The sequence below is a fragment of the Cuculus canorus genome, chromosome 2 (genome assembly GCF_017976375.1).
Source record: "Cuculus canorus isolate bCucCan1 chromosome 2, bCucCan1.pri, whole genome shotgun sequence".
Lineage (NCBI taxonomy): Eukaryota > Metazoa > Chordata > Aves > Cuculiformes > Cuculidae > Cuculus > Cuculus canorus.
The window spans coordinates 48,513,709-48,639,587 of record NC_071402.1 but is presented as its reverse complement, the minus strand read 5'-3'; the positions used below and the strand labels follow the sequence as shown (position 1 = coordinate 48,639,587).

The window sequence follows — 125,879 nt, the reverse complement described above, 5'->3', positions numbered from 1 at the left end:
CTCAGAAGTAGGAAAGAGTATAGACCTGTGTCTTGCATAATTCATCTGGGCATTGGGTGTATCAGGACCTGCGTGGACACCCCAGAGGTAACCAGTATGTCAGTAGTGTCACAGAAGGCCTACCTCCCCTGGGGCTGTGCACTGGCGCGAGGGAGAAAAAGTTGGAGTCATTTTTGTGAGTACTGCTAAGGCAAAAAAGCTGTCTTCATCTCAGTAACTTGGCATGTACCTTCCACAGGCTTTCCTTGAAGAACTGCAGTTAGTGGTAAGCAGTTACTCTCTCTACCAGATTACGGGGAATAGTATTTCAAAATATATTGGGAATGAAAAATTATCTGACAGATCATCTGTATCTGTTTTGAGAGGTAATTCATAATTATATGTAGGTCCCCAAGCTTCTTGAAATATTTGCACTTGCACTTTGAAGTGTTTAGCGTGACAGGGTTTAATATTTACAGTTATTTGAAGGTGTTTCTTATTGGTGTCCTTAGGAGCTGGAAGGGAGGAGGGGGAGTATTTTTTTTTCCAAGTAATTATGTGTGAATATACATGTACTCTGTGCATATAACAATAGCTAAGTAGCTTTTAAAAAGAAATATCCTACTTGTTGTAAACACTTAGTAGTAACAACTCCCAGGTGTGAAACTCCTGCAATAAGAAAGGGAGGAAGGACACAGGTTCTTGAAGAGGTTGCAAGTTTTACTATATTATAATTTTTTTATACCTTTGTGCAAAATTTGGTGGAGAATAAAGACTTTTGAAGAGCTAATCAGCAGGACCTCTTAAGAAGGGAGAGGAGGAAAAGAAGTAGACTCTGGGAGGATTGAAAACACAGCTGTCTCCTCTCTCCAGGAGCTTCAGTGATACCTTTATGTGCGTTCTGGCACAGGTTTTCACTTACAGCAGTGACAGAAAAAGGCCTTCCTAGAAAAAAAGAATTCATTGAATTAGGAAGGTATGTGTATGTAGGCTATGAATTTAACGAAGCAGACTTATTGAGTAGTTTTTATTTGGGGGAAAAAAAATAAATCACTGCTTCCTCTTCAATGCAGTTTTCAGTGTTGGCTTCATGTTTCCTAAAATTTGGAGAACCCCTCTGTAATCATCTCATCTCTCTTTGGAGGAGCTGCAAGAAGGATAATTGCCAGCTGCAGCCTGGTGCTGCAATCCAGCCACAAAGATGAAACAGGACTAGTAGACGTGTGCTGTCCATATGAGTTGGTGGCCTGGCGGATGCTGAAAGAGAGAAGCTGGAATGAGCAGAAGCTTTGTAGATACAGCAGGAGCTGCTCAACATCTCAGAGTTTCCTCTACTGATGTGGATAAACCACGGACAGAGGCTTACAGCCTGTGTGAGCGTCTACCTTGCGTCGAGCTGACATGGTAATGGGGGTTGTGCTGCCTCTTGTAAGGCTGAGGCTGTAATTTTCTGCACCTTGCCTTCTGCCAGTTGCTTCATTAGCCCTTTGCAGCACTGCTGGCAGGCAGTGCGAACTCAAACAGGCCTAATCTCACAGAGCTCTCAGAGTCTTTGCTTCTAATTTGAAAGCTTTAGCCTTCTTTATTACGGGGGGGGGTGGGCAGGAATTGAAAGTGACCCAAACTTCAGGTACAGAGGGCAAATATTAAAAGTAAGGTCGGATTTTGCCTTTGAAATTCCTTGCTTCTTAGAGACTGTTGGCGAGCGATGCCCCAGAGCTGAGGAGGATGGCTCCAGAAAGAGATCCCCTGGAGTGGTTAATCAGCCCTTCACAGCAGTCTGCTGTGGATGCTGAAACAGAAATAGGTGTTTCAAGTTTTTTTTTTCCCATGCTGTAAAGAACAACCTGTGGGAAGGTTCTGCCTGTGTCCTTACACAAAACCAGGATATCCAGTAATTAGTGAGAGATACCTCCAGGGTAAGCTCAAATTTTGCAACACTTCCCAAGGCAGGGAAAACACCCTGGGCTAGGGCAGTCTTGGGAAGAGAGTGAGTCAGGAGGCTTTTTCTTTTTTTTCTTCTTTTTTTTTTTTTTTTCTTCTTCTATAGTCTTGATCAAGTAAAAAACTAAGAATCTTTGCAGGGACCCAACTTGTCCAGACTTCTCTATGTGAGGCTCCTCTGCCTCCTGGAGTTGATTGCTACCTTTTCAAGCTTTTTCTCTGTAATAGGCTAAACTTTTGGCAGTCCTGAGCCACAGCTGAGTTTCTGATGATGGTTGGGAGCAGGGAAGCCAGGAGCAGTATACTCCAAGAGAGAAAGCTGGAGAGATGCAGCCCAGCCCTTACTGGGTGGTAGGAGCAGGGTTCTGCCTCTTTTGGTGATTTCCCCCCCTCCCCAAACACACAGGTTTCTGCTTGAGAAGGGATTTAAAACCCTGTGTAGCTGTCATGTAGTAGAAGCTGAAGCAGCGTAGAGTTTGGACAAGGTGGGTAGCGCGGGGGCCAATGGATGGCAGCAGCCAGCGGTGACTCTTCTGCAGTTCCTGTGTGAGGAACTGGTTCCAGGAGGGGCAATGGAGCTGTGCTAGTGGCCCTTGGGAAAGAAGCCCACTTGGCAGGGAGCCTGGAGGAGTCAGCACCATCCCAGGGCTACTGGGTATGCCCAGCCCGGTCTGCCGGGGGCCGTGAAGCTTTGGTGGCGGGTCTGCCGTGCTCCATGGCTGCACTGGGCTGAGGTCTGGTGGCTCTCAGCCAGAAGGTAAGGCCATAGGTGGGCAGGTAGGAGGCCTGCCTGTGGGAGCTTTGAGCCCTCTTTGGGGCAAACAATGGCCCTGGGTCCTCTTTTATCTGTTACAGCACCACATGCTCACCCTCCTCAGATGCACCGCACGTTGAGGTTTCCTTGACGTGAGGAGATTCTGTGAGTCTCCATCACAGGCAATGAGCCATATGTAAGCGCCTCGAGCTCCTGATGTTAGGATGTGGCACAAATACTCCCTGGCTCTTTGAACAAAGATCTCCAGACACAACTGTCTGTGATATGAATGCAGTGGCCCAGCTCGTCTTTCCCACCTTTGCTTTTCATCCTCTTCACCTGGTTTTTGTGGTGTTGGATCTCTTTTCCACCTCCCTTCTCTCCCCTCCAATTCCCCTGATTTTGCATTTTGGCCCCATCTTTGTGCCTTTCAACAGAAACATGCCTGCATTCCCTTGCCAGTCTCCCTGGCCACTGCCTTGTCTCCATACCCCAAGAATGACTCTTAAATATGGAGTGAACCATTTGCTTGCTGCAGCCACCCTCCAGCCTGGCTTTGACTTGTGCACTCAGGTCAAACTAAAGTGAAACCCTCAGAGCCAAGCTGTGTCCAGAGCAGGTACTCCCACCCTTATTTTGCACAGCGTTTTGGGCACATCTACTCTTCCCAAAGGTTCTTTTCCTCTTCCTTTTCTATGACTGGTCCAGTTCTTCTCCCCGTGCCTCAAATCTGTTTGCTGTGGATGACTGCTGTCCCTTCCTAGCTTTCTCCAGGCTCACCGTTTTGGTTGCTTTCCATAGGAAAATATCTCCTGCACAACCAGCTCCTCAGCTGCCGCTTGTGGGGTAATGGCTCGCAGATCTGTATCGCAGACCTGTTGTCTTCTGCGCAGAAATTGGAAGCACGTGGAGACCCTCTATGCATGCTGAGACATTAAATCAAATTCAACAAGGCTAAAACAGGGCTCAGTGACTTTCTCTTCCCATTATCTTTGTTAATTAATAGGCAATGTTGCTTTCATTACACTTGCTCTCTCAAGAGCTTCCAAATCTTGGATGTTATTTCTGGAAGGCCTTGAGGAATGCTTGCCACAAAGGTCTGGAAAGGGTCTGCAAAGGCATCTCTGGCCTCCCGAGGTATTGGGGATGCTGATTTCCTTTTCCCCAGGGAAGGACAGACAGTGTGGAGTGATTTTCCTTTCCTAGACCCCTCTGTATGTGACAGCAGAAGGAAGGCAGGCTGTCCCACACAACTGCAGTGCTTTTAGACTATTAAGCTGTTCCCTTTCAGATGTCTCCTTCAAGCTGTGCTTTGCTGTGATGCCAACAAAAACTTGCTGCTGTTAGGTTTCTGTGGCATTACAGTGAATACCGCAAGAAGGAAGCTGCTTGGCAGCTAAAGCCCTGAATTGGGGAATTCCCTCCATCTAGCGTTGGTAGTTTACCTTTCCAACGTGCCATCATTTGGGAATCTCCTTGGCATGTCACTATGGGCAGTGGAGTCCCAGGATGGTAGGGGCTATTTATACCTCCCCAGTATTTACTAAAACAAAGCTTTTTGCTGCAATCAGCTGTGAGTCCCAAACCCAACTATAAGACCACATCTTGTAGCACTTCCCATGCGTGGCCGAAAAAGCCCAGAGCCTGCTGACCAGTTCAGGGCTGGGACCTCACAAACCCTCTTCCTCACAACAGGGCTCCCTTTTGTTCCCTGACTGCTGCTCTGTCTTTAAGTGGGCAGGGATCCCTAGCAGGGAAAGGAAAACAGTCTCCACTCCCATGGGTGTGGGGTTTTGCCTTCTATCATGCCAGCAGCAGGCTGTCTATGGGAATACAAATGGTGCTCAGAACAGGCTTTGGATAATTAATACTGTTTCTTTGAGCTAAGGTAGCATTTATGCCCCAGATTGATATCTACAGTGATAAAGATACAGTCCTTGCCACAACTGGCTAAAAAAAATATTTGAGAGGCAGAAAGAGATTTTCGTTAACTGACTGTGGGTCCAAAACTCTCACACCTAATGTCCCGAAACAAAACCATTCTCTTTTTGAGGCCCTAGAAGAGGCCCTTAAATGCTTTCCTAGGGATTTACGTGCCTGCGTGCACCACAGACCTCCTTCCCCAGACCAGCTGATGGGGGCAGGAGCTCAGCTTTCCCACGGAAACCCACAGGTCACGTCCACCATGGTGATCCAGGGCTTGTCTGCCACACTCAGCATGGTTGCAGTCATGGGACAGCATTTCCCTGCTGCTCCTTGGGGAGAGAAGCCCTTGCCCAGCCTATCCCACCCCAAGGCAAAGCAGGATTGGGAAGGAGTCACTCCAACCTGCCGTGGTTATTTTAGACTATGAAGTTGGGGGGGTTTTTTGTTGTTGTTGTTGTTTAGTGAGCATCTCAGCTCACTGTGAATTGAGTAGATGCATTTTGCTATCAGTAACAACTCCCCTAACCCCCAAGCAGTTTATTTCATGTATACAAGAATAAAAAAGGGAAAAGTAAGAACACCTCTGGGGAAAATAAGGGGTTGGGAAATGGCTGTGAGTGCAAGCACAGGATTGCCAAGTCCACACATCCAGAAAGTATTAATCAGATCTCCAGATTGGTGGTCTGAATTTCAAATATAGAATCCGGGCAGTTTCTGAAGGGTATTTCCCTCCATGTTTTCAATGCTGTGGGGGAAGCTGCATGCTGCCTATTAGGGAGAGAGTGCTGATGGGCTGGAGTTGAGGCTTACAAGTTCTCATAGGAACCCATCCTCCCTGTGCTGGAGCCCGAGACCCTGCGGAGCTGCCTAGAGGGACAGCTGAGCCCCAGTGCCCATCTTGCCATGGTGGGGAACAATTGCCACTTTCACCATGGTCAATCTTCTCCCCATGGATAGGTGCTGGGAAAGCAGCGTCTCTATTTCTGTCGCACAGACTTTTACGAGAGGGAAACACTGCTTTGAACACTTAAAAGACATACGTAGCTTGGGACGTAAAACCAAGGCAGCACTGCCCAAAGCAGGGAGCATTGCCTGCAATGCCTGTTTTGGAGGCACGTGAACTGCTCTCCACTGTATGTGAGAGTTTGCTATGAGACAGAGCTGAAGATATTTCATCCGAGAGTACAAATTAATACCTCCTTCCCCAAAGTCACTCCAACCCCCTCAAAATCTGAAAAGGAGAGCGTGGTAGCAAACTTCTCCCATGCTAGAGTAAGTCGCTCAATTTATTGGTGCCGGAGTTCCTAGGCAGTGAGCAGCCTTCACCCACACCTCCAAATATGGATGTGCTGGCAGGAGAGGGAAGCTTCCTCTGTCTCCTGCCTCACTTGAGGGCCTCTAGATCTATAGCTGATCTAAACTGCTGTTGCCCAACTCAGCCTTGTGGAGTCAGCTTTGCTGCAAGTCCTTTCTTGTCTATCCCTCTGGAGTCCCTCAGCCACTGCCAGTGCCAGCATATTGATTCTTGCAGATCATTGGTCATGTTACAGCTGCTCAGCTACAGCTGTCCGCACTGGAGGACCAGAAGGGTGACTGCCATGGGATAGGATTCCAAAGGATGATTGCCAGCTCAGTGCCATGAGATGGTCTCTCCAAGCCCACACGCATAAGTGTTGCCTGGCCGCACTGGACCAGCATTTCTTCTGCTTCAGCAGAAGCCACTCTCATCCTTGTGTGTTGCTCCCTCCGTTGCTCTTACGTTCCAGCTCAGTTAGGGGGGGTGTTCCTATCAAGCCTCACTGGATAAAACATGGGGAAATCCCAGGCCACATAGCTCTTCCTGAGCTCTCGTCAGGTAGGCAAATCACTTGTCACAGGGAGAGGATTCAGGAATTAGAGGGAATTGCATGCAAATGGGAAGAGCAACGAAAGAGCCCTAATTCTCCCAGACCTGCTGAGGCTGAAGTCTGCAGTTGGCAGTGCACCTGCTTTGGTGAGGGTGGAGCTGCAGCTGTGCAATGGGTAAAACCCCACAGCCTTTTTCCTTCAAAGCTGAGCATGGTATTTTTCTCCAAAGCACTTGTACCACGCACTCATGGAAGAGGAATGCAGGTGACTTCCAATGCGATGGGCAGGAACTGCAACCAGCGGGCAGTGAAACCACTCACGTCTAGCAGGAGCAGTAGCTCTTGCAACAGTAGCTCATGAGCAGGAGCTGGTTGGCTTCCAGGGCAGGAATGACTCACAGCTGGTTTATGGTAACCCGTGAGCCATCATGCCCGGCTTCAGGCTTCCCGGGGCCTGGCGCAGAAATGTCTGCTTCCTGAGTTCAGTGAAAGGGAAAGGTGCCTTACTCCCTATTGATGAACATGAATTAATTCACTCTTGCCCTAGGTTGGAGGTAACACAAATAACACCAAGCACTCCCTCTTGCTGCATAGCAAGCCGGCGTGGGAATGTTCTGGCCTGAAGGACTAGGCATATTAACCTGACCCATAAGTGAAATGTCTACATCAAAGAAAAGTTGAGAAAAACGTGTACATGCACAGCTAGCGGCAGTGGCACCTCATAAACGTGCCTGCATGCCTCGTTAGAGGTCCTTTATCTAGTAGATGGTATCACCTGCCAATATAAATACACACTTGCTCATGGGAGACAAATATGGTGCATGTAACACAGGGGAAGCTGAAAGAGCAAAATGAGCCTAGCACATGTGGAGATCCCAAGAAAAGAGCACCTCTGGAGCCCGGGAGGACAGTCCCAGCTATACCCCAGTGTAGTTCTTGCTTTGATTCCTTTTCTCCCAGTTTCTCTTCAACCACATCTACCTGAGGGGTAGAGGTAAGACCAGGAGAAGTTTTTCTCAGTGTTCACTGGGGTCACATACAGTACATCAGTCTACACTGTTGGTTGCAGCTAGGTGATGAGACCATTGGCTGTTCCCAGTCTGACTCTCTGTGCTGTAGTGTCTCCAGAGGAGACACATCTAGGAGATCTGCCAACACAACACATTGGCCTCCTGGTCTGTCACAGGACTGTCTCCAGGGATAGAGGACATGGAACTCCAGAGCAAAGCCATCACTGGCTGCTCCCTGCCAGCAAGAGCTGTGCTACGGCTTCATCTCCATCCAAACACTGCTCTTGATCGACACAGTGAGTACTGTCCTGATGCGTATGGGGTTCTTACTCTTTCTCGGGACCAAAAGTGCACAGTGCAGGGTGCAAGGCTTAGCCACCCAAGGCTCTTTTTCACTCTGCTAGCTTGGTGAGTAAATTGTACTTGCTTGGTTTCCTGATGTCTTTCCATGTCCAGATGCTGTCTGCACCTCATCTGGTGAGCTGCTTCCCACAGGCCCCTTGCACGCTTCTCCCAACCACCTCTCCCCTGGGAGTTGCACGCAGTAGTTTTTTTGGGACTTGGAATGTCAGCCCACAAGTGGCAAGTGAGTGCTTTTACTTATCCCAAACTCATCAAGTTCTTCAATGCAAGCTCTAGAAGATTTCTCAGGCTGTTTTTATGAAGAAATACCTGTTTGGTTTTAGCTGTGTGTGCCATCAGCCTGCTGAACTCTCTTTCTCCTTTGGAAGGAGAGGAATTTCCTACCCTTCACTGTGAACTTTCACTGCTCACAAGGGTACTTTGGTCCGGGCAAGACCGCCTCAGAGGGGATGACTTAGTTCTTGATTTCTGAATCCCACTGGCTGTTTGAAAGACTGGAATTGCTGCTTGGTCTTTTCCCTCAGAGCAGCAGCCCTTACCCAGATAAATTCAGCTGGGGGAATTCCACCTGTAAGACATGCATGTAAGGGCAAAGACATCCTCTGCCTTGTCCCTGTCAAGTTTCTGCTCCCCAAGGCCTTGCTTTCTCTGTTGGTAGTTCCTGCATGCAGCAGCAAGTCTGCTCTCCATGTGTTTCGCTAAAGCCAAGATGCCCACACATTTTTTCCATTGTGAACCTGGCTACAACCCTGCCAGCTCACGCAACCAGCTATTGTTAAGTAATTGTTTGAGTCATCCACTGAGCCCACGCCCGAGCAGGCTTTTCAGATTTGACACATGGCAGATTCGCTACTGTTGGCGTGGCTTTGGGGTACACTGCTTCCTGCCTTCTCTTGGGAGGGTGACAGCAATGGCCTGGAGACAATCCAGGTGGGCTAATTGTGGCCATTTTCATGCCCCTCCCGAGTTCCCAGCTCCCAGCCACAACCAACCCTTTTCTCTCTGTAGCAATACAGAGGAGCCACCAGATTGCCCCCAGTGCAGGAGCTTGTGTTTGCCTCCTGGTGCTGCTAGAGATCAGAGGTGTCCCTTTCTTTCCCTATCCCTGCTGTCATTCCCAGGTAATGCAGAGCAAGTATCAGAGCTGCTTCCCCCACTGGTGACGATGCTTCCTCCTGATCCCTACTTGACGTGTGGGATTTATAGTTCAATTTAAGTTTGGCACGCTTGCTACTCCCCAGCTCCAGCAATTAGAGGATTTGAGAAGTGCATTGTGGGGCCCTGATTTTTCATATGGTCATTCTGGCTGACACCACCCTTTTTACCACCTTTTTACATACGCAGCCAGAATGCTCGGCACATTTTCAGAAGAGGGAAGATTAAAAACCCAACCAAAAAAAGCCCAGAAAAAAAACCTCAAAATGAATTACTAAAGTTTATAAGGCTAATACTTTATAGGGCTAGTATGCACAGGCCTGGGGCCGTCAAGATAATATAATCTAATACTTGGAGATCCCCTGATGAAAGGCACTATATATGCAAAGTGCTTTATAAACATTAATTAGTTAATGTTGAAAATTTTGCCCAGGGCAAAAAAAAAAAAAAAAAAAAAAAGGAAAAATCCCTACCAAAAATCCCCCTTCCCTCCCTTCATCTAGTCCCTAACTATATAAAGTTAATGATTCTGTGTGTGCAAACTTAGAGTATATTTTAATTTCTGTTTACTTCTGGGGAGATGGAAGCACTGGAAGTGCCTTCATATACGTTATGCTTCTGCAAGCATTGGTGACACGGTTGTTTCTCCTATCGTGTCATTTAAACTTCATGAATGAGGACACCTCCACACGTACAGCATAGCCTTGACCAGTGTTTACAATAAAACTGCCCAAGCTCTACTAGCTCACCCCTTCATGTTCTGTAATCACCAACAAACCAACCAACCCATCTCTTAAAGTTTTTGTGATAATTGCTTTCACTCCAGGCCACTTTTCCAAACCTTGGGGAATCTTGAGCAGAGGACAACTTGTATCAGTTTCATCACCACAACATATGTCACCACAAAACACATGCATAGAGAGCAATGCACAAACTAATACACTTGTTAGTTGTTGCAAAAAGAGGGAAACTCTGAAGGATAAATTAGACCCTACATTTGTAGCTCATTGCACACAGGATAAGGTCATGTTTCACAGTAGCTGGTGTAAAAGACAGCAAGTTATGCATTCAATGGTATTTCCAGCAAGAAATGTATTTTGTCTCTCCTTTGTGATTCTTGCTGGGGAAGCACTCAGCTTTTAGATAATGCTACAGGGGCTGCCTTCCCCTGAAGCCCACATCCACTCTGGTTTGGTGGATGCTGCGCAGACCCTCTGGCAGAGCGAGCGTAGCCCAATTTCCACCACAGTCTCTCCCACTCCTTTCAGAGCACTGTGCTCACCTCTGTGCTTTGCAAAACTTAGGGACTTCCATAGGTAAGGCTTTTCCCAGAAAAAAATCCTTGCATCCCTTACAACACCCTTTAAGACTACTCAATCGAAGCAACTCTGCATCATGCACAACACAAGTATATACCACAAAACACCACGCCAGCTTGCCTGGCTCTGAATTCTCCATACTGCATACATCAGCAAAAGACCAGCAGGACCCTTAACCTGTGTCCAAGATGGGTGACCACCTCTGGGAGAGCAGCTGAGGCCCTGAGGTGAGCAGAGACACAGGCAAACCACCTTCCTGAAAAGTCAGTGGTGTCTACTAGAGGCCTTTTCCCTCATCTGTCCTGTTTGAATGCCAAACTCAAACTCATGCCAGTCAGCCCCGACACTGGGACAAGCGTGCTTGGTGGAGCAGGAGAAACTTTAATGATGGAGTGGCAGAATGCAACTTGTTTGTAAGCAGCATGCATGGTCTAGCCCAGCAGTGTTTTTCAGGAGGAGGTCACCTGGGCCCCCATTCCCAGATGCAGGGACGCCCTTTACTCTGCATCTGTCACCTGGATTTTTGCATGTGTCTGCTCCTTTCCCACCACCCAATGCAGCTAGTGCTGCCTCCTGACAGTGGGCCTCTGGTGAGGTATGCTTTCCCTTCCCTCTCCTGAGTCCTGTGTGTCTCTAGGGCTGCTCTCAGCATTTTGGCTCCCCATAATCCTACCCTCTGACATGTTGCTGTGCACTGGCAGCAGGACAACCAGCTAGACATTCTCCTTCTGCCTGGACTGTCTCCAGGAGAGGCAGCACCAAGGGGTGAGACCACTGTAAGGTACCACATTTCCCTTTACCTGAGGCTTGATAACTCCTATGAGTAAAGTCAGCTCAAACGGCTTCTGGCTGTGCTGCCAGCAGTTGCCTTGCATCTCCAGCACAGCCTTCCCGGGCACTCCCTGGCTTCCCTGGGCTACTGTGCTAAACCTGCACATGCTGAAGCATTGTCCCTGGCTCAGCACACCTCTGTGGGGTCTTTGAATGCAAACCCAGCCTGCTGCCAATACATTGAGTTTTGCTTCAGTGCTCCTACAACTTAAACCCCCCCCACAGTGCCACAGTCACTTGTGGAGGTGCCTTTTGCCTGGCCGGACTCCTCCACTGGGGACCCTGGAGAGTAGTTCTTAGTGACCAGGTAAGTGTATGACCTGAGAACATACCTCCACTTCCCTAGCTCATGAAGAGGTGAGTTACAGAGCTTTAAGGCTTGTTGGTGCAGCACCGTGCTCAGCAGGTGACATGACAGGGCCATGAATCCAATGCATTCCCAAGGACCTCAGCCTTAATGACAGCTTCCCCTTAGTATCAATGACACCTATTGATGGGGTCTTCAGAGAATCAAAGCCTGCAAAGGTTTACCCAGGCTTAGTCCAGCCACTGCCACCTCCTTGCATCGTCATGGCTGATCTGAACAGCTGACTCCAGCAAGCCATGTTGAGGGAGTTTTTTCCTGTACACGAATGCAAGATCAAGCTAGCGGAGAGCTTACACACGTATCTAATATAGATGTACCTGAATGAGCTAAGCTATTCTTTCATCTTGCGCAGTTAGGGCTGTTTAATTTTAATCCTGTGTCAATGGGGAGAAGCAAAAAAAAAGGTATGAAGTTCTAATAAATAAATCATGCTGACGAGTGTTCATATCAGCACATCCTTGCTAGAAGCGGAACAGAAAAAGCCACCTTCCAGCACTGCAGACTGTTTTAAAACATCCCTTTATATAGATGTTGTGGCAAGCCAGTGATACACCAGTGCTGTTTTGTTGACTTCAGATCGTGAGATGTTTGTCGTTCTCAGGGTGTGCAACACTGAGGCAGAAGAAAAACGTGAAATATTTAGTAGTTTTTGATGTTTGACTTGAGAACCCTTGAAGACCTCTGATTTTCTGAAACCATCCGCTCTCAGACAGCCTGGCTGCTCTCAGGTGCATCACGCTGGGAACCTGCCAAGGCAGCTGCTGAAATCACAAGTCTGCTCGGAAAATCTAGATGGGAGATTGTGATGGAGGAAACTGTCTACACTGCTATTGCTGAAGTTACTGATTTTTACCTCTTCTGGTTTTAAATTGCTTTGCAGCATTATTTGCTCTCAAGGAGACAACTAGAAATTTAAAACGCGAGTGACGTCTTTTGTAGTACATCAGGCAAAAGACTTGATTTTCCTGGGATTCCTTGAGTGCTCAGACCCTGGTTAGGCTCCCACGATAGGAACTAGAACAGGGAACTATTGCTTCTCAAGTCAGATGTTACCGTTTTCACCAAAGCCATCAGTCTGTGCCACAGCAGAGCATTTGCAAAATGTATTAGGACAAAAGCTGTTTACCACCCACTGATGAGCTTTTATGTGTAAAACGGCCCTTTCACTCTGTGCTGAAGCAGACACTTGCTTTGATAGTTATATGAAAAAAAAAACACATGAAAAAAACCTTGACTTTGCTTCAGGATATTTATAACCAAAACATGCAGAATTATTGCAACATAAAGTCTGCTTCACTGGGTCTTGCTGATATAAAAAGGTAAAAAAAAAAGGAAGAAAAAGAAGGTTAAGATAATAAAGAAAAAAGACAGATGAGTACATGGAACACAGTTCAGATCTACAGCATTATACTGTCCCAGTAATGCTACCAATTCAATTTAAATCCTAAGGAAAAAGCTAATGCTATTGAAGCCCTGCAGATTAACAACAGCCCTGGCCTTGCACATCACCCCTCCACTACAACTGATGCATCAAACACCTTTGTTGCTCTTTGTGGAGATGAGCGGAGGAAAAGTAGCATGAAAGTGAAATGGTTTCTCGTCCTCTGCCCTGCCAGAGGCAAATGCCAACTCTCACTGTTGTAAACTGTAACGCAAGGCAATCTACAGTGTTATGGAGAGAAAATGAATACCACACTAGCAGGCAGGCAGGCAGGCAGAATGAGACAGAGGTATTTTTAATTGATGCTAGGAGAACATAAATAGATGAAGCTGGCACTAAGCAGTGCAGCTCTTTTTCTCTTTCTGCCAGGTACCATTTACCCGGGCTCATAACCAAAGGCCAACATGACATCAGAAGCCCTATGGTGTTTTGCCTTTGGGCAACAGCCGGTAAAACTGGTTTCATCTGGCAGATGATCGTGTTAGCTGAGGTAATTGGTGTGTTCTTTTCTGCTTCAGATTCCTTATCTCATCCTGAATATTCCCATAACCTCCCTTTTTCCAGCCCTTTTGTTTCTCAACAAAAAAAATATTTACATTGAAATAAACAGTGGGAGCCTTTAGATTGCATCAAGGGGAGACACAGGTGCCCGTAACTTCATAAACAATGAGCAGCACAATGGCAGCTGCAGAAAAGATAAGCTGGAAATGAGGGGGGAGGAATGACAGCATCTAGTGGGACATCTAGAGGGACATCTCCTACTAAACAGAAGGGGTTTGAACAGACACCATTTGATTAAGGACCCTCTCTCAAAAACAGCTGCTGCTCAATTTTTCGTTCGCTCCTGAGATCAGTTTGGATTATTTTTCTGCTGTGTTTTGCATCTGAAGACTAAAAAAAATCTGAATGTAATGGAAGCACAACATGGCTGCCTGTTTCCAGGGCCGCATTAGCAGTGCTTTGCCAGTGCAGCCATCCCAGGTTATGCAGACGCTGAGTGTCCTTCCTGCAGGCACTCCTTGCATCAGTCCCTCTTTGCTCACTGAGGAGAGTTCATAAAATAAATCCTGCCGGTAAAAGCGTATTTTTTTAGCACATCACTGAAAGTATATGGGTTTCTGCTAGACCAGCTATGTGGATGAGTGGCTTCACCCGTCATAGATGTTGGTTTGGGATGGCCATGGCACATCTACAAGATACTCGTACCATGCAGCAGCTCTGCAGTCATGCAGCTTGTGAGCTGGGTGATGGGACAGACATTTCTGGCTGGCCTGTAAGACATAAACTTTTATGAGCTGGGCCTGGAAAGAAGTCGGAAAGCAAAAAGATTTTCTTCTTCCTTCCAAATGTACTACTGATAAATACAAATGTAGGAGAAGCACTGGGCACGATGCCTGGCAGAGACGCGCTGGAGATAACGTCCCTGCTCTGACACGTTGGATCAAACCAGGTAGAATGCTGCCTCTGTCATCTGTAACCTAAGAAAACACAGCTTGCTTTTCAGAAACATTGTTTTTTCTGCCTACAGGTTCCTCTGGAGCTGGGGATGATGGAAGTGTGGAGTAGCGTGAAAAATCTGGCTGTAGACACCCCACTCCTACCCCTCCCCCCAAAGTTTTAGCCTCTCACATTGGAACATTTTGAACATTTTCCCCCTGCTCCCACAGAAATCACTGGTGAGGCTTTCCACTGAAGCTGAGCTGGATCCCAAGTCTGTCAATGCTGGCCTATATTAAGAGGCAGAAGAAAATGCAGAACATACAATAGAAATGGGAGCATTTAACCTGCTGAACAAGGCTGAAACACAAATCTAGTGGTTATGTTAAACAGTCCAAATGAAAATTATCCAAATGTACAGGATTATAGGAGAAGAAAGGAAAAAGATGACTGGAAAGAGATGATGAAAAATGGTTTAAGGGAGGAGGAAGATATAAAAGGTGGGAAAATCCTCTCCAGGATGAGGGAGAGGCTAAAGAAGATGTGAAAACAGGAGTCAAATGGAGAAACATCTATGTGAGACACAGAAGATGCTAGGTGCAGGAACAGACACAGGGGCTTCAACTTCAAGTTCTAAGCCCAATCAGCAATGCGAAGAGACTCCTCCAAGGACCACCAGTATTCCCAGTGAGGCTGGAAACTGCCTGAGCTGTTTGTAGTCTCTGTGGAAAAAGACATGGGGGTAATTGGGCAGAGCAGGAATGGAGAGAGTCCCCTTGTCCTGCCCACCCTGCCGGATGTGCCCCAGGGACCAAGCCCAGGCTGGTGCTGCAGAGTACCCTACATTTTCATGAGGGTCTTCAAGGCTTCCTGTAGGACCCAGGAACACAGGGCAGGTGTGTGCTGCATGACAGACAGGGCAGACTCAGGTCACTCCTCTACCACATCCCCCCGGCCCCAACAGACACATGTACACCACTATCTGCTGCTCCCAACACATGAGCCAGCAACGGAGCGGGGGTACCAGTGGCCTGCTGGGGGTACTTCCAGCACCAAGGAGACACCGGGTGGCCAAAGGCTTACATCCCTGCTATGGTGTGCTACTACTACACCCTTACATGGCACATACATAGATATCTGGGAGTCAGAAAGCTTGAGAGGTTGCTGAGCTAACTCACCCCACAGATCCAGCCCTGTAACTGCCGAGCAGCTCAGTGATGGCACACGATGCTCATTGGCCACCAAGTTTTAAAACAGGTCCATGCATATGAAGGTAGGAGCATAGTTTTGACCTCTCCTCCTGTTCCTGTCCTCTCTCCTGCTTTAAAAAAATTTTGGCCACAGTTCGGCTAGGGTCTCAGGCAAAAGAGTAACGTGCTCCCCTTCTGCTTCCCCCTCCCACTGGTGAAATAATTGCCAGCACACCGCTTCAGCAAAGAGACAAATGCCTCAGGTTCAGAAAACACATCTTGGCCTTTTAAGAACAGTGAAGTGAGGCAGCTGCCCATTGTGGGCAATTTAGCTTAATGTGATACTGAATTTAGCTGTTTAATACACTCAGATGCTCCGGTAGTGAGTGTATTAAAAAAATTTCTTCAATAAACAGTGGAGATGTGAATAGTGGGTTTTTTTTAATTTATTTCCTTTTTTAATGAAAAATGGCAAACCCATTAATTTGTTACTGTACATCTGCATCAGCTATTTAACATGACATCTTGCCGTAGTAGTAATCTGTCAACATCCAGTATTACATATGGTTGCATAAAAAGGTTTATGCTTGTGTTGAACGCGCATTTGCTGTCTGCCAAACCAATTATATACATTTTACAATACATTATACATATTGAACTGAGAACCTGCTATGTTAATTGCTCACAATTCTATAGGGGAAAATGTGGTCATGGAGTGATTTTTCTTCTTAAGCATATTGAGAACATGACAGAAGAAGATGGTAAATTTTTCAGGGCTGAAAAATCAATATTTAGCCCTGCAATCAGTAAAACAAGCACAAAAAATAATCAGGAAGAACAAATGCTGTAGAAGCTTTTGCTGCTGTCTTCTTGCTCCTCTTTCCTTTAGGCATCTGTCTTAGCTTGTTGGTATGGTATGGAAATACACGCATAATTTCACTACGAGTGTCCCATTGAAATAAAAACTAGACTTTTACCAGGCTGATGGCTAAGGATACCCTGAAATGCCTTCCCAAATCGAGGCCTCACAAAGGAGCTGTGAGGATCACTGGGTCTACCTTTCTCGAAGCTCTGCTGTTTGTTCATTCTTCAGCAATAATGTCATGTAATTATGAGCTGCAGCTTCACTGTTCACAGGATTTCTATGAGTAATACTTTAAACAGAGTTTATTACATCAAGCTCAGCACTGGCACCCAATGGCTTTCAACACCACCACCCCCCTTAGGACTAAATCCCCATTCTGTGCCCCACTGAAAAGAATGTTGTAAAGGATCGCTCCTGATTGGAGAGGACAGAATTAAACCCCAGATAATATGACAAAGGGAAGAAAGCAGAATGAAATTATGTCTTAGTTTTAAAAACACAATTGTGGAGTGCCAGAAATGAACAGTGCTACTTAAGAGTGACACTTGGAGGAAGAAATGCATTTGTGGCCTCTTTGGTTCTCTGAGAAGCACAAGGAAGCATGGAAGGCCTTTCCCTGCTGTTTTCTACTTTTGAGGCAACACATGTAGACTATTCTGTTTCCAACATCACTCAAAAGGCTCTGTTTTCATTTTTTTATGCCTGTTTCATGAGGGTTCCCAGTTGTTTCTTGGGAGAAGAGCTCTTCCTGCAAATGATTATCAACTTTAACCCACTGTGTGAAATGACATTTTCCTTTCCTGTGCTTTACAAAGCAAATCTTTACTCAAGCTGTGCCCTTTCCTCTTTCCCTCAAAACATAATTAAAATGCCAAGACAGGGGAATGGACAGACACAGAGTACATACTAATTTATAAGAAAAACAGTCATGTTAGTGTAAATAATGACTGTTTCTGAAAATATGTATTTTTTTTATTTCTTTTGATGAACTTTTTTTTACAGTCTATAGCACAATCAAGATAGAATGATGTGATGGCCAGGCAGAAGGTTGACTTTGCAATTAATGTACAGATGGTGGCAGGAGAAAGTAATGAGAACATCATCTGTAACAAAACAGGCTTTTTCAGGATGCCCCTTGTTTTTTGCCAAGCATAAGGTGGATGTCCTGTACTTTTTGTTCCAGTAACAGGTGTAAGAGTTAAGGTTTTCTTCTTTCAAGAATGAAAGCAATCAATATAATTTTCTCCTCTACACACTTTTACTCAAATTACTGGCCTTCTCTCGCTCTGGCATGCTAAGGAAAAAAATCTGTGCTAACCACTTCCTCGCATGCACATTTTACTGGGCCTCATCATTTATCATTCCAAATTTTTGCTATCACTATCTGATAGTAAAACCCGAATTACAAGCAGCATACAAAATAAAAACATAATATCAAAGTTGCCAGTGATCCTAAATGCTTCACTTAATGACTTTGCCATGAACCATTTTTGATGACTGACTTACAGCTTCATTTTCCCACTTTAAGATCTCCTGCTTACACAGTGTTCTTCCTTCCATATAGTACTTCTACCCCTGCAGAGCTGAGCTTGTACTGCAGAGTGGCAGGAATGGAACCCAGGGCGCTGAGCCCTCCACTCAGCTAAACTACGCAAGCGTGCAGTAATTATCACTCGGGGACACAGCTAGCCCTGCTCACACCCCTACGTGCTTTGCTGGCACCCTTAGCCCTGGGAGGCTCCCGTGCCTTTCCACAACAGTCTTTGATGCCCTTCGCCAGCCTGCTTTCCCCGGTGTAATTGTTTTAAACAAGTCCTGCTGGTTTATTCAAGGTCCTGGGAGCACCAGGCTTACAGTAACGCTGTTTCATGCAGGTAGTGCTTTTCCTGGGCTGGCCACACACTTCTCTAGCCAGCTCTGTTGCCTCTCTGGAAGTTTTTTGCACTATTGGTGTGTTGCTCCGGACCAGCTGAGATGGCTGTAACAAAAATATAGCCAAGCCAAACACTGTGGACAGGTAAGTGCCCTAATGTTGAATGACATGCATTGTACTGCAGAGGTTATCAGACAAGTGAGAAAAATAACAAAAAAAGAAGAACCAGGGGTGTGGTTAAATGTCTCAAGTTTAAAATTAGATGATGTTTTAAATGAAGGCGTACTAGCTAGAAGACACTAGAAAAAGACTAAAATAAAGAGTAACATTTACGAGCAGTATGTGCAGAAACACCTTGCTTCTCAGCTCCTCAACATGATACAACCCCATACCACATCTTTGATAGCTCTTATGGAAGAGATTAAACAAGACCGATGCAATATACAAGAGGAAACAGGAAAGAAACGTTTCCTAAACACTTTGAGAAATACATTTTTTCCCTACCAAAACAAACTATAACCTACTCTGACTGATGTCTTTGTGCTCAGTGTATATATTAACATTAAGCAGTTGAAGACTTAAGAATAAATTAAAATAAAGCTTACAGCAGAGTTGCAGATCAGACTGATTTCTGCTGTTCTATGGCAGAAAAAAATAGAAATGCTTTATTAAGTTTAGGGGAAAAGACAGTTGTGCTTAAAGTTGCCGGAGAGAAGGCGATGGGACTACACGTGGAGGTGAATTCACTGCCAAGATGGGGCATGAACAACATGGTGCAATTGGTTTGGTGTCACAGAGAAGGTACTCTTCTGAGACATTCATTCACTCTCCAAAAAGTGACTGAAGGACTTTTCCCTTCCAGAAAGTAGCAGATGAGGCAGGAGTGAACTCGAATACATGAAACATCTTAAACCACTGGGTTACATGCCCTGTATTTGATTTTTCTTCAGCATTGGTTCTTTGTGCTTCCTTACTAGCCTTCAAAGTACTCCAAGTACTCTGCTCATGCAATATCTGGTTTCAGGCAAACAGCATGGCAGTTTGCCTGAGCTGAGAAAATATGCTTGAAGTCTGCATTCATAGGCAGCTTCAACATCCTAAGGAAAATGCTTTGTTTTGTAGCCTGAAAGTATGTCACAAACATGAATAGAATTATATGCTCGCTCTCCCTCGCCCTCAATCCTCTTTACCTTAGGAAAAAATTATACACTTCCAATTACAGGGCCAGTTAAAATCAATACAAAGGTGGAAGAAAACAGATCATTTTTCTTATGGAAGTAACTGTTTTCATTAATTTTTCATTAGTCCTGCTTTTGTTGTGCTATCCATCACTGAAGGAGCTGGTATGAAGTAGATTACATTTAGGTTATCTTACATGCTTCCAGGATTTAGTAGATATTGCCTGATAAAGCTGCAAGCTTTATGGCTTGAACTTACATCTATCAATAATGCATCAGAAGAGAATTTTTCCGCAGCACAGCTGTCCCTGAGCCAAGCAGCTTTTTCCTGGAATAGCTGCACTGGTTGTGGCAGAGACGATAGCGCAGCTTTCAAACTACTGCTCTAAAGGCTACAACTGTGAAAAAGAGGAGCAGAGGCTTAAGGAGGAAGATAATCCGTGAGGGTTTGAGCCCCAGTTTCCTGCTGTTTTTCATTTTTACCTTGGAGCATTAGAAGCCAGGAGCCAGACAAGCCTTGCCCCATCTCAGCAATCACAACTGAACAACGTTCCTGCTATTTATCATCCTGGTATGCATCAGGATTTTGTTGTGATTCCTATATGAAGAACCAAAGCTCTTTCACAAATTGAACTGGAGCTTTTTGTTGCTATTTCTCCCCCTCCCACATGGCCCCATAATATCTGAGTTCTGTGGTAAGGAACCAAAACATCACAAACAAAATTATAGACACTACTGAAGAGCTCAACCAGAGCAAGGAGATGAAGGCATCAGTAGAACTTACTTAAAACATGAAGGATGAAGGGAATTTTATTCCATTTATTTTTCTCTCACTTGGGAAATAATTTGAAAAAAAAAAAAAAATCCCCGAAGTACATCAAGCCAAACACAGTGCAGTGTTACTTTTTAAGCTTATTCAGGCATCGCAGGGATGTCTTGTATTTGCTTCAACAGCTTGCAACTCTTAGCTTTAAAAAACCCCATGTATTATAGCACATCGATTCCAGTCTTTGTAAAAGGGTAGCAGCTGAGTGTGACTCCTGCAGCACAGCTTTGCCACCCAGGCGGTTGAAAGCCAAACCTCTTCAACCTCCCCAGCTGCAAGATGAGCCTATTGCTCTCTTCTTCCCTTACACGTAAAGCGATGCTTAATTGAAGGTTTGTACAACGCTTTGAAGAGACTGAGCACTGGATCAGGGACAAAACTATTACTCTGGAGCTGCCCAGGCACAGCCCCAAGCAGAAGGAAAACAAAACTCCTGAACTGGCGAAAGTGAGGGAAAGAAATGCACAGCTACTTTTGCTACGTATCTGCCTATAAACATTTTTAATGTGACCCATCCTGAGCTGAAGTATTTAATCTGAAATGACAGGGATTAGTGAAATCATGGCTAAAGATCTTCAGAACTAGTGTTCACACCCTGGCTGCTCTGTCTTTTGTTTTTGTATTGAGCATAACTGCTTGGAGGTCAGGCAAATGAAGTATCAACCATCCATTGGGGATATCCACAAGGCCCTCTGGATTGAACTAAGGGCAGAATGAGTACTGTATATGAGGGGACTTCAGCTTGTGTAGTTTTTAAGTCAATGCACAAAGTGAGGTGTGCAATCAACCAGTCACTGCCCTGCCCTTTAGACTGCATCCTAATGATCAGGAAAGGCCAGTGATCCCGCGCTATGTGCTTTCCTCAGGAAAATTAATAACAACACTGACGAGCTACACAACAGAACAGGAGGTAGAAGAGCATTTGGGGCTGTAGGTGAGATCACTTATCAGTCCAGATTCTGGAGTACAAAGACAAATCTCCCTCTGTCTCTTCCCAGACCAGCAAGGCAGAGCTGTGCTGCAAGGACCAGGGGATGGGGCTTGCTGGGCTGGGTGAGGGCACCAACATCGCACAGTCGCCGAGGGGCACAAACCCAGCCCCTTCACATCAGCAACAGTCTCTCGATAGAGAAGAGCTCATGGACGTACATTTTCAATTGAGCTGAGAGAGAAGGGCTGATTGAACCATGTTTCCTCTGATCTGCAATGGAAAAAATTGTTTTTGAGAAGCAACATACAACAAAGGAAATGTACAATTGCTGTCAATACAACAATACCAACAACCGCTCACTGCACGGTGCATCCTCTCACAATTCCCAACTTACACTAATCTGTAATTCAGTCCATAAGCTGGGTGTGGGGGCAAATTCACCATGAATACAGAGGGCAGAAGATGGGATCTGGCCCATAACATCTGACATCAGCTGAAAATTAATAGACTCCATTATTTTAGGGAACTCAGTAACATACTAAGCCTCTAGCCAACAAGCATGTAGAAAAATCCAGCAATTCATGCAAAATTAGACTTCTCCCCAGCTGTCAGAGGATACCTCAATATCTGGAGCTCACCCTTGTACAAAGAGAGGATGCTTTGGCAGTTTGGCACTAGGGTTTCCCCCCAGCATTGACAGTAGTAGCCTGGTTAGCAGCTAGCAGTGCTAGCTCAACTTACAAGGGCATGAACTTGTGTGCTATCTGCCTGCTTCTTTTTTGGAAGAGGTGTAGGAATAAGATCTCAGTAATTTCAGTCTCAAATAAAGGACCTCAAATACTATGTCAGTTTCAGGGTCTTCAATAACCAGATCAATGAAGTAGCAGCCAAAGCCAACAGAAGGACCTGATGCAACGTATTGATTTTTTGTGGTGGCGATCCCTCCAGACCCTCAGGAAATAATAAACCACTTGAACTGAAGTCTGAGAAAAAGCAACTGGTCTACAGGCCCCGAGGATGTCTTGGTTTCATTTCCACTGTAAATAAACTTCAGGCAGCAAGAATGCCTACATACAAATAACAGTTGTCCCTAGAAATAATTCATAATATAGAATTCCTTAGTCAAGAAATGACAGATGGAAAGACGTTTTTATTTCTCTGAAAAACTGACCATTGGTCAATGAAAATTCTTTTCTCACCCCTCCAATCAAACCCTTCCTCCTCCAAGTCCTCTAAAATGCAAACATTAAAGAAAACCACACTTGACAAGTTATTTGGGTGACAGTAAAACCCCTGTAATTAGTATAGTAAACAATTTTTAAAGGTTGCTGCAAAAAATTATGCTTGTGAACGAAATGTTTATCCTCAAGTAGAAATTCAGGTGTGTTTAGCATAAAGAAAACTAGTTGAAAAGGTGGCTCAACTTCCATAATTTCAGAGTGCAGTAGGGTGGCACCATTGGATTTTGTTATGGGGATCTGTTTGGCATCAAAAACAACGCCTCAACTACATGTGGTTGTGTCAATCAAGCACTGAAATGATCAGCTTGCTTCTAGGCATGTGGCAATGGCGAGGAAAAACACTCTCCCGGTGAGGATACCTGGCCAATAAGTACCAGCAAACAGAATAAGATAGCAGTGCTTATTTACAAGTACTACTTCTAAAACCAGAGATTAACCTAGTGACCAAATGGGACTCCACTTCCTCCAGAGCAGGGTAAATTAACTCAGTCTTCAACGGGACACACACAGTGTAAAGGTTCATCAAAGTGTAGCAAAGTCCATACTTACATTACACAGCTGTTTTGTACATTAAGGAGGCAACAGGAGTAGAATTAAACCCTGAGTCAATAGTTATCACAGAAATCCAGCGTTCACATTGGCAAAAGAAAGGGTGAAGGCCCACTTTCTCTGCCTGTGTCTCACTGTGGGAAGCGGTGTTAGGTGGCATCTGCAATCTCTGCATGTCCACAGCAGTTCTCTTGGCAGCTGCTTAACCAAGCTGCTGAAATACAGCATCGGTAGCTACTGTTCACTGCAGCTCTTCCTCTTCTCATTAAATACAGCACCACTGATAGCATAAAATGGACTCTTACTTTTCAATAAAAAAATAGATAAATTTAAACTATTGTACACGTCAAAATTACTAACCTCCAGAAGAGAGCTGACTGTAACCTGGTCCTTCTTGGTTCCCCTCACTCTTTGTCTATTGATCAGTTTTTCTAAAGAAGGTTTTAACAAACACAGTTACAAGCCTTAACTGTAAACAAGACTAATCTATCTCATTTGCTTTCTAAAAATCTACATCTACCTTATTCCTGCATAAATTTTTCATCAGCCATCGCTTTGTTCATTCATGACCTCCTGTTCCATGACCACACCGTAATTACAGTGACATTTATTTTCAGGGTCTCTGAGTGATTTTTGGCTCCATTAGCAACAAACAGGCTTGGCGGGAGGCTGACCAGACAGTAAGGGATTTAGGAGAACAAAAGCGCCCTTGGTCTCATTGAATTGGACATGTATATGCTGAGCAAGAAAAAACATCAGCTGAGTACAACCTGCAGGCTTTGGGAGCAACGCAATGAAAACCATTAGTGGCAAAGTTCCTTGTCCTCCACAATGACAGCGTGTGAGAATGCTGCGAGTGCCATGGGTGCTGAGAGCACTGGGGGGGCCAATTTCCGGGCCACTGATGCTCCTGGCCAGGAAGGCTTGGGGTACCTGCTTGCCCAGGAAGAGAGCAGGGAAAGGAGCTGCAGCTCCCCCAGCTCCAGCCTGCACCAGAGCATGTGCCTGTACATAAACACAGTGGCTGGCAGGTCAGGTCTGGATATAACGTTACCTTTGGGTTTAACAGAAGGTGTAAACATATCCCTGGGTACCCTGTGGAGGTACCAGAAAGTAAGCCTCCACCTGGAAGCACAGGGAGCGTTTCTGCAGCAGTCTCTGAAACACCACATCACCTTGCACTGGTACCCATGTATCCTCAACCCATGGGGGATGGCATCTTTTTCAACATCACAAATTTCATACCACTTCCAACAGTTTGAAGATCTGTTAAAAATATTTATTTCCCAGGGTTTTAGCTTTCCGACTTCTATGCAAACTAACAACCAAATTGTGGGCAGTAAGAGCAAGCATTTGTTTATTTCGTAAGAGGACTACTTGCTGCTAATTGAAAACAAACATTTTCAATGAGGCAGCTGTTTCAGTACTGTGAATAGACAAATTGGCATCGTATTGAATATCTAATAACCCCTTAATGAACTTGAATTTTTTGAGTCCCCCCTACCCTCCCCATTCCCACATTTCAATAACTTCAAAACCATTGATATGTGCTGCCAGAGGAGTTATTTGAGTGCACCTTCTGACATAGTTTAATAAAAACCAGAAAAATGGTTGCTTTTTTTTTTGAGTTATCAGACTATATTAAAAAACTTGATACATGTATTTAACATTTTCTTTTTCTTAAATAAATAGCAAAGTGTCACCAAAATGAGTGGAACGCCGGCACCATTGCATCGATAGAAACTTCCATACTAGGATGAGTACAGTCATAATCTGGAATATTGCATAAGAAGATACTTTGGAGGAAAGGTGGTGGTTGCTGGTGCATCTTAGGTGGTGAAAGCATCAACTCGTGAATGGTCTGTGCAGTGGGGCTCCTTTGCAAAATCTCACCAGTCCAAACTAGGCAGCTGTAGAGGTGGCCTCAGTGAGACTCTGCAAGAGAACAACTCGTAGGACATCTAATGCAGGACACTGACTTACCGCCTGCTACCAAGAGCAACATCGCCAATGGCGTAACACAAGGGGCTGACCACCTCACTCTCTAGGCAGAACAGTAGCTTTAGACGAGAGAAATGAACGACATTAAAAACAAATAGGCTGACTAATACTCAGCAGGACAAGGCCTTGGAGAGTTGAAGCTGCCAACTCCTTAGTCAAGAAGGAAGGATGCAACTGTTCACTGTTACACTGAAGGTTACAGAACCAGATGTCATTTTTTTGATGGGTTTCCCTAGGCTGAAATGGTGTTATTTTTAAGTCTGACCAGCAGCCTCTCTTCAGACTGGGACAAAGTTCAAAAACACAGTACTGAAGGAAGACCAGCAACCCACAAAAGCGCCTGCTGCCTTTAACTCACTCCATCATGTGCAGGCAGCACTGCCTGCCCGCTGCCTGCCAGAGCGGCTGCCACTCCACATACTAGAGTGCAGTGAGCTAAATCTCACCGCTCTGCTTCTGTTGGCTCAGACCAGACCCTCGTTATTTTAAACAGAGTTTATTGTATTTAATACATTATAAAATTTGAAAAAATTGTAGGAAAGCAGCAGATTCAAACCAGAGCATCTCTACCAAATATTAATTATTCTGGCCCCCTTTGAAAAACACAAAACAAAAACAACAAAAAAACTCATTCAAAAGAAAAGTTAACCTTTCACATCTGTGAGGGCAGACAAAAAGTGTGCGACTTCTGTACAAACTACATTTAAAATTTCATTCGACTAGCTTTCCAATGCAATGGATGGTCATTTCCTGAACACCTGCCCATCCACCTCTAAAAAAGACAGACATAAACCTCCATATGCAAATCAAGTTGAGCCAAGGTGTATACATTAAAAAGTGGATGTCTGTTTGGCAATGGAAAATGGGTGAAGAGTAGTCTATGTACCCCCAATGGTAATGGCTTGTACACCGTTAAGTGGGCCCGAGTAAGGCCTAGGACACTTAATGGCCATCACAGCACCAACTTCATCTATCACTTAATTGTTGTTGCATTTCCTACCCTTTGACATATACATACATATATATATGTACATACATACATATACATACATATTTTAAATATAGGTGTGTGTGTATTTTCTTTTACACCTTGAGGTTATTATTATTATTACTACTCCAAATGTTCCCATATGAATTCAGGTGTGGTCTCTATTTTTGATATAAATGTGTCTTTTATTCAATTTTAGTTCCAGGACTTGTTTGGAGTCCAAACTGCACATGAAACGTCCCCATTTTTTTTTTCCTCTCTCGTTGCCTTTTTTTTTTTTTTTTTTTTTTTTTTCATAAAGAAACATGTCCATTTTAGTCCAGAGGCTCCTGCTTTATTCGAATGACGGAGGGTGCACGAGATGTCCTTCTGAGTTCTCGTCTCAGTACGTATTCACTGAATTGGGAAGAGTCCACCCCACCTCCACATGAACCAACAATCTCAAATCCTCTTTGCTGTAACCTCTCAAGTACCTGCAAAAAAGAGGAAACACTGATGTATAATTAAATAAATAGACTATTTGCTGTTCAAGGATGATAACTGCTTGTTTTAAATGGATTCAGCTAGGAAACAAAAGCGGTTATGCAGATCTACTAACTGGTCCCCTCAGCTTCACTGTATTGGACTGATTTCTACTGACTTTGGACATCGAATAACAAGAAGAAAAATGAAGAAAAATGTATTTAATTTTATTTTAGTGCTGTCAACAAACCCAGTTTTCTTCTAGCCACAGGAACATGCCTGGAAAAGCGCATTCTCTGCTTCACAGAATTTACACTACAGAAGAGCAAATACAAGATTCCACGGCAGAGACCAGCGGTTGCTGAGCAAACACCTCAACTAAATGGTGACAATGCAGATACTGTGCTCATAATTTCCAAAAAGTTAACATCATGTACTCTAGAAACGTATATACCAACTGTGATCACAAAGATCTGTACCTGTGGTAAAACCTTGGTCCTTTTACCTTTAATTATGGGACTGAAGAGTTCTGCCTATTCATAGAATCATAGAATCAGTAAGTTGGAAAAGACCTTTGAGATCATCAAGCCCAAATGTACCTGTACACTACTAAATCATATCTGTAAGCACTACATCTGCCCCTCTTTTACCTCCCTCTTTACCTCCAGGGATGGTAACTCCACCACCTCCCTGGGCAGCCTGTGCCAGTGCCCAATGACCCTTTCAGTGAAGAATTTTTTCCTAATGTCCAATCTGAACCTCCCCTAGCACAGCTTGAGGTCATTCCCGCTTGTCCTATCACCTATCATATGGGCAAAGAGACCAACACCCACCTCTCTACAACCTCCTTTCAGGTAGTTACAGACAGTGATAAGGTCTCCCCTCAACCTCCTTTTCTCCAGGCTAAACAGTCCCAGTACCCTCAGCCGCTCCTCATAAGCCTTGTTCTCCAGCCCCTTCACCAGCTTCGTTGCTCTCCTCTGGACACACTTCAGGATCTCAATGTCTTTCTTGTAGTGAGGGGCCCAAAGCTGAACACAGTATTTGAGGTGTGGCCTCACCAGTGCTGAGTACAGGGGTAGAACCACTGCCCTGGTCCTGCCTGCCATGCTGTTTCTGATACAAGCCAAGACGCCATTGTCCTTCTTGGCCACCTGGGCACATTGCTGGCTCACGTCCAGTCATCTGTCAACCAGCACCCTCGGATCCTTCTCTAGGCAGCTTTCTAGCCACCCTTCTCCAAGCCTGTAGCGCTGCATGGGGTTGTTGTATCCCAAATGCAGGACTCTACTCTTGGCCTTGTTAAACCTCATCCTGTTGGCCTCCGTCCATCAATCCAGCTTGTTCAGATCCCTCTGTAAGCCTGTTCATACATTCTTTCCCTTGTTTATACTCTTTGCTACTTTTATCTTCATCTGTTCTGCTGCCTGGGCTTCCTTCACTCCACCCCTGAAGGAAAAAGGGCTTCATCAAGGTCAGCTGTGATGGCCACCAGCCCCAAGGGGAGGCTGATGCTCCTGCACCCCACAGGGCATAGGACCCTCTGTCCAGCATGACCAGACCTCACAGGGGTTGTGCTGGGAGCAGGTGTCAACTGAGTTTTTCCCTGCTCTTCCACTAGTTAGCAAATTGGCTTGCATGTGTGCTGGGACAGCAGAGTGGCAGAAAGTTGTAGAGAACTGTGGTGGGGGAAAAAGTGAGCTGTCGTTTACAAACGTCTAAAACAAGACATGCCAGGTCTTTACATATATTGCTTCAGGCTGGCAAATGTCCTTCCAAAATACCCAAGCACGGCTAATTCGTATCATCAATAGTGCTACTGGCAATTCCAGATGTGAAGTGCTTTCACATCAAAATGCTGGCTGTGCAGGATCTGCCAACTAGGTGGAGGAAGGTGCGTGAGGTTGGTTGTTTTTAACCAAGGGATAAAACAGATGACACTGTAAGTTATAAGTTTCTTATAGTTCTTCCAAAAATTACCTGCATTTTTCTCCCAGATTTCTCCTTACCCATCTATAACAGCTACCGATTTTAGACCACAGAAAAAGATCGGTGTCTTTCAAATAAGCAGAGATGCCTTTGTAACCTCAGGAAGGAGGAAGACAACACATTGTCTTCACCCAAAGAAAGAAGTATATGGTAATTTATTCAAGTACTACTAGGGAAGTCTCTATCAAACACAAAAGACCTGGGTAACACTGGAAAAATGACACACGAGTTTTTAACCACATCTGTAATAACTTGTCCCCTACTGTACCCTTCACATTACACACCTTGCCTGACAGTGTTTTGGAAGGGTCAAAGCCCTCCTAAGATGCCCCAGCTGGAGGGGTAGCAGAGGGGGCTGAGGCAAAGTCCCCTCTACAAAAGTAAGTTTCAATAAATGCCTTCTCCTGCGGCTGCAGGCTGCTCTCTTCTCCAGAAATACTTGGTCCTGTTTCAGGAGGAAGAAGGAGGAGGAAGACTAACTGTGTTCTCCCTCTGTGGAAGCGTGGCCCTCCTTTCAGCAGCTGGCCAATGCTATTGTACACTCATCTCACACACATCAATTCTCTCTTCCACTCTCTTCTCCAGAATAAGAGACTGGGCCTTCACCTTTTTGCTCCTCCATTCTTCCTGTTTAGTTTCAGAGCTCCTGTGGACTCTGGTAAATCAGAGCATCTCCACTACCTTTCCGAGATGAAGGCACAGCTCTTGATGACCTCTCACACATGCTCTGTGGGAATATGGCATCTTCCTTCCCTGGTTTGAGATGTCTCTGTGCCCCCTCAGCAATCCAGAAAATTAATAACCAGCAAGGAAAGGGACTGAAAGCAAGCTTGAATGCTTACTTTGTATTCAAACGCCAAAAAATGTCTCTCAAAATATACAATGTCTTTACATTAAGGCAAACGTTTACCTCATAAAACAGGTTTTTAACACTACTGTAGTTTACTTGCAAAGAGATTTGGTGATGATGTGTATGATTTAAGTTGAGAAAGCAGCCCAGACCAACAGAAGTAAATAACTGTCTCAAAGCCTCCAGCCGATTTAGTTCATCAAAATGCCCCACTGATGGAGCAGAGGGCCAACCCACTGGGTCAGCAGGCTCCCTTGCAAAAAATGCATATTTGATTTCCTACCTGAACTGAGTTGAGGTGACAGTATCCATTCAGTGGAAATCGGATGACATGCGTCGAGTCATGATTCCATCCAGCATTGACAGAGTTACACATCACGTCACCGATCTCTGGGAACACTTCTTCTATCAATGACTTGTCACCACTCAGTGTAATCCTCTCCCCAAGATCTGGGGCCACTCGCACCACCAGGCACTCACAAGACTTTGAAAAGCGGCCACTCTCCCGGTCCTGTTTCCACCTTTCCATTTCTCCTAGCATGGGCTGAAGCTGAAAATACTTTGCTTCTTCATATAACAAACTGTAGTCCTGAAAGACACATATATTACTGTGCACAATTAAGAAAGAGGCATTGCTAATGTACCGCTTAATATATACAGTTGTTCAGGCTAACGCTGCTCTAGATCTCGAACCCTTCAGACAAAGTTCATAATTACTGTGTAGGAAGGTGTAATAAAATAACAGTGCAAGCAAAAAATAACCATCAGCCACTTGAAACAGACTGGGTATAGCAGCATTCAGGAAGGGAGGGGGAGGATATGCCTGCTCAGCTCCATTCTGCTATAGAACAATCCAGGCAAAAATCCACTTTTTCAAGTATTTTATCCCCATAGTGATGTCATAGAATAATGACCTCATTGAACAGATGGAACAGAATTCAATCAGCATTCAGAAAATTCATCACTAGGATCCATCGTGTCTTACAGCAATACTAGCAGGCATTGTAACAGGTATAAGAATATAAATGAGGAAGGCTATGATGGTTCTAAGTGTAAAATGATTCAAATATTTGCATAATGAATTGCACATATTACTGCATTTTAAATATTAAGTATTTTTTAATACCTCCCCATTTTGCCAACAGTATTGTTTACTACAGCGTCTGAAACGCCAGAGCAGAGAGAACACATTTCTGAGCGTAAGCAGTACAGAAGTAATTTAGAACTGATGATCTGGAGTCTGTTTACTGCCATTTTTTAAATTAGAAAATAATAATAATCTTGTTTTGCTAGGTTTAAGACTGTAAGACCATTTGCAAAATATTAATACAGGAAAAAAACCAAACATAAGAATTAGGGAGCAGAATGACAACAAAGGAAGACTGCTAACAATCAATATGACCCTGAATCTGAGCTACAGGCAGAATGCTTTATGAGAATGGAACACCTAAACCATGCTTACAATACTGCTTACACTTAAAGTGTAACAAAAAAGTCATCTCAACTGTATATTTCTAAGTAACAAGAATCACTGTTCATTTTAAGCACTAATCTTTTGGACAACTTAAGGCATAACTAGAGACGCTCCTTTGAACATGATGTTAGTTGGGCAAACTTGCCAAGACTTACATTTTTAATTTCAACACAGCTACAGTATATTTATGTGTTTAAAAGGCTTTGCATGTATAATTTGTTAATATTGCATGGAAGGTGGCTTTTCCTTTTTCTTTACATTTCTGATTATCTTCAGGACAAGTGCAGAGAGCACCACAAAGCCATGCTAAGGCTTCAAAAGAGGGATATGATGCTTATCAGCTAGTTCCAAACTCTCACATTATTCAGGTAAGTCTATCTTTGTCACGCGTGTGAGAAGTTGCTGCAGTACTCAACCTCACAGCTGTTATGTCCCAAACACCTGAAAATCTGTCTCAGATATGAGGGAGACAAGAATGCACACCAGTGTGAACTGCTCTAGCCATTCCCCATCACCTCTCCTGCTCAATCTGAAGTGCTGTAATTCCTATGGTGAACTAATGGCACTGCCAGCTACGCTGATATGCATTCATTAAGTAACGATAAGGATCTGTTCTGATTCCAAATGTGGTCTCCAGCACTGTTTTCGCTGACACCACATATATATCCACACACCTACAAGTGGATAAATACAGAATATCACATGGAATCTGAAGCCCTACCTCTGTAGGCTAGTATCTAATGTGGTGAACTACCACAAATTTAATTTGTTATTAAAAATAACCCATGCTCTTTAATAAAGTTTAAATAATAAATGTGGAACTACTCATCCCTGACTACTCTAAAACTCTAAAATGAAACTTACAGTAAGCGTTTAGGAGTCTGAGGTAGAAAATATTTTATGATTTAATGCTCAAATATTACCATGTGCGTAGTTTATTTTGTCAATACTGTGATTCCCACACCACTCTGAATATCAGCGTGGGAGTAGAAGCTGGAGCTGCTGCAGATAGGGGGGAAGCATAAGAGTGGATGAGAGGACAAGTAATCAGCAAACCTCATGAACAGTTTCAGATTCTAACATCCTTTCTCTCTCCACTAATATCCTACAATGTTTAATTTCCCTAGGTCAAACATGGCAAGGTTGCTCCATCACGCTATAGCCAGGAGGGGAAGATTTAACATTGATGCCACTGTAGGAAAGGCTGACAGATGCCATTTTAGCAACCTCATGCTTACTTTTGTCACATACTTTAAATCAAACACCACTGTCTTCCCCATCTAGGCTCTGTTTTGACTACATGCCAGATACTTGCATTAGCAAGGCACATGCAAAACACCCAGGTCCCTTGAAATCTCACCTTGAAATCATCAGGAATGAGGAGTTTTGATGTCCTTAAAAAATTCAAGATATATCTGAACATCTGCCCATCTCTGTCGATGAAATAATGCTGCTTGAGACTGTCGAGGACAATGGGCTCCGTGCCATCAAAAAGCCGGCCGATTCTAGAGAGGAAACAAGAGGCAAGCAGCAAGGTCACACCAAGCTTGGCTCAGCAGCCACTCAAACGGCCCAATGCTGCGAAACCCCCACACCATGGCTCCCCTTCATAAGAAAAGGGCTGGTTTGAAACCGTGATATAAGCTGGGTGTTTTCCAGCATGGCCTAAGAAACTTTTAAGTACCATGGTTGAGGAGGTGGAGGGGGAAGGAGCTGGGGCAGGAGCCTCTCGCACCAGCCTCACTGCCCGAATCCATGTCTTGAGATGACACCTCCTCTGTTATTTTGGACACCTCTCTTGATAGCTCCCCATCAGCAGATCCTGTTTCCCTGAGAAGCACCAACCCCCTTGATTGACTTCATCCTTCTTTCTGGGGGACTGCATGGTGAACCTGATTAAGTTTGGAAACTGCACTTGGGAAAAGTTTTTTCGTTGTCTGCTTGTTTCTTGCTTGTTTGTTTTTAAACCCAGAACATTTTTTGGATGGCATTTAACTGCAACCAAGACTTGGAAAGGCACAACTGAGGGAGCAGCACATTGTGGGAACATGCAGCTGGGGATACAGCGCACTTCAATGTGAGGTAATGATTTCACAATAAAAATTAACTCTTTGTGGCACCTACCAATTAGCACACTAAAATAATGAAGAAAAAAGCCTCAGTTTTGACAGAGATCACTTGCTGACCACCAGAACCATGCAGCCATCTAGACAGCCTCTGCTTACTACCAGTTCTTGCAACATCACCTGCTGGATGCACACGTGTTTTCTAGACGTGTGCCCCACAAATCTCCTTTCGTTAGAGCAGTAGGAAGGGCTGAAAACTCTGAACAAAACCCTGCCACAGTATACACGGAATACATGTTATGTTTCTGCAACATGTGTTTGCAAAATGCTCCTGAGTCACTGGCTGTTTCCCAATGAAATCAGCAGGAGCAACTGGTAGGTTTGATTTTGTGTGCCTGTTTATACATCTCTATGTGCAAAGTGGAAATATATTTTGATTCTTTCCAACACTGGTCCTCTCAAGAACTGTAAACTATAAACAAAATCCTCTCGGAATAGCTCACTTGTGATACATTACACAGACACTCCATGTTAAATGCTACCAACAGTTTTGGACATGACTTCAGAGCCTTGCCACAATCCTTTACACTGTGCAGTATTCTGCAGATTCTGTGTTTTCATTGTTGGAATGCAAAGGCCCACTTGCCTGTGGTTTTTGTCGCAGTATAGCCAATGTGATTCAGGAATCAGCACAATAAAACCACTGCAAGTTATTAAAGAGCATGCAGCAGTACTAGTGGAGAAGCTAGAGGACCAACAGGCACTTACGCTCCTTGATTACACTCAGCTTGTGGCATACCTAAGGTACGAGCCTGTCTTCTCACAAAAATAATACTGCAAGCTCAACAAACAGTCATGGCACTGTATTTCTGTTATAAAAGAAGTGAAGAAATAACCATTCGCCACTAGTAGGAAAAAAACACCAAAACCTCAGAGGTGAGCAGCCCTCCTGGATGCATGAAGCATCCCAGGCTGTGAGATATCCCATCGATCAAGCAAGCAGAAAGGGATCTCCAGGAAAGGTTCAAGAGGCAAAAGACAGAAGCAGTTCCGAAAAGGAGGAGACAGCAGGGCTTGCAGTGGGGTCTTGGGGAACTACAAAAGCATGGAGCTCCAGATGATCACACGTCACATGGCACCCACAACCACACACTCCCTCTTGGAAAAAGGCACAGACAACCCAAATGGAGTTTGGAGTGATGTCTGTGCTTGCAGCAGGGACTCAGCAGTACACCCGGTAATAAGCTGTGAACAGAATACAAGTCTCATCTATTCTTTCTCACCAGCGGGGAGAGATGAAGACTAGGAAAGAAATAAATCCCATTAACCTCAGCTGGTCATTTAAAGTTCTCTAGGAAATGCCCGAATCAGTTCAAGTAATATGAAATATGTAACATATAAGGAATTAAATATGTTTTGCAGAATGATCGGGTTCAAAATATCTTTTCTCCCTTAGAACTATTTAAGCTTTCTTACTTGGATACTTGTTGCTGCCTGCCCAATTGCTCCAATTTAAGCTGTGACAGGCTGTAAAATACCAGTTCCTGTTCACTAAGTGGATGAGCAATGTTTATGTCTAATGTGGATGCATTTGGCATTTAGAATTAATTTTCCCCTGTACTCAAGGATGTCATCTTGGAATCTATCATGGAATTCACACACAAAATATATATACTTGGCCAAATAAGTCATTACTGAAATGTATAATTGTAATTGGTTTCTGCAGCATTTTCCTAGTTCCAAGTTACTACTATAATTACATGCTTTAAACCTCTAGGCTTTTTGTCTTCATTTTATTAATTGTTTAGGAGAAGAACAAGATAGTATCAGAGGATGGAGCCTTCTGACAAAACCATAATGCTGACACGAGCATACAGCCATTAGGAGTGCTACTGGGGACCTGAAAGACTGTGGGTCTGGGCTGGGAGAGTTAACGAAGTGCTGCCTTAGTGCACTGGCTTTTTTCACTGCAGTAGCAGAAAAACCCAAGGAATTGCAAAATCCCAATTCCCTTCCCACTCCCCTCCCAGGTTCACTTTGCGATACACAGCTGCACTCTCACAGGTTAAAAGAGCTTTGGAAGGGTAGACCCCCAGCAGAGAAAATTCTGTAAACAAAATTAAAGCCTTTTCCCCTTTCACAGCCTCCAGGGAAAGACTTTGAGACAATATGAGACACACATCTGGTGGCATGGTCCTTTTCGTAAGCTACAGCAGCCAGCGGAGGAAACCAGGCTATGCCAGGATCTTGGGAACGATCAGCCAGAATATGAGGAACAACCAACGCTATTATCCTCCAGCGTCCCCCTGTACTGCTGGGCTCCTGGGAAGCACAGCAGTAAGCTCTCTGCTGTGCCTAGCTTGGCAATGTTTCTATACAATACAATCTGAGTAACCACCCTCCCTGTCACTCACAGCTCCACCGCTACTCCTCTTTGGTCTCACACTGCAATTCTAAATGCTTAAGTGACATCAATCTGCTTGCATGAAAACCGACTGTTAAGTCCTGCCTATTATAATTTCGCTTCCCAAGAAAGCCAGAACGATGCTTTGCCCATCTCATTCTTGACAATACTGGCCAATGACTGGCAAAAATTTTACTTTTTTTAAAAGATAAATATGTACCAGCTGAACAGACTCCCAAATACAAAAGTGCTTTGAAGGAAGCTTGCAAAATAAGCTAATAATTATATGCAGAATTAGCCAAATATCAAGGGTAAAGGATAAGAAACTGTAGTCCATTTACAAGCAAATGCATTTCTGAAGTATTTAATTAAAACTAACAGGCTGGAATTTTCTGTGTATCAGGAAAATTAATGTCCCATGGGTTGAAAGTGTGACCTCCAGTGGGTAATAATTAATGTCTATGGCTTTAAGTATCATATTCCACTGTCAGAAATCGAACGCTTCAAGGGCTGAAAATATAACCAGTGGAAAACTCAGCTTTGGACAGAGAATTTCATTTTACTTTAAGGACAGAAAAGACGTACAATCACAAGCTTGGTTATAGTGGGCAGAAAACAACTGGATATGGTAGAGATCGATGTTTTACTTTTATAAAATACTGTAGGGATCCTTCTCCCTGCAGACCAGCACTCCCATAGCAGTGTTTCTAGACCAAAAAGCTCGCACAGGAAGATGACATTGCTTACAGGATTTTTCAGATTCTTCGGAAACAAGTCCTGTTAGTCAAGTATAAAAATATACTCAGTCTGCAGCAAAACTGTATACATAGTGTTTGTAACCTTGCTCTCTCAGTGTGTAAATATTTACATATATTATTAAACACATAAAGAGAAAGACTTCCCTTTAGTACATTCTACCTCTGTTGAGAATTTGGGAAAGGAACAATAATTAGGAGCAAGATGGTCAATATTATTTAATTAAGTCAATTACTGCACAACTTAACACTAAAAAAAATGTGCTAAAAAATGTGGTTTAGGAGCTTCAGTGGACAAAGCTAAAATTCTTCCCTTTTGTAACCAAACAGATACAAGGAATTTGGAAAAGCAGCAAGCCTTGATGTTTGCAGGCATGCAGAATATTGCATTACTTTCAATCTAAGGTAGAAATAAACCTACATTTTTTTTGAGAAAACACAGATTCCATATTATTGAATATATTTAGTATATTATTTCTATTATTATCATCATCATCATCATAGGTCAAAACTTCTAAACTGAATTTTTTTTTGCGATAAACTATTTTCAAGTGTTTTAAGCTGTCAGCTCTCCCAACAATCTGTGTATTTCGTAGAACAACAAAAAGAGAAGAAAACAACTGGTGTTTAATAACGCAGCAGAGAGAACTGTGCCCTGACAGAAGCATTGGTGATGTCCTGGCACCCGCAATCCTATGCTAATGGCAGGGCAAGTAACTACCTGGGACTTCACCAAGGTAAGATACTCAGTGGCTGGCGAGGGGCAAAGCACTCATGAAAACAAATCTCTCTCCCTTCAATAATGAATTATATGGCAAAGAAAAAGTATTTTAGTTGAAATTTTACTCACCTGGTTGGAGCCACTGTGGCAAGGTGAGTAGGGGTTTGGCTCTTAAAAGGATAAATGTATGCAAGTTTTACTATCGCATCATTATATTTACATGGCTAATGGGAATGCTTACTTAACATTCTGTGGTATGTGGAAAGCGAGATGGAATAGGCTTTTACTTTTTTTTTTTTCTCTGAGACTTTTTAGTCCACGTTGTCTTTAGTAAAAGAAAATGAAAGAAATTAATAAGTGCTCAAAGGCAATTTGCATAAGAGCCCATTATAAATTAGATCTGTTCAATGGTATGCTCATCTCATGGCTATTTAATTTTACTTCCTCATATGTCTAAATTATATAATTTTGCACTGTCCCCTAGAAGCTAGTACATTTGACTAGGTGTCTGTGTCAGGGAGAAATGCAGAATGACTAGGTCGCTATTCCTTTTTTTTTTTAGAGGACCACTTTAACAGTAACAACGTGCTCTTCTTTTTTGAATACCCCACACCATTTGGATCCACGGTGACTGAGTACCTAGCAATCTTTATAACTCTGCATAACAAAAGTTGGCTTATAAACATAACAGAATACATTTGCAATTTTCGGCAACATATATTATGAAAACCGCATTTTAACCAAATACCCTGTTGTAATCTCTTGCTCTCAGCACTATTATAATTTGTTCTTATCTCTTCCTCCTTACATTTAATTTAAGGTTTCATGTCCATGAGTCTGAGGAATTCCTTGGCACAGACAGTTCCTATGTTATCAGTAGAGGCACGAATACAATGATTATAAAGCAAAGGTAACAGGGGAAAAATGTATTAAAACCCCAAATCTCATTAAACCTTCTATAAAAATGGTATTTATATACAAGCCAAAATGACAGAGCAAGAAGGATGTTCGGGAGGAGGTATTAAAACACCAGCTCTTATGAGATTTAAAAAGAAAATGTTTCATAGCATTTTAAAGAACAGATAAATCCCAGATACTGAGTAGAAGGATGTCAAACCTTTGTGGAAATATTTGCTAAAGATTAAAGAACTGAATCATTCACATGAAGATCATTTCAAACATCTTAAGATTGTTATTCAAGCGTGGAAGAGAAAGAAAAGGTAAGGGTAAGCTCAGAGGGCTAGTAAAACATTCAGAAGAAATTGAGATAGACAAGAAGGGGAGAATAGTTTTAAATGCAGAGTAAAGCAAGCCAGGAACAGATGGGAAAGATCTGAAATGATGAGTGAGGTGGTATCATCAGGGAACGCATCAGAGAAAAAAAAGCATGGGTTTTGCTATAACCTGCCTGATCAGAGACAGTACCAGGAGCAGAGATGAAAGCAAATCAGACATAATACAAAATGAACTAATAGCCATTGGATCTAACCCACATGGACAAACTGACACATTAACTGGAAAAGAATAAATTGCATAACAATGTGTAGTCATGTTGCAGGAATGCTACTTACATGAGGGAAACTACAGCTTTCTGTGCTGCCGATGAGCATGGAGATGATAAGATGTGTAACTAAATGACAGCTGAACAAAAGAGGTTATATGAGTCTACAGGAAACATTGGGGTGAACCAAAAAACGGATAGCTAAGGCTCTTGAAGTCAATAGCAACACCCTAATCTCTGCCTGAAAAGGAAATTTTTCCAAGAGAAGTTATAAACTGTATTTTCCTGCTAAACAGGTGATCTAACAACTCAGGAAATTCACACCAGAAGTAATAATTACACTATGAAATAAAGGTAATATAGGAACTCCTCCTATGTTCATAACACACTGGTCAACAGCCGTATGGTGGGTGCTGGGTGCCTGAACACCCAACAGAAGCAGGCCAAAAAATGGGCTCTATCACAGCCTTCTCCTGGCATGTTCAAACACTCATTCTGAAATTTAGGAAGACCCAGAATAAGAAGACCCAGATCCAAATGGTACTTGTAGAAATGCTGATTTTTTAGAAAATAAAGGAATAAATAGTTGGGATAGGATGTCAAGAGCTGGTGACTCACAACTAGAAAACTATATATGTGGGCAGATGGAAGCCATCTCCCACATCGCACAACGGCAGCAAGGGTGAGGCCAGGAAAACACTATCCCCAGACTGCAGACGATGGGTCAGGGAGTTTCTGTTTACCATATACTTCTCTCTCTCTCCTCTGCTATACTAAAGAGATATAGACAGATAAGAGGAACAGGCTGCAACCCAAATGTGCACCTTTTCACACAAAGCTAAACAGGTAAGTGTTTTAAAAGCAATTTCAATGCTGTGGCAGCCAAACCTCCTGAACCTCTAGGTTGCATTACAGGCTTCAGATGTGGCTGAGAGGGGTCTGTCCTCATCTCTCCAGCTGCTCCCTTACCCCAAAACAGGATCCTCTCCTCCACAATCCCCATCATTTTTGGCAAAGTGAGGTTCTTCCACCGACACGGAAGTTGTTGACACACCCCAAGACACCCCGTCTATCCCTGACTCTCACAGTTTTCCTTATTTCCAGACACCAAGCACTCCCTTAAGCCCTTTTGCTACCATGCAGACCTGTCTCCAGACAACTTAAGCCTTGCAGTTCCCAAATAAGCTGTCCCTTCAGCCAAACCACTATCTACAGAGCAGTACCAGAGCCCCTCTCTTCCTTTAGAACCCCAAGACACCTTTCCCACCAGTTGACCCTCTGATCAACGCAATCCAGGTGCCAAGTTAAGAAGACCTGGAGCAAGGGCAAGAGGCTACAGATACCTGTTGCCATTCCTCTTATCACAAGAGGCATTTTGCTTCTGCCATTTATCAGGACATCAGGCAAAGAGCAGCAACATGCAACAACTCACTTGCTGCAGCTTGAACACCTTTATTATTTATGCTGTACAATACCATCTCTCCTTGCTTTTCTTTGCAGGCTATTCACACATTGGATCTACTGAAAAGCAAACTGCAAGCCTTTAAGCCACACATCTCCTACAGCGTTTGCTATCTTGCAAGTAAGTCCTTAAAAACTTCTTAGTTTTTTAGTGCATATCAAACCCACTTTTCCTAAAATCACTTAAACCAATGAAATGTTAAATCAATTATCCATGCAAATACTTTTTCCATCTCTGGTTTTTGTACCCAAGTTTTCTTGGCAATGATAACATTTCACAGAAATATTAACAAATATTCTCTTTGCTTGCCAAGATAATTTTACTAAGCTCGAATCCAATTTCATTGAGGTATGTTATTTATGTTTTATCTTGAGGGAAGCTGCCTATTAAGTTAGTAGCAACCGTGTCCTTTTGCTTATGATACGGTTATTACCAAGTTATCAGGAGTACCTTTAAGTTATTAGGGTGCAATGGCAAATTAAGTACTTTGCGTCATAATTAGCTAATAACTTTTGAATTATATTTTAATCATGTTTAAGATGGCCAGGTTTGCTGTGAGTACAGATAATGGAGGATAGGAGCAGAAGTGGAGCATTTATCATTCAATACCAAAAGCCAAAAACACACCGAGATTCTCCATGAAATCCCTTAGGAAACTATCAGAAAAATGAGTTCTGGATCCAAACTCAACATACTGATATCTCAGTTAAGCACGTATATGCTACGTAAGAAGCTCTACAATATCACTCACTCTGCCCCCTTCCAGAATGTTACTTTAAGAACCAGACATTGTACTTCATACGCCTGGAGCTTGTGCTCCTGTAAATGACAATCATTGCAATGCCACCATAATGAATTAAGCTTTCCAAGATCTTCACAACTTTGGCTACTCAGCCAGAAATCCTGTGTTGTTTTGTTACCTGCTGCCTCCTCTAAGGGAAAGGACAACATGTTTCCATAGACAGGACAAGAACACACTTGCCCTTGCCTTTGCAAGAGTTGCACAAACTCCTCCTGTATCGCAGCCCACAAAGGCAAGAGACTGTACAACTAACCCCTGCGTGCTATACAGGGAATCCCACAGTGATTGCTTCTCAGGAGAGAAAGAGGCCACTTCTACGTTAAAACCTAAGTAAAAGCTTCTCCTTAACGAATAAAATTCATAGAGAGAATGTGCTTCTAAAATCTTTAGCTGTCAACCATGGTGAACCTGTGTGCCCAGAAAACACTGTCCTCCAGGCCCCAGAATGAAATAAAGCATTCCCAAACATCCTCACTCTCCTACTCTCAATAAATACCCATGAAGGTCACTTGCAAAATTTATATCATCTTTTTCATGTGCAGTTCACACAGAGGACAACAATTTGCTACTGCTAGGCTGTGCTGCAGAAGCCTGTAGAACAGATTAACAGGTTTCAGCTACACTTGGGCTCACTGTCACAAACCAAATTTGACAGGGAAGGTAGAAAGGATGTTCAGCCTGTTTTTTTTAAAGTCCTACAAGAACAGACAAAGGAAAAAGATACATATATAAAGAATGTTATTAATGTAGTCAAAACAAGCTTCTCAAGTTAAGATATGTCAAATATTAGAGATGCTCTGGCAACTTTCATTTGCAAACTTCCCTCTGCACTTCAGACTTGGTCTTTAGTGATCCATAGCACTCTCATCCAGGCAACATGCAATCTGGGGAGAGGCCAGCGTTGCAGAGCATATAAGACTGTTGCCCATGTGCCCCCTGGCTCATCTGTTGAAGGAGTAGAAGGTCTCACGGATAAGGAATGGGTTGCAGGAAGGGAATGCAGGTAAGACAGACAGGGACTGCCCTGCAGAAATGAACTCTGTCCGAGTGTGTGTCAGATTTCCTGTGTGATGGTACCCCTGAGCATACCTTACTTATTTTTCTGTGCTCCTTTGAGTGAAGCAAGAAGGTACCAGAGTAAAGAATACTGCAACAAAAACATGCAAGAATGTCCTGTTCAGAATAGGACTCAACACACAGAAAACACACCCCAAGGACATAGGCTGAACTGAGGAGGAACAGGAGATGCTGATGACCTGTTTATTAATTAAACATTTCTCTGGGCACAGCAGCAGGCAATCAAGTACTGGAGATGGTATTGCTACCCATACACCATGAAGATGACAAACTAAAGTTGCGCTGGTTGCCCTAATAATGTTCTTCTTCCATCAACCTGACTTTAATTGCAATGAGAAACTGCAAGGCCAGCTACAAAATAACACAGTTATTATACTTCTCTCAAACATTTGTATTTTGCTTTACTACTTAGCTCACCTGCTCACAGATTCCTCCACCTAGACTGAAAATGGTACTTCCAGACTAACATCCTAGATTATAAATTCTTTGAGAGGCAATCCAGATAGCATGAAAGCATACAAAACAGAGGCAACGAAGTGGTGGGTGTTATGAGCACTGAATTTAATATGAGAAACACAGGACCATAAACCACTCTTGTTTTGATTAACTCTAGCTTATATACACTACAACTACATTGCTGTGACTCTTACTGTGGACAGACACGTATACCTATATAGAGAGACATGTTTATACCTGAATAACACGTTCCCATACATTTACAGGTTTAACTGCTTCCATGCTAGAGGTTGAAATGATTTAAGCATTTCAGTACTAGGAAAAATCATACAATTAACCAAATCAGTTCATACAAAGCCTGTGAGTTATCAGTTAAGAGGACAAGAAAGTCCACCTAAAGCAGCTTGGATCGTGGCTCTGAGCAATAAATAATGCTTAATGCATAGGTGAGAAATGCCAAAGCCACACCTGCACATTCTGCTGGTGGTGGTGGTGATAAAAACACACACAGATAACATTATTTCCATTGGCAAACTTTACATATACAAAACATCAGCTTTATTGTTTATTAAATCAGTTGCTGTCGTGGTGCAATCATCCCTGCAGCCATACCAAACCCAACAGTGTGTCAGATGTATTTCTGTGGAGGAGGCAGAGAGAGAAGAAAGGAAGAGAACCAAGATACAGTACAGAAGCAATACAGCCCCATAAATAGTGGCATAAGGAATAATGAATGCACATATGTGAAAACAGACACTATAAATGCAGCCAGTAAAATCCTCAAAAATACCACATGACAAAACTAAATGTTACATCACAGTGCCTTTAGTACACAATAGCCAGGATGTGATTCAGCTGCCTAAACACAGGTGTCTGGTGCCACTTAGGATGCTCTTGGGCATCTCTGGACTCTTGAAGGGCTGTGGGATGGCACAGGGACACTACTAAAGACTTGTGCCCTCCTGGAGCAGCCACAGGAGTCCAAGCAGAAACTGTGCATGGGCATCAGCTGCTCATATTAAGGCAAACAGACCCCACTCATAAAATGACCAGAAACTAAGTGTACTGAAAACGATATATTAAGCATGGTTTAATGCTATTCTTCCTAATAATCCCAAGAGAAAATTAGACTTCAGTAAATAAAAAAAATAGCAAATTTATATGATACAAAATTGTGAGTAATAGTTTGCACTGCTCCTAAACTGTGTAGGAATTCGTAACGTATTTAATCTAAGCACTACTTTTACCTTGCAATTCAGGATACCTTCAGAGAGGAGCTGACTTCTTAGTTTCTTCCCCAAGATGCAGCTTTAGCAGAGGAAATGCAGAAGAATGCTGCTGGAAGTCATATGGTACTACATGTTAGGATCCCTGTTTCCTAAATGTAGACTGTCAGCCTCAAGTATTCTGGCAGGGTGTTGAAGCAAGCTGACTCTAAGATCAAGCTACAGCCAATGGACAAGATACATCTATGGATGGGCAGCCCAACCCAGCCTACTAAGCTGAGAAATGGGCTTTTAAACTAGCAGAAAGAAGTTGGTCCTGGAGCAGGCTACTGCTCGAGTGTCTGTTTTCATTATTTCATTATTTCATTCACTTAACTTTGAAACCTTTCTCTAAAAAGACAGAACCAAATTTAACTGCATTTGGATTAAAAAGGGAAAAAAAGAAAGCCATTGTCTAAGGGTCTTTCTATACTGCATCTGCCCTTGTCCCCCAGATATTGGTACCACTGCACAACTCTCAGACCAACAGATTAAGTTACACCTCGCACTAACTAATGACCGAAACTGCAAATTAACTGATCAATAACCAATACAGGTATGTATGCCAGAAGACCAACAACAAGAAGACAACAAAAAGTTAACAATTTAGTGAGAAAAATCCTGAATTTCAAAACTACAATGTTTTAGAATAATGTTAGTTTCAACACAGGCATTTTCAGGGACAGAAAACTGTTTCAAAAAGTCCTCCTTTTCTCTGTTCTTGCTGAAAATAAAATGTTACAACAACCTCCCATTACTCCCTCTACCTGTGTAGCTACTTAATACTTATTTCAATATATCTGAATGTAATAAATTTTAATTTAGCAGAAATCCAGATGTTTTGTTAGACCTCTGATTTTTTTTCTCTTGCAACACCACAAGGCATAGCCATAATTATTTCCTACTATCTTTACAGGAGATCTACAGAACCACATTATTGAATGGTGCAGAGGCCTGAAAATAGTTTGGAGTAATCAAAAGCTGCACTGTTTCATCAAAGCTCTCCACCCCCACCTCTCCAGAAGCTGCCTGTGTTACTATAAACGGTTTGGGGCTATGGGATGATTCCGATTATTTTCCATTACCTTCCTAAAAAACAAACTTTGAGAGAAGAGGCAGGCAGAAGCCAATTAGCACAATGAAGGAAAGGGATCTGGAGAAAGATAATGTCTTAAAACAACAACCCTGAATGTGAAGCCAGACCATCAAACTGTATTCTCTTGCTAACCACTGCATGCGAAAGTCTGTATTTACTTGTGTTAACAAAGCAGCCCTCTGCAGGGGGAAACCTACGGTGCAGTCCTCAGCCATTCTCTTTTGCATCGCTTTTCTTCCCTCAAAAGTGATGACTGCAAGATTCCTACCAAAAAAAGAAAAAAAATCACAAGAGGCAAAATGGACCTTGGCGTCCAGCTATGAAGCAGAAGGTAGAACCTCCTAGTGGACAGCAGCTTCATGATGGGTTTTAACAGGAGGGAGAAGACACCTTAGGTCAGACTGGGCTCTGTCAGGTTACCACTGATGTTGCAGCAATACAGTCAACAGAAAAGCAGCAAGAAAGACTGAAAAAAGCTCGCAGCTTCCCCTGCCAGATTCTTGCTACAAGCCTCACTGCACAGATAAGCCCCACTCGATCCCTGCATCCAGCAGCCCAACAGAGCTCCAGCCACAGTAGGCAGCAACAGCAGCCCAAGCACAAAAGTGATCTTTGCAGCCCCTAATTTCCACCAGCAGATACCTACCTGCTTTGATATCAAAAGACCTCTGGAAGGGATATACCCCAGAGATTTACTCTGCTGGAAGGAAAGAGTCTGCACATCTGCATCACTCTTAACGCAAAGGCAGTTAGGAACGGCTTTGCAGGGATCAGTGAGAAGTGTTGGCTAAGGCTTGAGCTTCACAACAGACTGTCAAAAGGACAGGGTGTTTCTTCACTACGCTTCAAGGGCTGGTTGATCTTCGGAAAAAATCCTCTCCTAAACAATACTTAGGGGTATAGAAACAGCCACTGTATGACTACAGAGAGCAGCTCAGGCGTCTTTGCAGGATCAAAGTCAGACAAGACATGTTTGCTCCTCCGAGTCTGTGAGCACAGACAAAATTAAATTCCATGTCTAATTGTGAGAGCACATCACTGGCTTACTACATATTATCACTGGACACTAAGACAAGGCAAAAAAGGGGTTTCCCCTCAGTCTCTGAAGAATGGAAAACTGACAGGAAAGCATTCCTCCCAGCTGAACTATGCGCAGTCAGTTCTTACCAGGTGGACCAGCTCTCCCCTGTGCTACCCACCCTCCTGGCTCACTTCCTCACTGCCCTGTCACGCTGCTGCACGTATTTTGCTACTTCAGCCCAACAATATCAGGGCAGTAATGAGGAAAATAAACTCTGTGTGCTATGATGAATGTGCTCTCATTTCATACCTACATTTAGTCAGCAACATGCTACAAACAACTCGACCTTTATTGGGACCAGGTTTCACTGACCCTGTTTTTTTTGAGACCTCACCCCATTTATTGTGTTCTCTCTGCAGCCTCTGCAATTTCCAGCTGATAAAGTTTTCATCAACACTTACCTTTCCCAGTGGAAGCATGCTGCAAAGAAAAATATTCAGGCATGCAAGCCCAAAGGACGTTTTTCCCTGTTGTTCTTCATAGCAACAGAAAGAACCCTTGGAAGAAGCACTCCCAGCGGAGCTCCAGCCAACCTGTCCCGATTGGGAACAGATCAGTACATCCTGGGCAGAGCTTCTGCAGGCTCAGGGACAGGTTTGGAGAACAACATGACTGATTTTTATTCTTTGGATGAGAACTGCACTATCAGCTTTATGCTTCTTGCATGATACGGAAGCCTATTATATGTGCCTCATCACTCCTAGGGCCCTCCATGCTTGTCATATTTTCAGGACTTCATTAATAAAGAGAAGGAAGGAAGACTCATAACTCTGATTTAGCTACTTAGCATTTTAACAGGAAATAAAGTGACCCACATGAAGGCTAAACACAACTGAAAGTTGCAGCCATACCAGCTGTTTCTATTTTCAAACCAATGCTTTGTGTCTTCTAATGATACAGGACAAGCAGCAGCTTCCAACAGCATTCTTTTCAACGTTCCTTTTGTTAAGCCTACCAAAAAGAGAAGCATGAAACATACCTGATTAGGGCATTTATTTCTACTTCTAAAGTGAGGAATTAAACGCTCACCTGGAACCAAGACCTCTGTGGTCCAGAGAGCAGCATCCATTCACTTTTGGAGAGCTACACCATTAATCCAAAAAAGAAGCGGGAAATTACAATTGTAGCTCTGCTGATGAGTTTATCAGGGTTAGCTACAAGGCAAGAAAAGGCCAGTATGAAAGGCATGGCCCAAGGCCCAGCTTTATAAAACAGCGATATTAGCAGCTGGGAAAATGAGAATGCTACTTTAGCTACAGAAAAGAAGCAGTTTTTCTCCTCTCCCTTTCCCACAAGTTAGGTCTTAGGAGAAATACAAGCAGAGAGGCACCTTTTCTGTCATCATCCCCCATCTTATATTTTTCTAGAATAACATTTACCGCCACTTCCCTGCTCGTGTATCTCCTTTGCACCACAAAGACGGACACTGTCACTGGCTTTCCTTGGCAGCAGCATGCTGGAGCCAACATGATTCCCTATGGCGTTACTGCAGCGGGTCTGGAAACTTCCATGAGCAAGGGCACGGCACAACACCTTCACCAGATTTTGGAAGGCCTGAGAGAAGATTAACCTTCAGGGGATCTTATTCACAGGAGAAACTAGTAAAGTAAAGTTAAACCTTCGTATTCTGCACAGGATGAGGACATTGCTTTCAAAAATGTTGGCAAGACAAGAGAAAAATCCACCTGAAAGTTAGACACTGGCATATCAATGACCAATTATGATGGGCAGCAAAATGTTTTGAAAAACTAGAAGAGGAAAATAAATACAGTCCAAATGTTTGAAAATTACACATGCTAACTGTGTGCTTGATGGTGACTTCTGTCCACAGCACCTGGAGAATGAGCAAGACATCTTACTGTTTCAAAAAGAACATGAGCAATTTCCAAGCATAGAATTAAAAACACCCAACCAACATTTCTCTAAAACTCTCAAATTATACTGCTAATAAACTAGCATTTAATAATAAAAGTGAATAAACAATAGCTTTTAAGGATGGAGAAATTACCATCATAGTGTTATCTAATCTCTCCCCAGAAGTCAAGAATTATGACTGAAACCTTCCAATACAGATATAGCCTCAAATTCTATGTCAGAAGTATGTCCAATTGCATTTGGCAACCCTTAATCAAGAGAGAGGCTGACATAATTGGATGAATACATGAAGTGCTTCATTATTCATGTAGGAAGGCTAGGTAAAAAGTGCTCTGTAGTCCCAAGACACTGGAGGGTGTGTGTTATTGGGTAATAACCAATTAGGAATGCTGACATCCTTTAGGATCACCCTCGCCAATAAAGCAACTGGCTGTATGTTGTTGTGCAAAAGCACACACCCACTGCCTACTACCAGTTTATTTAAGCAAACCTTTCACCAAAGGAAATGGAGGAGATCTTAAAGGGTGTGAGTTTGACAGTTCAGTTGTGCTCTAAAATACTTCTTAATTTTTCCTTTTGCCCTTAAAATATTTTTTATAGCACTTCTGAATTATTGCTACTACTGACTATGGAAAATAACTCTAATTTCTGCTGGGTTTTTTTGCATATAATCTACCAACGAGCAACATTCTTATTAGTTGTACTAAAGAAATACAGACAGAAAAAAAATCAGCTCCTAAGCACATAATCTGGTAAAATACCACCAATAGGCCATTAGGTAACTACTGCAAACTCAGAACAGGAAAAATCAAAGATCTTTCTTTCAGGCTAGTCAAATAAAAATATACAAATCACTAATACAGGCATACAAGAGATTTAAAAAACTTCAGTGTTGAAAAACTAAGAGTTCTGACACACTTGCTCACATGGATCAGAAATTCAACACCAATTTAGCTCATGATAATGCAGTCCAACCTTTCGCAACCTCCTAAAACAATGCTAGAATGCACTGATGGTATAATCACCGATATTTCTTTCTTCCCTTGTTTTCTTTTTTTTTTTTGTAATGCAAAAAAAATCTGAAAGAAAGTTTGTATCCAGACCGAAAGAAAAGCAACTACTATAAGAGAAGCCTGACAGGACTTTCATACCTGCAAAAGAAACATTTAAAACTTTTCCTGAACGATTTGCTTGTTTCAAGCATTTAAAATATGAAATCAATTTGTTATAAGGAGGAACATATCAGTTTTCCCGCAGCTCTCATTTTCTGGCTTGTATCATATTTAGCATGTCCTGTGGCACTGAGAGCACTGCAGCATTTTCTCTGAAATCCCCTATGAATGCCACCTCGCCCTCTCCCTCATGTGTCACCAAGACGATGATGTTTTGATGAAGCATCACACACAAGCCCTCGAGATAATGGCCTCAATGGGATACACTTAAAAGATCATTTTTCTCTTTTCTATTGACTGCTTGTGCTGATCTAAGACAGGAAGGGCTTTCATTTTTTATGTAAGCTGTAAGATCCCGAGGGCCCTCTAAACTGTTTAAGAGGGATCAATTTTCAGATGGGTAGAAGGGGCCCGACAGACCTTCATGGTTTGGAACACCTTCCTCCCCTCAGATCGCTAACAAGTTTGGGCGAACCTAAAACCAGCTCCCAGTGGAGCCGCTCTTTGGCATGGCAGGGCTTCCTACTGTTTAGGATTTGTGGTTAGCATTTGCACAGAACTATAAATTATAGTATGCATACAGGCAATAAAATAAGAAAAAAAAAATCACAGAAGCAAAATAATCACTACTGCTGATAGAGATAAACAGCAATAGAGCTGCTAAGGAAAGCACTTCTTGGCACTAGTGTAGCGGCAAGAAACCATTACCCCATGACAAGGGTTTAATGCACTGACATTGTTGCAATTACATCCAGGCAACCTAACAAAACAAATTCACTCTACGGCAGAAAATATTTCCAATTCAACATTGCAACACTTATTTTTTTGTTTAATTACAGCACAAAGATGACTTTTGGGGTGTGGAAGGACATAATCCATCATTTGCTCTGAAGTGACACACTTATGGCAAGTGCTGTGTATTATAACTTTCTATGCCACAATAAGTAACTACAAGCAATTTCTTAGGCAAGGAATGCAAAGGGCTTGGGCGTGGTCCTGGGAGATGCTGCTTATCCTTCCATCTCCCTCCATGTCAGCGGGAGCCGAAGGCAAACCACATGTTGCTGCACAGGGACTTCAATAACTCCTCCTCATGTGTGTGTCACACAGCTTGTGACAGCTCTCTACCTGCAATGCACCTCATATGAAACGAGTTTTTACCACTCAAATAAGGCCTGCACAAGAACACAAATATAATTTTTAATTAAAAGGAATGAGATTTTAATAGGTCACTTAAAGAACAATTATGTCTACCATTTGACTGACAGGCATGTCACATTTTAACATGATAACCCCACCGGGGTTTAAGAGGTAGAATTAATCATTATAAATTGATGAACTACTGAAATATACCCCCTTGCATTTAATACTGCCACACTCAACCTCCTCATCTTATGAGCAAACCCCCTGTTTCTATTACTTTCACCTTTCTAACCCTTCAGAAACAGACAGTTGATTCATGGAAATTGAATTGCCAGCGTTGCTCACCTTCACTGAGTGCCTGTTCTGCAAAATGCAACGGTGTGTAGAAATATAAAAGATAGGTCTTCAGTAATTAGCTTGGGTACCAGACGCAGCACAGCTGAGTTAGCTGGAAGCAGGATAAACGAGTCCAGGTGGAGCACTGCGTTATATTGCTTTGAGCATCTAAGCTTGGCCAGGTGTCTACACACACAGCACTGCACAGTGGAAGGACTGGGTGGGAAGGTGATCGTAAGTCCACGGCATTCTTACAAAGCATACCACAAGAAGTAGCTACAAGCTCAGCTTAAATGTTTTCAAACTGTTGCAGGAACCCCTAGGTTCTCTGAAGCAGGCAGGGAGCATCTTGACAGTGCCTAGAAAATTCTCCAAATGAGGTATAGAGACAAGCATGCTGGAAGAGTCCTACAGATCCAAACTAATATACACATCAGTCTCAGGAAAAGTTTATTTTTATCACCAATTTAAAGACTCAATGAAAAAGGTCAGCATCAATGAGTCTCAGAGCATACTTCCAACCAATGTCACTAAGTGTGAAAGCATCATCTGTGATATATATAAAATATGCTCTCTGCTTAACTCCTCAAAGAAAGCTTACCATTAACAGGAGCCAAAAAAACAAGGATGTGTGAGAAGAAAGGGACAAGCAAGCAAGCAATGTGACTTGATCTGGTCAGGTAAAGATCACTTATGAACTTTGTGAGCCCTGACTACTTCTGACTGACAGAAAAGTACAGGTAAAAAAGAAATTGAGACAAAGCAATGAAAGAATTCAGATGACAAAAGTAGGCTTGATGCTCAAAGCAGAATGGGGACAGAAAAAAGGTATGGAAGGGCAGAAGTCAAACAGGAAGATCCTGAGAGCTGCAGACTAAGGGGAAAGAAAGACTGAGAATGACAAAGGAGAAATAAAGCTTGCCAGATGACAGTTGTCTGGTTATGACATGACCACATTTGAATAAACAACAAACCAGTTAAGTTAGAGGACATGTTCACATAACAGGAACTGGTGACGTTCCCTGGCTAACACAGCATTTATAAGTTATTTGCATTAAAATAAGTGCAGGTAACCATTAGGTCTTAAGCAGTTTTCATAATTTCCATTGCAATCTTTGCAAATACATCCCCAAACAGCAGACTTGTATACATGAAACCCAGCCAGAAGTTTGATCATTGCAAGAAGCAAGTCAGAAATTGGAATCTATAACCTAAAGCTCCAAACACACCCAAGAGGTGGCCGGGTGTTGATGGTAAAACCGGAAGCCAAATGTTTACTTCTGCAATTACGTATGTAGTAGATGCCAATTTGTTTAGCAACTACACTGCAATTTATGAAAGACCAGTGAAGTACAAACAGTTCATGTGGGAGCAGGACGAGAATTTAGTGCTAACAAACAGAGGTTGCTGAGTGCAAGGACTGAGTACAGCAAAGAAAACAAACCACTGACCCTCAGGACTACGGTTCAAACCTGTACCCTATCAGAAATGACCTATAAGCAGAATACTTCAGTGTCACCTCAGTTTCCAACAGGCTTTTCCTTATCAGACCAGTAAGACCCATAGACTCAGCACTCTTTTTTTCCTTCCTGAATATGCTCTTGGCCACTTAGAATGAGAAACACTGCTTGGGTGCCTTCAGTCTGGTTTATGTAGCCACGCAACTGGGTAGAAAAGTGCAAACACTACAATAAACTGTTTCTCACTGACAGATTTCCATCCACAGAGCTGGTATCAAGCAGCCTTTGCAATGAAAGGGTTTCTCAGTGCACAGACCCTTCAATCAGTTATTGACAACCTACCCTCTCCTTGACTTATGGGTTGATCCAACCCACACAATCTCACACAAGCCTAGTGGGAAAGGGATCTATGAGCCAGGCTGACAATATAGATATGGATTTTCTTCTTTCCTCTCAAGAAAAATGTTTGTTAAATGTTCGTTACTTCAGAGGACTACTAGCCTCAGAAATAAGAAGCTGAAGCCTTTAGCCTTGTAACGCTCCTGAATGTAGAAATTTATTCCCCTAAGTATTTCTGTCGCCACAGTCATGAGCCACACAGCCATAGTTAAGCAGGGCACGAAGCCCTGCAATATAAAGTCAGCACACCTGCTTTCTCTGAATCTGTGTACATGCAAAGAGTACTTTACCAACCCATTACTTTGATTTTGCTGTCATCTTACACATTTGAGTGAAAAAGCATTGAACAAGCAGAAAACATTGCTTTTTATCCTCCAAATAAATGATACACAAACCCACTTCTACTGACATTTAGAACAGGAAGACGTCAGCTCCACGGTCCCTTTCAGTGATGACTCACTACCAGCTACTACTGAACACACGATGCGAGAAACTGCTAATCTGATTGTGCTGTTTCTTTCACCTAGTCACCAGCCACAAGCAAAAGCAACAACTTGCTGACCTTGCAAGTTAGATATATTACAGGACGGAGAGTCAGAAAATACATATTTCTACTGAGCTGAAAGTGATGACTGACCTCTGGTGATCATTAGTTGAGGCAAAATGAGGTCAATACACGCCCTGAGTTCAATATTACACACCTAGAGATACAATTAATCTTAGTTTAGCCAGGACCAGAAAATACCCTTCTGAGCTCTTTATTGACAGATGTGTGTTACAAAAGATTTCTCTTTACAGTACCAGTTGTGCAAATTTTCTGCATTTCTTGAAATAGGCATGAAGTATGCTATCATTCACAGTTCTGTTTCTATTTCCTTCCCAAGTTGGTATATGTGGTTACGTCAATCAGAACAACTGTATTGTGAGCCTGGTTCTCGTGAATTGACATTTCATTTTTTACTATTAATAATACATGCTACTGATGATACTGATGTCGTCAACTTTTTCTATCTCAGTTAGTGGCATCTATAACTATTCATGCTTAGAGATAATAATCTTTTACGTTTTCAGTCATCTCAAAGCATTTTACAAATTGCTTTTTTGTTAACCTTTGTAGGAAGCAACCAAAGCTCAAAAGTCAAATCAGTTATTTTGAGCCACAGAATGGATCAGTGAGAGAGTCCATGTATTTCCCCAGTCCAAGCCTTCCCTTCCCATTGCCACAAGACCATGCAGCAATCAAATGATGAAATATAAAAGATGAATAACTAGATGAGCAAGCTGGGATACGTAGCAAAAATTAAACTGAGCCTCTGCCAACTTCTTCTGCCTTCCTTCCTGCTAGGAATTTTACAAAATATTATTATAAAATAACTATGACCTGGACCAGTCACGCTAACACAGATGGCTGAGCTAGTGGATAGCAATACTGGAAACTGTCAAGGAAGTTGCTTTTTACAACTTACAACACAATGTTTGTCCTCAAAAAGTGCAAACCTGCTGTAGTCTTTAGCTACTGTAGTGTCACAGTTATTTAAGAACAATCACCTCAATGGGCTTTGATGTTGCTACTCTAGAAAGCTCACCAAATACGTCCACAGACAGAAATGTGCCTTTCAGGATGATGAATTCAAATAAGGAGAGTGGAAATAAAGATGTAGTAACACCCATTCCATTAGTATTTCCTTCAAAATAAATCCCAAATGATCATTAGTTAGAAAACTTTGGATTTAATTCTTTAAATAATTAACATCACAGGGCAGCAGCTTGAGAGGTACTATCCAAGGTGAGTAGGAAGCATGTGACAGGGCTGCTGCTGTGGAGACATGACAAAGGGAGTCCTAAGAAAGTGCAGAACACCTCCACCACAACAGACCTCCTACCAGACTAGAGGTCTCCAGCATAGTATAGAACCCATAGAAGTTCAAATTAAAGGCCACATTGGTGTCTTATTTTGGAACTGTGCACAGTCTACAGATAACAGAAACTGCCAAAGCTCTGAAACAGGTAAACAATGCTAGCCTGCCTAATTCATAGCATGTCCTTGGAGGTCAACCCAGGCTTGCTCAAACTGTCAAAAAAAGGCCAAGGACACTCTGAGTATTCTCCTAAGTAATTCTGTGCTCTTGATGCAAATGAAACCCCTAGCAACCAAAAAAATGCCAGTGTCCTAACTGCATCCAAGTGTGTGAAATTTGATTTCCCTGAGGGCTGAGAGTGAAGATTGGGTAAGAAAACTGGGACACGAATGGATTGGTTCATATGAAAACCTGAAATAGCCCTGGGCAGAAACTTGAAAGTATTGTGAAATACTATATAAGAAGAATCCACCTTCTTATGCAAGGAGCAACTCAAGATGGGAGATGCAGCAATGCAAACAGATACCCTGAAAGGTTCTACAAAGAAATATATACAAGGTTTTTAATGAAATCTTCCCATTCTGTGGTGGGAATACAGGATGTGACAATGCAATGCCACTGTGTTATGCAAATATTTGCACCAGATGACTTGGAAAGAACTAATTATAAGTCCAGGAGCTTTGAACCTATGAGATAGACAACACCGCTGACTTTGCTGATATCAGAGATATCAGACAACTGATGCTCATATGATCAAAGAACTTCCCATTTAGTTCTGACAGTCAGTTCAGATTGTCTTAGCCTGCTGCAAAATAACTTTTGGTAGATACCATGCAGACAGCATTAAGGATGAGAAATGTAGGAATGTCAAGTCCAAGCAAAGGGTCTGACCCTACTTCAAGATGATAATGCATCCAATGAAGGACAACAGACACCTTACGTTCAAATAACAGAACTAACATGCCTGTGCTTCATCTACTTATAATCATAAATCCTAAAACTTCAACCCATTTTCCATAGACTCTCTAGTGACCATAGGGAACAATGGGATAGTATGCACATGCCTCAGCTTTCAGTGCAGACAGGCTCCTTTAGTAGACAATCATCTTGTATCCATCTCCTCTGGAATGAAAAAATTGAGGCTTTTGTCTGGACAGTGGAAAGCAGACCTATGTTTTTTAAATTTTCACTTAAAAAACCAAAATAATAAACAAATTTAGCGTACCCAAATCATTAAGAGATACCTTTGTGTTGCTAAATACTATCCTGCAGATACCCAAGTAAACCAAAGGTTGTTGAGAAGATGGTAGGGCATGATCTACTTCAAAACACAACAAATTTCAAACTCAAAAAACTCCTCATGGAATAGAAACAATGCTTGGTCCACTTATATGGATGTAAGAAAAAACATCAGTCAACAATTCAAAAACAGTAGGAACAATCTGTATATGGATGAATGCATTGAGGTCTACAGTTTTGGTGGAGAGAGCTGCACAAAAGGACATCTGCCTCCTCAAGTATTTAAAGAAAATTACTATTTCTTTCAGCAGACCTTATTTGTCGATACACTGATTCAAATTGCCTCTTCTTGAAGCCTCATTCTGGCAACTTGTATTATTCAGCTGCATGAGATCATGTCTGAGGCATGGTCTCACTGGTGTCTTGGGTGAACCTGAAGCCTTAGATGACAAAATAATCATGCGGCATCTTCCATGTGAAAACAGTAGGTTCTCCGTGGTCTGTAATATACCTGTGCTCCTTTGAATTTTTATGCTACTGGATTTTTAAATTAATGTTGGGATTTTTTAAAAACATTATTTCAGCTTCAGAATTTAAAATTCTAGCATTACTCTATTCAAACCACCTATTAGATATGCTGCTTGTCTGTTGGATTGCTTTACTGTGTCAGCCTTTGGTCAAACCACCGATAAGCTGTGATTCCCTAGGTTATTCAATCACAAGAGCATTTGAGAGAAGCCCTCAATAGTCTTTCCATACCAGAGGGCAGTGACCCAGCATCAGTAGCAAGATGCTTTTATAGTCGCACCCACGTTTCTTTGGAGAAATGAATGGATACCTGTCAGTAGGCATTTTACATATTGAGGCACAAATCAGTTTGGGGGATCTAACAAAAGAATTACAGAAATTGAGTTCTGTGAGCTTCAAGGATTTCCCTGATACTATTCAAGGAACCCTTTTTTAAAGGGTTAAATTCTTTCCAATTCCTACTCTACTGTCCAAGAAAGAAAGAGAGAGGAACAAGATGAGACAAACCCAAAAGGAGAAGGAAGAGTGCACATGGTCCAAATCAGAGACCGTTCATATCAGGATAGGTCTCCTTCAGGCCAGCAAGTCACAGTGACTCCAAAGCTACTGGTTTGGATATCACCCTTTCAATCTCATAGAAAGATGACTCTGGTACCTGGCCCACAGATGAAAGGTGCATTTTAGGCTTCTGGCCCTTAGACTACAAGTAATATGAGTTAGAAGCCTAATGACTTTCATGTCTCAACCTGTTAGATGCTGGAGCCTGCAACCTATGCCCTGACTCATCCCTGAAGCAGTGCTCTTTCAGGCAAGATAATCAAGACCTTATTTTTCATCAACAATACGTCAAATGACAGTAAGCCTCAGGAGGCCTCAACTGGCCCAAAGATGTCCATGAGATCCTTAGTTTTCATCTCATTCATATAGGATACTGGTAGAAAACAAAACATGGGCAGCCTGCTGCAGTGGGATGTCCCTGCCCATGGCAAGGGGGTTGGAACTAGATGATCTTTAAGGTCCCTTCCAATCCTAACTATACTATGATACTAAGTACTGTTTACCAAAACTTTGGATTAACCAACGCTAACAAATTTAGACTGTATATACAGACTGACCGGATCAGTCTCCAAGGATAAATCTGTATTAAGGTCCAAGTATTACTGGATAATTTGTACCCAGTACTCACCATACATATAATACACACACTCCTCCATCGGGAAAAAAAATTAAGGTAAAATCTCACAGACAACCCCCAAACGACTATATCGTGATTGCCAGCTTATTGCTTCATACCATTGTCTTGACATCCAAATGAGTTTAATAACTGTTCTTTTGAAGCTGCTAATGATAAAAAAAAATCTCTCTCAAGTTCTGGAAGTGGCTGGGAATTCCAGGTTCTAACAGCTATGCTGGAAATATTCACTCATCAAGGGGTTCAAAAGACACTGTCAGAACGAAAACACAGACACATGTCAGCAGGACTTGAAACAGCATGACTACAACTCAGAGTTTGGGTTTTCTTTAAATTATGTTTGAAGAGCTTTAAAATGCTTAATTTATTAAACCAGCTTTGATACTACAGGCATAGCTTCCACTTTCAAGTGCTACAATGGCTCAATTGAATACAGAATACATTAAGCTTAAATTCCACTGCCGCCATACATACACACAGAAGAGATTTTTGTGTTTCTTCACTTAAAGTAATATGCTACCCTAGTGAATCTGACGTGGAAACAGAAGCTGCACATATTAATACCAGCAGTCTCTCATACTGCACATATGACAGTTTCAGACTTCTCCAGCTACTGAAAAAAAGCTAAGTAATCACAGTCCCTAGTAGCTAAACACAAGCAGGTCCTAAAAAATGTTCTCCAAAACAACAGATTTGATTTTCAAAGAACAGTTTTTTCAGACAAAGCTTCAATCTCTCCTGCCAGACCTGTGCTTTGGCATGGCTTCTATTACTTCCCTCTGCCCAGCCTTCCTTGAGGAGGTTGTCCCAAGAAAGGCCATGTGCCCAGCTATTTCTCTTTTATATGCCTTTATATACTGTTTTCTTCCCCTAGACCTGTCAGCTCCTAGCAGCAGAAGCACTATTCCAATCCCACTTGAAAATATGTAGGCAACGTGGCAAAGGCAGTAGCACCAGTAAAATCCATGCTTAGAACAAAATCGCATCCCACGAAGTGTGCCCTGTACCCTTCGCAAAGGCAAGTCAGAGTTGTGGGATCAAGAAATTAAAAAACTCCGCCCTCAAATGCTGGAAAGACCATGAATGTAACATTGCCTTTCCTCGAAAGCAGGATTGGGCAGTGAAGGGCAAGGTATATAGAATAATACTGTGGACACAATCAACACCAGCTAACAGATAACCAACTCTTAGAATGACAAGATCACTACAGTGTTTATGTGCCATCACCACCATGTAATATCCACACGTATTGTGCTCAGTGCACTGTTGTTTTCTTAAAGCTGCACTCACATTTAATACATTCTACATATACAACTTGCTCATACATACTTAATACCAGAAAGCTACCCGAGTCGCAAATGCTTCATTTAGAAGACAGATAAGACTTAAGAGTCTAATTATTTGAAAAGTCCTAAGAATTTACAAAAAGTATTCAGTTAACGCTGTCCTGTACTTTGTTACATACAACCTTGCCTTTACCTCAAGTGACACATCTGCGATTACGTGTTGACACTGCAGGAGAGCGGTTACTGCTCCGAAAGAAAAAAACAAACACCCCAACACTCCCACCTTTGGAATTAAATGCAGTATTGCTACAGTTTTTGAATGTAATAAACCACAGAGCGAGTACCCTGGCATAAAACCAGAATTCTAGGAAGAAGAAAGTAAGTGCTCTTTAACATCAACTTCATTTTAGTATACGCACACAGGGATTTGCAGCAGTGCCATTTGTCTGAAACATAATGGAGCAGGGAAAGAAAAGTCAGTCTCTAACCTCGTATGAACAAAGAAACCTAATTTAATTTTGAAACAAAAGGAACTAAATTTATCATTCTAAGACAGCCCCAGGACGTCCAAGCATGAAATGGAAGAAAAGGAGTTGCCAAAGACATGCAGAACATTTAAAGTTACCTGGAATCAGGATATTTTGTAAGCGTGGCCAAGCTGCTGGTATACATGTGCCCACCCACATCAATGTGAACTGGTGCGTTGGATTTTGTGAGCTGTGCTGGAGTGGGGATGCCTTGATTGTTCAATGGAGATGCAGGGGATCTAGTGATCAGAGGTCTTGACATATTGGGCCGACTGTCCTGTGAAGAGATAGACCTGGGTTAATGATCTCCTTAAAAACCTCACCGAAACCCACAGTCTCAAGTCAATAGCACTGTCTCACTGTGTCAGCTTATGACTTCTATCTTATTAAAGCACAGACAAATATTTGGCAGGTTTAAAAAAATCAATCCAGCTCTAAGAGTCTTAACTGGCTATGTTTTAAACACGTGAAGTGGGGCAAAATGCCGTAATAAAAACCCACAAAGTAGAAATCATGTTCAATAAAACAAATTCTTCCTGAATACTGCTCATGACAGACAACCCATACCAAAAAAGGTCATTCTCATATTTAAGAGCTGATAAAGACTCTGACAGAAAGAGCTGCAGACAGAAAGACCAAGAACAATTACTATTTTCCTTAATTAAGATGACCCCTGTACAGTCAGAACAGAAATACAAACCCTCAACTCCTCCATCCTGCACACTCTTCTCTCGAATTCCCAATTCACATAGCACGGAAACAGAAGCAGAAACACCTGGACTAGTCAACTGCTCATGGACTGCAGACCACTGGACATCGACAGCCTTTGAGAAAGACATTTTCCATTTAAAAGTTATGCGTATGCTGACAGATGCCCCCGCGTGCCCCGCATAGGCTGCAGGTCTGAGCAACTTCCCAAGGCAAGCAAGCTCCGAGAGCAAAGCAGGACCCGATGCTTTGCTGATGAAACCAACTTTTAGTCACAAAGGAAGAGATGTAACTCCAGCAAGCAGCAGACACAGCCTGCGCGCGCGGCGGGTGGGGCAGGGCAGGGCGATTTGCTGGAGCCAGTAAGGCAGGCTGCATTCAAAGTTGGGGATTAAAATAGAAATGCATTCAAGAGCAGTTTTGAGACAACCCAGCTTTCGACTGAAGGAAAGCTCCGTTCTCTACCGGGTGGAATAATATAGGGATGCCCTGAGAACTAAAAGCCTTTGCAAATTACTAAGTTTTACATTTAAAAGGTAAGCAAAGCAGCAAGAAGTCAGATACACTTCATCACAAAACTCTCTTTGTTCTTTCAACACGTCTTTCTGCTGCAAAAGGTAATGGATTCCTTGTAAACATCTCTGTAGAGCTTGGCAGCAACCCTTGCAGAAGCAGAGCACGGCTGTGAGAGTGTGTTACGGGTTATTCAGACCAGCAAAGCCTGGTGCCGCTGAAAACAGCATTTCTCCAGTTTTCATGACTGTTAAAGACTCAAACCATAAAGGCAACACGAGCCAGGTAAACGTCTAACTGAAATGATTTACAGGCCAGTGTTGCACAATAAATCCAAGTAATATGTAACGAAAGGCATCCATAAACCACAAGGCACTTAGAACTAATTTTCTTCCATATGCAAAAGCAAGCTTAGGTCAAATACTGATAAAAATGAAGAGGATGAAGAAAAACATCTAGTTTAGATGTGTGTGTGTGTGGAGGGTTAAGTTTTCTGTTTCTTTATAAGCAGAAGTTAATACAAATTTGCAGAAATACTATGCTTAATCACTGCAATTGCTTAAGGAGGTGCCTGCAGCACAATGAAGACAAGTCCAGACAAAATAAGGTACACACGCTATGCAAAACTAATGTCTGCTATAAATGCTATGTGGTACAACCACCTCCCAAGATGCTACTGATCTGCAGTGTGATATTCAGTAAAATAATGAAGAAAAAATTAAAAACAACTGGAAAGGTGAAAGTAAGAAAGCAAGAAGTGATACAAACGAGGGGGAAAAAAGCACGTATTGCACGATTAGCAGAAGGAATGCAACATGTGTTGAAAAGTGAACACATTTCAGCGCTTAAAAGCAGACAGACAGATTAAAAATAATATAAAAATCATCAGTGAAGGCTGAGACTAAAACAAAAAACAAATTCTGTACGTTGTATGAGACAGACATCACCACCTCCCTTAGCAGGATACTCTCTGGCAGAAAAACACAGCCCTGTTGCAATTTAGCACACTGCAGCACCACCAAGCCTGTAATAGTTTCTCAATTGGACACATTCTCCTGTATACCCTGCCTGGGGCTGCTCAGGAGAAAATGAACAGATTTGCAGGGTTAATATTGTAGTTAGGCTGGGACCTCATTCAGCATTGCTGCGATAGCACCAGCTGCACGAAGCAGTAGAAGAATGTGTAGTATAAACATCACTGCCAGGATGGGAGATAGGTCAACGGACTGTGGGCATTTTACAAGTCAAAAAAACCCTCCAAACCAATCCATAAGAAAAGGGAACCAGTTTTGAAAAATAAGACTTTATCAAGCTGCCATTTACACAGTTTATCTACTAAAATTCTGAAGAAATAAAGGCACTCTATAATAAAACCTTTTACTATCTTATTGAAGTTCCCTCCTTTTCAACATTCCCCCTTCAAGTTACCTGCATTTATTGTGCCTCAAGAACCCATCAGCTCAATGCTTAGATATTAAATACAATAATGCTAACCTTCCTTGAGCCTTAGCTCATGAAGTACATTTCCCTAGATAAAACCAGCTCACTACTGTTTTGGAGACCACTTTGAAATAAGGCAATGGTATTTCTACTGCAGTTGCTCCAAAGAAATTAAAACAGTAATGGGATTCAGAGAACAGAGTGCTTAACAAAAAATAAGTTTCTTTCCTGTGACACAATCCGCTAGCACAGTCCCAGCACTGAAGATCCAATGGGTATGGTATTAAGACAACGGCGACATTTAGCAGATCAAAGTTAAATTACTGCAGTAGTTAAATCACTGGGTTGGTTCAGCTACAGAAAGGATAACACAGCGGTGAATAGTCTCTCACAAGAAATACACGGCTTGCATTGGATTACTGCAAATATGAAAGTGAACAAGCTTAGGTAAAAAGTAGTCAGAACAGTGCACTGCTGGTAAATTAAGCTTCTACTACGTAAAGTGATTACAAATATAATTCCTTACAAATAATTACAGGAGGAGAGAAGGGAGTAATAAAAACTAAACTCAATGAGATCCTGCAAGCTATCTAGAACAGCTGATCACAAACAGGATCAAAATGCTCTCCAGAAGACCTCCTTGGTGTCAGGCAGGTGAGATTTGCACCCAGGAATGGTTTATAGCTCAGGTATGGCTGTTGCCACATGAGAGATGACAGACGTCTGCCTTGGGAATCACACCAACTTTATTCATGAGTGGGACACAAAGCACAGGTAGCAGCCGCACAGGCTGGATAGGCAGCCACCTTCCCAATCTGACAACAGTCCATTTTTCACTTGCTACCTTTTCTTCTCAAAAATTTTAACATTTACCATACAAAAGATTAAATAAGAACAGGAAATCCCAGCTTTTGCAATAGCTCCTGTAGACCAAAATACTTCAAATACTCTGTACTCAAATATTCCCCCCAACAACTCTAGAAATCAGAACTCATTTCTTTGAAATCAGAATCAATTTATTATTCAAACTACATATTTAAAAGTGCTAAAATCTTTGCATCAGGCAGGTTAAAGGCATTTGTTTCAGTACATAAAAAACACTGCTCTATTAGAGCAGTTTGAGACCTCCACTTTCTTGATAGTATTTTGAGCCTTCCAACTAGCAGTTCATAGGCGCAGGTCTTTTCAGTATATCTGAACCTGCTTCTCATTTTCTGCTCTAGGCAAGCACTCCTTGGGCTCAAATGGAGCAAAAGCAGCCTTCCCTGAACTCCTCTTCCTGGGGATTTACAAAAATCCTTACGATTTACAACTCTTTCTACCAAAGAGAACTGAGGATCATGGAGGAGAGCTTTCAGATCCCTCTCCTCCCTGCCTTTTTCTTCAGTATCTCCTTCTTCTGAAGTTCATTCAAGAATATTGTTAAAGAATAAGCCTTAACACCTGGGCTGAAAAAACACAATAGCTGTAGGGTTGAGATGTGCACTCATGCAACTGTACCAAACATCAACAATATAGAAACAATATCAATCTGGTAGCAAGTAGAAGAAATAAGAGATAACTGAAGAACATGAGTTACTACAATGTGCTGCTAAGTTTACAAAAAAAAAAAAATTAATCGAAGAAACAGGAGGTTTCCTCCTCCCCTTAAAATATTCACTCACGTTAGACCGCTGTGAACAGAAGTGGTTTCAGAAGTGTTATTTACACAGCCCAAACAATTATTACTGCTGAGAAACCTGAAGTTACATATTTCAAACTCTTGGATTTTTTGGGGGGAGGACAGGATAAGCTTGTCTTATCTAGTCTAGACATTAGAAACAGTAGTCATGTAGCAGTTTACTCTAGAACATGGAATCTGTCTTTATTCATTATCTTTTTTTGCACAACAGAAAGACACGAGAGATGTTTCTCCTCACAGAAGCTTGGTGCCCAGGAACAGCTGGCAAGAGCAGTTAGCACGGCCGCATCAGCCACTTTCAGAGAAGTCTCCTTTGAACACATACATCCCACTATACAGGGAATGCATCCAAACAGTGAATAAGCTTCAGAAGTTGGAGACAAATCTCTTTTCCTTCAGCACAAAGCAGACACCACTCAAGTGTCATGGACAGCTATGCATCCGACTATGAAATAAACTCTAGGCTGATGTTTAGCGGGGCTTTTGGGATACAGGAAAGCCCACTTCAACTCCATCATCCAAACTAGGAACATTAGGACTACTCTCATATTTGGCTCCCACAAAGGTGTCCCCATTTTTGAGGCTACACTTTTTCAAAACAAACATTTCATTAGAGATTAAAAAAAATCATGACCCTGTCTCACCACAGTGCTTAAACAGGTACCCCCACTTTTTTTTTCAATTCAGCAAAAACAGTTGCCACAACAAAGAGGTTGGAGAAAGCATTTATTCAACATAAACAATATCAGTACAGCACAAACAGTATTTCTGGAAGGTGCAGCCAGCAGCCAGAGATACAGAGCTATGTGTCCAGGAAGTCCAGGTGCTCATCTTGCTGGAAGGGGAAAGCCCCACCCTGGGCACCTCTGTGGGCTGGTGATGTCCTCACACCAAATTCTCTGGCTATGGTCATGGTACACTGCATCCACAGATGACACCAGGTTGTGCTGGTCCCTCAGACAGAGACCTGCAAGCTGGCCAAAGATGACCATGTGCACAGTGTAGACAACGAAAATTGCATTTGTGATGCCTTCTCTTCACCTTTGCTCTGAAGAGTGCAGAAGCACAAAGAAGTTGCCCAGATATTTGGCAAAAAGTCTTGACATGTGAGCACATTCATACCCCTTCCGCTTCTTCACCCTTACACTGATGACTGGTAGCTCTGAGTAGACAGTTGGGCTGTCCCAGTGCCACTGGGTCTGCAAAACAAAGAAGTAGTGCATCATTTGATCCTGTGATTCTGTGATTTCCCCCAGCAAAAATATGCCAATTGCACTGTCATGTTTTGCCTTTCATCAATATAATCCGACTACTCTTTCCCTTGCAGCTGTGAGCTTTAGGGTGCTGACTCTGAACATTACAAATTATGTTTATAAAGCAGAACTCCAAAACAATTGCATTTGAGTGCTGTGTGAGAAACAGGCCCAAAACACTGCCAGCTGCAATTTTTTAGTGCCAGAGTAAGCAGAGATACCAGGTCCCCTGAGACACAGCAATAGTACCAGAATTATTATTTTAGCCTCTGGAAGAAAAGTCTCATTTTAAATCCTGAATGTCTGTCAACATGTGACACAGGGTCAAATTATTCTATGCAAGACAGTCAAATACAATGGAGAGCTTGAGAAGTTAGGAAGTCTTCCTTGAGATGCTGAAGCACCCAAGCACAGCACAAGACCTACCATGATAATAAGCAACTACTCGTTTCTGCCACCATTCGTGCCATGTTTGCAGCATTCAGTATTATTTGCAGAAATACATGCAGCAATGCATTTTAGGAAGGTGAAGGGTGCTATAAGCCTGCCTGAGAGAGAGGTCAGAAATACCCAGAGGGGTCTGTCAGAGCCAGGGCATAAGGTATAGACCATGATGAAACGAAGCCTTGGCTGAAACCCTTTCCTGGAGGTGCCAGGAACTGCATTAGGCTGTCTTCTATAAGCCACAGTAGCCCACATACAGATCAGGCCTACAAAAGCAATGATAGACCTCTTGTCACACTAAAGTGGCTACAGCAGAGGTGACCGGAGCACTTACCTGATGGGGCAATTTTAACTGCTACATCCTCTTTGTCCCAGAGACACTGGCCCTGGGGTGGAGCACCGATCCGGCCCCTCGAGACGGGGGTCCCTTGCTCCACATCCCACACGCTGGCTGCTCACAGCCTCCTCCTCCTCCTCAAGATGCAGGTGCTAGTGAGCACACGCACCCACTCGGTGCTGTGAGCGCTGGAGAGACTGTGGTTGCATCTCCTCAGTAAAATGAACCTTGATGGGATTTCATCAGAGCTGATCGGGACCTAGAATAAATGCCACAGGTGCAGAGAACCAAATGCAAGGCAACGGGGCTGAGGGAAGCGAGGTATTTGTGCTGTATAGAGAGAGATGCCTACTGAGAGACTCGCAGGACAGTTCAAAATGCCCTTAGACAAGAGGCTTAAGACACTTTGAGAATCCCAGTGCCCAGTAGCCAAGTCTGCAGCACACAACTGCAGCAGAACAGCTCTAACCACACCTTCACCAGAAACTGTACACTGAGAGCTTAAGAAAAATCTCTAACTGGAGAACAGGATTTAAGGATAAAGGCAGGAGTAAAATGAAGACCCGTGTTATACTAGTATTTCAGTAAAGGCGAGTCCAAAACCTGGAGAAGGTCAAGTTTACAGATACAGGACGTATCTTTTCAAGTGCTTATAAACTTCTCCAAAGGTGATTCTCCATAGCCTTTAAATTGCAGACAAAAGTTTCAGATCTCCCTAAAGGTATTCTATAAATTTGTACTCTTTATGGAAGATTCATTCAGCCCCTTGCTTGTTTGGCTATGTGGTGCTGAGCCCAGCCCATTCAAGCCCTGAAAGCAAAGCTCTAGTATCCTGCACTACCTGCCCATTTCTTGGTATGTACACCATCTTTGCTTTCGTCAAGCAAGTGACAAAAGTGACTGATACAGGACTGGACTTAAGTCCTTTATGCAAGCAGGATCTTTGGCATATATCCATTGCACTATTGAAAAAAAAGTGGCACATAACTTGGGGGGTACAGCCTAGATTCACTACCCCAAACACACACACTTCCACTAGCCACTTTGGCTTTCATAATGGAAGTAGACAACTCCTAAGGTCTTCAGATGTGCTGATTTGATTCTCACTTGGGAAAAGCGGCCATTTAATTTACAAGCAAAACCAGATTTGAAAGCTGCTCTCAATTACTGCACAGCACATCACTGCCCACCCAACACTACATAATCACAGGGTGTTTACCCAAGGATGCAGCAGGCAAAAACATCCCCTAACCATGCTGAAGGACACAGTGTTTAGACACAGGATGACATGGGATCAAAGGTCAACAGACTTGCTGCTTCTAATGGTGTCCTATGATAGGGGTGGACTGGATGCCTAGCATTTCAGGCCACTTGGCTCCACCACGAGCTACTCTGTTCCGCATTGGCTTCTACACAAACTAGCAATAAAATTTATTTAGGAGTGACCCAAATGAAGCATAATTCCCCAGCCTGAGCTGAAAATATTTCATGAGGTGCATAGCAAGGCACCTCAGTGACCTTCGCTCAGCTTTCTTTATTCTCACAGTCAAAAGAGAGATCCTACCAGATGCTACAAAAACTATTAAAAGCCAGTAAAGTACCAACAGATCCCTTAGTGTCAGTGAAGAAAGGTTGTAGTCATCATGGGTACTTTTTTTTTTAAATAAAAAAAAAAGAAAAACGAAACACAGTTCTAAAGATGGGAAAGAGGCTGCCAGGTTTGCCTTTAGCAGCCTGGCAACCCTGCCCACAACAGGACAACTGATACAAAAGTCTTTTCTTCTGCAGTTCCAAGAATAGTTTAATTTACTTTTGTTTAAACCTGGAAACCGGGTCACTTTTCCTCTCTTACCTCTATCAAACCTCAGGTAACAGAGACAACATGAATTCACCTGTACTTCACAGGAAAGCAAGCACACAAAGGGAGTCTAACCTTTCAGCAAAGGACAGACAACACAACAGTTCTCGTTCTTTCATTCTGGCAAGCAGCAACATCGATTCAAACACCTTGGACCACTTCATGCCTGCTGCAAGAGGTGTGGCCCGCCAGGTTCTTGGCAGATGTACGCTGGGGATCCACTCATAGTCTATACCTCCTCCCAGAAAGAGGCAGCTGCTCAAGCAGCTCTCCTCAATTGCTGGGAATAGCCCAGCACAGAGCAGCCAACAGCTCCTGCTGCCTCCATGAGGGACAGAGGATCTCCTGCACCAATGAAGTATGGCAAGAAACAGCCACCTCCACTCCACACGTTTGTGGGGTTCAGAGAAGAAATGGATACGGGAAGGAGCTCTGAACACTGGAATCCATCTTCAACTGTTCCCAGGTGGATGCCTCATAGGCTGAGACATAATAATGTAAATTTTTGTCAAGACTTCTTACTCAAGTGGTGTTGCATTTTATCCACTTCTATCAGGCACTCTGCACATATTTAAGTATTTACATAAGAAAAGGACAACAAAAAAAAACCCCAACACTCCCTCCCTGGTTTAAAAGGCAAGGACTTCATGCTGGTACATTTGAATACAAAGTTAAACAAATCCTTAAAGTTGGTGTCAAAATTTAAGTAGGAAAGAAACCAGCTGGTTACATGCTTCTCGTTCCGAGCTTGCAATTTGTCTGATAATCTTCTGGTGAGAAGGAACACCAAAAAAACAAGCATTGCTAAAATCTGTTTTGTTTGCAAGTTAAGATCCTATCAGTAGTACATGAATAAAGATTAACATCTTGAATTGCAGTCATATCTGAATATTTTAAAGACTGAAGAAAATGGAGACTTCAGTGGGATAACTGGAAGATCATAAAGAACTGCCAAAATTTGAGAAAAGGGTTTATCTTCTTTAAATTTAATTTTCAAACTGAACAAAAATAAGGCTGTACTGCCTTTATTTGAAGTAAATTTACACTCCAGTTTGAATAGCACCTGCCCTTGGGTATGTTCCAGAAGTCTACCTTTCCACAAAGGGAGGCTAACACCCATTGTAAAACTTCCAGAGGCACATTAGATGTCTGTTCCCCCCCCAGCAATTTCACCCTTAGAAGTAGAAGGAACGTTGCCAGTTACAGCCTGTGCTGAGGAAACATGAGTTATAATTTTACCCTGGGAAAATTGCTGAACTGGGAGCTTCTGGTGTGGCATAGGTCTTGCCTTCGCAATCCAATGGTTCTTTTGATTCAGAGAGGCTTTGAAAGGGTGGTGATGAAAAACATAGCCTCTCCCTTTGAATCAGCCAGCCGCCTGCTTTCCTCTGCACTTTTTAAATTTAGTTTAGTAATTTGCCCAGGAGCAGAGGGAGATAATACTGACCCATCTAAAGAAAATGCATTTTTGGACATATCAACAGAATGTTCTCTACTTCAGACTGAACATGCAAACAACAAAACCCCCACCTTTGGACTATCGGAAGAATTTTGTATTTGGGATCACCTCACCAGACTTAAGAAAAACACAAAAAAGCCTCTATTAGCTCTTCCTGCCATATGAAGGGGAAAAAGAAAAGGAACAAATTATTAGGATCCAATAAAACCGTGCCTTGGAAATGCTGTAACACACAAGAGCTTTAAGCACTCTCCAGATGTTTCTTGCAGCAACCAATAATAAAATACTCTCAGACAGAATCGTAATTTTGAAGACATTGCATCCACTTAGTAATTATGAGACTAGACAATAAAAGAGATAGATAGCTTCATCTATGTAACCTAACTGCAGCAAGAAAAAAAAGGCACAAAAGGGCTTTAAAGCCATACATTCATAATTATCTAATTTATGATGAAGATGTAAACAGAACCGCAATGTTGAAAGTTACAGTTCAGGCTGGTAGAGAATTAGTAACACAGTATGAAATCATTATCTTAAATTATACATCCCTCGCTTCAGTATCAATGCAACACAATGCTACAGGCAAAAAGGACCAACTTTTCAGAGTCCAGAGTAATTGCTGGGTTTTTCTTCACTTTTCTGTCCACCTTTCCTCCCAGCAGGTCTCCAAAGTTGAACTCAGCAAAGCAAAGACACAGTCTCTTAAAAATGATAATCTACTGATGCCCCACCAGAGAGACAGAGATTGCCATAGGGGAGGACAGTGTGAGAAAAGGATAAAAGCTGAACTTACTGAAACGACAGTCTTTTTGGAAGTCCTTGTTAAGACAGACTGCAATAGGGAGCGTTTACTCAGCTCTGACACGATCCCATGCATTTCCAAGGCTAGCTGGGACTTTTCCCTCTCCTCTTGTAACTCCCATTAAAATTATCAGCCTACAGATTTCATAACAAGCAGGAGAATGAAAAAGCCCAAACACTATCACGAGAAAAATCGTATTATTATTAACTATTTCAAAATGTATGTGGGTTACTTAACACCTCGGGACAGGCAGCATAACACAGATGCTCTTGGTACAGGGACAGGAAACAGTCTCCTGCTAAAAACACATATGAGGCAGCATGCTATGACAGAGACCTCCACAGAGCTCTGGAAATGGACTGTCTACACAGCACACAGGACCTGAACCAAAAACCATCAGATAATTACCTAAAGCCTCCCCACACTGAAATCTGTCCATCTTCAGATTTTTTAAATCCCTTGGAGTAGTAGGTATGCTTTTTTGGTGGCTCAGAGGAAGGGGCTAAAGTCCGAATGAAGCTATATACAGCTGTGGTTCAATTCAAAAGGCTCCTTCAATGCAGTAGCACATGAAAGTTTTTGTTTGTTTTACTTATTTTCTAGTGTTTTGAAATTTTCTTAAATGCTGGGAAAGTATTTAAGGACAAAGGCAGAAAAGGAGCGGTAGGCATACGGCTATGGGGGTCAAGTGGCAATTTTTTTTTTGTTTAGTGAAGGGCAGGATTTGAGGAAAGGAGAACACAGGAGTCAGCTCTGGAAGGCAAAAAGTGCTTGGCAAGACAACAACCATATGGCATACGAACAAAGCATATTTCAGACTTGGTTCATTTGATTCCATTATGTGTAAAAGATACTTTAGGATCCAAGGCTAAGAAACACAATTTTGATTATTATTGTTTTCAGACCTGTAGGGGTTTCTCCCAGTAGTCATTGCAGCTCATATGATAAAAACAACCATTTGGCAGCTAATTTTACTCAATAAGGGTAGATTAACCCCAAATCTATATAGCCATGTGCTATATGCTAACAAAAGCCATCCTTGCAACTGCCAAACTCATGAAGAAATAGTACCCTATCTAATTGCAGACTGAATGACCTCCACTATCTATCTCAGCAAACTCTTGGTTTTATATTAAAAGGCTTTTACTTTACCCAACACCACAACAGACACTGCTAATAATCTTAGAATACTGGATGAAAGCTTATGTGATATACATTTCTTTGGATGGTATGACCTGCTTCTAAGTCCGCGTTTGTGTTTTTCTAGACATCACTAACACACATAGCACCAGTGCTTGGACAACATAAGGACTTGAAAATGCTTCAAGAAGCAGAAAGACTGTGTCTGTCAATCAACAAGAAATGCCTATTTCACTTTAGCTATTGGCTTTTATTCCCTCAAAGGTATATTTCGATGAAACTGAAAAAGCAATAAGTAAAGACACATTAACATAAACTTACAGTACATACAGCTGTGACATGATACAGAAACCAAAAAACAGAGAAGAACCACATCATTAGATGATTCCAAAGAACAGCCTGAAATTAAAAAGACAGCCAGCAGCTTCATCAAGAAAATGAAAGCTAGACAAAATACACAGTTTTTTCTTTTTAAATATATAGAAGTTAAGTGAAACAATCCAGGACACATATTGTCACTTGCCACAGCCGGACCAGTCACTGTGGGGTAAGCACATAGGTATGAAATTTCTCTTCTGGTAGGCTGTACTGTAACAAGAAGCTCGACTTATTTAATTACTGAGTTGGCAGTAAGTTATCCTCACTAAAAATAATAGCTGAAGAAATCTTTTGTTAGAATAGGGTAGAAGATTTTGCCTCAGTAAAGTTAGAGAAAACAAACACACTGAATATCTTCAGTGGTGATAACCACTAAGATGGTACCAATAAGGGGAAACATACTCTATAGGTCCAAACTGACATCTCTGAACTACACCTGGCTTCTGCAATAGACAAAAAAAATTAAAAGAGGATCAACGCTACAAAATTTGGAAGTAACAAAACAAACCAAAAACCTTTAAAAGTGCAGTTTGAGTATGAAAAGCAGGAGAAAGTGTCAAGTAGAGACAAGCACCAACTACAATGAAATAATAACTTTTAAAAACACGTGAAAAATCACTACTACATTCCAATAGAGACCTGATAAACAGAAGAAACTATCACAAGAGGAGGACTTGACAGCTAAAGGAGCAGATGAAGGGACAGTTGCACACAGCAACACATCTGGTGTCTTTAAAAGACCAATTCCAGACAAAGTCTGGGCGATAACATCTGCAAAGGTTTTTATCTGGAACCAGGTAAGTTTGAGGGAAACATCAGGAAACCCTTACAGCTTGTGTCTTCCTTGATGATTTGTCTCCCAGAGGAATAGTGCAGAAAACCATCACCTCTTTCCCCAGCATGGAAGGGGAGGAAAGCAGAAATGCTGAAGCACTGCTCTTCCTGCAAGAGGCAAGGAAAGGAGGCAACAGAGACAAAGTGTGTGGTGGGAGTGGGGAAGCACAGCGTCCTCCATTGGAAAAAACAAAAGCCTGTAAAAAAAAGAAAGAGGCAGGCAAAAGGAGGCAGCAGCATTTAATTGGCAAGAGTGGGGAGAAGGGTGGTGAAATGAAAAAAAAACAACTCACCATCACATTTAAGTTGACAGACCTTCAACTCCCCTCTAGGACAAATACTCAACAAGCTTGCCTTCAGGAGCAGATTAATTGTAATGTCAGAAATAAAAGAGCACTTGAATCAAACAGGAAAGGTTTCAGGGGTCTTGTGGTGATCATCTAGTAGAGGGTAGGAAAAACTAACTTCAGCAACAATTCCTAAATTGTAGATCTGTCTCATGGCAGCCATCTCCCATCCTGTTACAAACACACTTGACAGAGTGCTTCATCTCTGCTGACCACCACCCTGGAGTAGAAAAGCCAAACGGGAATAGTTTGGAGGAACGTTTTCCTGGGGGAAAGGGGGAGTGGAGTAGAAGGATGTGTGGCAAGATTGTTTTGTTTTTCAACAGAAACACTAAACAGTGATTTCTACCCACACTGTCTTGCACAGCCCACAGAGCTTCAATCCAGAAGACAACAACTGGTGAGGGTATGTGTGTGCCTTATTCCACATATTTGACAAGCTGTGTGGAATTAGGTGTGGCAAGTGGAATTGGTAACTCCAGCCCTGGCCAGGAATGGTGGCTGGATGCCAACCACACCATAAAGATTCTGTCATCTAAACTTCAAGTAAGGTCCTGATGATCCCAACATTTTCTCATATTGATGTGTCCCACAGATACAGGAAAAAAAAATATATTGCAGTCATGGGGTCTGACAGCCACAGGAGTCTACCTGCCACACACTTGCTAGAGCAAAACCTCTTAACCCGTCTTACAGATGCAAGCCTTGCACAATGCTCAGCACCGAGCAGCTTCACTGAGAATAATACACTCCTGCCAACAGCAGCTTGACTTGACCACAAGCAAGTCTGGGAGTTTCTAAGAGGCTGAAGACATGGAAACTCATAAAAGGCATCTAGCAATAAGGATGGAGGTTCACCTCGCGGGGGCAAAACAAAGCAAACCAGAAGATTCAATTCCAGGACGCAGAAAGAAGAAATCTAAACACATGGCTTCACTTAAGCAGTAGTAGTTACATTAGAAATAGTTTAAAACACAAAATGGGAACCAAAGACAAGCAGATAAACTCTCATACTCACGTGCAAATTAGAATTGATGATAATTGATTTTTACAAAGGGTCTAACAATGCAGTGCAAGCTAATTCCTCCTATCTGAAGCCTGGCACCATTTAGTATCTTAACTCAAAAAACCCCTCAGTCCCTTTTTCCTTCCTCCCCTTCTTCTGGCTCTTTTGCCATGCTGACGCTTGTTTGCATTATGTCTATTTTGAGCTAAATTAAATAGGAGAAGCAGAGTTTTGATTCAGTAGTAGCAATAAATGGGGTTAGCCTGGCATTGATCTGTGTAAAGGGGCCAAAGCTAGGACTGCCAGAAGCAAAACGTGGTCAGTGAACTCTACAGCACCAAGAGTGACCCTGCAGCTGAATTCCTAGCCCTGATTACAACAGAAAGAGACTTGCTTTCCTGAACAAAGAGTATTTCAGGCAGCAGATTAGCAAGAGAAAGTCTACTTAAAACAGCAGACCAAGGAAATAAACCAAAAATAAGAACCACAGCAAACTTCAGAGGATATTAGAAAGCTCCTGAACAGTGCAAAACAAATGTCTGTCTTGCTCTACATTTCTTGCAAGCCAGTATTAGGTCCAAATGCTGAAGAAATAATATTTTTCTTTCGTATCTCAGTTAAATAGCTTCAGCTGGTAAGTGTGCACAAGAGAGACGAGCCAAAACCACATTAAGGATAGTATGTTGAAAAAGTTACCTTGCAGACTAAGAAAATTTGTCTTACAGGCGTGCAGAAAGGGAAATCATGTTTACTATAAAAGGAAAGGCCACTTTTATAAATCATGTTTAAAATTCATCCAGCAAATGTATACAGAAGTAGAATTTCACAATCCTTGGGAAACACTGATCAAATTTGCTTGCTCTCTGGGTGTTTGTGCTGTTGTGCTATGCAAAACAGCACAGCAGTAAATCTAGCCCCGTGACTATCAAGTTTAATCACAAGTATCTATGACAGAACACAAAGAGTCTCTTATTCCTGCTGCACCATGATCCCACCAAATCTCAAGCCAAGCAGTGTCGGTTCGGGCCAGCATTTGGATCGAGGCCACCAGAGAATTAGAACTGGCCACTCTAAGGCTGAAGCAATCTTTTGCACCTTGCTTCCAGCAAGTCCACTTCACACAGCAGGAGCACAGAAGGTGCTGGGTGCTCACAAACATCCCTATCGGCACCTTCAACCACTGCTTTGGCAACTCTGCTCACTGTTCACAAGTCATGTACATGGCAAGAAGCTGTTGAGAAGCGCAGACTTGCCAAGCAATCCAAGGCTGCTGAGCAGCAATGCATCCTACCCTCATTTTCTAATGGGACATTTGGGTGGTACAGAGATGAGTGTCCAGAGCTCACTCATGCTGGAAACCCTAAAACCAGCCAGTTCCACACAGCTCCTTGTGTACTAGGAGCAGCAGGGACCTGAACCCTGTAGAAGCAGACAGAGAAAAACAGAGAATCATTCACCTTCACTACTTCAGGCTTTTCACCAATTTCTTTTCCATTTACAATAAATGCTCATTAACACGACTTCTTTCCTGAGTAACCAGGATCACAAAACACTGAGCAACTTAAAATCCTTATGAATGACCCAATAAAAGTTTTCCCCACAAAACCTTACAATGAGTTTTTGGTTACTGCTTTACCAACTAGCAAGTGGCAAGGTGAGGGCTCACAGAGGAGAGGGAATTAAAGAATACGCTGGTGTAGTGACCACCTGCAATAATCAAGCAGGCACGCTGTTTTTTTAATGCCACTCATTTGGCCACTCTTATTACAGGTTGATTGCGCCCTTCACTTGAGTTTTGTGGTGGCTGCAGTGCAAGATGCTGGCTGGTGGTGCAAGATGGTGGCTGCATGGGATGTGGTTGTCACAACTGAGAACTTGCTGACTGATTTATGGGAACTTACAAACCCACAAAACCAAAAAATATTTGTCATTCACTTACATTCTGAATGTTCTTTTCACCTCTCATTGAATAAATCACATGCAAGTGAAAGTTTATTTCTCATTCAAAATTGTGTTTTCCCCTTCTGCAGAAGGGAGCCCAAGCACAATATAACTTTGCTATGGAAATCACCCCACAATATCCTCTTCTGAAGAGCGGGAGGTCAATATACCCAGACCAGTAATAGAATCTTGAAATTAAGTTGCCACTTTAACTGTTTAGCGGGCATCCAGACACCTCAAATCTATCAGTTCATTATTAAAAGCAGCAATTATTGTAAATTACCCTCTTGACGAGAGCAATAGCCTAAGCTTTAAATACATTACGATACCTGCCTGACCATTCCCTTTAAATGAGGATAGCTGAGGGCTCAGACTCATTATCACGCAGCAAATATCCGTGCAATTTTGGACTCCTCTTTTTTCTAGTCACTCCTCTCCCCAAGGCAACTACCCCTGTAAGCAAAGCTGGCAAAACAGACCCTACGCTCCTGCCTCCCATGTTCCAGTTCACAGACTAAACATGGCAACTTGGAATTGCTGGTGATGATGACAGCACCCAAAAAATAATCCCTTGACCAAGGTTTGCTGTAGACACTGAAGTGCAGGCACACAGTACCTTCTCCTGACTCTGCAAGAGCATAAAAGCCTTCTGCAAAGCAGGAGGGCATCCAAGGGCAGTAACATCAAGCTAAGAGTTGCCAGGGCTTGTCTCTCAGAGGACAAAGTATTGCATTTTAACCATTTTTGGCACATTCCATGTTTGATATTTTCAGGAGCTTTCTAGGATGTTTATGAAACAACTGCAAGGTAGGCAACTAAATTGACAATAGAGCAAAGAACACCTTCCTACATTCCTCTCTCATGCTCTACCACTGAAATGAATGAAGAAGTATTTCACAGTTTTGTAAAAAGGTGTAATGAGTCTGCAGGCCTATACTCTGCTTTGAATACCACAGTGGTGTAGATTTTAGTGAATAAAAAGACCAGTCAAAACACCGCTCAAAAAAATCCACGCTCTGATATTGTCCAGCATAAAATGATCAACCCTTAAACTAATCACATTGATCGAGCCAATCTATTGGAAATTGTTCTTATGAAAGCTGTTTTATCATAGGTGATATTCAGAACACTGTCAAGTTCCTGTCATTTAATAGTAAGTAGTGAAAGAGTAATTTTACACATTTGGTTTACAACATTTTTGTACCATACATCATCTGCTGTTTGCTTTTAATTCTGCATTTCCCCCATTAAATACTTACAGTATTTATACAGCCTTGTAAAACTCCAGTACAAACGAATAAGCAACAAGCACTTTTCCCCATACATTACTTTACCAACTTAATTATGTAATGTAATGTGAAAGGTTTACGCACACCAGCTGGATCTCATTACAGCTAAGTTTCTGTCTTTTTAAAGGGTACTTTATCTGGAACATGGAAGTCACTAAGAATGTCACTTAAAAATACATTGAGCTGGCATACGCACAAGTTTATAGGACACTAACTCATTTAACAGGTTCATGACTGAAGTTTGTGGTTGCTTATTTCTGAAGTTTAAAATGCATCAGCTAAGACTAAATATTTAAATATTTGAAGTAAACTATGGACTATTAACTGAATGCCTCAGCCCAATTCAGTCTTCCCCTCCTAAGAATCACAGTAATTGGAGAGATGCTACTCTTTGTAGAATAAGAAAACAACTGAGAAAAGAAAGAAAGTTTCAAGACAGCATTGCTATCACTCCCCTAATGATCAGCGCTAAGACTCAGAGGTGTGTCAGCTTTATATACTAAAATCCATCTAAAAACCAGGAGTTTCAGAGCTGTGAAGAATTCACTAGTAAGACCGTCAAAAAGGTAATTAAATATGCAGCTGAACCAAAGCACACTTGTTGCACACTTTAGCATTACCAGCTGAGAGATTCCTGTTCACTCGTGAATCAAGAATTGTGGTTTAATAATGGCAGAGAACAAAACAAAGCTTAAAAAAAAAAAAAACCTCATGTGCAGTGATTTTTGTTGTATATTTGACTGTAATTACTGTCTTAAGTACTTTAATTGCCTGGCATCTCCTCAAGTGCTTTGCCTGTGGGGAGGGGAGGCAGGGCAGTTTATAGTTTGCTATTAATGAATAAAATACAAACAAGTTTACCTTGTCTGTAATCAACATTCCCATCAAAACAGTTTGAGAGGAAAATGCAAAGGGGTCCATTCGTCCTACAGACCAGCGTGACTGTGCCAGTATCTGCTTTTCAGTGATAAACGTCCTTATGCCACAACACAACTTGGAGGGGGAACCTGGGAAACATCTTTATAACACCCACATAAGATGCATCACCTACTCATCCGTTCCTATTCTCTTCTGCAGACATCTGCTCTTGGCCACTGATGTGGGGATGGGGTACAGAGACAGACACCCCTCAGGTCTGGCCCCGTATGACCTTTCTTGCATGCATTTTCAGTGAGAAATGGGAGTGTGCACAGAGGGAAAATATGTTCTGTTTTTTTGCAAGCAAATCTGTAGGGTCATTTACAATTGCTCTGGAATGACACGCATCCAACCCTTCTCAGCTGGAAATAATTTTTGCCTGGAGTGGAAATGGAGTGGAGAGAAACAAGAGTGAGCGACAAAAAGAAGCTCAGGCAGGATAAAATAAAATAAATTTGTCTGCTTCATTAAGAAATGATTAGACACGAGGAGCCATCAGTAAAAGTCAGCACAGTTATATGAAGAAGCTGGTAAAGCCAGGAGGATGGAGAAGCAAACTGCTATTTTTCACAATTAGTGAAAAACATGGAGAGTATGAATTTGGCCATTAGTCTTGTTTTTACACTTAAATCGGTAGAGGAGGCTGCTACTTTTGGATAACATGACAAGCACAGCCCAGCAGACCAATCAGACAGCAAGTGTACCCACAAGCTGAGCAAGCCTTCTCACACAGCCATCAGCCCATCCTGACAGTCAGGAGCAAACCCTCTGGGACAAGGGCAGCTCTTCCCCCCACCTCATCACTCAGGCTGCCAACAGGAGCAACAACCAGCGTCAGTTCTGGTGGCTCCCATTGCAAGGATATTTGTCCGCTGGGATCCAGACTAAGACTGCTGATTTTCACACAAGACACCAAAAAATGTGCTTTAAGAACAGCTAATTACTTTATTACTATAGATGAGGACTTCCTTCACCATCCCGTTTTGGGCTAGATTGCTGGTACAACTAGGCCACCATCTCCTACTATGTTTCTCAGCCACACAGCCTGTCTTCTCCTCATAGCCTTTATTCAGCTAGTACATAATCTCCAACACTGCCACCTCCTACCTCTTGAAGCACAACTTGTTATTGTCATGGTATCATCCCATTGACACACAGGTAGTGCACTTTTCACTCCAGAGAGGTTTTATGTTGTGGTGGTCACTTATCTTTTTTTTTTTTTCCCACAGTAACACACAAAGGTTCAATCTTCAAGTCACAACAAAACCAGCATATTTGACAGCATCTCCAAAGCATAGTACTACTGCTTATGCTACAGGACTCAAAGCATCCCCCTACCATTGCCAACAAGCAGATATCCCTGATCAGAGGGGCAACTCTCCTTGAATAAGTTTCTTATAAAGTGCATAACCATGCATAACAAAGCAAGGAAGCAGATGCTGTAAATACTGATCTGAGGTCCTCTACTCATTAACATACATAGGCAGAAACTTAATAGAAGAGAGATCTGCAAAGAGCCTCTATGGTATGATAGCAGTAAAGCAACTTCTCAACAATAGGTTGCTGAAAGCTAGCATCCAGCCATCCACCACCAGAACGAGAAATTCCTGACTTCTCAGCACTACGACACTACATTTGTTTCCTTAGGGGGAAAAAAAAAAAATGTGTTTTGATTAAGCACACCACTGAGGCATTTAAGGTTACCATATATAACATGAACTGACTACACAACAAAAACACAGGTATTAACATACAGAACAGACTAGCATATACAAGTCATTTTGAATGCAGACAGCTATTCACAGAAATAATTCAACACTCTTAGTATTCCACCAGGAAACTGTGGGTCAGATAAACATGCTAAAAACAAGCGTCTCCAACAATCTCCTTTGTACCTTCCCATTACATAGCAGAGCTGCTCTCTCTGTTTGGCATCCAGGTGGGATGAAGCTGTCTTTGAAAGCAGGAACTGACTGAGGTTCTCAAGAATTTTATGAAGTAACCTAGAGATTAATGGACAGGTTTTTGATCAGAAACATGTTTTCCCAACTTCCTAGGTGAGTTTTAATAAGATGTGAATGAGAAATTAATCCAGACACCTTTAGTTTACAAGGAGTATTTCAAGTAGCTTGAGGAAAATAGTTTATTGTCCAGTAGGCATAAAATCAAATACAATGCTTACAGGCCATTTTATCACAGCGCTGACAGTGGATTTCTTTTGGGATACATATCCAAGAACCAATGCTTACTGCCACACAAAACTCTATGGGAAACCACTGGTTTAAATGTCACATTTTTCATGATTAAAGAAAAAAAAAAATATCTTTCGATTTTGGTTTCCATAAGAGGCAATAATACGATGTACTTAAGTCATACTCATTTTAAGTAATTCTAAAGTTGAAGAAAATCAAGACTTTCTCCACTTCAGTGTTCTTTCACACTCTCCTCTAACATTCCCGCTTTAAAGAAAAAATGCACAATACTTCTTTCGCCATCCCTCGGGTGTATCTTTCCCTTTATTAAATCTTGCTTTAGTGCACCTACTATATTTGTTATTAAGTGCTAGGAGAGAAGGATTTTTTTTTTTAGATCCTAATTTCTTCCTCTAGTTTCAGCCCCTCTCCAAACAGAAGCATTATTTGCCACTTCCTGAATCCATCAAACTAATCCAGTAGAAGCACACTGGTATACAGAAATTAATCTAGTTTCCAAACTGACATGCTGCAACAAGATAGTTGGTAGCATTTTCTCACTCTGCTTTCCCTCTCCTTTTTTCCCATTTCAACTTATTTCCAGATCCTTTTCTTCTTACAAAATTCTTTATGTTCTGCTTCCGAAATCCTGCTAGGACAGTTATTTAACCCCTGCTTACTGACTGCCAGATAGGTTGGTGAGTCTCTGCTCTCCTCCCCTCTTAAAGATCTAGTCCTTTCAGACAGAGGAGGTAACAGCTATTTCAGACCACTGTCGTTTAAGTTAAAGAGAATAAAATGTTCTCAGATTTGGGCTTGTTTTGGAAACTTTGTTTTATAAAGCATGGAGGCGGGAGGATGTACAACACATTTAGTTTTTCCTTACAGTATGTTTCCTTTTTTGGAGAAAAACCTGAGAAGATACAAGGAGACCAGAGCTGCAGGCTGTCAGCAGCGGTGCCCAGCATCCCTGTGGCAGGGCTGCACTGTCAATGCTTCAGCAGGAGCATTCATTTGTGCTGGAACCTGAACCAACACCTGATAGGAAGGATGGGGCCATGGAGGACCCCTGTCAACACACATACCACATGCAAGAGGCCACTGCTGTGAAAGTTAGGGTAGCTGTGCAGTTGTCACAGCTCCATCTCTGGAAACTGTCATAGAATAATGCCAGAAAAACACTATATCAGAGCATTTTACAGCAAGTAACACTTGTAAGATCATAACATTAGAGCAAAAAAAGTCTCCAGAGGAAACAGTTGGGCTTTACGGGAAAGCCTTAACAAGTTAGAATTGATTACCATGCACAGAAAGGGGCGTGTGTGGGAAGTACATTTTGTCTTTTTTATTTTTGGCAAAAATTTGGACACAGTCTTGCAAAATCTTATAAAAACAACAACAACAAAAAACCAACCTGATCTATTTATCAACTATTATATCTTTTCCTGGAATGCTATGCATTTGACCTGATGCTTTAGTATCTCTCAACAATTAAAACACAACACATAAGCTTCTGAAACGAATGACTACACCACTTACTACCATATCATTATCCTGTACTGCAAATCTAGCCTCCTATTACATTCATGATTCTGAATATATGTTAACAGTCTGTAAGTGCATATAGCATACTGAGGACTGGTTAAAATTCTACTTCAGTGCTTACATAAGGAATCCTTTTCTTAATGAATTACCATAGCAAACTTTTTTTAATGTTGATCTACCCTCTTCTGTACCATGGAGATACTTCTACCATTTATATAGCAGTGTAGTGCTACTTCCATACACCAGTACAATGCTTTAGCATCTCAACACTATATTTAATATTATTTGAGTCACTGTATATTTTAAGCTTGATATCGATTTTGACACATTTGTACTTGCTAGCTGCAATGACTCCTAGTTTTCCTTAGTTTTTTTTTTTTAATTCCTTACTTTTTATACTCTTCAGTGCCTAAAACTGAAGAAAACCGCTTATATCTAACAGTACTTCCAGTACTTTCACTTGTATTCAGGTCCTACTTAAAAGATATGAAAAAGACTCAATGTTTTATTTGAAATCAGCTGACAAATGCAGGTGCATTTCAAAAATAACACATTAAAAATCCCTCCAAAAAAACATAACTTCCAAAGACTTCTAAAGAGATAAACCCAGAAATAAGTCTGCTTTGGAATTGTGTCAAATACCCTAAAAGGAAGGAAAAAACTACAAAGTCCTGAAAGGACATTAAAGTCATTTCTGCTTTTTAAAAATCAAACCGTAACTGTGTTACACATACTGCTCTGGATTGGCAGCAGCTTCAGAAAGCCAGTTCTGCAGCAGTTTGAGTCTGACACTAAACTCAAGTTAGTCCCACTCTGCTTATTTCATTTTCAATTAGTACTTGGGCAAAAGAGCCAGAATCAAAGGCTGGGGGATTTGCACTGCCATCCCTGCTAGGAAATATCATTTCTTAAAATATTTGTGCTGGAAAGAAATCATATTCCTACTAACATCAGTCAGTTCCAGAGGATTTGGTCTCGTCATGTGGTTTCATGGACCAGAGAACTTTGCATTATCCCTTTTCAATCTAGGAACAGTTACTTTTCCACTCACAAGTTTTCTAGTCACTTAGTGTGCATTATCAGAGAGAGGAACTGTGGTGGGTTTTTTTGGTTTTTTTCCCAGAGATGCTGTATTTTCAAAGAGAAATAATCTTTTTTTTTCAAAGAGAAAGCAAGATACACACTTCAGCATTACCAAATTAAGAGGCAAGAGAAAGTGTAAAATATGCTAAAAGGCTAAACAGTTCTTTCTTCCTGAACTGTATATTTGCCAATGTGCAGGTGTTTAAAGTATCTTATTCTTTTTCACCCCTCTAAAAAGCATTTTAAAGAGTTGAGCAGAAGTGAACCTGGTCTTGCAGCGGTCTAGGGAGAGCTGCCAGAAACTAGTGTGGTGATGACAGGAAAAGAACCATGTTTGCTAAACCCAAGACAGAAAGTAGCACCAATAAACTTGATAAAAGCCTACACAAAGCATTACCTCTCAATCACCACAAATGCGGTCTGTAAAAATTTTCTATCTAACTACTGTGATAAACAACTGCAGCTGGTATTGTGCCCCATCTGAGAAGAGGAGGAAAAGCACACAAGCATCCTTTACATGACTGCTGGTAGTCATCAAATTAGGAACACTGGGAAACCCTCAAAAAGGCAACCAATTCAAGCAGACTCCCTCTTTATCCAACATTCACACACTGTTCGTACTACAGCTGTAGGCTTGTCTGTTACAGCATCTGTGCTCCCTTTAAACACTTTCCAACTTGTCAACCTAACTCTCACAGTTAGGTCCTCCTAATTTGGCATCAAAACTATATGGGTTAACTAAAGCAATTCAGATAACTCCCATACTTCTGACCTGGGCAATTTCAATACAAGGGAAGGAATTTATCAGGCATGTCACAGGTAACAGCCAGCCCTTTGAAGAAGCGAAGAAGGAAGGAAGCTATTTAAGTCCATTTCATCCTCCTCACTCCTTCCCCACATTTCAGGTGTAAGGAGAAAACAGTCTCAACCCACTGCAAGCAGAACTGAGGCGAGGAAGGTAACACGAGCGGATTTCCCCTTCTCTTTCATGCTAAACCCACATATACTTTGTGTTCCCACCCGCGCATTGGCCAGACACACCACATGTTTCCGCTCCTTCTTCTCTAGGGAAGCTTTAAGCCAGAGGATGCTTGGCAATTAACCACTGATGATTTCCTATTGCACCTGAAAGTTTCAGTGCCTTTTTTTCGAGCGCACAGCAGACACCTCACCTGTGAAATAAAAGCTCACACCAGCAAGGCAAGCACATACTTCGAAGCCAGTAACCATGTACTGGAGCAAGCACTCAGGAAGACTACATTGGATCTTAATAACTCGAAGCCAAAGCATTAGACATAGTATGCTCTCCTTACTCCAGATCAACCCCTCCCTGCCACTTCTGAAGCCTGCTAGAACCATACAGAGAAAAATCATCAGCAGCAAAAGCAGCAGCTATATACATATAACATTGTGGTGAGCAAAAGCGCAAGATTCAGCTGAAGGGTGTCAAGAAATGGCTCTTGAAATTTCTCCAGAAATCATAATTTCAAACATACATAAATGAACAAACAACAAAAAAAAAAACCAAAAAAAACCCCCAAAAAACCAAAAAAACCCCCAAAAAAACCAAAAAAAAACGAGACACTTGAAATAAAGTGGTGTTTTAGGAAAGTCATTCATTTATGCATTACATTTCTGACAGACACAAACACAAAGGTAGTAAGTGTGTACACAGACAAGCATGAATTTGCAGGGAAAACCAAGAGCTGTGGCTCCTTCATTAGAGCTACCAAGCACAAGAGTCCCAACTATACAGCCTCCTCTTTCTCCCACTCTGCTATCAAAAAAACATCATCATCAGACCCACTTCCTCGGCACTTGAAGGAGGAGAGCGTGAAATGAAGCACTGTGCTAGAGATAAGCCCAACTCAGAAATCACCCCAGCACCTCCGCAGGACCTATGGGATAAGAAATCAGAAGGAAAGCCAAAATTCATCCTCTCACCTCCTGTAAATAGTTTCCTGCCCTCCTTCTTTTGCAAGGACAATCACTCAATCCTGTGTTACCTGAACAGCACCTACCAAACAAACTACTTAACCTGATGAGCTACCCTCACTACCAAAAAAGCTACACTCAAACCTCCTCTCCTACCAGCACCTTGAGAAAGCTTCACCAAGGGTTTTATTTTTATAGTCCGTTCTTCCCTGCAGATCACACAGCCTTAGTCTTTCTGGACTCCTGTTGTTCCCCAATGGAAAACCATGAGAGTATTAAAGGAGAAGCATCAGTTTCATAATGCTGGTGTCACTGTTCAAAGAGAATTGATTACACATTGTCAAAAACTACACAATATCACATCATCCAGGCCACACTACCCACTTTAAATGCCACAAACACTGCAAACCATATCAGCATAGAACACCACTCAGGCAAGTACAAGAAGCAAGTCAGAAGTCCCAAGGAGGTGCTAGCTCAGGTATCTAGTATCTATGCACATGACTGTTACATGGAGTGGTTATGCTAATATGGTTAACAGAGTTAAAAAAAAAAACCAAACCAAACCCACAAAAGCCAAAATAATGTGTTTTCATATGTTGGTAAAGTGAATAGGGCTTAAAAAAAAAAATCACTCAACCTCAATTTTAATCAAAAAAATCTGTCCGAGCTGCTGACAGGTACGGAAGCATACAACAGGTAAGCATATTGATTAACTAAGAATTTACTGGAAATGCATATACTGCATCTGTGTACTTTTATGATCTCCCAAACTAAAAATGGCATTAAGAACACATCAAAGGCACTTGTCCTCATTAGAGATTAAGTTCTGAGCAAGTCTGAAGGTTTTCAGATCAACTAACTAAAATTGGTTGAGTACAAAAGCATGTGAATCTCTAAAAGCCCAGAAGAGCCATTTTTCCTTGTGGATAATCTCCCCCAAAAAACAACCGAAACAGAATTCAATTGTATGTCTTCCAATGTTACTTTTAGATCAAGGTATTATGAGAAGTTCCAATCCCTTCTTCACTCCCCCCCTGAAATGCCTGGAAGAGACTTACAAAGCATTCCCTGGAAACATGATTATATATTTTTACTATCACAACACTAATAAATCTCTTCTAGATCAGATAAAATGTAGTTACACTGCCTTTGTCCCTTGAATCCAAAATATGATAAAACATTATCTTGCACGTACATATTTGGCTACATGCCCTTAACAATTTCCTTCTGAAAAGACGGGTGCATTTATTGCTTCAGAAACAGAAAAGCAAAATAATAAGGAAGAAAGGACACAGGGAAAATGATGAATAGAAGGGCTTCGAAACTGAGTGAAAAATCTACAACATCACTAATTAGGTTCTAGCTTCTAACACAATAGTGGGTGTACCATGGTCTGTTATCAAGTTTATAGCCGAGGGCACAAGACAATACAACCCTGCATTCAATTTAATTACAGCCTATGGCTTTTGCAGAAGTGGTGTGTTTCAAAAGGTTTAAGCGCTCATTTATTCCTACACCACACATGAAATAAGGCAGCTCACTGTCATATAGACTCACCAATTAGACCGAACAGTTGCTGATCTCTTGCTCTCCAGAACAAGAGCAGTGGGCAATGGAAAATCTTTTACAGGATAATCACAGACGACTTTTTCGGTTAAAAAAAGCTCTCTGCTGCCTTTAAGTTTGTACATTTTATATCTTTGATGTGCACAGAGGGAGAGTCCCAACGTAGCTGTTTCAGACTCTACAGAATTAAAAAGTGACAAAATTCAGCAGTGCTTCAATGATGCTGTTTTCCCCACTAATTGTACTAAAAAGGTCATCTTCATTTGAGTTATACAAAACAGATCACCTCTTGCATTCCTATCATCACTGAGGGCCAGACCAGGCAAGTTCTCTGACTAGCTCACACGATGCAACTAAATAAAAAGAGCCTAATTTCTAAAAAGTGAAAACAGTTTGAAAATTAAAGTGCTAGTGGAAGGATTTGGTATCTGAAATAGTTGCAAAATATAACAATGTCCAATATATTATGCCAATGCAACCAAGAGTACCTACAAAAACAGTGTGGCAACTGTATTGGACACTAGATTCCACAACTACAATTCTAGATGTATCAAAACACCATTCCTCTTCTGTGAAATACTCTCTTGAATCACCTTAAATCAACTCTTTCCCTAACAGCTGATCCAAAATGGACCAACTCCAGTCTAGGAAAATAAAAACAGTTCCCTTCATTCCTTTCAGTGTATACACAACCCCCAAAGCTGTATACAAGATCACTAAAGCCTAAACTCTGTTCTGCTTTTCTTGCATTCATTTCAGGAAACATTCAGTGCCTATCAAACGTCATGTTGGTTACAAGGAACATGGGCTGAGATTTCCTACCATCTTCAAATAAACTTCATCTCTGTTCAATGACCTTTAGAAGCATTCAGTTACAAACAACACTGACTTCCACCAAAGACAGAAATAGGCAGGATTCATTTGTCTCACTAAGGAGACTGAGAAGAAATCTATCTCTAAGAACCACATTTGATACTCCTGCTACTCTATCCCGTCTTCCAAAGATTTCAGAGCAATTTTGATGACTATCAGGTATAATAGGTCCATTCTACGTTTAATCACTTCCCACTTCTGTAACTAACTAGAAGATTAAAATCTTCCCCATTAAAAAAAACCAACACAAACAATAACGAACAAACAGCAGCTTCTAAGGTAGGCACAGCTTTTACAGTTCCTTCAGCCTTCACACTTTTAATTTTAGCCTCAGCGTTTCTTCTTAAAAAAACACCAAGGAAATCTGAGGTTTTCTTACAAGCTGGAATAACCATTAATCAAAGAGGTTGGCACTAACCAGGCAGTAGGACAGCCAGCACTAACCTCTGAAACCAGATAACAACAAAACCACCACAAGAACTAACAAAGTATTTAGCAGTCATCAGTCTTAATAGCTGTTGTACTTTAAGCCTTTAAGATAAAGAGATGGCCTCATCTATTATCTGTATAGAAATTAAGCCTAGCATCCTAACACCATCATCCTAAGCATCCTTCCCTGAAGCTGTCTGATGAGTTCTCCTACCTTGTATACTCAGAAAGCACCTAGCCATGATTCTGGTCAGAGCATTACAAACATTTGTACAGAACAGAAGCTTGGGGGGGGGAAGGGGGGCATTTTATGGAAATGTAGAAAGTTCCCAAACCAAAGATCAAGCAGCAAGATTCTTATCCACCTCCAAAAAAAAACCCCAAAGACTAAAACGAGCTAAGCTAACTAACAAGTTGCTTTTATTTGTTCCCAGTTGTGCCTGCTGCCTACTTATATTCATCATGTGCTAGCATTTTGCCTTCTTCTGCAAAACCCGCCGTCAGAACCAGATTTCTGGTTCTGGTCAAAGTAAGCCCTTCAAAGGGAACACAAGGCAATGAAAAGACAAGTGCCAGATCAAAAGAAAACAAAATCCCAGCTCTGGATTTAAAGCAGGAGGAAAAAGTGTTTGAGGATCCTCTGGAACAGCCAAGACAAATGCACGTGGCTCATGTTTTAATACCTGTTTGGTAGATATCTTAATAGCTGATGAAACCCTTCATAAGCAGCCCAGAGAGACCCGACTGAGTTAGAGAACCAAAGTAATAGGAGTAATTTTGAAGCAACACGCAACTCTCCTCACCCATGGCACAAGCCAATCTGTTTTCCTAGACCTGCTTTTGTGTATTACCATTGTAGTAAGTTCAGCGTGTACCAGATCTATAAATCTCAATAGTTATCACCACATTGTAGCATCAAAAGCTTAAACTTCAGCTATTGTTCATCTTTCAGTAACATGGAAGATGAACAACAGCCAAATTACACTTATCTGTCATCAAGTTGAACTGAAGTACTACTGACGGTGGCAGGAAAACTGCTACACTTCAGAACAAATAGTGACTGAAAGGAAAGTTGTGCCATGATGGCAGAGTGCATGCTTAAAATACACTCTGTAAATGCTACTCTTGAGGCTACAACCTAAAGCAATAGTTGGATCAAGATGAACATTTAATGTACCTTTTCCTAGCTCTGGAGGAAGCTGCTACAAACCCAGCGTTAAAAAGACATCTTGGGGCTACTAAAACAAAAGATGGGAGCAACCATGATAGAAAAGCGTAAAATTAACATCCTTGCTCAGATTCTTACACTTAAATGCAGTCAGTGCAAATTGAAGACATTGCTTTTAATGCCTTTATTTAACCTTTTCTACCTCTCTATGACATGAGAAAAAAAAAAAAGACGTGTGCACACAGTATAAAGATTCTAAGAAACCCACTCATCACACCACCATTTTTTCACCAGACTATTGCACAAGTCCATGAGGGCAGCAGAATCTGCCCCCTGGGAGATTAAATACAAAGACGACCAATAAATCACAAACTTATGACCTTCATATTTTCAAGGAATCAGTAATATTTGTCAACAGCGGAATTTAGCATCATGTCACTTGATGAGATGTATTCCATACAGAGGCCTGGAAACTTTTTGTTTATAATTAACCAGTAACGATTGGGGGCCGGGGCATTTCCTGAGGATTAATGACCAGCTGGGAGAGTTGATGGCTTGAGGTAATGCCTTGGGCCATTAACCCCAGCCAGTCATTAATTTCCCCAGGAAATGCCCTGGACCTCGATTAGCGTAACTGTTACAAAAGGTAGCCAGGGAGAAAAAGGTTAGCATTAACATTCTTCCAAGTAGTTCTATTCCACAGCTAAGATTTTTTCATTTTGTTACATCCCAGAAGAAGTGCATAAGTTAAAACTGACATGAGAAGAACCAGTGATTAAAAAGACAAAAATGAAAAGACATTTGTCTTTCTTCTAAAGTTTTAATGGGGTTTGTAGCGAAGGCAAGATGCAGCTATAAAAGCGGCTGGGCAGCTTGTTTAGCTCACTAAATTGTGAATGGAGATGAACACTTCTATATAACTACTAAAAAACCTACCACACCATCTAGTATCCTCGCTGATTGCTCATTTTCTTTCTTGATACACTCAGGGAAACAGCACATGCCTGTGTAATCCATCATCTATTTTAGATACATCCCCTTTTCTCCCTATAGCCCGCCACTAATGAGAATTACAGCTCTGAATGCTTCACATAGGAAGCGCAGCTCTGCGACAAACAGAACAGCAGCTGGATTTCTCCTCACCTAAGCTTCATGCAAGTATGAAGAGATTTGTGGGCTGGGGTAGAGATCCAGCTCTCCAGCCTGATAACAGAAGGCACCAAGACACCTCATTTAACACGTTGAAGACATGCGTACTCCATTACCGCTAACTGTATCAGAACTACCCAACCCGGTTCCCTCTTTCCCTTCCCGTACTCACATAAGCTGCTGCTGTAAAAATGCTAAACTACGCCTGAAGTTTCAAAATCATTAAAAGCAAGGTAAAGAGGAATCTAGGGTTAAATACAGAGAAGAGCATTAGCTTATACCTGAAATAATGAGCTAGAACAAAAACACTATCTGCACATAATCAAGCCTCTAAGCCTTTCAGAAACACCACAGGACACACAGCAGGACATCAAACCATAGCACTCCACTGATGTGGTCCAAAAAAAGAACCCTACAAGAAAGAAGAGGTCACAGGTATTTTAAAGAACATCCATGCTTATGCAGGCATTCACAGAAAGCCCCCCTCTCCCTTCCCTCCCCCTACAATTAGCCTTCAGGCTGGCTGATTAGCCGGCAAACTCTTTGAAAGGGTCAGTCTGTCCAAAACCGGTATTTCCACTTTGGAAACAGCTCAGGCATGTCATATACCTGAGCTCCCCCAGCGCTGTGCTCTCCGGCCGACGGCTGCGATCTCTGTTATTACTCGACACAAGAATGTCAGAGGGGTTTTGTAATCGCGTAGGGGCAGCCAGCAGTAAACTTCTTGCCTGAAACACAGTATTTTATGGGGCACAACATAACTGCATGCGCTTTATAGATTTAGTTAGACTGACTTCCAAACTTCAAGACAACTGCAGAGATGCAGCGAGTCTTTAATTGAAGTAATTTAGCTCCAGCACTCAAACACACAAAAGGAAAGTACTTTCGGTGGAGACGGGGAACAGGCACCAGCACTTGCCGGCACACGGCAGAGGGGGGTTCAGGAGGCACATATTAAAGCACAGCTCCACGGCGTTTTTGACAAGACTGCTTTACCTCAACAAAACACATCTAATGATTCTGGGCTTGTCCCACAGTTAAGCTACACCTAACTCTAATTGTGCTCGCACGGTGTGTTTTACCACTACGGCAACTAACACAACTAAGCCAATTTGCCTTATAGAAAAAAAAAAAGGAAAAGAGAAGAGGAACACTGCCAGGAAACACAGCTATTTTAAATAAACAAATACAAGATGAACGCAATTGCTGTATTAACCCTCTTGTTAACTTCTTAAGTTTAAAATTACACTCTCATTACTAGTGTGTAATTGACTATTCTCCTGGCCATTTCCTGCATTTGAGGTTATTTAAATAGTTCATTAGCACATCAAGAACACCACGTACACTAATGATACCTGAGCCCTTATCTACTGTTTTGGCCTGACTTTTCTAACTCCTAACTCCCACCTCTCGCAAAAAAAAAAAAAAAAAGAGAAAGAAATAAGGGGGAAAGAAAGAAAAAGCAGAGAAAGGGGGAGCCAGCAGGGCTGAGCTTTAGGTGCTGCCACTGCGGGGGGGGCACAACAGCACCCATGCACCTCTCAAGTCCAACCCACAGGCACGAGTGGTCACTGGACTGGTGGTGGGGTGTCAGGAAGCTGCGGGCAAGGAAGGTGGATAACAGCATCCAGGCTTATTGGGTGCCTGAACAGCAAGAGTCACTCTGGGAGCCACCTCAGGGCTGATAGTGTGTGCGGACACCCAACCTAGGGGAAGGTGAGGAAGGGAGAGGTGCAGCAGGGGCTATGTGGGATGGGGTGCAGGGTCACCATCTTGCCATTTTTTTTCCTTTTTTTTTTTTTTTTTTTCCAGTTACCTGTGTGGGGGAAACAATAGCAGGTGAAACTACTGTGGGTGAGGTGGTGCTTCTGTGCCCATTGGCTTCAGGGAGGAGGTGAGGCAGGGGGTCATGTTTCACTGAGACCACCACCACGGCAGGCGCGGCGGCATCCAGGGGCTCAGCAGGGCGGCGGCAGAGTCTTTTGGGGGAGGCAGAGGGCCCACAAGCATCACCGCCGGCTGCGGCCCCTGCTGGGAACACTGTCTCGTAGAGTGCCCGCTTGGCTGGGGCCACCGCAGCCACTTCTGCCTTCACCAGCGCAGCATCACCGTCTTTAGGCAGCACATAGGGGTTGGCAGCGGGGGGCCGGGGCCGGGGCCCACCATTGAGGGCAGCAGGGGTGTAGCAGCCCCCACTGGCAGGGTGGTGGAGGAGGTGGTGGTGGTGGGGAGGGGGGTGATGGTGCGGTGGCTGCAGACCCCCCAGCTTGGTGCCAATGCCAGCAATGCTGTTGAGGGTGGCAATGGAGACAGCACCAATGCAGTGGTTGGTGTAGGTCTTTGACAGTTTGGCTGCCTTGGAGAGCATCTGCATGCGGGTTCCCAGGAGGTTCTTGCCGATGGCCTTGTTCTCATACCAGGTGATGTCACCCTCACTACAGTGGTCCCGCGGGCGCTGGAAGAAGGCCTTGCAGAGGGGGTTGCGCTTGGAGAGGTACTTGACGAAGCTGGCGTAGGGGCAGAACTCAGTGCCAGTCTCATACATGCGAGGCAGGTTCTCCTCATCACTGCTCTCCGCCCGCTTCTTGCTCCAGGAAGACGAGCGTGACTTGTGGTAGGGCCCCAACGCCTTAAAGTAGACGAACTTGCGTCCGTCTTCGTCCACGGCCAGCCCGAAGGAGTCCTCCTCCAGCTCCCGCTGGTTCTCCCGGCCCCGGGTGCAGAAGTACATGCAGGTCTCAAACCAGACCTTGTTGAGAAGCCCGAAGGGGCTCTGTGTGCTGAAGACGCTGCACGTGTAGAGCTTGCGGAGGTCGGCGCGGGTGATGGCCTGCTTCTGCACCACCGGCCCCGCGCCCTGCTCCTCCAGCTTACGGATGACGGCAGCCAGAGTGAGGTTGGCAGCGCGGAGCTCGGGGTCCTTGGTGAGGTCGAGGGTGCGGCAGTAGGGCGGCTCATTGAGGTAGCGGTTGAGGGAGCTGCGGATGCTGATGAGCGAGGACTTGGAGTAGAGCTGCCCGCTCTTGGAGCGCGCCTCGGCGTAGAAGGAGCGCAGGACCCGGCAGAGCGCCCCCTTGTCCATCGTCTCGAAGTCGGGGCTCTGCGCCTTCTCGCTCAGGTACTCGCGGAAGATGCGCACGGCGTAGCGGGTGGCCAACCGCGTGTTCTCGCTCAGCCGCGCCCGCTCCGGCCGCTGCAGCAGCAGGGCCGCCTCCAGCTCCGCGTCCTCCGCCGCCCCCCCGGCGCCGCCGCCCCCCGCCGGGGCGCTCCCCGGGGCAGCCCCGACGCCACCGCCCGGCGTGCGCCCCGCGGCGGGCGGCTCCGGCTCCTCCTCGCCGTCCCACTCCAGACCCATCTCCTCTTCCTCCTCCTCCTCCTCCTCGTCCAGCAGCAGCCCCCCATCGGCTCCGTCCTCCTCCTCGTCCCCCGTTATCTGCACCTCCTGGATCTCATCCTCCTCCTCGCCCTCCTCCTCCTCGCCGGCGCTGCAGTAGCGGTGCGGGCGGGGGGCGACGCCGCGGCCGGGCGGCCGGTCCCCGGCATTGTTCCCTCCGCCTCCCCCTCCTCCGCCTCCGCCGCTCCACTCGCCGCCGCCGCCGCTGCCAGGCATTCTCGCCATATTGCCGTCTCCCTGCCAGTCCTCGGGCAGGGCGCATGCGCTATATTGGACCGCAGCGCCGGAGCGCTTTTGTGTTTTAATGACCTTCAGCTACCGGGAGGCAAAGCCGGGCTCTTAAAGGGGCCGCGCTCCCAGTGGCGGCGGCGGGGAAGGGGCGGGAGGGATGGGGAGGAGGAGGCAGAGCCGCGCCATGGGGGTCCGGGACTTACCGCGGAAGCCGCTCACCTCGGGGTCGTCCCGTCGAGCGACGGGGCTGGGGGAAGCGCTGGCGGATTCCACCCCCGGCGCCCGTCCTGCCTCCCCATCCCCGGAAAAAAAGAAATATTCCGCTCGGTGCGTCGAGCGAGCGGCTCTTTCCTTAGCCACGGACCGCCGCCAAGCAGCTGGTCGGCGCGCATCGCACCTCCTCACCCACCGCGCCTCCTCGTTTCACAGTAACTTAAAAGCCAACATAGGAGAAAAAAACAAAACCAAACAACAAAACGAAACACACGAAACCCAACCTAAACCGGAAAAAAAAACCCCAAACCACAAAAACCCTAAAACAAAATACCCAAACCAGTCAGGCAGTGCTCGCCCAGCAGCACGGCTCTGTCCCTCGGTGGGATGCTGCCGGGACCGGACCCAGCCCCCACCGGCGGCACCGCCGCGGCATCGCACCTTCAGCCGCGCGCCGGGGTTTCGGCCGAGGGGTTCGCGAGGAGATGGACGCTCAGGGCTTCGGGTCCGTGCGGCTCCGAGTCCGCCCCAGAGAAGCCGGTCGGTCACCGCGGCGCTCGCTTGGCTTGCGGGAGCCCCGGCGAGGTCGGTTGCAGAGAGGGAGAAATAAGGACTCGGAGGCTCCAGCAGCCCTCCAGCTCGCCGAGGCTGCTGCGGGCTCGAGGGCAGCCGGAGGGCCCTCGGCACCCGGCTCCTTTCTCAGCTTTCCCTTTCAGCAGCGGGGCAAAACCCGAGGGGACGCCCGCAAACCACGCCGGCGAGCACGGGGATACGGAGCCGCCGGACCCAGCGATGCTGCTCGGCGGGGGCTTTTGGAGAGGGGAAGCGGAGCCTGGGTCCTGCCCTCCGCCGGCTCCGCGCCCGCGGGGAGCGCCTCTCGGCTTTCCCACGGGGAAGCCGTGCCCTTCTTACCCTTCCTTCCCTGGGAAGGGTCCTTTCTCGGGCTGTGGAGGGGGAAAAGACCCTGCGGGAACCAGTCCCGCCCGGGATGGGACGAGGTAGCCCCCCTACTTCACAAATCCAATCCCCCAAACTTCCCAATGCCGCCTAGCCGGGATACTTCTTTTACTTGGTACTTCGAAATAAATATTCATCACGACTGCTGGCTACACCTGAAATTATAGCCTTAATTGCAGCGCTGCTGGCCTGAGTTACCACATTTGGTGCTTACTCATCCGTAGGCAACTGCTCAGCGCTCGGTCCCAGCCGTGATGGTCCCTGGGGTGTCGGTGCCGGGCAGCACCGAACGGGCGGAGCATCCCGTGTAGCCCCAGCCGCCGCTGGACGGGCAGGTGTGGGATCCCAAAGAAGGGATGCGCAAATTGTTGAGCAAATTAGGCCAATTTGAAATAAATAAGCACTCCAGGAAGAGAGCCTGCCACTCCCAGAAAATAATTGAATGGAAACCCGGCACTGTTATATTGATGTAAGCCCGGAGTAATTACACAGAGGTCAACGTTTTTGCACGCACTAAAGAAGTTGTGCTCGCTCTGCAGTTTGAGAGTGGATTATGTTGCCTCTTAGATCGGTGGCATAGGCATATATATTCTAGATAATTTTTCCTATATACATAAAGAGGATATAAATAACTTCCCCCCCCATTATATGCTATCTGCAACCCAGTCCTGAAACAAAATCTCAAAGACCTTCCAATACGCTGAACCAGATGCTGAAACAGCTAGCTAAAATCAGCAAAACCTTCTTGTGATTAAGATCTAAATGCCTCAGATAAGCTCCTTCTAGGACCTTCAACAGCCCACCTCAGAAGAGAGAACTGCAGGGCTTGCAGCATACACCTTTTCTAAAGAGATCTCTTTTTTTTGTCTTGTTCCCATAAACGCTAAATATGATACAATTGATATTGACCTTTGAACTTGATTATGTCTTGAGATCATAGAAGAGATCAAACCACTTTTTTTTTTTAAGAGCTTTTCAGAGCCACGTGAATGCAAAAGGTAATTGAACATTTGATTTTTTTTTAACTTTAAAAAAGATGAACACCAGGTTGACAGCTTCTGTACTTGGATGTTCATTTAATCACCATTTCCTGATTACAGGAGGTGAACTGTGTTGACAGACTTGGAGATGAATATGGAACCCAGTACACTAATAGTAAGTATAAAGGACATGAAGAACTTGCAGTGAGGTTAGAGGGGAAAAATATATATGGAGCATCCATATTACACACATCAATTGGAAGTACCTCAGCAGCCATGGGGAATTCAGAGAGTAGCAAGTGAGGTGTTTAGAGTGCTGCAGGCACCCATAATTGGGAAGACACCCGTATAACATATATACCTGTATAACCTATATATGTATAGGTGTGTGTGTATATATACCCACATATAAGTTTATCACATATACGTTTAAACTTACCTATATGTCTACATTCCTAAAGATAAGATTCACCCTAGTCAGTTGTATTACAGAAGTTTTAATCCTATTGTTCAAGCTCCCAAATTAGACAAGTTAATCAAACAGCATTCCTAAATTGCCCGAGTTGCACAAGGCTGTCTAATGGAAACTGGCATAATAACATTAAACTTACACTTACTCCACCCTCCAATCAGAATTTTATCCTGCTGAGAGGTCTGCACAGGCACAGACAGCATTCTCCCCTAGGACTCAAGGTTTGAGACTGATTCTCATAGGTCCTATCCACACTTGGAAAATATGTTTTATTACTGCTGTCAGTAGAGAAGATGTAATACCCGCAAAACACTAACAATGCACCTGCCCACTAAGGTTGAAACCCTAGAGAGGATTATCCTTTCTTGCATGTACTTGGAGATCAGTCTATTTGCCACAGAATTAGCATGGCAGGTATGTATTAGCATGGCTGGTATGAGGACAAAAACATAACCCAAAACCTTCTCCATGAGTCAGCTGGTTTACAATACAGGTAATGTTTGTAACCATGCATTACCATGTAGTTTCAGGACTTCCCTCACTTCTTTTTTTAAGCTACTCTTCCCCGTGACTCCCAGTCTTGCTCCTGGCAAGCACAGAACTTGCTAAAGCCATGCTCTTTGACAATCTGACTAGTGCGCTAAAGCTCTCCACAGCCTTATTCTACAGACTACCACAGGTACTTCTCCTGTAACCTCTGTAAGCGGTTATTTCACTCAGAGCCACCTAAACCTTCTTGGTTCAGTGTTTCTTGGTAGGTGTTTCATCATGAAACTTCACTAGGAACTATTCCCCAAAAGCCAAGAGGCAAAGAAAATCCATTGGACTAATTTCCTCCCTGGGATCTGGTCTAGGAATCTAGAAAAGATTTTTAAAAAACAGTGCTTAAAAAAGCTTGCTGGCTAACTCTAAGGCTGACCGCATGGCATCTTTTTAAGAAAATAGCTTTTTTTTCCATGTGCACTTTTACTGTTAGTTTAAATGCAGTAAACATGTTCTTAAAATGTGTTAGTATGTTCTCTAAACACAATATATTTTCACTGTGGAGGCAGGCTCCATGGAAATTGGTATGAGAAATCCATATTGACACTGCAGAACTAGAAGGCAAATAATGCTTGGGACTCTTGGAAAATTCACTTAGGGAAAAAGTATGTCCTAGTAATCCTTGTCCCACCTAGAAACATGCAGTTTTGAAATAAACTTTTTTAGTACTGTTACTTCAAAATGCTAGTTAAATTTTACTCTTTTACTTGTGTATATGATATTTCTAGTTGTTTCCTTACATCTAGATATTAGGGATAGCTGATGCTGACATATAACATGCAATAATAGATTTTAAATCTATTTTAAATTTTTCTTTTTTAGATTAGTGTCTCCTGTTTGTGTGGCAATGAAAACGGCTTTATATAACTCAACAAAAGAGGCATTGATTTAGGAAAGCAATGATGTATCAATCAGTGCTAAGTTGCAGCTGTTCTCAATGGATTTTAAAATACAAAAGCCATTTCACCTCTTAGATTGTCATATTATGAAATGTTAGCTGTAGTTGTGCATATCAAAGCACCGACTACTACCGATATGTTGTGAAATGTGAAGGCAGCATCAAACCAGCCCCCTCATGAAGCTCCACAGTGCCAATTGAAAGTGTATTTCCAAAGTACACTTGTATTTTTTTTTCCTGCAGGTGTTTGCCATTATCCACTTGACTTATTTTTCTTTCTTTTACAAAAGAAATATTTTTGTTGCTGAGGCCACAATTTGTTTCCCAATTCTCCTTTTTTTTCCAAACAAACTGAAGAAAACCTGAGTCATTACCTTTGAAAGACTGCATCCGTTTAGTGCTTGGCAAATTAAAACTCAAGACTTTGTGAATCATTGTTATTTTCAGTGTCAAGCAGCTGGAGCATTTTTGCTTCCAAATATACAGAAGAGCTATGCTGTCATCCAGCTTGGAGAGAGGCAGGTAATAAATTGCATTGTACTGAATAAAGTTTTAGGGGTCTTTTAAAACGTGCTGGAGGTAAATCACCAGAAGGTATATTAAGATTTTATTTACTTGTATTTTAGTTTATATTTGTCTGCTTCTGTGGCCATGAGGGCACTTGAAACAAATTGGTCTGTGAGGTGCAGCAGTAGCTGGTTATAGTTGCTCTAGCAGTTGTCTGGTTGTTTCTATGAACTACAGGCACCAAGCAACCCAACATGTTAGTGGCGTAATTTTTATCCTTCATGGAAAGAAAGAGATCTTTCCATCTAGGCTGATAATTTACATTAGCTTTTACTCTGTCTCAACTGGGGCCATAAATTCTCCATGGAGGTGAGGGAAATTTATAAAGACCAAGCCAGTAACTCAAGAAAGTAACCTTGAAAGAGAGATCCCTGTGAAACCGTAAAACCTTGTTTGTATGTGTATAGGGCTGTGTAAGTACAAATTTTCACTTTAGACGGTGGTTTTAGCACTGCGTAATAGAACATAAATTAGTGTTGTATTTGAGATCTTGAAATCCTATTTTACATTCATAATCCTCCAATAAAAATTTATTTTGAACTAAAAGTTTAGGCTGGAAGTCACACTGGGCTAGATGAAATCTAGAAATTCAGGAAGGCATGACTGGTTATATGACAACAGGGTCTGGCTGAGAAGGCTTCTTAAACATTCCTTTAATAAAAAAAGGAATAGAAAAAAATATAATTTAACAAACAAAAAATGTAATGTAATGAGTCTCTGAAGAAATGGACTTTCCACCTTGTTTCTGTACCGTATGGTTTCCATCTTGTTTACTTTTTCCATCCCCAGTACATGACCCAAAGTTTCTGTGTTGTCATGGGGTGTGCTGAGCACTCCGATTCCTGTGCAGGGACAGGGTAGGGCTTTACACCCTAAAAAACTTGTTCATGCCTGGCTTTTCTCAGAGCTGGGGGTCCTCAAGGGACAGAGCAGGAGCTGGCCTTCAGTACAGCCTGGAAAAGGGAATCTTCTCTGACTGCCAGCTAGTGGCTTTAAAGCCTCTTTACACCATGAATTCACTGTCAATATACTTTTGTTTTGACTTAGTGACTGAAATAAACTGATTATTCCCCTTTTCCACCAGTATTATGTCTGTGTCATAGTGAATTTGGAAATTCCTTTTCAGGTATTTATGTAGCAAAAACCCTAGCACCAATGGCCTGTCTACTTGGATTTTCTTTTCTCGATTGAGTTATCTCGGCTTGACACAAACCCAGTTTAAGCGACTTTAAAACTGGATGAGTTCAAACGAAGCCCACAGAGTGTGTAACCATAGTGCTCAGGCTCCCACACAGACTCACCTTTCTGTTGCTGAAACAGTAACTTACAACTAAACACTACTGTCTATTTTGTATGCTCCCTTTCATTTTCCCTCTTCTTACTGTATTTGATATGATGTTGGCAAATCTGACCTGTGCAAGTTTTGCACCTATTTTCTTTTAAACTATTATCAGGTTGTGATGTTTTCTGGCCCTAATGATAGCATGCCACATTCCCTTCTCAACGTTTGCGATGCTAAAGCATCTCTAGTTCTCTTGTGAGGTCTGAATGCACAGGAACTGTTTAAATAAGGTTTGCATCACAAATTTCACTAACCAGTAAAGCAGCATTTGAGTGGAAGAGAACAAGTTCATAGATCATATGGAAGAAGAATATAGGGATAAAAAAAGTATAGCATATTCACCTCCAGCCCCCGTCACGTCTTTTATTAGACCGTGATTTGATTCATAACAAGCAAAAAGTTGTAGAACACGTGGCAGAATATTAATAGATAAGGAAAATTTGTGTGCTTATTTTGATTTGACAAGTCCTTTATGCGAAAGCACTTTCACAAACTGTATGTTGCTAGTGTATGTGATTTCAGGTAAAAACTGGGGGGAAATCTTCAGGATGTTGTCAGGACTTTCATTTGGGGCTTAAAGCCAGAGGCCATGAAGTAAAAGAGACCTGAAGGTGCAGACTGCAGTAGAGTGCTGTATTTTAAGATACAGAAAGTAAAGCTTGGAAAAGTGAGAAAACTGAATTGATTCAGATGTAAAATAAAGAAAGCTTACAAAGTCTAGTGAGAAAGACTGGATGCATTGGATGTATCTCTCTTATTTTTTCAGTATTGGATACTACTAAAGCAGATGAGAATACCTTCTAACAGCTGGTGAGCTTCAGTGTTTTCTTTGAGTTTGGCATTCCAAAAAAACTACTTCTGCAACTGTTGAGAATGCTTAAGTGCAACATTTTTTATCCTGAGTAGTACCTTGCTTCAAATAGCCTTGCTTTTTATATCCATGAAAGACTAAGCTGCCCCCAATTCAAAGTTTCCTTATTTGAGGATCAAGGATTCAGTTTCTTTTCACAGAAATAAAAGTGTCATCAAATAAATAAAAAAAATTTAACAAACCTAAGAGCCAACACTTTGCACATTCATGGACTGAACTATTAAATTACAAGCAGGCAATTACTTGATAGTAAAGAGACTGTTTTTCAGGATCAATGAGCATCGTTAAAATAAGCAAGAAAAAAATTGTAAGCTACTCCTTAGTGTTGGACAAAACAAGGTCACATTTGCAATTTGCAGTTCACGATCTCTCCATTAGCAATCTTGGCAAAGGTTTATCAAGTTATTCTGAATAATTTCCTCCAAGTTATGAGTGTGTCACCTGTCCTGTTATGGACCTGTCCTTGCAGTTTACTCTGCTGTTTACCTGTGTATTGTCAGACTTGTTCTTGCTGATCAGTGTCAAAGCTAAAAACAACAGGTTTTTAAAATTAAAGCTTTGGTGTGGAAGTATATAAGATGTGAAATCCAGACACATTGCTTTCACTCTGGGTTTAGTGATCATAGAAACCTGCTGTAGGGCAGGACTAATCTGCCAGAAAATTATTATTGAGCCCTGGAACTCAAATATATGTGCAGACTTGAAAATGTTCTTCTTTGTGCCAACTCCAGGTCCTACAAGAACCTCACATAGTATCCTCCACCTGGCTCAGAAATATGCTGCATTCCACCATAAAGAGGAGGAAGTTTGTTAATTCCCAGGCAGCTGTGAACAATTTAGTCTCTTTCCAAACAGCCCAGTATCCTATTCCAATTTTGAAGTTTCTTGGGGGATGGATAGTTTGAAAGGCTGGTGAGAGATAACAGGACCTTTATTTCAAGGTTATTCCTACGGATTTGGCTTTGACAGTAATATCTTGGTAACAGAGTTGCCAAATCTCACAACCTGCTGATAACTAATGGGTTTGGAGTTTCCCCCTCCATATGCTGAAATGGAGAGGTTGAAAATTAATGTTTGGAAGACAAGTTTGAAACCTTGAATGACTGCTTTACAAAAACTTGGAACCACAGTTTTGTAATTTCAGGAAGAAGAAATTCCTGTGATTTTTAAGATAGACTTCTTATTGGCTGGCACTCCTGGGATTTCCCAGATAAACTCACCTATGATAACTGAGCTGGTAACTCAACTTGGTTTTCTGGCAAAGTATCTAAAATACTGACTTCTCTTTCTCTCAAGATTTCTGTATGAAAATAATCTCCCTCCAAATCCTACGCAAGACTTTTTTTGCCACCTCTTTGGCAATACATTTAGAAGAGTCAAAGCATCACAAGGAACTACCTCAAGAAATTAATATCCAGATTTCTTCTTCGAGTTCTCATAACCAATGATTTGTTCTGATTATTAGAAGGTCTCTGCCTGTTTATAGGTATTTGAGCCAGCTGTATTTTTAAACAGGCTTGCACCTGATATGGTTTCCATGGGAGCTGCTTGGTGCTTAGCCATTTGCAAACATGGCTGCTTTTGTAGAAAATTAAATTAGAGCTAGTGAACACAGCGTTCTTCTGAAAACCTGACCTTTGGTCTTTCTGGCACACTGGTAGAAGAGTGCAGGAAAATACATCCTTCCTGTGCTTTACTTATACTGTACCACATTTTTTTTTCCTCTAAAACTAGCTAGATGTGACTTTCAGAATACTTCTACCAAAAGCTCCTGCTATTTCACTACATTTTCAGCAGTTACAGTTGGATTGTTCTGCACAACTCTAGATACAGCATTTAATCAGCTTAGTTCTTCAATTTTCACTGGAGTTCCTGAATTTTAAAGCTTTTCTTTTGTTCAGAAAAATATATTGGGCTCTGCTTACACTAAAATGTTTGGTAATACTCTGTAAGAATTAATTTTATTCCATCAGAAAGTATGGGTGTTTAAGTACTTAGGAATCTCAGTCACATGTTAAGTGGAGAGGCAGAATTACAAGAGCTTTGTCTTTGAAACTAAAGGGATCAAAGAATCTGGATTAATTTGTAATGTTTTTGGGTCGGGCGCTGTATTTGAAAGGAAACTCTAATTCAATTTGTTAACCCTCACTTCAAATGATCTTCTCAGATCCCAAACAAGGAGGGACAGGATTTTGTCTTCTGAATTCCAGTTTGGTGACTAGTGCGTGAGCTAATTAGGGCCACATAGCGAGAACCCCACGTGCTGCTGAATAAACTAGAAAAATTCTAATATCACACCCAGGTCAGCAGTGCTAATTAGCACCTATGGACAAGAAATCTGCTTGAACGTGCTTGCTATGCTTTCTGGCTTTGACCACATCCAAAATCTTATGGGAAAATTATTCTGATGCTATATCATGGCAGAAACACATGGTGAGTTGCTCCTGGGGTAACCTGTCCACCTAGGATTTTTATAATCATTCCTAGCTACTGTGGCTCCTGGTATGTTGTTCTATCAAGGGTAGAAGCCCAGAGGCTTTTTGGCTGCCCAACAGAACAAGTTTGCCCCTTGCAGACGTCACTCTGCTCAGCTCTTAAGGCCTGTGAAGTCCAAGAATCCTGGTACTATTTTGAGAAGTCTTGGTGAGAGTCTTGGCTCTCAGCAGTAGCATCAGTTAACACAGAGAAGCTGCACAACCACTCCTATGTTGGTGAAATCTGTCACATCTTAATTTCTTCGTGATTTCTGGCCACAAACTGTGAACTTTCATGAAGCTTCTCCTTAATGCCATGGATAAATGCCACTACCTCCCCTCTCTCATCTGCTTAGAAGGCTGTTGAATTATGGTTTTGCACATGCTCTCTGAAGGGTTGTCCCATCTCTTAGACTTTATCTAGAGCTGGGTGACCATTGTTAAAACAAGAAATGTACCCAAACCAAATACTTTTTCAGTATTTCTGGATATGTTAGTGGAGTAACACCTGCAAGCTTACAGTATTTTTACTTTTTTTTTTTATCTGCTCGTTAATAGGAGAATTTTGAAATGAAAAAGTAGGAAGATTTTTGACCCTCTGAAAACCTCAGAAAAGTCAAATAACATTTTTCATCATAATTTGAACATAAGCACTGTGATATTTGTATTAGGCAAGTCTCCTCCATGTAGTACATCAATAATAATACTTTTTTTTAATGAAATGTTTTAAATATTGGCCCTAGACTAGTTTCTCAAAGTCCTGTGCATAAATGTTTATTTTAATAGGCAGCAGGCAAGCTAGCACTTGCCTATATAAAAGGTTTGCCCTTCATTTTAACCTTAGAGAGAAAACCATTCATCTCAATTTCTTCTGCTTTGCAGAAAGGACATGAATCATCCACAAAATGTTGTTAATGTTCTACAACTCTGGATATGTTTTGAAAAGGAATAAAAACCCAAAACAAAACAAAAAAAAGCCTAAGCTGAAAACAGACTAATGTAAATAAGGAAACAAACAAAAACAGGTAATAAAATGTCTGGTTTGGATGGATTACACAGGAATTTTACACAGTGCTGAAAGTGTACCTAAATTTTACTGAGTCAACAGAACAGTACACAGCAATGGGCAATAATTGTATAGTATTGGCCTAATCAGTTTGAAAACACTCGGTTGGACAAAGAAGATGATGTATTTGTCATGTCAAAATTAGTCATTACTACAAAGCACCTATTACTTAATACTGCAAAGCAAAGTACTTTAAGAAGCACCTCAAAAGCAAGAAAAGAGAAAACCCTGAATCTAAGACCTCTGGTTGTACCTCTTCTTTTGCATCCTACTATGAAGAGTATCCTTGTGTCCTCCGCTGATGCAGTCTGGGCTGACTCCATTAAATTTGCCAACAGAATATGCCTTAGCAAATAGGCTGGGGACATTAAAGGACAACTAAGTCTCAGCTGTTTGCAGTCATCTGAGAGCTTGTGATGATCCATGCCATGCTGTTTGAGCTCACTGCAAAATGTATACACCTTGGGGGAAAATGTTAGTAATCTGGGCATAAGAGCTAAAGACTTTCCGGTAGAATAATTTGTATCACATATTTGGCTTACCTTCCTCATGGAAGAAATACGAAGCCCCCTTGCTCTGTGTAGTCAACTGTCATTCAGCTTACTATTATATCTATAAAGGATATTCTCAGTAAACAGCAAGGATACCAAGACACTGCTGTGCCCTAATGATATATGTGAGACCTTAATGTTCCCCTATTAATACAAAGCTTGGAGTCATGAAGATTTTCTGGCAGAGTAGGAACTCTAGAACATCTCCCACCATGTCTGCAAAACCAGCAGTATCAGGAGGAGCTCATCTTGGACTCATGACAAGCAGCCAGACACATGATAACTTCCAAAGGCATAACACATAGATGTACAATTTCACCATGGACATTCCTGTTGAACAAAGAAACAAAAAGCTCCCATAAACCCTGAAGTCCAGGCCAAACAGATGGCCGTTTCCTCCAGGTTCAGGGCCTCCTGTCTTGATCATTTTGAACCACTGCCACAGCTGTATCAGAGAAGATCTGATACCATGATGTCGGGGCTGGGTTGAGTTAATCAAGGAAAACAAGCTGGAACAACAGTGAATGACAGGAAAAGGCGGGGGGCTGGAGTTGGACTACAAAAGAATATGAAGTGGTTCTGAAATTACTCCCACTCAGGTTCTGCTTTTTTTCCAACAATCCCTGCGTGCCCTCTAAGTCTGTTGGCAGTTATCCAAACCTTTACAGCCCTAAAGCCATCTAGTTGTCAAATCATGTGCAGTGCACCTATACTTTGCTGAGAAGAGCACTTAATAGAAGAAAATGTGGTCTGGCTGCCTGCAGTTTCTTCCCATCAGCAGTCCCAGTGGATAGAAAGAGTCATCGTGGGAACATTCCTATAGCCCTGACCCTTGGGCACATACAGGCATATTCGTAAGCTCTAGACCAAGAGCAGGAGAATGTTTACAGTAGTGTAACTACATTTGAACTCTGTTGTCCCAGTGAAGAGGCAGCAGCGGACAGGGTTCAGGGCCAGAGCATATTCTACACAGAAAAGGGAGGGGACAGATGTGATAGAGCCAGACTTCTTTCATCCCGCAACTGATACGAGGTGGGTTCTGTCTTTTTTTTCCCTCTCAGCTTTGACTCTCCCTTGATGAAGGCAGCATCAGGAGCAAGTCTCATTTTCTAGGGCTCTGGCACAGGTGACATAGAATCGGGGCCAGAGCTAGTTTGTTCCTCAAGGCAATTTGCTGCCCTGAGCAGCTTCTGCATTGCTAAAGCCTCAGTTCAGCTCTGTTCAAAACCTCCACCAACCTTGACTGAAGTCAAACTGCTAGTGTCACAAGCAGATCTAAAGTAAATTTGCTGTGCCTGCAGAGGCAAGAGAGGATTTCTTCTGGAACACTGATAAAGACTCTAAACAGTAGTGCCAAGCAGCACACATCTTGCAGAAGTCATGCAAGTGCTGTTGGCAGACAGAGTTGCTTCACCCTACTGGTGGCTGAAAGTGAACAAGAAGTCCAGTTTTAAGGCACACCAAGGCTTTTTGCATTTGTGTTTTTCACAGCACCCAAAGGGGTATGAAACCTACTAGTTTCCCGTTGTTCACTCCAACTCAAAGCAGCTGTGGAGAATTTTACCTTAGACTCTTTCTCCTGCTTTTCCTCCTTTGATGCCAAACTCCCTAGTTTTTCCTCTCTCCCTTGTGCATCACACCCAGGTAATCAAATGCTGCACATCAGTCCCAGCTCAGACAATGCTTCCTCTCCTCATCTGTCCTCCACTCTCACCAAATGACTTTGTTTCTTCTCTCAGACTTTCTCCTTCAACACCTATTTCTCCTTCAGGAATGAGCAGAGGTAGGTGTCCAGCTGCCTGAACTGTTTCCTAGATTTCTGTTAGTGGTGACTGGGAAGATGAAAGACAGGGAAAGGGGGAGCAGAAAATACACTGAGTTGGTATGCAAAGCCCCCCTAAACATCTCTTCTACTATTTCCTCCTTCTGCTTTCTTCTCCTTTGCAATCCCTTGAAAACTGTCAGAAAAAAAATGCACGCCTGTCAGCTTCAAAGCAGCAGAAGAGAAAACCCCTTCCTCTTTGAACTGTGATCACATCTCAGGATGGATGAGTTCCCACACTTCTCCAGGAGAATGCCTGGCTGCTCTATCTGTTATAGGGGCACACAAACAGCTGAACAGACAGTGCTAATATCTGTGGGAAAGACAGGATGATCCTTCCCATCTTTCTCCAAGTTCCTCCTTTTTGGTATATCCCTGCCTGCCTCCTCAGGAGGTTCCAGCTTCTCACCTTGGCACGTGGCACAGAACTGCGATGCTCTACTCAAGGTGGCACCAAGCACTGCAGCAACTTGCAAGTACTGACCTCGCATGTGTAGGGGAATCTCTATGTTTTCAGCCACATGCCCTTGCCAAGTGTTTGGGTACAACAGTGCCTAGTCCTTGCCAATCTCAAGTATTCATGATCACAAGATGTTCTCAAACAAAGCATGAAGAAAGAGAAAAAGCCTTGTTCATTTTTTTTAAACAGTGTATTTGGGAGTATTCACTTAACTTCTGATTCTGAGTTTTTAGATTGTATTTGTTTTCAAGTCCTTTCTGCCTCCCTCTTCTCCGACTGCCCTATCCATTCAATCTCCACCCCAAACATAGGGGCTAAGGATGATTATTTCTCCCTTTGAATTCTGAGAATCTCTTTCAATCTCCACCCCAAACATAGGGGCTAAGGATGATTATTTCTCCCTTTGAATTCTGAGAATCTCTTCATTCCTGGATATGAGGCACTGGGAGGTGAGAGACGGGGCTTGGCAAGCCAAGAGAGAATGCAATAAACCAGTCATTTCCTTTCAAAGCATTAAACTCCACACCCTAGAGTTAGTGGTCTTTATGACAGCCTAGTCAAATAGAAAAGTACCCAGAAAAGCGGAAGAGAAAGGTCCTACATTTCCAAACTGATGCATAGACAAGGTGCCAAATGATTGCATTTCTTTCATTTGCCACAAACTGGGTTAGCTTCAAGCTTGAAGGAGAGAGAATAGCAGGTTTTTAAGTAGCGCTTCTAGGCCTGGCATCAACACTTCTGTAGTCATAATGAGTCCGACATCAGAGGCAACACACACAAAAGGATGCAGGCCAATGCCTAGGCAAACAGAAGTGGGAAAGAAAGACTGAAAAATAAGAGCACATGGCAGAGGAGAAGGACTCCATTCCCACAAACGTTTTGAAATTATAACCTCAGTTTCCTGCATTTCAGCAAATAAAGTCACTTCAAAACAAAACCATTGAAAAAAAAAAAAACCCTCTAGAATTCTGTGCAAGGTTAATTTGCCAGAGGCTGATTTTGTTCTGTTAATTGCCATTTGCCATGTACCAAAGCCATAGTCCCCAAATGCTCTTGCACGTTTCCCATCAGGCAAGCACACACACAATTAAGAACATTTGAGCAGTCATCCTTAGAACTGTGAAAAAAATAAATTCTTAAATGAAGGGAAATTAGTCTTCTCAGCCACAGAAACCATGACCTCAGATGCTCTTTCCCCTAGCCATCTACCAGGGATCCTGAAGGGCTGTTGGATGACTGGGGGTAGATAATTAGCTCTAGAGGCACACTATGAGATGGGGAGTGCATTGACAGAAAGCACACAAACCGCTGATTTTCACTCTTACTTGAAGGCTCCACTGGGAACTCGGAGCAGCCTAGAGACACATATTTGGCACTTCTTACCTACCTCAGCTGTCAAGTAACTCCCTGATTTGTTCTCTTCTTCCTCATATTTCCACTGTTTTTGCTTCCTCCTGTTTATTTTCAGATTAGCCCTTCTTTTCTGCCCCCTCTTTCAACTTGTATCATCATGACTTGGAGAACTGATATGCTGGTACTCTACTTTCCCTTGTACTCCCCAATACTTCATCAAACATAATTGCCGTGAAGGAAATATTTACTACAAGAAATTACAGCAAGCTGCTAATCAGCTAGTACAAAATGACCAGCTACAGAGGTCTGAAAGATCTCCCAAGTTCCTTACATTATCTGTTACTACTGTTTTAGGAGTCTATCCTTGACAACTTTACTAATATGACTGATTAATGGAAAATTTTTTGTTCTATTTTGACCAACAGTTGTACTGATAGAGTCTTATCTCTGTTATCACAGTTGCATTGCTGTGAAGATGACCTACACAAGCCAACTTTCTGATAAGCATACCACCACCCAAATGCTGTGCAGGTACAAGTGGGTTTCACTTTTTTGATCTTGGAAATATCATGGAGACTGTCTTCCATCTTAGGAATTACAGTTGCATTAGAAATTTTTGTCTTACAAAATTGTCTGCCAAAAAAACCCTCTGCTAAAGCATGTAGAATTCAATAGCCATGTTTAAAAATCTCAGGTACCTCCACCTGTAGTGTTAGACGGTGCTAACATTATAAAAGACAAAATGGTGAGGTCACTGCTCCAGTGGGAACACAATGATGAGGTCCAATATTCACAAAGAATTTGCATTCACCTACCATTGTTCTGCAGTCAGTTAGTGATTAACATGGATTAACTCCTGTGCCTTATGGACATAGTATCAGGGTTCTCTGAAATGCAGAAATACACAAATATACTATAAGGATTTTAAAATAGATTATATTCTTTAAGACTGCACAGTGGTAAAAAGTAAAAATCCTATAGAATATTAACAATGTGTACAATTCCTGACTTTGCTGCCAAAGACCAGCCACTATTTCACAAGCAGCCGCTTGGTATTTCAAGTCAAGCCTGCCTTGTGTGATCCATGCACATGCTACAAATAAAGAGAATGTGATAAGGCAGTAAGAAAATGATTTAGCTTTGTTTTGAGGATGGATCCTGACTCTACTATGTTGCTGAGAATTTGTGGGCACCACAGAAAATATGGTAAGTTTGCTCAGCAAACTAAGGGCATGACATTAATGCAAGTCACCCAACACTTGATCTTCCACACAGCCACATCTACAATAAAGCTGTTTCCCTGCTAGTAAGATTAAAGCCAGCATGGTTATGCTTCTTCTACTGCCACGTTTTCTTTTGCACTTAATGATCTAATCACATCCTCTTTTTTTTTCTACAGGGCCTTTGCCTCATTCAGCGCCCAGGATAGATGGGACTCATTGAATAGGCATCTGTAGTCTGACAGTTTGTCTGCAGTTTGCCTGGAGCTGAAGGTACATCCTTTGATTCTATCTCTGGCTCTGCCACAGAGGTCCTATGTTAACATACTGCACAAGTCACTTAAACCAAACCAAATTGTGCACCAAGGGCCTCTTTTCTTATGCTATGGGTACCTAAGTGAAATCTCATTTTTGAAAGAGCTAAGCGCTTGTTGCATGCCACTAGAGCACAATGCTACAAAAATGCTAAATATTTTGTAAAAAAATAGATACACAGCAGCTCAAACTTATAACCAGTAGACAGTTTTAGCTATAATCTCCCTAGATTTTCTTTCCTTTGTACAAAATGCTTCTTACAGCATGGAGACAGGGTGGCAGTTACAACTATGACTTTGGGAAATGGTATCTCTTTTCTGTAAGATGTTGAGGTTTCAAATCCCCATTAGGACAGAAAGAAAACCACTCTGTTCTGAGGGTGGGACCTCTCACACAGCTTCTAGGTGTTCAGGTCACCCCATGTAGTCCCTTGAATCGGCAGACCTGGCATTTCTAGGTCATAGACTCAGTTTAACTGAGAAACCTTTCCTGGTTAGGATTCATTCAAAACCTATTCCAGCAAAAAGCTTCATTTTTGACAGAACTTTTCTTGTCAGGCAATTTCTTCATACATGTCTCCTGCCTGGACTGCTGAGACTCTCTGGGAAGAATGTAGCAGTGCCACCATATAAGTTTCTGTTTCCAGAAGTTGTTGCCCTGGGTAAAGTCAAACTAGGCTTGCAAAAGCACTTTGTTCATCTGAACCAACTACAGATGCTCTGGAGGTCCAGGGGAGATCACCTGGTTCAGATCATCATCCCACGCTACCAAAGGTGACCAGTCTCCTTGGAAAGCCCATTAATCCTGGGTCATCTATCAAACCTGCAAGGCTTTCAGATTTGCTCAGAAGGGTACTCTGCTTCAGACTTAAAGTAGTCAGTCAGTACAACATCATATAAACCTCTTGAATGAAGCTGCCTCCTAATGTAAGTGTCAAAGCTTTATATTTTCTTCATGTACATATTTCTCTGTCCACATTACATCTGAATTTCTTTGTCTTTCAGGAACAGGAAGCTTCTCAGAAGAGAGGTCACCTGTCCTTCAAGGCCAGTGTCCAAAAGCGACAAGGAGCACCTTGAATGGCCCTATTTATTTAGGCACTACAAAAGCAGGTGTAATCAAAGCTGTTCCAAGAAGAGGAGACAGTCATGCTACCCCTCTTGGACTCCAGCCAGGTACTTCTATATGCTTTTTCAGCAAAGCTTCCCACCCTTGGAAGACAACAAAATTTAAGCAAGGCTGTTAAAAGAGATTGAAAGATTTCAGTAGGTTGTGGCAGCAGCTACAAGCTTTGCCATCTGGGTTCTGTGCACATCACTTCTAACAGGGATCAGTGCAATGTGGCATTTAAATAATGTTACCGTGGGAGCAGTTCTTTTCCGCAGTGTGCTACAGCTTCTTGTACAGTGTCAAATTTGGTATCATTTTGACATCTGGTCTATGGCACTCATCCATCTGTTGCAACTGAGTAGGTGTTGGGTGGGGTTGGCAAGAAAGGCTTGTTTAAGTGTTTGTTTTCATCCTGTAGAGGATCTGCAGAGCCAGCTCAGTAATTAATTAAAATACTCATCTTTAAAAAAAAAAAAAAAGTGTGTACTACTACTCTAACAAAATGATGAATAAGGCAGCTGGTGCTTCTCACTGCTGAAATGGGGAGACTTTGTTCCTGTTTCTCCTTGGTTCTATGTTGTTTTAGTAAGCCTTCCCCATTGGGCTGGCACTCTAGTTTCTATTCCTGACTCAGCCAAATGCCTCCTGGCTGAATTTGGATAGGTCACTCCATCTTCTGTGCAGCAATATCCCTCTCTGTAAAATGCATTCAAAGTTAAACACCTCCTTCGATAGAAAATTTGAAACCTGCTGATTAAAAAAGGCAACAAGAAGAGGTGGCCGTTATTAGTATCATTACCTTGCATTGCAGTTATTCTATTCAAATAATCATAATTTTAAATTAACCTTCAGTGTCATCTGCTCCTAGCAACACAGTAAGCTCTCCTGAACACAGTGGAAATGCGTTCACAATTTCCATAGCTGCCTTTTCAGGTAAATCTGTCTTCTGGGCACCTGTTTCTCTCATTTCTTTCAGAACAAAGCACAAAAGCACTTGTCTGTTTAACCACCTACTCGTACCTTTTCATAAATGCATGGTGCACCAAGCAACCCTTTCCTCCTTCATGTGTGACTAGGGAATGCCCCACCTGCTCAGTTTTAACTTCTGGACAGATCCCACTATTCAGCTCTTTGGCTTGGGACAGAGACTCCTGTTCTGCTTGCCTGTTCACTGGGACATAATTGCACTTTCTATCTATCAATCAGTTTTATCCTGTGATCAGTTTAAGGACCAAAGTAGTTATTTGTAGCACTTATTAATGACTTCAGCAGAACATTTATTTGCAAATGTAATAGATAACCTAAGAAATGGGGAACTCCCTATGCACAACATATAAAACAGTAGGTCTTGTCCAGCATGTCTAATCCTGAGGTTCTGACCACCTCCACGGAAACAGTGGCACAGAGAGGGATGCTCTGAGCAGCTCACAGCATGCTGCTTGCTATTTTGTGGCTGGCAGACATGAATGCCAAATTCATTAATACGCAGAATATATGTAAAGATGTGCACCCACCAATGGAAGTTACACAATCTGCCCTTGAGGACAAAAGAGAAAACAGTGATCTGGCTGTTCTCTTTCCTCCCTTCTCTCACACACATAGCAATAGGTGTTACCCTAGGAGTCTCTTGTAAAAGAGTTCATGGAAAGTTCATTACATATTGAATGCTTCCCCTCTTCTGGTGGCTCCTGTAAGGCCTGGCATCTCAGCATCCTGATAGGTTAGTGATTTTGCACCTAAGATTATCAATCCTGTTAGACAAAACCAGAAGCCAAATACTGGGCTTTTCAAATGCAGTTTCTTATAAAACACTCTGTAAGAACAAGAGCAGAAGCATCCACTGGGGACACTGATTAAAAAGGACAAAATGTGACCTTCCTTTTTCTCTTTAGCTAAATAACAAAAAAAATTTCAGTGTTGGCAGTATCTCCCTGAAGTTACCTACATTTTACCTATATTGTTAGTCTGTACTGTCAGGAAAAGGAGAAGGAATTAAATTGATTTTATTTGTAGATCAGGTTAGGCAGAGAGGTTTTGTATTATTAATTCTTAGCTTGCAGACTAAAGCATGTACTGTATGCAGGAACAAAATTAATCCTCCGTTTCTCCACTGTGATTTGTGTCATAATAAACTTTTAGTTTCTACTCTAAATTATTTCCCTCACTGTAATTTCCTCTGGTGACTCTGTCTCTGAAGTGCCACTAGCTGCAAAATTACAAATAGGAGTATTTTGAACTCTAGTCATTCAAGAAACTCGTAATCCTGACATCCCACAAACACTGTATTTGCTGTGAGGTGAAAGAAGCTTATTCTGTGCTTTGATCATGCCCTATATGTTTCCATAAAATGGAATTTCTCCTTATTCAAGCATTTCTCCATTCTTTCTTGCCCACTCCAGGACTGACAAAATTTTAAATAACCCATACCAAACTGAACATTTTTTGCTAGTAATTTTGCAGCAGAACATGACCACTGCAGGAGTAATGGAAGGAAAATATGCAAGAACAGGGTTAGAAACCTTTGGATTACAAAATTTAGTAATTTGTAATGAAGGTTCCAGTCCAGTTCTCCTTAAAAATCGATCACAGCGCTAAGTCCAGTCTCTGCACAGCCTTCCCTCCTGTCTCCCTCCCAGGGATCAGCCCAGGTGAACCTGGTTGTGCCAGTCCCTGCTGAGCTGAATGGTATATGCTGTCAAGCTATGTACTGCATCAAGGAGTTCCTATTTGGTATCAATATATAATTTGTCTTATCAGCTTTAGACTTGCTGGCTTCATGCTTTATTGTATTCCTGATCTTTGTGAGCACATTTCCATGGCAGTTTCAGCTTGCAGAGGCAGGGAAACCCACATGGAAACAGGCAGGACTCGTGCTGCAGCAGGTTCTGGGCAGAAATTTAGAAAAGCTGAGCGTTCCAGGAATAACATCAGTTTCTTTGTTACAGAGTAACAGTGTCACACAAACCTTTTCCTAATAATACAGAAGAGTAATACGAAAGACAATTACTTTTCTCTACTGTATTTGTTATATTGTCTACTTTTATCACATTCTCAGTCTTCTCTCTAAAGAAACGAGCTCTCATACAGCCAGGTGATGACTTTCCATGCCTTTGTTGTTTTGTTCATTTTACGTTCTTTCTGTGTTTACTCTAAATTTGTACAACAGAGTGGCCTGACTTGCTCACTTGAGTCAGAGGCTCTGTCCTTGCAGGTAAAGCTGTGTACCCCTCTCATCCTAGGCAGCCCCCTGGCACAGGACGAGGAGCCTGGCTGTGTGACGGGAGCCCCTTCTCACTGCCCTCCAGGGCCTGGTGCTTCCTACTGCCTCTGCAGTACTGCCTTCAGCAACTAGGCACCACAGTCTGCCCTTTCCACTGCTGCTCCACTCTCACACGACATGTAAAAATAAGGTTTTAAGAGTTTTTTTCATAACCTGATGGTGTAAGCACAGAACTCAAAATATTTCTTTGCACATTTGTCACTTTCTGTGTAATCAAAGTAAGGAATGTCATAGAATCATAGAATGGTTTGGGTTGGAACGGACCTTAAAGATCATCCAGTTCCACCCCCCATGCCATGGGCAGGGACACCTCCCACTAGACCAGGCTGCCCAAGGCCCCATCCAACCTGGCCTTGAACACCTCCAGGGATGGGGCATCCACAACTTCCCTGGGCAACCTGTGCAAGTGCCTCATCACCCTCATCGTGAAGAATTTCTTCCTAATGTCTAAGTCATCTTCCTCTTCACATAACTGAATATAGGTCCCTATGTTTCTCAGAGTCTTGTCTTGCCATGGGTGACCACAGGGACAATTTTGACACTGTTGTTACCCCCAAATGTCCCAGCTTATTGTTCTGATAATTCATCAAAATTTCAAAGATAACCCTGGGGTCTATCTGTGGGTATTCTGCTAACATCCTTGCTAACTTCTCATGTTTTGTTCCTGTGATACTTGTGGGTTTGTTTTTTTTTTGTAAAACAGATGCTAGGGCAGAATTTTGCATCTCACCTCGTGACTACTAGATTTTCTTAACAGCATCTTGTAAGGAAAGGTATTGAAGCCTTTCTGAAATTTCCTCTAAAAATATTAAATGGTACTGCATCATCCATGGCTTCATTGAGATACTTCAAGGGGTTTCAGGAAGTTAAGAGAGGCATGATTTTTTTGTTACTGGATCAGTCATGCTTAGCATTCAGCTCGTGCAGATTTTATAAATCAACTAACTTATATTTCAACCTTTCTTTCTTTTTTCATGTGGCTGAGATGATGTCGATTTTAAAGTAAAATACTGCCATGTTCCATTGATTTAGCATAGCAGAATAGTCTATTTTTAAGGGAAGCTTGTGTGATTTTGTTAACAGCTATCAGCCTTGATTGATGCCATCTGCTCTGGGAGGTTTGTTATTTTAGCATGTCAATCCTGCAGTTTCTCTTCTGATACCTCAGTGTTTGACAGGCCCCCATCTTTAGTAATTAAATAAAATATGGAGAGAGCGAATGTATTTCCAGTCAGTAGAGACTACTGGAAGGATATAATGTGGTCTCTGCAGTACCCTTGTCATTTCTTAATTGGCCCTTTGATCTAGCAAATCCACTAATTTTCTTTCAGATACTTATATTTCTCATTTATTTGCAGAAATGTGTCTGCTGCTCTTGAAATTTCCTCTCAGTTCTCCTTTTTCCCAACTTTCATTTTTCCTTGCCAGTTTACGTTCCTTTCTTTTGGGTTAGCCAGGGCTAGATTTCCTCTTCCCAAAGGTTACCTGTTTGGTTCATCATACTGTGTTTGTTTTTTCTTGCCTTCCTGCTTCCTTTTTGGTTTCAGGGTATGCATACCTTCTGTGATGCAATTATGGTATGCTTAAGTAGTTCCATGTTGAGGCTAAGGGATTGCAATGTCTTCACTTCTGACTCTTTCCTTCTCCATACCTCTTTCCAACCCTCTCCTCCCTTCGAATCCAAGAAATTTAAAGGATTATATTTTAATTGCAGTGCACTTTAAGTCTTAGCTAGCTATTAGTTTTCTATCATCTCCACCCTAGAAAGCTTTGTACGATGCTTTGGATTTCTTATGTTTTACAGGGGCAGAGCGGGTGTTTGCATTAGCTTCTTTACTTAAGACTGGCCCAGACCCAGCTCTCTACACTCCTACATACTGTGTGAAATGCGGCTGTGACATAAACAAGTGGCCAACACAATTTCAAATAAAAATGATGCCAAGGCGTTTTGAAGCAAAATGACAAATTCAGATTGTTCAGACCATTTGATGCTGCAGCATGCTTCAGTAGGTTCAAGGGCACTAGCAGGGTTTAGGAAAAAAGCAGGATATGATATCAGGCTGGCACTCTCTGCGAAGGGAGGAGTTGCTTTGCTCTTTTACATTATGATCATGTTTATGTTTTTACATCATGACCATGTTTGCTAAACAAGAAACTGGGAAAAGAGTAAGAAAAATCCTGGTTTAAAACCAAGAGGCACACATGCTTTCTTTTAGTATCTCCCTGCCAGGGCAGGACAAATGGCTTTAATCAGTTTCAAAAACCATGTGCAACTCTGGAACCTAGAGGAAGAAAAGAGGCATTTAAAGAAAAATGCCAGGAGCACTGAGAAGGGGGAAGCAAGAGGATCAGGGAGGAACGAAGTGACAACTTGCCTTCTGGTCACATACTGAAAGCAGGTGTATGATCCATACAGGCAGTGAAAAGGGGAGAAAGTCAGGACAGGGTCCGAATATGAACAAATGGTTTGCATATAGAGGCTGGCCATGAACAACACCAAATGACTGGACTGCAAAGTTGCAACCAAATCCACATAGTTCCAACTTAGAACAGGGAACCTGGGAGTGTTTCAAATCTGGATGCTTGACCGAGGCTCATCCCTGCTCCACTCTGAGCAAGAACCTACTTCCCTTCCCTGTAAGCCAGCATGGCAACCAGGTGGGAGCTGTGCACCCTTCAAGCCGCATCTCCGGTTTGGACATCTTGGGAGCACAGCAGGCACAACTGCCGCGGCACACAGTGGAGGTCACTTCAGAAAGAATGTCATTGCCTCCAGCACAGTGGGATGGGGCCTACTTTGGCTGAAGTCAGTGGGAAATGTGTCCTTCCTGGTATAAGTGTGGGACTGAGACCTGGAAGGCGAGGAAGAAGCAACCTCCAGTTTTATAATTTCTCTGTGGCCTTGGCAGTACAGCAACATTATGTTCACTTGACTTGGGCTTTAAAAAGAGATGTATGAAAGAGAATAGCACTGGCATATTTTTTGAGCACAGAAAATTAAAAAAATATATGTATTTTGAAATTGATCCTTGGCAGCCTGTTTAAAAGACCTTGAAACTATCTGAACTTCATGAGGAAACAAAACCAAAACCAAAATATGCCTACGAGGGCTGAAAAATCACTTCAGTAATGATGACTTTTAACTTTATATCAGAAAATGTTTGGCAGGCATAATTTTAGAGTGTTAGGGAAATGTGTGTAGTAACTGCTTGGGTGAAAGAGCAAATGTAGTCCACATGAGATTTATCAAATGCTCACATAAACAATCAGAATCTGGCAGGGCCAGCTGCCCATGGAGGGGGCAAAGAGAAATACAACTCTAAACTCTGAAAATTTAATGAAGCCCACTGATTTCTCATAGGAAGTTTTTCTCTGAGTGTGTTCATGTGTCATGGGAATGGTAGTGAGCAGAAGGTTCTGATAAAATGCCAGCTATAAGGCATAAGGGAAATAAAATCCTCCAAGCCCCACCAAAGGCCATACCACCCTTTTCATCTTTTAAAGCTGCAAAGATTCTTGATGCACCAAACTGCTGAGCATCCTTATGTGTTATCCTCAATCACAAAAACAGGCCTATTGACGTGATTGGGGTTATCGGGAGAGTCTTGTTGAACTGACCTCTTTTCAAAGAGAGCAGAAGGGCACTGAAATTCCCAGGGCTTGTGCAGGAATGTACGCAGAGGCTTGAGGCAGCCAGCAAGAGGAGCAGGCAGTGTCATCTGGGGTACTCATGGCAGCAGTTGCTGACTATCTACTTACAAAAGAAAAAACAGGATATCAAGGCAAAAAGAAAAAGAAAAAAATGGTCAGGGCTAGGAGGATAACAAGCACACAAAAAAAAGTGCAGTTTAAACCAGAACTTAGTTATCCTTAGTTTTATGCTACAAATATCTAAGCAGCTTGCTTTTGCTATTCTGCTGGAATAGTATCCTATCAAAGAGTTGTGTATTCTCTTAGCACCTTCAGCAGCACAAGGTGTTTTTGAAAAAGTAGGTAGTATAGTTCAGACACCTCAGAGATCTCCTGTTCCTGTGCTTTTGAGACTATTTTGCAGCAAGTAATGACATTTGGGAACACATTTGCTTGTGAGATCCCTCGGAATGTGGGGCTGTGACAGCAGCGCACACCCAGCTGCAGTGTTGCAGGCTCCCATGTGCCAGAATATATGAGGCACTGAATGACACACCAAGGCAGTGAGATGCCCCAAACCTGAAGTGAGCTTTTGGAGAGTGACAGAGATGCTAGAAATATGTAACAGCCAGGCCCAGCTGCAAACATCACAGGAGGGAAGCATTCGGGTAAGTCTTATGCCCCTTGGGAAAGTCTTGACAGGTTATAGGTTAGTTCATTTAGACTGGAGACAAGCCAGCAATACCTCAGTCTTGAACCCACATGTGCAAAGTATGAGTGGGAGTGAGGGATATCCAGCACCTCCCAGGAATGGGCTGTGTCCTACATGTAAAAAGTCAGATTTTTATTCTGTTTTTCACTTTCAGCGGGACTGTGCTGGCTTTCCAGGTCCACAAGGACGCATGAAAGCCATGTGTCTGTTTGGCCCACATTGTTTGTAACTCATACTTTCCATATGAAGTTCACCATAAAATAACAAAGAGAATTACTTAATTGAATTTGTTTGGAACCCAATGTCAGAGGAATGTAACAAATAGAAAACAGTTAATCACCACACAATCAGACAAAGAGAAGCTACAAATTTCAAGACACATGCAGATGCCTTGTGGAAAAACAATCGAAACTACCACATTTAATATGGCTGTGCTTCTATAATAATTTCCATCCAGGCATGGAGAAACACTTAACATATTTTGCTTGAAATTTCCCCATACCATTTCCTGGGACTAAAAGGGAAACCATGGACCTCTGTAGTTGAGTGATTAGCCCAGCGTCACAGGGCAGGAGACCTGGAAGCAGAACTTTGGACTCTTGGCAATGTACTTTAACCACAAGACCATCCTTCAGTCTCCTTCACGCTGATGACTTTGGAACTAGCTTTAAAAGATCCAGTGAGACGCAATGATGGGAGTGTTAGATAGCTACAACAGATAGCCAGAGGCAACAAAAATGATTAAGAGACATGTGAGGGTATTTCTAAACAAAAAGATTAAGACCAGAACTATTTCATTTAGAAAGGAAAACAGTAAAAGATGATAGAATTGGGGTATATAAAATAATGAATGGTGTGAAGGAGAAATCAGATGCCCTTCATAAAACAAGAGGGCACCTAATGGAATTTAGGAAGGCATTAGCTTATAAATGGATATCACTCTCCAGCTTATCTCTAAGCAACCCATGGAACTCTCAGTTGCAGGACATTGATGTAAATTGTTCAAGATCAAGGAAAAAGGAAAGATTGTATATAGCCAGTAACAAATAGAGATTTTTGAACTAAAGAAAATACTTCCTCAAAGCTACAGTTTTCTCCAAAAAGAACTGCCTCTTTCCCTACAAAAGAGCTGACATTTTATTCCTGATTGAGTCTCACCTGCCCAAATGCAGAAGGCCCAGCAAAAACTGTGGCTGCTTTCTCGTGCCCCCAAAACAGGAACACTCCTGCCTACACGTTTTTCAGGAAATCTCATCCTCAGAACAGCATCAACAGCCTAAGAAATTCAGGTGTTTACTAATAGCAAAAATCACACCCTCATTTTGCCTTCAGGAATTTCAAACTGTCTTTGTACCACAGAGGCTACTGTAAGGAAAAGCTAGAGGATAAGGAAGGTTGCACCATCTTACTTTTTTCCTCTCAGCTCACATCTGCAGCCACCTCTAAACTCCACTGTTCCTTCTCTTTCTCCAGAGTCAAGCTGCAAATCCAGGTGAGAGCCCACCTGGATCTCATCAATAACCATCTCCCAGATGTCTCAGGTAAATTCATCAGCCTTTTATTAGTCTACACAGAATGGAGCCCTAACTGTCCTAACTGTGGAGCTCTCCCTTTTGACTATCTTTGAATCCCTTCATTGGTGCTGCATCTGCTGATTTTCACAAGTCTTCAAGTCTCTCCCTAACTTCCCCCCACCTGTGAGCTCCCTTTGATAATCAGAGTGCTAACTCTCCTCTGATCTACTCTACTCATTTTCTCCTATAATGGTCTTCATGCCACCACATATTGCCACCAGCTGGTACAGCTCCTTGACATCACCTGTAAGGCCCTCTCCAATACTGATGGTAAGCCTGTCTAACCCCCTTCCCCTTTCACCATATCACATCACCATTCCACATATCATTTTCACCATTTCACATATCACAACAGTGAAAGAGGCTGGTACAGGTAAATGGTATCAAATTTGCCTGTTACTGGCAAGCTAGTCTATTTATCTTGTGTGAGTGGTCCATAGTGCATGGATTCTCTTTTTTCAGGGTTTACAAAAGTGTTTGGCGTAAAGGGAACGTATTCAGCAGTGGTCCTGGTGCTGAATGGATGGACCATCAATCTCTCTTAGGATATCTTAACTAAACCTCTAGATGAGTCTTAGCTTATTTAGAAAGCAATACACCTTGGGGAGACTGGCACTGGTATTTTAGTTAGAGACTCCCATTTCATCCCTTCCCCTAGCTCTGGCAATCACAGTGCTCCTACCTCCCTCGCTTGACGGCTGTGTGATCAAGCTGATGGGTCTGTACTTTCATTTGGAAGACGCGATATGCACAGCACCTCCTTCATCTCATGCTGCCGCCAAGTTCAACTCACACAGGGAAATAAAGCTGTGTTTATTTTATAAGAGCACTTTGCCCTACTTTGGCAGCACCCGGATACTCTGTTTTCCAACAGTTATTTATATGTTCTGAATGTCTTCCACTCCTCCTCCTGCTCCTCTGGCAGCACTGATAGTAGTAACTATTATTAATTACTTGTTGAACACCTGCAGTACTCTGCCGCAGTAGGAGAGATGGTCCTTCCCCACTAGGATTTACAAGGTGGGTATACAAGTAAACTAGCACACAGAAAGTGTGCCAGGTGATTTGATGATAAAGAGGATGCTTTTAAGTTAACATTTGTAAGAAGGTGAGAAAAAGAGAAAAGGACTCTTTGTTCATATTTCTTTGTTAAATCTCTCCTCTCCTTGTTATAGAATATAATAAAAATAAAGTGAATGCCACTAAATATATCAGAATAAAACTGTAAGCATTAAAGGTCTTACTTGGAAAAAATGAACTATAGATGTAGTTTCGTAGCTGGAACCAAGAAAAAAAGATGGATGCTATCTAAAGAGCAAGTCAGTGATTCCTCCCACTGACAAACACTTCGGCAAAAATTTCACTTGTCACAGAAAAATACAGTGAAGATTTTTTTTCCGTTAATAATTCAGGTCACTGTTTTATTTTTCTGTCACATCATCTTTTTTTCAAAATTCTGTGTAATGAAAATTCAAAGTAGATAGCCCTTTTCAGGTATGAGAAAGTTCTGGTTTGTTTGGTAGAAGAATCCTGCTTTTTGACAAAATATGCGTGTGTGTCTATAGACACACAAACAGACAATGCTTTTTTTCTTTAAAAAAATCTAAAGCTTTTCTCCACTGACAGAAATGTTGATGAAGAAACTTAGCCAACCATAGCCTATCAGGACTGTGCAGGTAAGGTCACTGAGGTAAAAGGTCAGCGATGCTTTTTTTCACAAATATTCCCCAAGTAGCCCAGGTTTCAAAGACGAGCCCAAAGCAAAGTATTACCAAATTAAAGGTCTCACTTTCAATTCTGAATCTTCTAGATATTACATCAGAAAGTGTTCTTGGAAATTATTGCCCAAACAGAGCCAGTTGATGTAAATGCTTATTGTCCTTTAGCTAGAACAGTTACTTCTCTTTGGGATTTACTATCTGTACTTACAGGAAATACTCATATTACTTTCCTTTTACTTTACTTCAGTTTTACTTTTCTACACTTTGCTAACACGGGCATTCAAATCTCCTTTCACAAGACAGATACTCTATTCCCCGACCATCCGTCTATCTGCAGTTCCAGTTTAAGTTCACGTTTCTCAAAGGTGGATACTCAGAGCTGCACACTGTGCTCCACCAGATTTAAGCTACACCTGTGCTTTACACAGAAGTGTTAACATTTCTTCATGTCTGCTGGAAGTACCTTGCTTGAGACAACCGCCCATCATTTCTCTCTGACCAAACAACAATGTGGCCTCACAGTTCTTGGGTGAGAACTAAAGGTTATGACAGGTGAGATCTGGCAATTCTTGCTACACTAGTAGAACGGTTTTGTCCTCACACCAGCTGCCTCTTTGCTAAAGGCAACCACACTTACACAGCATCAGGAGCAAGGATGCACATGCTTGAGCCTACGTACTACCAGCTACAACCCCACATGTTCGCTATCTTGCAAACCATCCTGAATTATGCCAGTGAAAATAAAGGAAAAGTCACAACACAGATGCCTATACTGAACCTGAGGTTTGAGGCAGAACTGAGTCACAAATGCTGGCTGAGGGGGAATGACCACAACCGCAAAGAGAATCAGAAGCAAAATGAGCCGCTAATCTGAGTGAGACAGAACTTGTGTCCCTGCCATCTTGGGGAAACTCTTACTTTTTGGGTTTTTTACAGGCTGTTCCTTATTCATGAGTGCATTGAGAAGGAAGATCAGTTGAGGAAAAGCCACTAAATAATTTGTCAGGATGAGTTGTCCTTTGCCCTAACGAACACTTCTAAAATTTGTATCCCTCACCCACAGATTTCGGCTACATACAAACCACCTGCAAAGCCGCCTTTGTGCTAACCTGCCAACCACATCAAACTGGCAACTTCCATTGCCAGTGGGATAGCAAGCGAGATGCAGAGCTATCAGGAAAAGGTTATCAGGTAAACCATTCATTTAATAAACAAGGGCTTACAACAACCGAACATGCCACAGCATCAGCTTTGATTCAGTTGGATATGGGCTGTTGTTTACTTGATTTCTGGCTCCAAAGCACAGTTAAAATACGCATTAGAGAACCTAAGTTTATTAAAGCTACAACATATGTCGTCATCATCATGGAATGTACTAAGGCTTTCACGTGCATTACATTTCTTTGGAAGGTATTATCAGCTAGGAAGTTAGTAGTTATTCCCTCCTCCCACCTATAGACAATGGCTAAATGTATATACGTATCCAACTTAATTTACCAGAGAAATAGTGAAAGAAGAGGTACTTCTGCCTGTACAAGTAGTAAAGCTGAGCAAAATAAAAATTAAGATGTGCATTCTATATTTCTCTCCTTCAAACTGAAAAAAAAGACATCATATTCTGTGGAAAGTAAGACGATAGTATTCCAACAAATTAATTCTTTGTGAAACAACACAGAAGTCAATGGCACTATACCAGAGATGAATTTTACCCAGGCTGTAAAAAGAAACATAAGTACAATGCAGAGCAATAGAAGAGATTCCATTTAAAGTAAGAATTATGTTTCTGTCAGAAAAACCCAAGAACTAACTAAATTTGTTTCCTGGAAGGAGATCCAACTTGGCTCTGCTGCAACAGCGTAAAAGGATCCAAAATAAGTAACAGCAGGCATCTCTGCTAAAAGTTGCTTCTGATCGACAACATTTTTCCTCTGGTACCAGAGAAGAGTTGAACACACATTGCAAATGAGGCACAGTAGTTTACTGCACAGAACAGGAGAAAGGGGGCAAAAGATCTGGCATTTATTATAGAACTTGGCTCAGTCAGTGAGCCAGTACTCGGTCTTAAACAAACCACATACACACTGTTGGGTTAATTCCCACGTAAATGCTTTCTATTTCAGAGACATATAAGCTCAAATTGGAGGTGGAGGTGGGGAATGTTCTAAATTACACCAACGTTCTATGTCTGCTTTCCCACATGTTAAGATGTGGGGCAGACCCTCATTGTAGAGGTGATAGCAACACCAAGTGACTATTGGCTCCCTGAAGTATCAGCATCTTACAGAATCCAGTTGATGACTAAGTTACATGAAAGCAGGAACTTTACATTAAGCTTTAGTGGTGGCAGTTTGTATATACCAGCACACATTAATAAATGAACAGTAAAGCACCATAATCACAATCTGTGCATCTGTGTCTGTTTTATGGTATCCTGAAAATGTTTCTGAAGTAGTCGGAATACAGAAAGCAGAAATTATCATTCCTTGCCAGCTGGGCTCATGTGAAATGCTGTCTGACTGTGACTGGCAGATTTGATATTTTGTTAATTGTGAGAGACCCCACTTTGAATAATGTACACACATTTGTTATGATCAGTGAATATTTCCTTTCACATTGCATTTTCTCCATACATAAACTTAACATAATCCAATAAAGAGCCTATGTGAGCAAGTCTTCTACATGCAGCCTTTTCTCTACGTAGGGGAAAGGCTGGCTTTTTTGTATATGATAGTCATGCAATTTTCTCTTTCTGCCAGAGTGAGATCCACAGTGAATGGAAGTCTTCTTCATGCAAAATCATTTGTTCTCAGGTTGTTCTGACCTAAAACTGAAGGCTTCATTCAGAGACATCTACTAAGAAGCACTTCTCAGAAACCAGTAACAAAATCTGCACTAGACACGAGGAAATTGTTCGTTAAAAAAAATTGATACCAAAAACCAAGTAGGAAACTATGGTGATGTGACAGATGAACTTGTAATGGAAAAAAACCCCACCAAAACCAAGGAGACAAAACTCAAAAATCAACATAGTCTTAAAGTTCCACAGTAATTTGTATTTTTAAAACTAGATGTACACCAAATATTCTCAAAATCTCGCATCTAATTCAATCATGTTCAAAATGGAATTTAGATGAAGGCGGTGTTTCTAAGGGACAGAGCAACACCTATAGTCCAAATCTGACTTAAATCCAGAAGAATTCCACTGAAATCAATGGTAACAGCAGTGCAAATCAGCAAGAGATCTAAATCTGTCCTAGCTGATTCCAGATCTATCTTTTATTTGCTATATGGCTTTAGGCAAGTCAGTGACCTTCTTTTTATTTCTCAGTTTCTCCATCCGTAAAATGGTGATAATACTGCTCATAATACATGAAATTGGGGGAATTAGTTAGTTCCGTAACGTGGTCTGGATATGAAAACTGCTGGGTATTCGTAATTTTCAGTCACCGCCATCACCTTTATTGACTCTATAATGTTAATACTCGGCTTTTTGCTTGCTTACATATTTCTTTTTTAAAAACCATGAGCCAGCCTGGAATCCTGATTCAAGTTCTACGCTGTTTACTTCCATAGCAGGATTCAGAAAAGAAAACCCGAGTATGAAATCTGGAACTTGGCCCCAACAACAACAAACTGCGAGGATATTTCAAACAAAAACTCATAAATCACTGCATGAAATTAATCCTGTTTACATTCTGTTTTGGTTTTGGTTTGTTTTTTTTTTTCAGAGCACAGAGGAATGTGCATATTAACTGACCCACTGATAACCAAACAAGAAGGGCACAAAAATCTCATAGCAAATCCTTCTTCACCCTTGTTTGAATAACGTAGGCTGCGCGGATATTTGCAGCGACAGCCAACGTTGTTCTAACAGTGAAACCGAAGAGGGGAAGAATTAAATAAAGAACCCAACCTGAAAACACCCCAACGCCTGACAGCTCTGAGAGGGACCTCTAGCGTGTGTTGGAACATTTTGCGTTGCGCTTGGGGCGAAAAACCTCCAAAATCACCGCAGTCATTTTGAACAGGGCGAGGGGAAGTTTCGCCGAGCGCCTCCGAGGATCCTCTCAACCCGATCGGCACCGATTCCACCCACACTTCTTTTTCCTGGACTCGGCGTGCGCAAGGAACCAACTTCTTTGGATCAGCCCGGAGTTTTCCCGCAGCCGCCCCCGGCGCTCGGGGAAAAAGATTAAGGTGGGAAGTTGCGTTTCAGGCGCAGCCTTTCCACCAGAGAACAATCAATCACTCCAAGCCAGCAGCTCGAGCGATGCTGGAGGCGCCCCGGGAAGGTTCTGCTCCCTCCGCTGTGCGGGGAGAAGCGCTTCGCCCATTTTCAATCTGCCCCGGCGAGGCGAGCCCGCTCGGTGCCCGCCGGGGACGCCCCAATAAACTTGTATCTCGCTGATTGGAAACAGGCGGCCAACAGCTTCCCTCCCCCCCCCCCCCCTTTTTTTTTTATTAATTTCGGATTTGGGGGGACGGAGAACGCGGTTCCCTCTCTTACGTCGGACACCGGGAGGAGGAGGAGGAAGGAGGGACACCCGGAGCATCCGCCGGGCTGTGAGCGGCGGCGCCTCCCGAGCCCCCGCGGCCGCGGAGAATGAATGGGGGGGGGGGGAGGGAAACATGCCGTTCTTTCCACCGCCCCAGCAACAAAGGTGGTGGTGATGGGGTGTCCGGAGGTGCCTTTTGGCTCGTTCTTCCCTCCCTCTCACACAATGGCGCACCCCCCCCCCCCCCCCCCCGCCGCCGCCTTCCTGCAGCCCAGCGGAGAACAATGCCAGCCGCGCATCCTCCGCGAGAAAATACGCCGATTTAAATGCCATAAATAAATTAAATGAATTAAATACATTAAATTCAATACACACACACAGAGGCAGCAGACCCCCAAGCCGCCCTCCCCCGGCTCAGAGAGGGCGGTGGGGACGGGAGCAGCCCCTCCGCCCGCCTCCCCGCGGCGCTGCGCGGGGGCGCGGGTTGCGCGGGGGAGAGAGCGCCCGGCACATGCGTGGAAGAGACTCGGCGCCCGAGTCCCTCCGCACCCTCCGCTGCAAACAACAACAATCCCGAGCAGCCCTTACCTGGAACATCGGAGACGACAAACTGTCCCTCTCTTTTTTTTTTTTTTTTTTTTTTCTCTTTCTCCGTCCCTCTATTTTTTTCCCCCTTTCTCTCCCCCCAACTCACACTTCCGATATTTCTCTCTCCCGGCAGCGGTCTGCTCTCCTCGCTACACCAGAGAGAAATGCAATAGCTTGGCTAAGGTAGACAGAGCAAAATACAGAGAATAGTTGCTCCAGGGCTTTGAAACCCCTCAAGGCAAGGATCAGGATACAA

The 125,879-nt window shown here is 42.5% G+C and overlaps 1 protein-coding gene across 6 annotated transcripts; it reads right to left on the bottom strand.

Moving 5' to 3' along the window:
• Positions 1–24,901: 24,901 nt before the first annotated feature.
• On the bottom strand, positions 24,902–125,647 carry KCTD1 (potassium channel tetramerization domain containing 1). 6 transcript variants are annotated; one of them, XM_054057465.1, is made up of 6 exons: positions 93,063–93,081; positions 59,193–59,316; positions 58,591–58,769; positions 32,151–32,295; positions 29,600–29,905; positions 24,902–26,488 (listed from the first exon to the last, which is right to left on the bottom strand). In XM_054057465.1, exons 2-6 carry the CDS (start codon positions 59,205–59,207, stop codon positions 26,330–26,332), a joined length of 804 nt encoding a protein of 267 aa, XP_053913440.1. In that variant the 5' UTR covers positions 59,208–59,316; positions 93,063–93,081; the 3' UTR covers positions 24,902–26,329. The 6 variants fall into 6 exon arrangements, with proteins under 6 accessions (XP_053913440.1, XP_053913441.1, XP_053913443.1 ...); XM_054057466.1 differs by lacking the exons at positions 59,193–59,316; positions 93,063–93,081 and adding an exon at positions 125,624–125,647; XM_054057468.1 differs by lacking the exon at positions 59,193–59,316 and having other exon boundaries at positions 93,063–93,452.
• Between the last annotated feature and the right edge of the window lie 232 nt (positions 125,648–125,879).

Excerpts from the sequence above, each read along its gene's own strand:
- KCTD1 (XM_054057463.1), bottom strand. The coding sequence starts at position 92,402 with ATGGCGAGAATGCCTGGCAGCGGCGGCGGCGGCGAGTGGAGCGGCGGA. Across the intron at positions 58,770-90,599 it reads CTATTGTTTCCCCCACACAG|GACAGTCGGCCCAATATGTC; the intron begins GTAACTGGAAAA and ends ATCTCTTCACAG. Across the intron at positions 26,489-29,599 it reads GTCACCTCAACTCAGTTCAG|GTACTTGAGAGGTTACAGCA; the intron begins GTAGGAAATCAA and ends TCTTTTTTGCAG.